Raw genomic sequence first — 142,830 nt, forward strand, 5'->3', positions numbered from 1 at the left:
ATGGAGCAAGTCAGAATGTGTGACCCATGCCAGCCCCCCATTTTAAGCCTGAAAGGAAAATCCTGGTAGTTGTAGATATTTTTCACTTTCTTATATAACTGTTTATTTGGGAATAGAAAGAAGAGATCATAGGCTCAACGTGAGTTAAAAAATACATCAGTGACTCCTCCCTCTTTTTTTTGAAGCTGAGTTATTATAAAATAATGGAATATGTTGAGAGCAATCAGGATACAAAGATTTGGACATCCTTCCCAAAACAGGCTGTTCTTTTACCTTTCGTAAAAGGAATTGGGCTTTTGATGTTTAAAGAAGCAAAAGCAGAACAAGAGACTTCCGCAGCTGATTTCTGTGGAGATGAATTAATATCCTGAGGTTTATTTGCTTGTTTAGTACGGTCACCTGGGCCTCCTACTGAATCAAAGGAAAACCACACCTACCTCAGGCCTCCCTGTTCCTGTGATGAAGGGAGGAGCTGGTTAAGGTTAACCTTTTGAGGAGAGATTTAGACTGAACATTAGGAAGCACTTATTTACCAAGAGGGTGGTCAAATACCAGAACAAGCTTCCTAGAGAGGTGGTCAACGCCCCAAGCTTGTCAGTGTTTAAGAGGCATTTGGACAGTGCCCTCACAACGTGCTTTAACTTTTGGTCTGCCCTGAATTGGTCAGGCAGCTGGAGCAGATGGTCCTTGTAGGTCCCTTCCATTCTAGGAGAATGACTACACACTTCCTAGAGTAAGAAATTCTGTTTGATCTTTTGCAAAGTCAGTGAGACCTCGGGCTGCTCAGGCTTTGCACAGCAGTTTACAAGAGCTTCTAGAAGTACATCGAAAGACAACAAGTTTTAATCTGCAACTTATATCCACGTTAATAAACGTAAAGGAACATATATACTATCCCAAGTGAACAACTTCCATGCAACTGCCTATAATCTTTTCTTGTCAAATAGAAGGCATATTGTTCTTAAATCTGTTCAATAGTAGTTTAATTCCTACTTAAGAAACCCTTATTCTGTGACAATCTACTCATTCTTTCCTCGGCTGCCTTACTGTCTTGCCTGAAGGGGTATGTAAATTCAACACAAACTTCAGAAGCTAATACAAAACACCCTACAAAAGACAAGGTTGTAAAGGATGATGGAAATGGTTACAAAATAAACACAGTAGGCACAATAAAAGTAGTTTTAAAATAAAAAAGCAGGTTTTATTATAAGATCATAATATGTGCCAAAATAAAAGTGCTTTTAAAACCACCAAGTATGTTTGTGAATTGTATTTACGGGTTTCTCCTCCCATTTTAAAACTAGAATTTGGTTTAGTATTTGCAGATATTCTTAAAAATAAATATTTAAAAACGTGATTCAAGAGCAGATGCAAACAATAAGGAAGAGGGAACTCTAGCCTGAAATGAAGCCATTCCTGCCAAAGTCAAGAGCAGAGCATATGTTAGGGCTGAAAATTTAAATACACCCTACTTAAACCGAGAAGGTAGAATTTTGTAAAAACAAGAATAAGTCATGTAAAAACTAACAATGCAAGCCTTTTTACGTTTTTATAATATCACATCAAAATTACACAAAACACCCCAGTGATCACTAGGGAATCTGCCACAGTCTAGTTTTTCCAAGCCGATTAAGTCCATACTTCGAGGAATAATATTTCCCCCTTCCACTGCAGGCCGAAAGTAAACACGGTCAAATCTCATCTTGCACTTGTATGGTGCATTTAGGTTGGTATTCGAGTGGGTGTCCCAGGTATAGCGGCAGTGTTGTGGTTTACCCAAAAACTCCCAGATATCCGTAACATTTTTAGGTAAGTCACCAAGTTTAGCAACCTGAAGGTAGAAGAGGGGGAAAAAAAACACAAACCCACAATGTACTGAATTGACAAGTTTAACCTTCAAAAATAGAACTGAGTTGTCACAACATTGCTTTTTTCTGCAAAACATTAAGTTGTTAAGAACAAAGATCTTGGAGATGTTTCTAAACTGTGGTATTTCTCAGGATACTCTAAAGCCTGACCAATTCTTGTAGTACTGTCTAAATCCAAAACATGTTACAAAATAAATGTTCAGCTCTGAAGTGTTGAGGTATCTGTGTTCTCTGAACCAATGTCACTCCAATTCACTGCAATGGAATTTCATGACAGGGAGAGATGAAACTCTGATGTTCTAGTAACAATGCACAAATTCCACTTCTAGTATCAAAAGCCAAAAATTACCTCTAATTTTGAATGTCTTGATTATGGGGGATTAAAATCCCAAGATCTATTTCTCCAGAGCACCCTTTTCTTTCATTGGTTCTACAAGCTGAGAATCAGCAAGTTGGGCAACTAAAGATCAGGTTCTCAAAATGAGAAGATGTTTCTGAAGTCAAAACTTCATCAACTCTCCCTGCATCTGCTCAGATATAAATATTGTCAATAAAGCATTTCGTTATTGGGAAAGGGTCTCCATATAAATCACCTCAGCTATAACAATGCCTCAGCATAGCAATGCTTACCTCTACTTAGTAGCCACCCTCTCACTTTTTAAGAATAAGTGCTGAATATCTGTTCTGCTTAAGCAGCTAATTTCTCATAAGGACAACAGAAAAGCCTAAGAAGATTAGAAGATTTTGTCAGAATACCTTCTCTAAATAACATGGTTGTTTATTTCTATTTACCTCGCTGTCTCTGAGGTTTGTATCCCCTCCAAATATAACAGTGGTGGACTCAGACTCCTCCTGCATTCTGTTTAACACTATTTGCAGCTGCTTTGTACGTTCCTTAGCGTGATCTTTAGTGCTCTCCAGATGAGAGGTCATAAGGCAAAGTTCATTACCAGATATGCTCACCTATGTGTGAAACAAAGAGGCAATGTTACTATCCAAACCACGATAAGAAGTTCAAAGACAAAATCTAATCACAAAGCAAATTACTGAATGACAGAGCTCTGGTTAATATTAGTTTCACATTGAAGAAAAGTGGCTTACAGGAGGATAACAGGTTTCTAGTTTTGTTTTCAGAGACTATGAGACTTGAAAATAAAGTACGGTAAGTAATTTTGATAAAAGATTTAAGTTTGCTAGTATCAAATGCAACTGGGTTCGTATGTTTGGAGAAGCAATTTTTCTGCTGTTTGAGACTGTCATAGAGAAAAAGCCACTCCAGCATTTCCTGGAATTTTTTGTTTGGCAGGCAGAAATACAGCTGTTTAGTACATACTGACTCACTCACATGCACAACCAAAAGGTTCCTCTTCATGGCAGTTGTTGGAAAAGGTATTATCTCATGTTTCAGTAGCTTCACTCTGGATTTCTTTAACATTATGACAGTGAAATACTCATCCATGTTACCTAAAGAGAATCAGGGAAAGGAATGTTCGAGGATATCTTATGCTGTATCATAAATAAGTTAACGTTCTGAAAGAGACCTTATTATCACAACTTGTGAGAATCAACATTAATTTGTACAAAGTCACTAGTGAAATGTTGCATAATAGTGGTTTGAATTTTTCGCATTTACATTTTTTAAATGTAAATTTTTACGAAATTAGTTATCTATGGTACTTTTTGGCTACACTTGCTACCAGTCTTTCAAAATGCAGAAAAAAATATAAAGGAAACCACCAGGCAAGCAAGCCTTAGGCATGCGTAATTTGCATCAAGCTATATGCTGGTATGAAAACACAGAAAATAATTTAAGTACTTCCTTCTTCACTTCATTCTTTATATTCCTACAAATCATTGGAGGGTTTGGCAAGGGAGACAGAATAAAACCAAACTTAATTTTCTGGTTTTTGTCTTTAGAAACTGAGGGGTTTTTTCTTACCTGGAATAATAGTGTAACTGCCTGCTTTCATCTGTAGAAGACAGAGATGTGGTGGGATGACTTCTTGTAAAAACACAACGTCTGGATTGTATCTGAAATCAGCAAGGCAAGATTTTCAATTTAACTACTAAAAGGTAGTACTGCTACACTTTGAGGCCAAATAGAACAGGGTCGGGGATTTCAGGTGCACCTTGCCCTCATTTTCCTAGATATTGTAAGAATCTATTCTTTAAATAAAGAAAAAAATATTTCCATCATATTTAGCAGCATGTAGACACATCACCATTATATACCATGACTCTGCAAACGTTTGCACGGGTTTCATATACTATATACATAAGGAATTCAATTTAAGCTGCTGCAAAGCAGCTCTGGGACATGTTCTCCATAAGACTGCAACCACCACCCTTACAACAGATCCCCTCAGGTAACCTTCAATTCATTTTGTCCCAGTCTCAGTGATGAGAAGCTCTTTTATTTCTTAGAGCTGTACAATCAGTAACAGTTCACATGGGGCAGCACTCCTGAAAATGCTGATTTAGACATGACTTTACAGCTGTCCCTATTTTTGCTACGCTGCTGAATAGCCCTGCTCTAAGCAGGGACAAACCTAAGACCTTATTTACAGAAGAAAAATAGTGTCCCCCCAGGTTAACTAAATCAATTTTCACTTGATTTAGTTAAGGGATTTCTGCTGTTTTGAGTGGAAATTACCACATGTTTAAATAATTTAATTTACATTGATAAGTTAGTGTACTAAGATAAATCAATGAACTTTTAAATTGCTCATATATATATTCAAGTTAGGCTTTCACTGATAAAACTATAAAAGATAATCACAGATTCTATTGCTTTTATCTTGCATATTTGCTTTTTTGATAGACAACTAAACATTGTCTAGCAAGAGAAAAAATTTCACTACAAAAATCTTTGTTATTTCCAACAGTTTGCTCTCGTGTGAAGTTGTTCATACTACTGGAATGTGACAAGAAAGTCTCTCACAGTTTTACTCTTCTTATGCACAGGATGCAAGTATGAAGTATGTTCCTGATGTGTGACTTCAACTTGAACAATATTGTTCATCAACAGATTTTTAAAGTAGCTATCGCAGAACACTTAACCTTTGGGATCTGCATACCTCTTCCAGTCAGTATACGAACTTTCAGCTACTTAGGGTTTATGAAGTGATTGTACTGCGCATCTAACATTAAGATAATTTGGGCACGAAGATTTGTAAATACCTAAATCAAGAAACTTTTTTTTTTTCCTTGAAATCCAGGTACATGACAACACAAAGATGAAGCTATACTTACAATGCCAGGTACGTACAGACCCCTCTAGCTCGTTCTTTCAGATTTCCTAGATCCAGCCCATCAATGTTCCAGGTTATCAGCGAGAAGTTACTGTCATCTTCTTTTTGCTCTGGGTCCACACTATTGACACCGGCATTACTAGTAGTTGCATCTGCTGTGAGGTCAATACTAAAGAGAGAGTTTACTTGTTTGTCAACATGCATAATACTGTTCTTTCTGCCGTTACCTCCCTTATCTTCTAAACCATGTATTGATCTCAACATAATTTAAAAGCACAGTAACTAAAAGAGACTCCAGTCATACAGAGCTGTAGTACACAGGTGAAGTAAGTGGTTCCTCCTCCTCCTTACAGACACAAAATAACATTTACCATTCTGATTTAAGTTACTCAGAAGACAATCAGTGTAATCCAAAGCACTTAAGTAGTTCAGCTCTCTCCTCCTGCTCCCACTCTTTCCCCATACCCTTCAGGAACAGGCTGCTCCCCAAGGGACTCCCTAGAGGGTCACAAGTCCTGTCAGCAAACCTGCTTCAGCATGGGCTCCTCTCTCCATGGGTGCACAGGTGCTGCCAGGAGCCTGCTCCAGCACAGGCTTCCACCGGGGTCACAGCCTCCTTCAGGTATCCACCTGCTCCAGCGTAGGGTCCTTCCAGGACTCCAGGTGGATCTCTGCTCCACCGTGATCCTCCATGGGCTGCAGACGCACAGCTGCATCATCACGGTCTTCACCACGGGCTGCAGGGGAATCTCTGCTCCAATGCCTGGAGCACCTCCTGTCCCTCCTTCTTCACTGAACAGTCTGCAGTGTTGTTTCTCTCACGTACACTCAGTTCCCTCTTCTGCTGCAATTACTGTTGTGCAGCAGCTTTTTAACCTTCTTAAATACATTATCCCAGAGGCGCTTACCACCATCAGTGATGGGCTTGGGCTTGTGCCACGGCAGGTCCATCTTGGAGCTAGCTGGCATTGGCTCTGTCATGTAGGGGAAGCTTCGGGTACCTTCTCATAGAAGCCACTCCTGTAGCCCCACACAATCAAAACCTTGCCACGCAAATCCAGTACAGAATAACCACACTGATGTTGTGGTTATTGCTAGCTAGCACTTTCCCCAAAACCAGGACTGTTCAGCTTCTCATGCTCTGCCAGCGAGCAAGTGCATAAGAAGCTGGGAGAAAACATGGCCAAGACAGCTAACCTAAACTGGCCAAAGAGATATTCCGTTCCACAGAGCATCATGTTCAGTGTTGAACTGGTGGGAATTGGCCAGGAGGGGCCAATTGCTGCTTGGAGATGGGCTGGGTATCAGTCAGTGGGTGGCTGAGCAACTGTATTTTGCCTTACTTGTCTTTCTTGGGTTTTATTTCTCTCTCTCTCTTTTGGTTGTCTCCCTTTTCATTACTATTAATATTATATTATTTATTTTATTTCAACCATAAAATTGTTTTTATCACAACACACGGGTTTTAACTTTTTTTTTTTTTCAGTTCTCCTTCCCACCCCACTGAGGGTGTCCAAGCAAATGGATGCATGCCACTTAGTTGGCATCTGCGGTTAAACCATGACAGGTAGAGATGTGTAAAAATTCAATTCCACTTGCAGTTTGATATCTTTTGTATGGCCTGGTGATGTGCTGTGAGACTGTGTATGTAAGACACAGATCTTACATCTTAACTTCCACAAGTACATTTAACAAGAGGTGCATGCACATGTCGATTTTATTTAAAGATATAAACATCCATACATCTAGTATAATACATATTTGCATTGTTTCCACATTGTTTCCACAAATGTGTGTGTGTACAGTAAAATCTGCATGTGTATTACTGCACAAGGCAATGAGAAGAAAATGAGCCTGTCCCTTCTCCAAAACGCTGGCAATCCATGAGCCCAGCGGAAGGTGTTTGAAGCATCCACAGAGAGAAACTGCAGCCCCCAAGTCTGGCAGCCTCTCAAGGCGAGAGAATCGTCGGGAAACAACGAGAACAGCGCAGAAAAGGCACAGAACTACCTGTCTCGGCACATGTCAGCCAAGGTGCGATGCCATGCTCGCCGGGCTAGGCCCCGACCCGGGGATGGCCCTCCCCAGGTGAGGGGGTCCCAGCGCCCTCCCGCGGAGGGGAACCTGCCTCCACCCGGGGAGGCACCGCTGCCCCCACCTGGGACCCATCTCCTCCTGCCACATCCCCCCTTGCCCCGATCTCACCTACCAGGTGCCGGAGCCCGCGGAGGCCGCCCCGCCTGCCGCCCCCTCCGTCTCCAGCGGCGATTCGAAGTAGGCGTTCAGCGCCCTCTGAAACACAGGGCCGGTGGCAGCGAGGGGCCGCCGCCGGGCAGCCCCGCGGCCCCGCCGCCCCCGGCCGTACCTCCATGTGCCAGTCGCTGCCGGCCAAGAAGCTGCGCGCCACCGCCACGTCGCTGCTGGTGATGGCGGAGAACTCGGAGCACAGCACCTTCCTCCGTTTGGCGACGTGCAGCGCCTCCTCATCCGCACCCTCCTCCCGCGCCGCCGGCGGTGGGTCCCGGGCTGCCTGGACCAGCTCTTCCCTCCGCCCCTCCGCCGCCGCCGTCTCCTCCATGTTGGAAGACGGCGGGAAGCACCGCCCGCCGGCGTTGCTGTTCCGGGGCGCGGGCGGGCAGCGGTCGGCCGGGTGGCAACATGGGGCTCACGGTGGAATCCCTGAGGGAGGCTATGAAGTACATGCTGGAGTCGCAGGGCTTCGACCGGGTGCTCCGCAAGGTACGGGCACTCGGGAGGCAGGGAGCGCGTCCTGCCGGGCTGCTCGTTTAAACGCCGCTCTCTCCTCTCCCGGAATGTCGGGCTGTGTAGGAATGGGGGGCGGGGGGAGGCACGGCAGTAGCCCGGCGGTGTTGCAGGCCCGGCGGTGTTTTCCCCGGATTCGAGGCCTCGGAACGGGGCGTGTGCCGTGGGGGTAACACGGGATAGAAAACACAATTGTTCTTCAGTAACTCTCGTTAGATACTCCAGCTGCCTTCCAGCAGCTCTCTGAAGGTGAGGACTGTGCTGAATAACCTTCAGTAGTCATTCAGTAGCTGGTATTCTTCTTCCAGGACTGCGAAATTATGAAATAAATGATTACTCTTCTCTGTTTAAAAAGGGAGCTCATTATGACATCTCACACCTAAGCCTGAAGTCAGGCTGAAAACACAAGCACCTCAGTGCTCTCCGAGTTTCTACACAAGGCCCTACAATAATACTTTCTGGTATAAAGAAATGTATTTGACTGGTACTGCTGTAATGACTTACTCCTCCTTACAGACACAATTACGTGTATTATATGTACATTAATTGTACATCATATGTACAATTATGTGTATTACATGTACATTATGCTCAAAAAGGTTGAAGTTACTGTGTTGTCTTAAACTGTGTAGTGCGTGGTAGTGTAGCTGCTGTGTACGGCAGTCCTGTGAAGCAGTTTCAGTGTTTTCATTAAATTTTGCAATGCTACAATTCTCTGTTGAATTTCTATTTATTTGTGTAAATGTGACGTGGAGGGATGCTGTAAATATATCTAAGAAAACCAACCATGTAAAAATTCATATGATTTGCCTTGTAGAGAAGCAAATGTAATGATGGAAACAGTGCTTTTGTTGACAGCTCCATGATCTGATACATCCAGGAGAAACCAACTATTTGCAAAGCAATTCTTACTGTCATGTTTCTCCAAGACATGTTGGGAAGTATGAGGTTTAAAAAAAATGTATAAAGCTTTATGTTTAAGAAGCTCATTTATTTATAAAGAGTCCAGTTAGTTTTTAGTCACCTCTTTCCTGTGATATCTTTACTGTCCTTTACCTTAAAATCCTATGAAGTGGAGAGGAAATGCAGCACTTCAGCTCATAAAGGACAGTGAGCCTTGGGCTTCCTTCCTTGCTCTGGAATACTTTTAGACTTTTTCTGGAATCTTGTAGAATTACGATGACGTTAACCTGATCATAGTAAGAATCAAAGTACAATTGTGTTTGAATTGAAAGTTGCTGCTGTTTTTCTGGGAAGTACCGTAACTAAATGGGCCAAGATTTTTCCTATCCTGGAGAAGACAGGTTTTAGTCTGAAACTGGTTCAGCTCCAGCATTAGACTTAGTTTCTGGTTTAACTCCAGTGTGGTATCTACCTAGGGCTCAGAACTGTGAGTTTTAAAGCCCTTTTTGCAAAGTAGTGCATGGCAATAGTAGCTGGAAGCTGAAGCAGTATGCTGGTTCCTAAGGCAGACGAGTGGGAGGACAAGCACAGGAGGGCTGTGAGAAGTACAGACCACCAGTTATAGCTGTGTAGGTCCTGGAAGCACTCAAGTACTGAACTATTTTTGTCAATGACAGCAGGCACCTAGTGCCGGATCAGAGCAATGGCAAATGGAACTGGATGCTTTCCTTGCCTCACAGGTGGATTGGAGCACCACTCCCTGACAGAAGTGGAAGCCATCTGCTCCCAGTGTCAAGCGTCAGTGAAGTCCTCATTAGGAATTCTGTCAGAAGTCTAGGCCTCCAGTGAGTGCAGCACAGCGTGCCTGGTGTAGGACTTGGGATTTTCACTGATCAAGGTGCTATTTCTGTATTAGAACATTGCCTCAGTGATTTCCCCTCTGTTTAATCCCAGCTTTTTCCATTCGTAGTCAGACTGTGTACTACATCATCATTGATGATGTATCATTTCTCTGCAAAATTTGAATAAACTTTGGCTTATCAGAAGGGGACACTGGCTGACACTGAGCTCTTACGCTGCATTATAAATAAGGAATAATGAAACTGGAGACATTTCAATCTTAATACCTTTTAAGATTAAAAGAGATTTAGATCAACTCAGCTGATACCAGTATGGAAATATGGAAGTTTAAGAAAAGGCTTTTAAAAACATTAAAATTAATAGGAATTATAATAAATATGTCCTCATTTCACTTTTAATAGTCTAAAGTTGTAGGAATAAATATATATGCTGAACTTAGCCCAGTTTTTCATCTGCTTTCAGACTTTGAAGATAGTGCTACTAACTGAGGAAACTTGAATTGAGACTTTAAAATGCTGAATTGCAGTAACTTCTTGGTCTCAAAATTCTAGCTTCATGTATTGGTTACTGGGGAAAGCATGGTACCATAGATGTACTGTAATTCTATATTTAACACCTATGAGATGGAATAAAACTGTATATGCTGTATATATGTATATGTATCTATATAATGACGCTGTAACACTGTGATACAGTCTTGGATACTTCTACGCAAGAGTATGAATTTCAGATCAGAGAAGCCAATCTGATTAGTATTTCCAGTGCTCATTTCAAAATACTGATTCTGAGATTGCTCTAATATAATGAATTACTGGTGGTCTTGTTCCTATTTTGTGAGCCAACAAATATGGCTTCCCAACTGTGGTACACAAAGATAGAGCAGTTTTGTGTTCCCTCTAATCTGGCCTTTCACTCACAGATTAAAGCTAAAGGAAAACTTAAGAAGAATGTTCCCTCCTAAGGATTCCTGACAGCATAGAAAGTATTGAAGTTTTATTAAGCTGTGTGCACTAGAAATACACAGTTTTCTAAGGCAATAGTCTTCTGCTCAAAATTTATGGAAATACCTAATGTGACAGTTGAATTACTGTATTTTTCATCTTTTGTCTCATGAGTCCAGAATTAAACAAGCTCTACTTTCATTTGGATTCAGGGCGATATTGGGTGTTGGTACTATGATCAGTAAGCTTTTTATTCCTTTTTTGGTCATGCAGATGAAACTTGTTTCTGCAACTCCTGGAAACATTGTTTGTGAAATGAAAGTAGAGGAGGAACATACGAACAGATATGGCACATTACATGGAGGTTTGACAGCCACACTCGTGGATGTGGTGTCAACAGCAGCGTTGCTGTACACGGAAAGAGCAGCACCTGGAGTCAGTGTGGACATGAACATCTCGTAGGTATCATTCACCATGTTTCCTAAAACATACTAACTTTTCCTCCCACATTGACTCCACTGTACCTCATTTCTGTACTGTGGCACCCACTTGAAACCGGTGGTTTCTTTGGTTTCAGAAGTCCTGTTTTGATAAATAAAGGGGAGGCAGATGTGTATTTGGAGACATTGGCATTTGGTTGCAAATTTTGAGTTGGACTTTTTTAAGCTTTTATTACACGTGTTTCAGAGTCAGTGTCTTCATTCATAGAATGTAAAGGTATGTTGATATGTTGTCAATTGTAGTCTTAAGAAATTGGTTCGGCTTCAGACTTTGCTTGTGTAGATACATTAATGTCTCCTCAAAAACCAAGATCTAGGGTAAGCAGCTTTCTATAAAACCTCTTTTAGTATTAGTCTATAAAATGTTAAACCAGAAAAAATATTAAAACAGGAAACAGTTCAGCTCTGTTGTGTGCTCATATAGAGGGTAAATTACAGATTGAATCAGAATTTATCAGTGGAGGAAGATTCCTTTGTTCTGTGTCATTTCAAGGTAGTTTTATACTGAGAACAGTTCTTCCTGTAATACAGATTTAAAGCACAGTGTCTTTAAAAAATAGTTGTTCTGAAACTTTCTTTGATGATGCTATTATAGCTTGTCAGCTTTGCTTCATTACTTTTAATGAAGATATTATGATTGATTGGAACTAAAGTAATCCTACTTGGAATAACTAGAGCATTAAAAATCTTAGAAAAGTACCCCCTCTTCAAAACTGTCTTTAAATAAAAAAAAAAAAGCCTTAAAATTGTGGGGGGAGTGATCTGTATCTTTACAAGGTTCCCTGCTTTCTCCCCCAGCACCTTCTGATTTGTCCACTGGCAGATGGGACTGAAGCTTCTATTTAAGCTTTATACTACCACTGTGATGACTTGGATCTTACTGGAAATTAAAACCTGAAATTCCCCTATGAGTATGGGGTTTTCCCCGTATCTGACATCTGAATTATTTACACTGTCAAGTATGCCCACCCAATTACATAAGGGATACAATCTTGGGAAGGTGCTTTCTCTTGGAGGTGATTCAAAATCACCTTTAGGCAACGTTACATGAAGCAGTATTAATAGCTTTGTTTAATCTGGACTACTGCTTTCATTGAACAAGTAATATTGGATATTGAACGTTGCTATAAGACAACTTTTTTCCTTTTTGGGAAAGGAGCTTTTAAAAAAGTTGTCATGAGATAGCTATTTTAGTAATGGAAAGAACAGAGAGAAACAGAGAAACATTTTTTTTTTGTAACCACAAGAGGATCAGCAGCAGCCTCTGGGAAAGAGACAAGGCTGAAACTCTGCCCTTGTCAACTAACAGACCTTGTGTTACATCAGCATTAGGCATGACTGACATACTTGTGACATGGTGTCATGTATAAAAATGGACTGGTTGATGAAATTTATCTCAATAAGATTTATATCCAGCAATTCTACATTCTGCTCTGTAGTTCTAACATTTGAATATTGTTCCCTTACCTCAGGTCATGATTGGAGATTGGATCATGTTCCTCCTAATGGTTTCCAGGCTTTTTGTGGAGGAATTTCTTCCTATTCTCTGAAGTGTGTTTTAAAAGCACACCCTCCTGCTCATGTAAATAAAAACAAAGAGTTATCTAATGAATGGAAACAGCATTTGAGGGCTGCCCAGATTTCCATGACTTCCCTCTAACCGGGGTATGGGAAGCAGTTAACCTATGCTTAGGTTCCATACAGAAATGACCTTCTGGAGCTTTTGTAAACAATGACATTTTGCAGCTGAACCAGCCAGACAAGTTCAGAAAGGCTGTAGGCAGCCAGCAGTGGTTGGAATAGGACTTGGCGCTGAACTTTTAACTCAGGTCTTGGATACTGATTGTTTCGGTTCCAAAATGGACTTTTCCTCAGAACCAAGCCAATGGGTTTCTTTCTAGCCTCCATTTTTTCAGAGAACTCTTATACTTACTTCCACTGGCAGTACTTAGAGGAGGTCAAATACTTTAAGAAGTGGGGATTTGCAAGCAGGCAGTTAGAGACACGCGTCTTTATTGCCCACTTTTGCTAATTCCCTTCATGATAATCTAAAATGCAAGAATATTCTTGGATTTGTCCTCTATACAGACTCTTTTAATAGTTCATTTTTTATTTCCTTCAAGATACACTTCTGCTGCTAAGATTGGAGAAGAGATATTGATTACAGCTCAGATTTTGAAGCAAGGAAGAAGTCTCGCGTTTGCCACTGTGGATTTAACAAATAAGGCAACAGGAAAGTTAATTGCACAAGGCAGACACACAAAGTTCCTAGAACATTAATATAAGAAAGTAATGTAAATAATAATGTTGGACTTCAGAATGCCATACAGAATTATTTTCTCACTTAAATAAGATAACTGCACAAAGTTGTGTTATTCTGTAGAAAGTGAATTTGTCTCACTTCCATCATGAACAAATTTTTTACCACCAGAATTGCCACAAGGCTAAAACTAATGCCTATTTTGGGACGAACAACAGAGTGTGATAGCATAGGGATGCATCTGGCTTTTTTTTTGGTCAAGGTAGCAGAAGGGAAGAGCCTTTGGAACAGCCATATGATTTACCAGCATGACAGAGTTTTAAGAGATCCGTTCTCTTTACCTGTGGTGTCATGTGACAGAGCAACCCTGTCTTCAGGCCTGTCACAGTCACACACAAACACAACTATATATGCTTATAAACTGTACTTGTTCTGTAAGATGATAGTACAGAGTTCTTATAGTGCAAAACTGGTCTGAAAGTGTAAAGCAGGCTAATGCAAAATGTTAATTTACTGATGCTGTAACAAATTCAAAAGTATTCAATAAAGCTTCCTGAAACTACCTTTTTAAAGATTATTTCATGGGTTGGTAACGTCTTTGCACTGAGTAAAAGTTTGTCAACATGATGTGCTTGAGAGGATGTAGTGGAACCTTTGTACACAAACTCACCTCAGATGTCATCATCTCCCTTTATTTGTTTAAAACTCATCAGCTGCACATTAGAGATGTATCAGAATAAATCTGGTGACCTTTGATCAGGCTGAAGCTGTAGGTTGTCTGACTCAGGTTGAATGTGGTAGTTAAGCTGCTGTTCATAGCTGAAGACTGGGCTCCTCATGCACTGTTCTGGACAGCCTTAACTGCTTTCTTCTAACTGATGACAAACTATACATGGCAAGGCTATCAAACTGCAATAAAGACAGCAATGCTACATATGCAGGGCACATTTTTCTACCCTAGTGGGAGATTTGAAAAGCTAATCTAACCCTAGTAAAGAGCACATGTCATGGAATTTGACTCATTGTCTTTAGTCATTTGACTTTTTTGATGAAATGTGCAGTTGGTTTTTTTTTTTCTGTGGGTTCCTCAACCTAAAGAAATAATTTCCAATGAGTTAGGTGACCTGTTCATGCAGACTGATTTTCAGTATAAAGTTGAACAAGTTTACTAATGTGTCATCAATCTTTCCAAAATTACTTTTAAACAAGTTATATAGCTGATAACTAACCCTCCAGTGGAAGTTCTCTAAAAAAAATAGCTACAGTGGGCTCAGGCTATCAGCATGTATTTTTCCTGCTCAGGAAAAATAGAATAGTTGTTCATGGTATATACATTTCCAACAGAAGCTTTTTCTCTGATGCTGTCTCAGAAGCAAACATTGCTTGCATGCCTGTGGCTAGTTGAACTTTTAATAGCAGCATCTTCTCTTCAGCAGTACATTCATAAATTGTTTTTTCCTCAGCACTTGCAGTTACTCATGCTCAGAATCACCCCTGAATCCTCTTTAAAGGAGCATAATGCTTTGCTAAAGTAGTTCTGCAAAGATGCTTCCTACAGGAGCAACCTTTTTTGTTTTAAATCTTCACTCAGCAGAACTAGATACCTCACTGTATTAAATTCTCACTTTACCACTCCCTCTGCCTGGAGCTCTGTTACGAGTCTCAAGCATCTCCAGTTCCTCTACAGTTACTAGGATGAGCAGTCAGAGAGAATTCATCACAGCAAGTGGACACACCTAGTGAATTTGGCAACTGCTGATCTGGTTATCTTCCTATAAACATGTTCTGGCATCTCCAGTCATCTTTCTTCTCATTCTCAAATTTACCAGTTTTCTGCCGTAGGCTACTCATGTAGAGTGTAAGGAAATGAAAGTGAACATTAAAACTGCTCCCTCAATTGCTGTAACCGCCCCCCAATTCACTGGAACACAAGACTGATTTTGACTATTACCTGAAATAAAAGGCAGAGGGTGAGAACAAAGGAGGTGCTGAATTCAATATGTGTTGAAAGACTGAGAATGCTCTCAGCTCTGTGTGCTTGGGTGATTCTGTCCTTGTCTAGCTGTCCCACTGCAACTTCACATGACTTCCCTCAATCAACACTGGCTGCCTCAGGAACTTACCATAGTTAAGTGGTCTCATTCTATCACTTAGCATTCATCATATCTACATAATTACAACTGAAAAGCGTCCAGGCAAATTGAGAGCGGCAAACCTCAACACACAAACAACAGTACTCTCCTGTTCCCAATCGAGCCTGGCAAGGACTGTTTCAGTCCAAGAGGAAAATTGGGAAAATGGGAAAAAAACCCTGAAAAAACTAGTGAATTTCTCTTCTCCCTTACAACAGACTATTCAACATAGTATTTTAGTGCTGCCTAATTAGTGAGGGACATCATTAATATGCAGGCCAGTTATTTTAGAAGAAGTTAATTAAACTGATTATTTTAAGACAGCATTGTCTGTTATGCCTCTACCAGCAGCATGTTGACCTTGTAATTTATTTCACAACTTAGGCACAAAGATGACCTTAGAAGGAGCTGTCACCATTGAGCCTGCCTTGCTTTGAGAGTAAACTGTCAAACATCAGACCTAATACTTGGATGTGTTCTCTGCTGATTTCACTCCAACATACACACTGAAAATTCTGTATCTTGCCTTAGCTGAGTCTTGAAGAAAGCAATGGAAAAAAATTACCATAATAAGGACAAATGGTACTTAGCTCCACCTGGCATCAGAACAAACAGATCTCCTGTGGGGTTGACCTGGTTCCATCACTGCAGATTTAGGCACAGGCAAGAAAATACAGTGACTTCATGAGATCGTCTTGTGAGTCTTAGTAGTATACCAGATTACATATCCAGTAACTGACAGACAACTGCAAGTTCTGTATTTTAGAGCTTCAAGACCAGCCCTCCCATATTGTATTTTGTTGTGTTTTGGGTCGTTGTTATTTTTTTTAAAACATACCAAACACCTACACCATACTTGATGTCTAGACGTCTGTCCTCATGGAGGGCCACATAGTGGAATGCCATATGTTGTGGAACAGTTTGTCTTTCTCAGTGAAAATAACTTCAGCTTCCCACTTCATACAATACGTTGGCCAGCCAAGTGTTTGATGCTGGTTTCACACCATGACTTTTGCACGAATGCATTTCAGACTGACACCCAGGGGCTTGCACCATGTACAGCTGTGCTTTACAGATGCCTTAAGAAAGTGAGGAATCAGATAAGATTTCTTCCCTCTGGCATTTAAAACCAGGAATTCAAATACTAATCAGGGCAAATACCTACAACAGATTAAGGTGCAGTGAGGAGGGGTTTAGTCATTAAGGATTCCAGCTCTCAGGAAGACTCAATTTGTCAGTGATTAACTGAGGGGAGGAATGGGTAAGGAAGGGCATCACTGCTGAAATAGGCATTAAACTATCAGGACTCCTTGCTACTCCTTCAGGTCAAGCCACTCCATCACAGGGGTCTCACGGCTGAGCTACTGGGTAATCTGCCAATTTAATGATGAGCTAGCTGGTTGGTTTACAATTCTCAAATTGACAAACATTACCACCTAAAGGGGATGGGGCAAGGAGGGCAGGGATGTGAGGAGAATTAGGCAGTTAAATAACTATTCTGAACAGCAGTTCAAATCTGTTCAGCTTCATTAACTGGCTCTGAGCCACTGCCACGGGATACAGAAGAATTTCCAACTGCATTATATCACTGACCATTTTAGAATTCTCTATCTACAGAAGCCATTTAGCCAGTAGAAAGAAACCCCCAAACCTCTTCCTTACCTCACTGTCCATGGGAATGAAGAAAAAAAACCACTTAGATTCGTATTTTGCTACTTGAGTTCAGGGACAACATGATGACAGTTATGATCTTTGTGATTCTCTAATGCATTCACTGAATGACTGCTACCACCAGATCCCAGTCTCAAGCTGCTCTGGTTGTGGACACAGCAGCATATACAGTCCTCACCTAAAACAGAGTTAAATTACATGCATCTTTCATCAAAAAAGACACATTTGCTATCCTTTCAGGAAAACAAACAAACCCCACCCAACAATAGAAACCCTACTTTTGTTCACCAAGACAGGACCTGTGGCTGTACCACTGTAGTAAAATTCTAGATCTTTGATTTCTTTTGCTTAAAAGCAGTAACTGTTTGAGTAAATAGATTTCAGGACTCCAGAAAAGCAGTTTGCTGAATGGGTGCTCTAGCGTACTGTAATTGTGCTCAAATTAAGGGACCTTTCCATATGTAAATCCTTTCCAAGCAGAAGTAGGTCACAGATATCTTCAGCCCTGAAAAGCATTTCAGTCAGCCATGCAGAAGAGAAATTCCACTTAGCTTCAGTTAACCTGTAGAGCTGACACAGCCCTCCACAGCATCTGCACTGCCCAGTCGGGCTCATGAGCTCCCTCCCAGCTGTGGTGCACAAATCAGGAAACAGCACCTACTGCTGCAGACAGAACTGCAACCTCCTCCATGGTATTCCTCACAGCACAGTTCATCTCTACTCCAAGACCACCATATCAAGGAAGACTTAAACACCAAAGTAATACAAAGCACCCACCTCTGGTACATGACAGCAGGGAAAGCTAAGGGAACTTCCAGTTGTAGTGTAGAGGTTTGCTCTTGTCTCAACCTCTGAAGTGCAACAGCCGAGCAGGTACAGACAAGACCTACAGGCTGAAGCCTTGCACTCACAACAACAGCAGGCCATAAAGTAGTACAGGTGCAAATGAAGGCAAAACTTGTACACAGAAATGTCATTTCTGGGTGCTAATGATATTAAGGGATAAATTACAACACTGGCCTTATGGTTTGGGAAAGAGTTGTTTATAAGCAAAGATTACCAAAATGAAAAAATTCACAGAATGAATTCTAGAATAAACACCACTCAGACTGGTACCATTCTTCAAACATCCACACTCCTTTTTTTCCCCTTATGTAAAGGGTTTAAATAGTTTTATCATGTTACTTCACTCCTAAGAGCTGTTCCAGAATTTGTAGGCTTACATAGCTTGTGAATTTGCTTCTGCAAAAATGAAAAATCCAGCTGATCAAAGTAAATAGCAAATAAGTAAACTCACACTGCGTGTCCATCTGCTTAGTGGATGTAAATATGCTCTAGTAACTCTTGACTTTAACAACTATCATGCTCAATGGCGGGAACCTTAATGTAATCTTAAATGAAGCCTCCAACAGTCCATTAGACTAATCTCTGCATTAAGAGACAAAAAACCCTTCAGTGACTCTTCTCACTGTTCAACCCCCAGAGATCTAGATTTAACACAACTTGGCATTCAACAACTGCAAGTAATCTAATGACTCAGTACACGACAAGTGCAAGAAAAAGCAGGGTTCTCTCAGTAGTGGAACAGGAGTGGGCAGGGAAGGATGCTTGCAGAGTTCACAAGCTGGGACTGTGTGCAAGGAGCAAGAGTTTATGGCACTCTTGTCGGGTTTTAAAGTTATTTCAAAATTAATACAGTGCATCTTAGTGTGCCAAATAAAGATATGGTAATTCACAAGGACCATAGCCACCTACCCCCAGTGAAGAGTGATTCTCTGTTTTGTATTTTCTAAGTACAAATCACGTAGGTCTTTCAGAAGTGTCAATTTTTTAAGCGCCTAAAAAATTAAAATTTGTAAAATTACCATTTTTCCACACCACCAGTTTTGTTTCTAATAGGCTTAACATTTTGTGATGAAAAAAAAAAATAAAGAGAAAGGCTGAATAATCTCAGTGTATTTCTACTATCTGATCTATCACTTAACAGATCAATTTTAGTGTAACAAAATAGTTTTTGAGAAGGAATTTGTTTTGTTTGAGACAGACTAGTTACAGGCCTATTACATTCTGGCAATGCTTGTACAGCAGTTCTGCCTTAACATATTTTGGTAACTCTTGCACAGCTGAAGAAGCTTGAAAAGCGAGAAACATGTACCGACTGTGACATTTAAGAAGCTTCTCCTCATCATGCAGGAAGCACCTGACACAAGCTTCCCTTTACCAGACAATTCATTGAGATGCAAGAAATCTAACAGGCTTCTATTTATCCGTGCCCCACTTGCACTTACCAAATTCTCAGCACAAGTCCTCAAGAAAACAGCCTCTTAAAACTCCATATTCAGGTGCAATATTGAATGTATTTCAATTATTGGTAGTAGCATATCCAAAGTAGCCACACAAGCAGTTGACAGCAGGTAGTAACTATTATTTTATACAAAAGCCCTTTCTGTATTTACAAACAGCTCCACCGAACACCAAATTAGGTGCACACCATGACAACCTGTGCTTTGGAAACATTAGTTTTGAGATAAAACCTACACTTCGAAGAAAGCCTACCAGAAAGCCACTAAGCTGATATAAAGAGGGCCTGAAACCAAAAGCTAGATATTATGAACTGCTTCCATTCACTTTTGAAGGGCATTTTGCTGAAGTAACTTATCAGAAGAATATTCTAAGATCAAACTGAAAGCTCCACTGAGGAAGAGTGGAACAAGAGTTTAATCTCTTCCCTCGAAAGCCATTCTGTTTCAGAGGAGAGATACCCTTCAAAGCTGTCAACACAAGAACAAACTCGCATACACTCCCCAAGATTGTCATGCTCTGAAGCCCATTGGTCCCCTTTACCTTTTTTCCCCCACTACTTAGACAATACAGATGGCTATCAACTCAATCTGATAGCACAGCAAAGGCATAATGTTTGTTAGCTGGGTAGAATGGACATTTAGCAAAATTAGTATTCCAATTTTTTGTTTTGCCTAATTCCAACTGTGTCCTCCCAAGAAAGCACGGTATTACTGAACTCTGGGATCACTGTCACAAGGAACAAACAAGCAGCCTGTCTTACGCATCCCATACAAAACTAAAGCCATTAAACTGAATGGGTTGATTCCTGTAATAGAGAAAATTAAACTTAAGGATGATACCACTGCTGACACTTGAAAAAACACTGTACGCAGCCACTCAGGCACACACCTTGAGGTTTCTTCTAAGAGAAATCAGAATGAAGAAAACCAAAATTCCTAACGCAAGAACTACATCATTTGCTCTGCTAACCAAGGAAACTATGGCCCTATTATCATTGCTGTGAGATGATGTCCAAAATGACAAATTAAGAACAAAGGGTGGCATTTAGGTTTTGTAAGGTCTTGAATGTTAAAGTTTCAGGAGTCTGGAATTTGTTTCCTATTTCAAGCTTCATGTGGACCCTTGGTATTATATCTTACACATCATTCAAAGAAGAGGCACTTAAAGCTGGGAAATTTTCAGTGATTTTAAGAGGTGTGATGGTTACTAAATATTTTAGAAAGTCTTAGCATTCTGTAGAGCAGCATTTTCAAGATATTTCTTTGTAATGTATGGCATCTATGAAAGTGAAGTTGGAGTTTCCACGTGGTGTTCTTCTAACGTGCTTCAGATTAACTTGTAGGAACTTATAACGGAGGAAGTAAAAATACCCATATACTAATACAACAGTATGCCAGTAATTCCATTATTTCTGGCAGGTACTTTCAAAACATAGAGTCCACATAGAACACCTTTGCCACTGATCTTTGCTAACCTTCATAAACATTTACGTTCTGTATATTTTCAGTGTTTGTAATGGGGGACATTTAAGACGTAAGACACTACTGAAATTCAATTCATAGGATTTTCATAAATAAAACCAGTCATCTTTCACCTAATTTATTTAAATTCCAATTTTTTTTCCAATTCCAAACAAAAGCTAAATACAAGTTTTAAACAGGTAAGCACTAGTTTTATCCAAAGGGAGCAGGCTTATGCAGTTTTATTCCAGTAAAGTACTCAACCCTTAAGCAGAGCCTTCTTTGTCATCAAAACTATACAGTAGTCTTCCTTTTATAATTGCACAATCTTAAAATGTTCTGCCAGAACCAACTTTTGACACTCCAAACACTATTTTACATTGGTTTATAATGTCTATTCCAAAAGAAAAAAAAAAACAAAACCTCAATGGGTTTTCCATAAGAAATGTTTTAGAAACCAGTATTTCCTGCACAGTTCACCTGCAAGTTTACAAGTCTCAACTCTCAAGAAAAAATAATCCTCTACCAACATTGTTTCTGCAGCTATTATTTTACCTTTTTTTGAGCTGCTTTAGCAACTTCAGACTCCAGGTCTGCCTCATCTGTATAAATGCATCCAACTCAAAAGAATACCTTCATACAGTTATACAGCAACTTGGGGAAAGAGATCCGAAACAAAAGTGCCAGTAAACTTAGACATGGCCAAGTAAAATAAAAGAGGCAAAAAATGCCTACACATTAAATGAGATGCATTTTTTTTAAAGAAAGATTTCTTTCCCACATTTACGTCCTATTGTAATAGCCACTTTTTCGTTCATTAAAACGAGTGATAGTGCTCTTCGATACAATCATTAATAGCAAAGCTATAAGGCTTTTATACCCGTTACATTCACTTCTCACCCTCCAAATACTGATGGTTAACATTACAGATGTTAGGGGGCATGACCAGCACAAATGGGAACACCACCACAAATGATCACCTTGTGCTTTCGAATACATTTGTTTCAATGTAGAGTCCCTTCATTTCACATTTTAGCAAGATGCTGATGCAGTGCAGAAGTGTGCAGAGCATCCTTTCTTTCACAAGGTCCATGCAGAAAACATCTAAAAAAAAATTGCAAAGTTCTGAGATACAAATGATTAAAAAAATCCAGGATGATCAAGTTTCACAATGTATAGTGTTCTGAACATGAGTCCGTTTTCTTCTAAATTCTGAAAGAATAAAGTGGTGAGGAAAGTGAAAATCCACTGCTGCACTCTGTGATCTTCCCCATTTTGCTGGCCAGTATCTTACTCTGGCATGTAAGGACAGAGGTGATCCTCTATGGTACCAACCGTCCAGTGAGTGAGCTGCTCCTGTGGCAGGTACAGGCAGATGCTGCATAACTTGAAGATTGTAGCTTTGTTTTTTGGAGTCTAGAGGCAAAGAAAACCCAAAGAAAAGCTATTAAACCTAAAAGTGAACTCAGGACTAACAGGCAGACCCCATAGACATTTAAAATTCACTGTTTCATACATATAAACAGCCTGAACTTAAAATTAGTCTGCAACCTCTAATGAGTAAAATGTTTTCGCTATTCTGTTCATTCTTCACTTGAATACTTTCTGTATTATCACCCAAATCAAAACAATGTTTTAATTTTTCCAGAACACTTCTAGGTCTATTTTAGAACTTATTTAATTTTTAATGCAAAAACATTAATTCTATGTGAATGCATCTGTGGCCCATAGTTAGCTTTTGCATGTATGAATCCTATTTATAGTGTAACTTTCCTCTGAAACTCCCAAAACGCAATCGTGAACGCGTGATCCATTTTTCTACTTGAGTATTTTCCAACAAAATCATTGATGTTCCCAAGTAGAAAAAGCTTTTTCTGATTAAAACACACTTGTTAAGATGAAGACAAAAGAAGCTTACCTGCAAGTGCTGTCTATCAATGAAGAGAAACACTGACTGGTTAGGGTTGTTGACAACAATTCCAGTCTTGTCCTTTCGGCTCAGAACATGCAGAAACTGTTTTTCATAGTCACCATGATGAAATTCAAACTTGGCCTACATGGTGTGAGGGAGGGGAATAAAATATTTATTAAGATAAAGCTTGTGCAACCTATTAATTTCCTTCAGTCTGGGGCTTAACAACCACTTTAGTTTCTTTCCTTTTCTGATCTATGAAAAGCAGAAATTGGGGACCACAGCAATGACATACTTGAGTCTTTGCACCATTTAAAGAATTCCCTAGTTTCATTCTGCCAACACTGACATTAGTCATTGCAATGACATATTAACAATTCAACACCCAATTTACCAACTGTTGTTGTGGCAGAACATCCCTGTGCATCAATTTCTAGGGAAAATTATAATGCAAAGGTTCCATCCATCTCAGACCCTCTGTCATTCAACCAAATACAGCAACTTGGGATGCTCACAGAACCTTAATGACACCATCATATTTACACAAAGATTCATTTGTACTAAGAGGCTAGTCCACTTCTACAAATACAAACACACTGTGTGCATTTCTACATACCTGTCATTTGCAAAGATTCTTCGGAAGCTTAAATTTTGGGAGGACTAATATAACAGTGCATAAAGGGAGGAGGCAGAATTTGGCATTCAAAACACTGACTTCTTTATAAATAAAAATAGCATACTTTCTAATACCCACAGAAGTCACATACCTTATCAGCTTATTGGTTAAGGTGAGCACTTATCCTCCCCTCCAAGAGTGAGTTACTTATTGAAGTTAAAAACCAAAACCAAATACCTGAACAGGCCTAAAGGGTTCATCAGATCCCTTCCACCGAGAAAACAGGAGACAGACTATCTTCTCAATATCATTGCGAGGCCATAGAATGAAGTCCATCTCCTGGGTACAGCCGATCACATCCTGTGAATGGTAAAGTTCTGTGTTTATATTCCCTCCATTAATCAAAGACACAGATAAGCAAATTATCTATACAGGCACATAATTTAGAGGTGGTATTTATTACAGTGTTTGTGTAATTTTCCATTTGTATTACTCAAAGCACATCTAAAGTCTTCCTTGCCTTCCACTGAATTTTAGTATCAGTAGCCAGTTAATGTAAATTTCAAATTTAAGAAAACATTAGCAAAGACTGTCTACCTTCCATTATTCATAAAGCAAAACCACTTAGTTGTACAACAGGAGTCACTGTAAGAATTATAAACACATGCCTACTAAAAGACAAACCGGACAAGAAGATACAATTCCCAAGGCAAACCTCCGAATTGGACAAATGAAAGGTAAAGCTTAAGCACTATATATTTAAACAGTTTTTAAAACACATATGCTCTTGTTACCCTTCAAACTAGACCCCATAAACACATGGCTGCAGAACCCTCATGTTGCAAATGTGTTGAGAAAATAAAAAAAAGGAAGGATTAGCCTTAAGATTCACAAAGAAAAGCACAAGTGTTGAAAGACTAAGATTCAGCAAGTGTAAAAAGAAGACCTACCCTGCGCATAGACTGGTAGCGGGGTGCATGGAGCTGTACTACATCCTTCTGCAGAAGCTCTAAGGAACTTTCCAAAGAATAGCTGGAATCCCGCACACCTTTCAGGATATTTTCTTCATAATTATTGGTCATGACTGGTATCACTTCAGACACTTCAAAAAGTGCTGACTTTTTCTTCTAAAAAAACAATAAAAAAATCACAGATTATATAAAGACTACCATCCTTTCTAGGTAACTAGAGGTAACACTTTGTTTTGGGATTTGTGATTTTCTGTATAAATGTATAAAGTCCACATCACATAAGTTAGCACTTTGACAAAAACCACACTAAAATTTACAGGCAAAAATTTATAAATGAATCAGACTAACAACTTTTTATAAAAGTTGAACACATTTTTGTAGTCTCTAAAGATTTGCATACTAATCTTGCAAACATTACAGCTATATCTAAACATTAATAGAATTTCTGCTTTATCAAGTAGAGTACATGGCTTTGGGCTGACCAAGAGCCCTCTGCAAGGTTCTCTTTGCCAATCAACACCTTTTTTTCCCCCCTTTTCAATTTTTTATAGTTGACCTTTTATGAAAAGTGAAATCTTTCAATACCACATTTGGTGATAGCAGGTGATTGAGAGCCCATCTGAAGTTAACTATAAACTATAATCCCCTCAAAGGAGGTCTATTTTAATTTGCTAAGTAACTTTTGCACTCACTATAAATATTGCAGCATCTCTCAAGCAAGGCCAAAACATTATGAGAACTTGAAATAAGTTTTTGCTGTACATAAAATCACCTGAAGTTGTATTTGTGTTTCTAACAGCTTTCTTACAGCTCATGAGAAATCTTGAGCTACTTAAGAGCTACACAACAGACAAAGTATATTTTCCCAAATAATGCTCCACTCCCCCCTCATCAGAACATACACAGCAGGCAACTATTTGCTGACCAAGCTAAACTGAGCTAAACTCCTACTTTTAAGCAACCTGGTATGGGATGGACATCTTCAAGTTCACTATGCTACAAGGAAAGAAGTTTGCAACAAATTTCTATAAAGCAACCCAACAGTTGTATGAATGCTTCAACTAAAAGCGTTAAACTTGTGTCATGTAAGAAAATCTGTTGGCACGGCTTAAACATTCGTATCTGTATTACTGTGAGTCAGCACCCAGAAATTGTATCCAAACACATCCACCTCTGCTTGTACTAGGACTGACAAAGAAAAGCAAATTGAACTCATGAATTTTAAAGATTTTCAAAGCTTTTCAGGAAATAGTCTTCATTAAAAATACATCATTATTGCAGTGAATGCAAAAAAATTATACATTTGAGAGGATTAAACAACTTCAGTCCTCATCTACGTGCAGTTTGTGTATTATGTACTCTGTTGCCATTTCCTTTTATCTTCACTTCCTCGTCATTTTTTCAGCACATTCACTTCCTAGAAGCACCTACTTTTCTTCACCGTCTGTGGATGGAAACTCTCCTACAATTTTAGGTCTGTAGCTGGCTTTAGAAATATCACCCGTCTCCCCACCTGGATGCACAGCGGTAGAGGCAGCCAAGCAAATGGAAATTTCCTCTACGCCCTCCCCGCTCCCTTTCAAAATGGTAGCAGCAGTTTCACATGTGCGTGCGCACTTGGGCCATTTCCACATCCCATTTTGCGACTCCTCCCTTCAACTGCCAGGTCTTCCCTTCTGCTTTCACCACATAAAAGCAGTAACTCGGCAATCGCCCCAGCCAGGTCTCCCATCACAACTCAGCTCCTCACAGCGAACAATTGTAAAAGTTAGGGACCAATTAGAGTTAACAAGTTACAGTGTTAACTTTGAAAAATATCTACCCAATACAGAAGTTACCCAGTAACCCTGTAATGATGCACTGGCACCCTCTGCGTTACAAAACTACAGCATACGAAGAGCCAAAATGGCAAACACGAGCTAAGTAAATATTACAGCAATTAGCAATTAAAAACATAAATGTTAAAAAGGCAATGGAATCTATCCAAGATAAAACATTTGATGCAATCAGACAGCAAGACTTTGCACAGCACACTTAACATGCAACAGACAACACGGAGAGACACATTAAAACCAAGTTACCTTGTCTTTGAACACAAAGGCAACGTACATCTTGAAGTCAAACTGGTCAGCTAAAGATTCTTTTTTCTTTCTAAGCTGAGCACGAAGTCTGTTCAGAGCTTGTTTCTTCCGGGAGTTTGGGTCCCCCATTTTGTAATACAGGTGGTACTAAAGCCTTTGGAAACTGTCGCTAAACTATGGGCACCTTTTCGTAAGACTCAAGTACAACAGAAACAAGTCGTTTGATTCCTGCTAATACGACTGAACAGATCAAACGCTAATGTAACCCAAAACCGCACCTCAGGCAATATTTTAAGAAAATGTCGTATTGGAGGGGTCAGGAAACAAAGTGAGTAGTTGTCCAGCCATGGCTGGACAAGAGGTTTTACAATAAATCAAGAAAAAAACCCGAAGAATTTTAAAGACAAAAATTTGAACAGTTTAGCCGCAGGAATAATGGGGTAAGAATAAAAAAAAAAAAAAAAAAAAGCCCAAAACAAATCTTATCACAATTTATGTGAACAATAAAAAGTAACTGGCACAAGCCCAATCCATGGGAGGTACTTTTGCTCTGCTTACAAAAAAAAAAACCCGAAGCTGAAATCACAAATTGCGTTTTACCCCAGCCAGATTCATGACTCTACTGATTATTATTCTCAGCCTTCCACTATTGCTATGTTGCCCACCTTTTTCTTTAGAATTATTACACTTGGTGGAGAGCAGAGAAAAGGGTGCAAAGGAAGAGTGCACAACCCGGGAAGTATGACATTTCTCTGCCAACAACAACAAAATCAACTACAGACAACACAGCGCTGGTTCGCAGGGGAGCAAAGAGAAAAGACAGCGGAGTCATTTCTAACTTCATCCTGCTCATCATTGCCCTGAGGCTACTGCTGCCAAAGAGGAGAGGGATCATGATAGCCATTGACAAGGGGCGGATAGGGGTTCAAAGGACAGTATTATCTCACCTAGAGACTAAAACCCGAATCGGTGCCCCAAACCCGGGCTCCCTAACACTGGGGGAGCCCTACATCCCCCGACACCTCATACACTCCCTGGGCTGCTGATCCCCCGGGGATCCTTTTCTCTCTCTCTCTCTCTCTGCTGGTGCGAGCAGTCAGCCGAGGCTGTGCATGGCCGGCGCTCTTGGCTTTCCCTTCGGCCCCTCTCTGCAAACAGGGCGGCAGCGCCCGGGGCGGCGGGACACCCACAGCAGCACCGCGTCTCTCCCCTCTCACTTCATGGCCACGACTCGGAAAACATGGAGTGTTTTTCTGCTCCTGCTTTTCAGTGTAAAAATTTTTTCCGAGGTTTGTTCAACTGCAAATCTGCGTTGCAATTTTAAACCTCTAAAATACCCTCCTCCCTCTTGAAAAAAAAAAAAAAAAGGCAAATTCCCAATTATCAGGTTATTTTCTTCCTCTCTCCAGACATTTTTTTTCCCCCACCACAGGTGTTTGATTAGTTGGGGTTAAAAAGTTTTTAGATTAGCAAATTCGTCGGACCAGGTTAAGAAGAGGAGGGGGGAAAAAGTATTCCCCTCCCTTCTCTGTCTGGAGAGAAAGGAAAAGAAAGAAAGGAAAACAAAAACAAAAGGAACCCCTCCCGAAACTTCCCCCCCCCAGTTAAGCAAGAGACTGAGAGGCTCCGATGAGAGCCCGGGGCCGTGGCCGCTCTCTACCCGCAGCCGGCGGGCGCAGGAGGAGCAGTGGAGGAGGAGGAGGCGGCGGCGCTGCTGGCAGCACGGAGAGGAGCCATGTCAAGATAAAGCCACGAAGCCGCGGAGCCCCCCCATCCCTGCCGCAGGGGACACGGTGACCGGGCCGCCCGCTCTGCCGCCGCTCGGCCCCGACCTGGTCCCCATAGTCTAGCTCAGCGCCCCGGGGCCGGGGAGTGGGGAAATGGTGGCGGAGAGCGGAAGAGGAGAAGAGGAAGAGGCGAAGGCGGCGGCGGAACGAGGAGGAGGACGCGGTCCCTGCGCTAGCGGCTCCTACGGAGGAGGGCGGAGGGCATAGAAATCCCGGAGCGGCGGTGGAGGAGTGCGGGTACGGCCGGGAGGAAGATGGAAGGGCTGAGGAAAGCAGCTCTTCGCCCAGGCGTCCTTGGAGGCGACGGCAGGAACGGACGGGAGGCTGCGGGAGCGCCTGCGCCTCGGCACAGAGCGAACGCCAAACGAAGCTGCGCGGCCACCACCGACCCCTCAAAATGGCAGCGCCTTAGTCACACAGGCGCCGCCCTGACCGCTCTGCCGGCGCGTACCAAGCGCCTGCGTCTCCGGGGGGGGGCGCGATCTTATGCTCCCGGCAGGAGGGTTTAGCCTCCGTAGCAACCGACAAGCCTTGTCGGAAGAGGCAGAGAAGAGAGTACAACAGCTGCTTTGAGCATCTCCGAGCCGTCACCACACCAGGAATCTGGGTCGTACTTCCATGCTTTTCCCTCTCCCCCCGTCACGCCTCGTGTAACTGCCCGCGGGACAAGTACCCGGATGGGGCTGCTCAACGCCGTTGTCGGAGGGGGAGGCCAGGGCAGGGCAGGGCAGGGAGGCAAGGAACACCGCCTTCCCCCCCCGCCCCGAGGTGGTATCGGCTTGGGGGAGCTCCTGTTCCTTCATCTCCGACAAATGACTGTTCCCGGAATTACCCCTGTCCCAAATTCCGTCACCTTAAGGAAATACCTAAACTTGTTTCAGCCTTAAGCATGGTGATATTATAGGTAAGTAAGTCTTACAGTGGCACATCTCGTGTCATTTAATCTGCCGCACGCATGCAAAGTAAAACTGTTAAGTAAAACAAATCTAAAAGTCCAACGAAGCTGAAGTATCCGAAACTGAAATGGCAATGGGCTCATCCCCAGCACTGATCTTGCCCACGCACAGCCCAGCCCGTGTGTGACGGCCCATGTTTCTCTGTGGTGGATGTAGGGCTTCCCAAGGAAGCTGGCTAGGGTTTATAAACAAGTAATTGCTGTTCCACAGACGCAAACCCAATCCTTTGAGACAATTAAGCATTTTTATTTTTGCACTACAAGGACAGCCTGGAATGGAAGCAATGGAAGCAAAGCAAGGACACAAATTGCTGTGACCTATGTTCTCCCTGTCGGAAGGCCCAGGGCAAGTAGGGAGAACTGCCATCTCAGCACTGGGCCTGAGTGCCTGCTGGCCCGCCCTTCATGCCTTCCTTCAGGCGTGCCAGGGAAAGCCTCGCTGCCCAACATTACCCAGACTGGAGGCGCCGGGGAGCCAAAGGGGTGGTGACTTGCTGCTATGTGGCTACAGTGAGGCGAAGGCTGCCAAGGTGGGTGAAGGCATCTCCCCCACCTTTCCCTGGAAGCTGGTGCCTGTGAGTCACTGGAATAGCAACGCTATTACAAAGATTACAGGCAGAAGACAAGTGCAGGCACTGTTCTCTCTCATTTAATTGTGTTTCAAGGCCCATGCAGCATTGATGATGGCACTCTTCAGTAACTCCAACAGATTTCAGTATTTGTTCCCCCATTCTCTGCTCTTACTTGTCTCTGCTGGTTCCCCTTGTTCTCTCCTGACCTTCTTATTAGTTATTTCCCTATAGCACACCTTTCCTTTACACACTTCCCCTGCGACACCTTTCTCTTGCCCGTATTGTAGGCAGCAGCTGCGTTTCTGTCCATGGACCTTATTGTCTTTCCCCTGGCATTAGTCAGGCCCTCTGATGTGAACACTCTATCTTGTCTTCCCTGACACGGGCATTGCCCACAACGTTCCTCTGTTTGAACAAGAACAGAGTAGAAACAGATCATTTTTACCTACTTACAGATTGCTTTTCACTCCTAATGGCAATGCCTATTGAAAATAATCCTTTATTTGGAGCTAAAAAAGCAGGGCAGCTAAATAGAAGGATTACATTAGCTCTGCACTGTTTGGACTATTTCAAAATGCCAGAGTTTTTTAACTATAACATCAATCTGTCCTTAACAAGAGCTGCGTTTAGATAACTGCTTTTCCAGCCAGTTTTTTCCAGTGTTGTTTTCCATGCTGCCCCGTACGACATTTTGTGCTGCAGTCTTATGCCCACTGCTATTTTAAGCCGTGACTCACACTTGGCCTGTGACCCTCTTTGTGCCGGCACAGCGGATGCAAAGAAGGTTCGGTGCAGCAGTGCTGCTTGACGAGGGGATTGCCCCAGCACAGAAAGCCCTCAGAGGGAACTGGCACCTTGCCTGCCTGGGGAGGAAAAAGGAAGGAGTTTTCTTCCAGCCCAGTAACTCCAGCTGCCCTTTCGAGTGCAGGGATGCAGTCACAAGGAATCGGGCAGCTGCCCAGCCCCAGGTTGAAGAATGCATCCAAAAAATTTTGTCATCTGTACTGCTGGCAGGAGAACAGTTTTTCTTCTGGAGGACTTTCTAGAAGAGCTATGAGGAGAGAAATATATATACTTAGAATATATATATATATGCATATATATATATATATGTAGAGGAAACGGGAGATCAAGTACAAAGTATTACGTGTTAAGCAGCCACCAGCTGTCTTCTGCAAACTCAGACTGCTCAAATCCTTCCACAACCTTTCAGAAGGGGATGAGGAGTGGAAATCACTGCAGGTTCCTTCTGTAAAGATTGCTTCTCCTCCTTATATAGTCAACTACCTCTCTTACCAAGCTCAGTAAAGATTTTTTTTTTTGCTGATTGGCTGTTAAAGGTATCCAGACAATGTGTCCAGACAATGTTTACATAAATGAGTACTTCAACGAACCCAAGTATGTTTATTATACATATATATGCAGAAATATTTGCCATTAAAGCAACGAGTAATAGCTGAGTCTTGTCCTACTTTTATATAGTTGTGCTTCTTTTCCTCCATCACGCACAATGATGAAGCTCATATGGTAGAAAAATATCATCATCTTATTTAAACATATAAGTAACATCTCATACTGAATGGAGAGTTAAGGCTTAGCAAAATAAATATTTATATGCTATTGATCCCTAATTCTCTTGACTAAATAATTCTATATTATTGTTATGCTTCTTACCGGTTATGCAATGTTGTAGCATTTATAAGACAAGCTTGTGGGCCTGAAAGCTGGTGTGTATTTTGCAATTATAACACTTTCTCTAATGACAGACTGCCTCTCTTCAAATCTAATTTAAAATAATATAAGATCTATTGCTAAGAAGAGAGGAATGTGCATGGTATACAAAACAAACCTGACAAGTAGGTTGTGGCAGTAGATGCAAAATATGTAATAGTTCTTTTTTTTTAGGCTTCAGTCCCATTAGCACAGTAAAAATAGTGTTTCTCGTGCATGTTAAATCCAGGCTGAGCAAAATAGTCAGTAGAGCGGGTCAGCTTCTGCTTGGTTAGCACAGCACAGACAAATCAGCTGGTGTCCTTGAGGCTTTCCCCCAGAGCAAGGATGGTACCATACTAAGTAGCTGCAGTCCTGTAGTCTTTGAGGAGTCAGATGCATACAAACCTTTAAGGACTTGGGTCTCAGCAGTGGGGGGTGATACTCTCCAGCTGTCATCCTGGAGAAATACAGAATCAAGCAGCATGGGCAACATCCCGTGTGAAGGTAGGAAAGACCTTGTCACAAAAATACATTCCCTGGGATAGAAAGTGAGTCATGTTTTGAGAAGCACTGCAAGTTTAGAATACGTCATTGCTGGTGTATTTTTCCTTTTCTGCTCTGAAAAACTTGCATTTTCTAGTCACCATTTTATCATTTCCTTGTTGTTTTCAGTGTAATAAAATACTTGGTTACATAATAGCGTGTGGCTTTTTTTCTCTAAATTAAAAAGGATTGGTAACTTTATAGAGACATCTTTTTGGTGGTTTTTTTTTTTTTTTAAATGTGTGTAGTTCAGAATCTAATTCCTGTTTTCAGAATTAAATGTTTACTCATAAGTATGTTGGCAAGATTGTACTCTAATGCCTCTGCTCTTAATTTCTGGCTTAATAATTAGTTACTTCAAGATTAATGATTTCTAGTTAATAATTAGTTGGTAAGAGATTGTAGCAAATTGGTATGGATGTTACAGACATAGGTAGGAAGAGATGAGATGGATTCTGTTATCTTTCTGTTTATACTTTCCATGCATATTGTACTGGCTGTATATGTTATAAGGAGTAACAGCCCTGAAGCTACTTGCTTCAAAAACAGTACTCTGATTAATTCAGTGCCAAATATTTATGCATCAGACAAAAATAAATTAGTATTCTTTGTAAATTTAAACAAGACAAATTAGGTGGTAATTAAAACTCTTTCATATACTTAAGAATATAATAGCTAACTCTTTTCTGCCTTCAGAGAAAACATTTGTTTCTAAGGCATAACAGGAATGCTTTTGTGTAAAGAGATGTCAGGGTTTAATGCGTACAACATTCCTTACATCATGTTCTGAACAACTATATATCCAATGAGAATCACAGAATCATAGAATGGTTTGGGTTGTCCACCACTGTCCATCAACTGTTGTGGTGGACAGCCATGGATAGAAGAAAATTAACTCTATCCCAGCCAAAACTAGCACACCACTTCACAGCTGTTGCAGTGAATATTAAGCTTCATTCACCACTTCCCTATGTCCCACCTTACAGTTGCAGGGTGCTGTGGTCATGAAATGGGACACACGTTCTTGGACACATGAGGTATTGATCCTAAACTTTGATTAAAGTTTACCTACTATCTTGCTGGATTTGTTACATCTTAATAATTATGTGTCTGTGTATGTATACACTTGCACACTTAAATATGCTTGACTATCTGTGTTCTCATTTTCTGCTTGTCCATCTTGCGCTTTCCTGACATTTAGGAGTATAACTAAAATTAACTAAAGGTTCTCAGTGCCTTTGCTGAGATGATAACTTCCACAAACAAGATATCAAATCAGTTGCCACTTTTGAGTATGGTAGTTATGATTTCTTTAATGGCTTGGCCATTTTTTTGTGTAACAAATGCATGTCCTGTCTCTAAAACTTTGCATTTATTTTAAAAATGTCTGAAATATACATTAAAAACAAGAATCCCTGCCTGTGCTTTGTACATAAACCTGTGATTCAACTTCCATTGGACAAAGTATTTTGGTATCTGAAAGACTATTGGCTCTTTTCACTGTGCTGTGTCACCTTTAACTTATGTTCTCAGTTAGTGGTGTGCAAATGTATTTGTCTTTTTTAGACTGGTTTGTTCTATAAAAAACAAAAATAGTCATGTTCCGAAGTAGGTTTTGTGTTTGTCAGCAGGTGCTTGCAAGAGTAAGGGTAAAATTTGAAACAATTTGTTTTGTTTGTTCAGTCTGTAAATAATATTCTATTTACTTGTAGTCAACAGATTTGGCAGTGGTTTTAGATTATTAAATCCTAGCCTTTATAGAGAATTTTTAATTTTTAAATCTTAAAGCACTACATAAATGATGTTTTTTTCAAGGTAAATCCATTGCTGAGAAGGTTAGGACCTAACAGTGTTTAAGGGATGTCTTAGTGACTCACAAAGTTATTAACTAGGGAAAAAAATCACTAGGTGAGATGTAGATATTTCTTTTAACCTTTCACCTCCAGAGCACTAAGGATCAGCATTCCCAGGACAATCTTTCATTCTAATACAAGTAAATTGTGTACTCTCTGGAGATAATTAATAGCATGCCATCATTGAAAACGGGCTTGCATTATGAATTGTACCTAGATTGTGCTGTGTATATAATAGTTTCTTTATGCAGAGTTTCATTAGCATGCAGCCATCCATACTGATTAACCTAGGGAAAAGAAAGTAAATCTTTAATTTCTTGTCGGTAACACACTTCTATGCGATGAAACACCCCAGGAACAAGAGGCTAAGAAGCATGATGCCACGCTGCCATCTACTGTCACCTGGTGGATGGCTGGGAGCCCTCTCATCCCTTAAATAAATATTGAACAGAAAGGCCAAGAGAAACAGCAGCGAGGGACAGTGAGAGTCACAGGCCTTTATTATTGATTCAGAGAGCTCAAAGCCGTCTTCGGACATTCCCCAGACCTTGTTGCAGGGCTTGCATCCAGAGCAGGACTGAGATGTTCATGTGTGTCAGAGGCTCAGCACTGCACTGGCTCTCCTGGCCCTCTCCGTGGTGGTTTTCTGCATCTCAAACAGTTATAGTCATTGCTTACATGATATTTATGTAATAATTTAACATACACACACAAAAAAAGTTATGATGTCGTTTAGCTGTCCTTAATGTAGAAGGTAGAAATAAAGGGTCCTTAAGCACCCCAGAGAGAGATCATTATCTGCAGAGTACAATAAAGACCTTGGCAAAAGTCACAGTGTGACTGTCAAGAAGAAATACAGTTTTGTCAGCACTTGATTCACATAGCTAAGTCCAGACTCCCTCTGTGCAATGCTTAGGAAGTTTCCACACACTGGCATCTAAGCAAGACAGGACCTGGAGACCGGATAATGCTTTCCCACCTATTCCTATGTTACCAGGCATGTGAAGTCGTCCAAGAAGGTTTCTTTTCCAGTTGTCATTTGCTATAAAAACTGATAACATTTATCAGTAGCAATGGAGTATAAAAGCTTTAAAAAGTACACATTCTCTGCTACCATGAATAATCAAACAAATTGGCTGAGCTCTGTGGGAAACCTCGGGGTGTTTGCTTAGGCTCACTTGAAGTGCAAATAGTCATAAGTATTCATGATAGAGAGTTTTATTTTTTATGAAACAAACAAGCTGAAATGCATTATATTGCATTCAATCTGACAAAAAATATATTCTACTAGCATTGGGCTGACAGATTTTTGCATGTAAAAATGCCCTAATCCCTATTTAAATTTAACCTTGGGCCACCAAAATGGGAATTATTACAATAAAGTAACTTTTTTTGGTGAGATTTTTATGTATTTATACTGGTTTCTCACAATTAAGACTATGAATAGGCTGCTAATAATAAACTCTCAGTGTTCTTTTTGAGACGGTGACAGGGTTCTTTACAACCCTTTCGAACTGAAGAAACTGAACTCAGAGACACAGTGGTTCATAAGAGGACATGTTCTTCAGATGGATAAATTGAAGGAGTGACAGCTTTGTAATAAACCTCCAGACTGTAGGCCTCCAGCAAGGAACAAATTAAAAGGAAAAACAATCAGAACTGGCACATCAGAACCATATCCCATTACCTTGTCCCTTTCCTATTACCAACATTTCTAAAAACAGTTATTCCATTTCTGAACTGTAAATCCACTGGAAAACTTTCTGTGAATTAAATCTGAATCTTCAAAAGGTATTATTTGAGAAAGTTTCACTTGAAAACATAGTATTTAGAAAAGTTGTATCACACCCATAAAATACACACAGTGCACATAAATCTATGCTTGCATCTAATTTAAAAGTTTCATATGATGTTTTTATTGCATTTTTATATTTCTGTATAAAAATACATAAAATTTAAAAACAGGAATGTTTTTATGTTGTGTTTATGTACACATTACCTGTATCCAGATTTTCCTGAAAGGAGATTTAATGCTGGTAAGATTTTATGCATATGTTTAACTAGAGTTTAGCATATCTGCTATTATTTTGAAATATGGAAATTTCAAATTTTCTTCCAGAATCCACAAGAATTTCACTAACTTAGGAGCCTGAGCTTTTTTTTAGTACTGTAACAGAAAAATATTAATTTAGATAGACAATTCTGTATGTGTTATTTTCATTTTCTTGATAGAAGACAAAGCTAACTGAGGTGACAGCTTGCTGATGACACTATTGTATTCAAGATAGTAGGAACGAACCTGACAAAAACTGCAGAAGGGCATTATGGAATTGGGTAGCACATGAATAAAGCAATGAAATTCAATGTAGATAAACAAAGAATATATCAAAGCATAAGAAAAAGAATCTTAATTTCACATATCAAATGACAGACTTTGAATTGACCATCACTCAAGAACAGGATCCCAGAGTTATGGCAGATTTTTCCACAAGAGTGCGGCCCAGCATTCAGCAGTGTTTAAAAAGGCAAATCAAATGGCATACAGTTCACAAAAGAGCAGGAAGATGGAACAGCTTTCATGTAAGGGATATGTAAGTAGACCTGGGAGAGAGAACTGGAGGGCAGGCTGTGTAATTGTGGCCTAGATAAGGACAGATTGTTTGTTGTCTCTTCCAGTCCGAGGACAGGGGACATTAAGGGCCAATACAGGAATCAGGTTCAAAGAGAAAAAAAAAAGGAAGGTGTTCTTCAGACCCTGGTTATTTGAGCTCTAGAAGTACTTGCCAAAGGATATTGTGGACAATGCAAATTTAAATGGGTCAATGGGAGACTACACAAGTTTATGAAAGAGAGATCAGCTTTATTTCCTTATTCTTGTTTAAAGATTTCCTAATGCATAATTTTTTATGTTCTGCTTTTCATCTTTCATCGTGCTTAATACATTTTGATAAGTGCCATACAGTTTATTTCCAAACAGAAGATTAACAGTGTGGCATGCTAAATAAATACTTCCCTCTGAAATTATCCTAATTTCTAATAGCTCCATCATATTGCTTGGGAAAAACGTTGATAGCTGCTCTACGAGACCTTGATCACATGGAAAGTCCTAACTCTACAAATGTTTACTCAGGAGTTAGCAAAAGATACTATTAACATAAATAAAAGATAAACGTGCAAATACTTGCAGGAACATACGTGTCAAGTGGCCTCTAACAAAGTTAACGGCATACCTCAGGCATAATTAATAAAAGCTGTAGCCTGTATCATGTATAAAATTATTACTGTGTATCAGGCATGGCAGCTTAACACTTTTTAATTTTCTTCCCCGGTTTTGCAGATTGTGCTGTGTTCAGATTGTGATGACAATAAAGCGGAGAGGTGATTAAATTTGCTTTGGTACAACTTCTTTATTAAAAAAAAAACAAACAAAGAGCAAACAACCCAACGAAAATCCAAACCACCACGAACTGCTCACCGCTCCCCCTCACGACCCTCACCGCCCTCAGCCCCCGCCACGGCCCGCGGGGCGGGGCTCCGCCGGCGGAGCGGGGGGAGTGTGGCCCGTGATTGGCTCGGCAAGCGGCCGGCGGCTCACGTGACCGCGGCGCTCTTTATAGGGGAGGGCCGGGCGCGCGAAGAGTGCTAGTGGTGGGAGCGCGCGCGGGGTCGTCCGTGTGGGAGCGGCCGCCGGTGAGCGGGACGGAGGGAGAGGGAGAGAGGGAGGGAGGGAAACGGCGGTGGTGGGCGCTGGGATCGGGAGACGAGTGGGAGGGAGGGAGGGACAGGGCTCTCCGTCTTGCTTGAGCCGCGGGGGCGGGGGGAGCGGGCGCTCGGGCTTTCACGGCCGCATTTGGGTGTTGGCGCGCTCCTGCCTGGCTGCTCCCATTGGCCGCGGCGGCGCGCGCGGAGGGAGGGGTGGTGCGCGCCCCGCTGGCGGGAGCGGGACGGGCCGGGGGGGGGCAGGGATGTCTCGTGTGTCCCCCGTGTCCCCCCCTCCCAGTCGCTTCGGGTGTGCGGCTGGGCCTGCCCCCGCCAACCCTGCGGGAAGGCCCGTCCGTGAGGGGTCATGTGGCAGCGCCCGTAACAGCGACGCGGGGCGCTGCCTTCCCAGCTCGTATCTCGGTGAGGAACTCCAGGAGAGGCTCCAGAGGCTCTAGGAGAGCCTCGTCACCACGACTGACTACTTAATGCTGCCATAAAAGCTGATAAACCGAAATTGTAATGTTCTGTAACTAGTGTCCCCCGAACTTCGGTTGCAGCCGAATGTTATATCATTTTTTTACCTTTTTTTGTTGTTTTGCAGTTGATCCTATGCATTCCAAAATGAAACAGAAACTGACTGCAGAAAAGTCATCAGAATCTCTGCAGGTATGGGCTTTAAGGCCTTGAAGCTAGTACGTGCTGTCTGATGCGAGCTTTATATCCACCGAAGAAATACAAAGGAATCTGTTGAAATGTGCTTCCACCTGACATATGTTTAGTTGGCTTGAGTAGCCTCCTGGCCGTCTGTGTGGCTTGGGAACATGCTGTCCTTCTTGGGCATATGTGCTTATGACTACTTTTTTTCCTGTTGCTCAGCAGGTCCTTTTTAATTTGACACTGAGCTTGCTGTCTCTACATGTGATTTTTCCAGGGTTTATTTGGTGCTGGCTGTGTGCCTTTGCTTACTGAATCTGTCTGGCTGGTGAGGGGTTGTAGAGTGGGTTCTGTAGTCTGTCCTTTATAGAGATGAACTCACAAAGAGTTAAATCTCTCCTGACTTGAGCATGCTTTAGCTGAAGTACTCAAGCAGGCAAATTGGTTTCTAAAGTCACCCTCCTGAATCGTGGTTACCTTGGAATTGGTGGAAATGCTTACAAGATTTAAGTTTTTGAGGGTTGAGTGATAAGTTACTAAAGTTTGTACCTATTCTTGTGTAAACCTTTTAACGTAGGCCCTAATCAGAATTGTACAAATACAATGTGTAATAGAGGCTAGTAGTCCTCATGTCAGGAGGCATATTGATTGTAATGAAAACCTCTGGTATTAGTGAAAATTGCCAATTGATAAGTCTGACTTACACACACAGCAGTCTTGTCCCATAGCATCTCTACTGTATAAATTCTTTGGTGTGGCTTTTTGCACTTTCAATGGGTTAACTCCAGTATTGGTCAATAACTTCTTGGCAGAGTGTACTTAACTAACCTTCAATAGCAGCGAGTGGTGTCTGACACACAGTGTGATTCTTGTTCCCACAGCAGTTAATGTTTGTCCTTGAGTTGAACAGTGGGATAATTGGTGGCAGAAACTACCGTGGGAAAGGCGAACTTGTGTCATACGAAGTGCGGTGTGAATCGTAACTTTCTCACGCTGGTGTGGCATTGTGTTCTGGCTATTCTTGCTTGGTTGTCTGCCATTGTTTGCTGTCCCATGGTGGCAGTGTAACCAACCCAATCAGAAAGCCTTAATGCAGGAAAGAAGTATTTCTGCATGATAGGAGGGGTGATAATCATACTGTTTAGACAAAGCAATAGTCTGTCTGGATCCAAGCAGGGAAACTTTTGATCCATTTTAATGGATAATCAAAGTAACACAGCTATTTAAGTGAGCAGCACTTGATGGTGTGTTATCGGGTAACAAAATCTGCTACTGCCTGAACTGATGTGTGTAACTTTACCACCTAAACATGCAATTCCAGTCACTTTTGTCTCTGTCCCCAAAAGTCTAATGCTGCTGCTCTCAAATGCAAGTTTCAGAGTTTTAGCTGAAGTTCAACACTGTAACTGGCCTTCAAATATAGTTAGAATATTTCTGCTGTAAGACCTGTTCAAGTTCTGTTATGAAGGGTATTTTCTAAGAGGCAGGGACTGAGCATTGCTTCATGGGATTAAGATCTCTCTCTGCTACAAATAACTAGATCCCCTTATTTACAAAAGCATTAACATAGACCAGAGTGTCATATCTTTGTCTTGAAAAGAATACCCATGGGTTATCATAATGGAAGCATGAGTAATTCCTAATTTTCAGTTTATGTAAAGAGGAATGGCAACTGTCTGAACCATATTTGTCTTTTTAGAATTATCTCACAGATACCACATGCACTGCTTCCCCAAGACGGACTCTTAAAATGATTCAGCCTTCAGCAGCAGGTAGCCTGGTTGGCAGATATAATGAGGTATGAACTAAAAGATAATCTGCAGATGTGTAATTATTTTGACCCATAGTGAAATGCTTTTGAGCTTTTAGCTGAAAAATATCTGAAAAAAATGTAATCTGCCTAACTAGTGTGGCACAGCTTAAGCTTTCTATTATTTTAGTAATAAATTATATTAAAACCTAGCAACTTCCCAGTACTTTGGGAAAATTTCTGAGGCATTTATTTTGTTAAATCTGTCGATATCAAGGAGCATGTTGGTAAACTAGACCTATAATGTGAAGAAAGCAGGACTTGTAGAGACTTATTTGCAGTCATGATTGAGCAGACTTAGAAGTTTGTATTTCTATAAAAGCTGAAATGTTGCTCTGAAGCTAAACCTGCCTGTGTTTTATACAGAAGAAATCTTCAGTCAAAAGGAAACTCTGGAATAACAAGTTTGCCTCAAAGGCTTGTAATGCTGAGGTGTCTGTGGACAAGGAGCAAGAAAATGAGGATGGTGTCATTCAAGCTGTAGATCTCATGATGAAAGGTATGTAGTAACTTCTGAAACGTTTTCTTGCACTTTAAGTGCTGTGCTGCTGTTGGAGTACAATTGAAACAGTTTCTTTGTCATTTAGACAAGAGCTTTTTGGCTTTTTGTAATGCCTAGCAGGAATTGATGATACTTATACTCTGTAGTATAATAAAGTATAGATATCTAATATTTGAGTTTATGGCAACCAGTAGCTGAGAACCGTTGTGTGCAGCAGTATTAAGAAGTCTTGTAGTTTGTTACCTTGGCTGGGCTGTAAGCTTTCAAGTGACTAATAATTAAGTTGAAATGAATGTTCTGGCACAGTGTGCTGTGTGTGCAGTTTCTCAGAACCATTATGCCCAGCGTGGACAGCGACTTGGGAATAAGACTTCTGTCTCCCACAAAGTACACAGTAAGACCAACATTTGGAAATCTTGCAGAGCCTGCTGCCAGGCTTGAGGCAGCTTTGTGAAGGTGCTGTCTGTATAGCCATTAATGCAGTGTAGCATCTGTTTCCTGTAAGATTATGTAATTAGTTGTAGTTTTACAGCTAAGATCTGAAAATGCTATATGGAGTGAGTTCTTAGTATCACAGCTCATAGGATACTTGTGTGTGTTAGATATTGTCAGGTGTTCTCAAGAATTTCAGTCTTAGCACAGACTTACTGTAGCCTCTTACTTCAGGAAGTCCTTCACCTCAGTATTGGAAAGAAGTGGCTGAAGAAAGGAGGAAGGCTCTGTATGAAGTGCTTCAAGAAAATGAAAAGGTAGCTTCTGAAAGATTACTTCACTACTGGCTATTGTCTTCCTCTTCTAACATTTTGTTATTTGAACCAGTTGCACAAAGAAATCGAACAGAAGGATGGTGAAATTGCCCGCCTAAAAGAAGAAAATGAAGAACTCATGTCCCTTGCTGAACATGTGCATTACATGACCAGTGTGATTGAGGTACTTAAAGCAATTTTCAGTTAATGTTGTAGAATGAAAAAGTGAAAGACCACCACAGGTTTTTATAATGAATCATGACTCCTGTTCTGTGTGCTCATGTGACTCTTCATTTTAAATTGCTGCTTGACCTGTTTCTTGCAGGATTGCTCTAATTCTAGAGGCATAAAGCTCCTTCTAGGGGATGAGTTTTTCCCACTTTAGAGCCTACAGGAGTAATGGCGAAGTACTAAGATTGATGCTTTCTGAAGGGGGGATTCAACCTACTTTTAACAGTATTTGCATATTGGAGATAGTGACAAGGGAAGGAAGGGTTCATCTTCACTTTTTTGAGATGACTTACTTATATATATATATATAAAATATATTTAGTAGGTTGAGTGAGACTGCTGGCTAAATGAAGTGCCTGTATGTACTGTATCCTTTAAGGAACTGAACTTGAAACAGGAACACAAAGTAGAGCAGTGAGAGGGAGAAAGGAGCACTATGCTCTTTAAAGTCAAGGTTTCACTGAGGCATTGCCAGTTTTATGGCCCAAAAAAGGCTATGCATAAAGGTTCCTAAACTTGTAAATCTCAAGTTCCCTCTGAGAATTCCTTGGGGATAGGTAGTTGTGTCACTAATTCCATGGCTCCTCTATCAGGAATGGATTTTCTGTAACAGCCTCTGAAGCTGTAATAAATACATAGATAACTTGAACATCAAGGTTCCATGGCTGTCAGCTAGCTTATTTTTGCAGGGTTGCAGCTCTCAACTGGGATGTAAAGCTAGGCAAATATTTTGATTCTGTGATGACTAGACTGGGGAGGTGGAAACAATGAAATATTATTGAAAGCAACTTGATTAATCAAGAAGTAAACTTTGTCAAATTAATTTGCAATTAGTGCAGTTATTTAAATCAGCCTTGAAAGACTGCTTATTTGCTACACTTGAATTTTTTTTCTATTCAGGGAGTACTGCTTGTTAGTGATAAACCTATGGGCTGAAATTACATTACTTGAAGACTTGAACTAATGTAATTAGAAATTTCTGTACAGTTCTTCAACAGTTCTTCTGTACAGTTCACTTCTGAGCTTCAAAAACAGCCTGTAAAAGTCCAGTTTATCTTCCTTAGATCAGGTTGGGTGAGGAACTTCTAGTTTGAAGTGCTACAAACTGCTGAGTCTTATAGTTCATCTAGACTTAATGTAGCTTCATTATCCCTGATTAAAAATTATGGAGTTAATTGGTTGTACAGTAATTTTTTCTGAAATTAAACCTATATGGTACTATAGTAAATATTTAACTTGGGAAGCAGCTTCCCATATTTTAGGTTGCCTGAGGTAACCCATCCTACCGAAGAACCTAAGAAAAACTTAACAGTCAACAAAGGAAATGTGGTCTGCAAGTTAGAGGTAGTAATTTGAGTTGAAATTGTATTAAGATTTTTGTGACAAGTGTTTTTAATTATATCAATAACCTCCTAATGAAAGTGATTAGATTGCTTAATTCAATATGCAGAGTCTTATTTCACTGGCTATTAAGCAGAAAAAGTATTAAGTTCACTGTCCTCTGTTTCTTTGTAGAGGCTAACTGGGCAAGGACCTGAGAATCTTGAGACGCTGGAGAATCTGACTCTGGAGGAATCCAGACGAAAAAATGAAGAGCATAACTGTGGAGATGAAGAAGGGCTGTCACAAGTATCATCTGGCTTAGGGGAAAATAGATCAGATCTTGCTTCAAAGGAAGCAAACCATTTGCAACTGGAATGACAGCCTTTAAATAGGCTTATGTATGTGGCTTTTAATTGCAGACTTCCTCTTAAAAGGATATACTAAATCTTCTCAGGTATAGACACTCTTGTGGAAGTGTTACAGATGTTGGTATTTTTAACTGGCGTTATGTGGCAGTGGGAGCATCTGGATGCTGCATGGAAAACTTACTACAGGCTGCACAGTTACTTGTATGAAATGCACATACTGTGAATTTCAACTGTTGTGTAAATACCTTATCAGTTGGTCTGACATAATTCATGAACGTTGATAAATAAATCTTTACCAAAACAGCCTCTTAATTGAGTGGGGAATGGCCTGTAGATGGAAACTTTCAAGTTTTCTAGGGAGTGCCTGGGTAGTTTTTAACTCTTTAGATTTGCAGAATTCTGGAAAACAGAGTGACTTTTGGTGGATGGGGGGAAACAAAAACTTGTATGCTTTTTTTGGTGAGGCTTCAGAAAGACAGGAATGAGTACTAAGAGTCAAAATTTCAAGTTTAGTTAGATTTATGCTTTTCAGGTGTCTTAAATAACTTCCTCTGCCTTTTAAGGGAGCCTTTTGCAAGTTGTAGAGATGAGAGCTTCAGTAGAAAGTATTAGACCATCTCTTTTACATTCATTGGCTTATAAAGAGAAGGTGAAGTGTTCTTGATCACAGTAGCAGCTGTGCTGAAAATTAGGTAGAGACAAAGCAGCCTAAACTTGAGAGCTATGCTGAAAGCAAAGTCAATGCCTGATATTTACCCAGAGATGAGACACCTTATTACCAAGGTAGTTAGGTTCTGATGAATTTACATGAATAAAAAGCAGTCTTTAAAATCTTGAGCACCTTATCTGGCACCTGTATGGGGTGTGGCTGGAGAGTAAGTTGGATAGAGGTTTTCCAATTGCAGTTGTTCTGTAACAAGGTCTTCTAAGGATATGGTGGCCATTGCCATAGCTTGAGAAGGGCGTAAAGTTGAGTGGCTTTCAGGAGGCAGAAAGGGATCCTGGTTTGTGGATCTATCTGGCCTTGCCAAAGATGGTTGCTTCAGGGTATTATGTATGAATGGATCTTTGGAGCTATCAGATTGGCACCTTTAGGTTCCTTCTGTCTTGCTCCCTGTGGCTGATTGTAACTTAATAGATGTTTTGCAACTGATTTCAGTTGTGACATCCAGGGAATGTCAGAACCATTGTAGGAAGTAATATTCCTTTCTGGCTTCCATTTCACCTCAAGTATGGTAACTAGAAGAAATGAGGCATCATGTTTTCTTAGGAACTTGGTAAATGAAAGATTGCACCTTCCAGTTTGTGCTCTAGAGGGTGCTTAGACGTATTCCTTTCCATCACAGATCAGAAAAGGTGATAAAGGTGTGTCCTTTAATTTGCATTTATGTTTTCTTTAAGGAAAACAACTGAATGCTTGGTAATTGCTTTGTAGAGAACCCTGAGTTATCTCTTCAAGAGAAATGGATAATTCTTGTAAAGTGACTTAGACCTCTCCTGTCTCAGATTCTAAGCAACCTCCTTGACAAAGCAGTTCAACAATAGTAAATAAGGAAACAAATTTTATCTTGATATAATTGTTTTTATGCAGTTCAATTTAGTTTAGGTTGTTCACAGTTAAGTGTAATTTTTTTCAGAGGTGGCTTTATTTTTAAACATCAGGGATATTGCATTTGCAGAGACTGTAGAAGGGAAGGAAGCACTGTGGCATAACTAGCAGGCCATGCAGACCAGTACAACTGAGACAGCAAGTGCAACTCTTCCACTATCTCACCTCTTGCTCTGTGAATTGCTATAATACAGGTGCTTTTGTTGGAACACAGAACTGCCAGAAAACAACTAATCCAGAATTTGTGTGCAGTATGTGTATCTGTCTTATCTTCAGGTTGCTCAAGAAGAATGCTTATTAGGTTTAAATCTTTTGCTTTTTCTGGATTGATTTTATTTAAGTAACAAACAAGACAGTCCCTTGAGAAGCTGGAACCTTACTTCTCTTCTAAGGAATAAATCATGGGAGTTCTTCAAGTAGGCTTATGGATTTATTGCAGCATTTGGTCTACCTGCAATAGAATAACTTCTTACATCAAAAAGGCATGTACCATTCAGTAATACATCCTAGTGCTTCAAACCAAGACTACTAGGGTTTTATTAAATGTAACTTGTTAGCAGAGAGAATAGTTTGCTGTATAAACTCCTGAGAAAAACCATGCTGCAGGAGAAGGCTAAGCAGGAGAGCCAAACTGTGCCATAGTGATAAACCCCATATACGTGCTTTGTCTTTGTCACAAACCTTGATGAAACACTGTCTATGCCTATCTTATCAGTTATAGTCATGTATGAAAGTGGTGTCAGAAGTTTTATCATACTGCATTAATTGCTGTTTAAAAATGTTCTAAAAGGGTCAAGTTTTGTTTATTGTTCTGAAAATGCCAGAGTGCTTTTTAAACATGCAAGCAGTAGCATTGTTACATAGTAAGTCTAGGAATTTTGTATTCATGTGTGAAAGGCATGTCTACTGTGTAAAAATTATACAGAGATTTGTGTGATTAGTTCTCTTACAACTATTTGACATTTTATTTTTGTTTATAGGGAAACTCTCATTTACCACTGCAACATAGCTATGTAACACCTGAAAATCAACATCACTAAAGACAAATTTCATATCCAGCTGAATTACAGAGAATGTTCTATCTAGCACAATAAAGTTATCAGTTCTAGAACCTAACTGCAGAATGTGATTCTTTCTGAGAAGTCATAATGCTTTTGTACACCAGTGTTTAATCAGCATGCTGACTCCTTTTCATTGCAGAGGATATGGACACAATCTTCTCTTTCATTGAAGTATCCTAAGGCTGCATCTACTATGTCCTAGCACTTCTCCTATAAAATGTGCAAGTCCAAACAGGACAATTTCAGACATGGAAGAGTAAAGTGTGGGGAGATGGGCTGTTTGCAGGTGTCAGATGTTTCAAGAAGGAACAGCTGTGCAGGGACTAGTAGGGGCAAGCAAACCATGGGGTGGGTGGATGGTTTATGTGAGGAAGAATTCATAATTGATTCTGCAAAAATAACAATTTTATTGTAAACACCTATTGTAGTGAAGACATCGTGTGGAGAAGTGAATTAGACCATAACTGCTTGGCTGAGCAACTGAAACTCGGTGTTTGGCACTGGACTGCTTATGTGAGTGCCTGCAGCATTGCTGTGTGTTGCAGCCTCTGCATAAGTAATGAAGTTGGTCACTTTTTTTCCCAGGGAAGCATGATGCATATTCATTTACTTTTCCTGAAAGGCCATCTCAGGTTGGTCTCAGAACTGGATTTGAGCAGAAGATGTGCAAATCTGCCAAGGCCATGTGTTTCCTGTGCCCCCACTGTTATTAAGACTATTGTTACCATCAGCATTTTTTTCAGCAGAAAATGTTTATTGTGTGTTATTTCTCTTTCCATTCTTATCACAAAGTAGTTCAACAAATTACAATGGTATTCTGAGGAACCTTGGTTTGCTGCTGTTTGTCAATCTGCCAGCAACTGCCTGTAATGAAATGTGACTGGGCCATGTTCAAGGTCAAACCCCTGGGTGTGAGGGTACCCCTATCATACCCCCAGGGGCACCACAGCCATTTGAAGTGGGGTGCTGCAGATCCTATCCTCAGGATAATTCCACTGCAAATCAGCAAAGCAGGGAGCCATACACAGTCTGGCAGTTCTACTGACTCCTAATTTTCAGTACTTAAAGTCAGCATTAATCTGTACTTAATGGGCTGCAGGATAGGGTAAAGCTATAGAGGATACCTCTTCTGAAGGTATAGCGGGCACAGGAGGAATCTTGCCAAAATCGGCGTGAAACTGTGCAGCCTAACTTTTGCTGCTGCTGTAGCTAGAGCAGTACAGAGGTACTATGGGTTTCTATATACTGGGCAAAATGCAGAGAGACAGTGAGAACATGGCAGGGGTAGTGAAAACCACTATAGCTCATGAAAAGCATCAGGTGAGGATAAGCCACCACCAGGTAAGCCCCTTTCCCAAGTGTGCTTCTGGCGAGCTCCCCATCTCTTCCATCTTCACTGAGCTACTTTGGTTCAGGAACGTTTTCCTAACATACTTTTCCGGGGTGGCCCAAACCTTTAAGTTTGTTTGAGTTAACCTGCTGCAGCCCTAAGAAAAAGGTTTGGTAATTACTGCCTGCTGGTTCCTTCTTTGCTAGTAGGTAAGCATCCATCTTGTGACAATCACCTCTATGCATCTGATTTTTTCCTGCTCCACAAAGGAGAGCTCTTGCATTAATGTGCTAGGAAAAGGCAGCGTTGTCAGCTCTGTGAGCATAAAAACATACATGTTATTAGACAAATACATGGTTTGTTCCTTTTTATTAGCCTTCAGGTTTTGGAAGTTTTAAGGTCTGTTAACTTTCTAAAGGTTGTAATGAATCATATTACAAGATGATAGTTATATTTAGTTTTCTAAAACAGTATTAATGCTCAAAGTGAAATTTAGCCTCTATGCATCTGTATCCCAGGTTCAACCTTGTCCTACTAAAATTCCTGTGGATTCCCTTACTGACTTTATTGAGAGCAGGATTTTCTCCTTCCTATCTGGTTCTTATGAGCTATATCCATGGTTTTTAATAGTCATAATGGTTTAGGATATCAACTTTAGGCTAATGAACTTCCCTGAGGGTGGCTTTAAACCACAATGAAATGAGATATAAACTCCTTTTGGTCTGGTACCTCTATATGTGAGCTGCCCCATGCTCTCTGCAGCTTTGACTCTGTGCTCCATGTGCAGTTCTGCATTCCCTGAGGTGTGTGCCGTAAACCTCGATGTTTGTAAGAGGAAAAGGAATGTCTTCTGTCAGAGGAGAGTCTGTCTTCACAAAAGGGAAGAGTAATCAGCAGAAGTTTGGTAACAAACCTCTTCAGCATATTTTCTGCTAGACCCTGTGGAGCCTTTTTGATAAGTATCTTGAGCTCTGAACTTAAACTATGAGTGTGACAGTGGAGAGGCTGCTTATGGAAAGAGTGACTATACATATGGACTGGTGTGCTTAGTAATTAAAAAATAATCTTTATTATAACTTAAATGTGATAGGAAATATGGTGAGTACAAATGCCACAAAACTAAAAGAAAAAAATTTTTAAAAAAAAAGCAGAAGTTGATACAAAAAGACATGTTGAAGGGATTCAACTGGTGGGACAAGTGTGATATAAAAACCATAACATGGCTATTTTACCTTCTGCAAAATGAGTTTATATCGCTCAGTAAACAAGTAAGCATTTTGCACTGTACAAAATGTACTTCTTTAATTAAAGGAAGAATATATATATTTATAAATATACAGATATGTACATTTTTGTAACATTCACAGTAAACAAACCAAAACAAAAATGACCCCTGCCTGCCAATGTTTGGCTCACAAGGTTTCCTTTTGATGTGAATTGTTTGCAATATTTTCTATGTCGTCTATGCAAATTTGGATACTTCAATTGACATCTAAATAGCATTTCATGCATAATGAACACAGTACAGGAACACTCTTCTGTTAAATTCTATTCACCTCCTCTGTTAACTTAAGGCTTGTAATCAACAGTTTGAAACACTCACTGCCTTTTATCCTTGCAGTGCAGGGAGGAGAGATGCATTCACTTCTCCCTCTGTTTCTTACTGCCTCCCAGGTCCACTTTAGTTTGTTCTAGTTCTTTATATTGAAATCACTCTGTAGAAACTGTGATCCACTAATTAGAGTATATGAAATCCAATCCTGCCTGCAACTTACAGGACAAAATGGCTTGGGGAACTTGTGCAATTAGCTGTATTCACTCCTTCTCAGAATAAATAAATGCACTCTACCTTTTCATTTAATTTTTAGAAACCTACATGATTGTTTGGTTCCCCCTCACAAATCTCTGGATTAATGATGGTTTGTTGCTGGAGGGCAAGAGAAAGGGAATAAAAGACCAGTGGAGGCATTTAGAATGAGTCACCAAAGTGACACCTCCCAGGGTTTACATCATGCTGTTTGTGGAGGCAAAACTTGAAGAAACTTGCTCTCTATTTCATTACTGAGACGCAACTGAGAAAGCTGAGCAGTGTTTCCTGCCACTGGAGTGTTGCAGGGGACACTCTTGAAGGGGAAGCTGCTTTGCAGTCCTGCTCAGGTGGCCTCTTGATTGTCCTTGTTAGATGCGGTATCGCATGTCTCAGTTTTCACAACAACTTCAAGGAAGTAAATATAATAGGAAAATATATGAAGATGCCAAATTCTAAAAACCTCGCAGAAGTTTGTTGAGGCTGAATAACTGCAATTACATTATTTGTTATGAATCAGTCAAGAAGGTATTTTTCCTCAGCATCCAACCGTTCCATCATGAGCTGCAATGAGGAGCCAATAGGAACCCTTAAGCTGGATTTTAGATTTTGCTTTTCCTTAAGAAGTCTGTAAATTGCTACGTTTGGGAACACTTTTAGAATACTTCAAAGTTTTCCTCCTGCTGCCCCCACTGAAGTGCAGCTCCATCCTACTTTAATGCCTGTTGAATATAAGCAGGTTCTTTTCCATCTAAAAAGCTGTGGCAGCTTCAGTTCCACGGCGGCTTCCAACTTTAACAAATTCCCTGGGAAATTTGTCCAGCTGTTCATATGCCAGTCTCCCATCTTCACCTGAATGCAAAATGTTAAAGCATAATAATGTATTGCTTCATTGCCCTACAGCATTTTAAATACTGAGTTTTCTGCTGTTAGAAAGTAGTGATTTGCCAGTAACTTCTTGCCCTTCTTAAAATTTATCTTGTGGAGAGCAATTTCAGAAATTACTTGGAAAATTAAACATGCCCTGATTGTTCAATTTTTTTTTTTTTTTATTTTCTCATGTAATTTCCTTGGTTGTCTAAAGCAAAACAGCAGCACACATGGCTTGTATGATTAGAAGACAGTATCTGTACACTTGTCTTCCTGAATGACCTAAGGTACTTGTGTCAACTCAGTTATGATATACTTGAGGCAGATGATATTTATCCACTTCTGCGTTGGACAATTCAAAGCTGTGAGGGACTGAAATGTTAATGTTTTAAACATTGCCAAAATTATAAAAAGCCTTTTTGTCAAACTGCAAGAAGCCCACCCCACCATCCATCCCCACCCTCTGAATATGCCTCCTGACTGGAATTTGGACTGTGACAGGGAACTTGAGATAAGACTATTGTCTAATTATCTCAGGTCTGAAGAGAAGTAAACAAGGCTCATCAGGTGGTGGAGGAGAAGGGTTTTGGGTGTGTGACGGAAAAATCTCTCCACACTAAACAGAGTAAACCATCCCCCCCACCACCAGAAAGACCACATACACACAGGACATTCACGTGAGAGGCAGCTGAGAAGGGTCATAAACCATCAAAGACCCTCAAAGCACCCCCCAGACTCATTCCTGGGGCCTTCTACCACCAGAGGACTACAGGTGATCCAAGTGAGGCAACAAATCCAGAGCTTGTTGCAAGAGAGTACAAAGCTTCCCCCCACCAGGGGAGGTGCCTGGGCATCTCCTGAACGTATATTAATCCATTGGACACTATGCTTTGCAGGACCCTCACCACTAAGAAGACTAGAAGCAGACCCACAAGAAGCCACCTGGTTCACAGAGTGATGATACATTTTCTATTTGAATCTCTCACTCTCTTTCTTCCCCCCCCCCTTCCTTTTTTCTATTTCTTTCTATCTGCCTCACATCTACTATTAAATAAAATCCATACTGTTGGCTTTGGCATATGGTCTCATTTGCACCTTAGTTCAGGCAGAGGCATTTCTAGTAACATTATTTACTGGATCGTAACAAAGGTTTATCCACTTCTCACTTCCTGGCACTTTAAAGAAGTGAGTCTATCCTCATCTTTACTTATATACTACTGAAAAAGAGGAAACAGTATGTTTGCTAAATGTTTGTATCTCTCAAATCCTGTTCTTTTAGGTACTGTCATCTATATGCATCTTCATGAAGATAGCATTGAGTCTTCTTGAATTAGCCATTAGGAACCAAAATGGTCTCTGTATGTTGTCTAAAAGAATGACAGAACAATCTCTCAGAGATTTCAAAAGTGTCCCTGGGCCAGTTGTTTTATAACCTGAGCACTAACATGTCCAACAGCAGAGTGAATTCCTGCTGAACTGGTGAATGAAAGAGAGTATATTTGAATTTCCATAACTAAAATTACACATGGACGCACCCCCCCATGGAATAGAAATTCATGCCTAGCCTAAAGGCCAGAAAAATACAATTTTTCTGTGCCACCGAAATACTGGTGCCCTGAAACTGTGCAGCCACACTTGCAGTCACATACTGCTGATACAGCTAAAGTACAGGTTAATGAACAGGGTGTTCTGTAGTCTCAAAGACAAACGAGGGTCAGCGCAAGGGCTTGAGATACTATGTGAAGGAGGACTTGCAGACTGCCCAAACAAACATATAAAAATAATTTAGATTAAATGAACAATTCACAGTGCTAATGGCACATGAGAGTATGACTATGGCACTACAGGGGCGATAGGAGGGTATCCCCAAAAGAAGGGTGTATAAGACACAGCAGACAGTGTGCTGGTCTTGACTCCTCAAGGCTGTTATGTTTTCAAATTCATTATCAATTTTTTTCTGTTTCTCAGCTTCTCCTTTGCTAGTCTTCCTTTTCTACTTCCGCCTCCAGACTGGCACAATTCAATTTCTGTCTTTTTGCTTTGTTTTCAAAATGAATGATTTTTAAGAATTTATATTTTCTAACCTCTTTGAGTCTCTGTGTAAAGTTTTGTTTCAATTTAGACTATCTTATTTGCATAACTCAGGTGTCTTACATGTTGCTCTGTTAAAAAATGAAATTAAATACTGCTCCAAACCAGGCAACTCACCAAGGGAGAGCAGGGTTTCAGACGCCACTTTTCTGATCTCTTCATTGTCAGACTGGCAGAGCGTGACCAGCATTTTAATGCTCTCAGTAGCCTGGAAAGTGCAAAAAGAACCACATTTGCACCACATAGTACACTCCATTTTTTTTTCACAGCCTTGCATGGAAATAATAACCATCCTCTGCATTGCCCTTCCTACTCCATGGGAAGGGGGCCTTGGTGGAGACACAAGTAATGGGGTTTCCATGAGGGGAAGCATGTGGAGAAGGCATATTTTCTGCTGTCAGTGTGGACCCTTTCTAATTTTCCTTCCCTATGTACTACATACATAATCCTGGCTGACCAGCTCTGTTCTGCAGTTTCTGACTGTGGGATGGGTGATGGGCTTTGGGCCAAGGCCATAAAACTGCCAAGGCAAGGATGTAGCAAGGAGACAAACAGGAGACAGGGATCTAGGGAATGAGTTTCACATAGAACATGTCAAACCTGGTAGGTCTGAGAAGGCTGCTTTTGCCATCCCAGCTGTCTACAGGGACATGTTGGCTGGCCAGCCCAGTCACTTCAGTGCAGGCTCCTTAACAACACCTGCGCTCACCAACATTTCCACACTTTTGCCTTGCCTTTGCTATTTTGGGTAGAAAGCAGGGAATAATCCTGTTCTCTGCTACAAAAATGTCAGGTCTTTAGGGAGAGCAGCTGTCATAGTGTCTCTGGCAGGCTATTTAATACAACAAGAAGAGAGATGAGTGAAAGAAAGGGCAAATGATGATACTTCCCCTGCTTTTTTTTCCATGGCAGTTGCCATTCTCACTGTTCAAGATGCATTGGAGCCACACCATTCAAGTTAAAAGGTGTCTAGCTGCAGTTCTCACCACTGATTTCTATTCTTGACTTTTCCTGAGTGATCAAAAACCCCACTGCAACCTGCATGCAGCAGACGTGTAATGTCCCTCACCACTGCCTCTCAGGGATGCCTGCCAGCCTCTCATTTAAGGGAAAAGTTTTTTCATATATTTAAACAATACCAGATTATGTATTGGATGGCATCAGTTGTGACTGGGATGAAGTTATATTTTGGAGCTGTCTTCTCCAGGGGACAGATTAGAGGGAGAAATACTCAGTCCACAGTGGGTCTGTCTCATGGAACCCATTTTTTGCCCCAGTGTCCCGTACCAGTCAGGCGTAGGTGGCTGCTGTTTCCCGTGGCTCTATACAGCCAAAACAGAAGTGCATTTTAGGCTGGAGTGCAAAGATAGTACCAGATGCTAGCTGAAGCTGTAGTGCCCAGATGTACCAGTTATTTGTCATAAAACAAGCTGTGACCTGTCTCTTTCTTCTGCTATTGCAATCCACATGTATTATAATTTTATCCTGGGAAAGGACGTTTTTTGTCCTTCTCAGTCAGTATTCTATGGATGAATATTTTTTTCTCTGTGATGTGGAACTAAGTCTCCTGAAGTCAATATGAGAGGGAGGAAAAGATGGTATGTGAAAGATAAATTTGGCCATTGTCACAGAGCCCAGGTGTTTGTGCAACGAAGCTTCTAAACCATTCCCAAACAGCATGGTATCTGAGAAAGATGGAGCGCAGCAATGCAAACCAGAAACACTACTGCTGCTCTTATTGCAATTTCTATTTTGTACCTATCAAATGTTCTTTCTTTAAAGCAAGGCCAAGTGCCACAGTGAATTCCTTGTCTCTTACCTTGAGGTATCTTAGAGCCAAGCAAGCTGCTTTCTGCAGCTGGAGGTTGGGCTGGGTTAGTGCTTCACAGTAATAAATCAAGGCCTGAAAGCAGATAAAGGAGAACACCGATGAGAATGTCTGTGCCTCTGTGGAGCAGAAGGATGGAGCATGGAGGTATTCTTACCCTACTAAAAGGCAAGCAATTGCAGCCTGCCTCCCTGACAGTGAGTATGTGGGATGGAGGGGGACAGTCCCTGCTACAGTTAACAGGGCAGGATAATTCCCTCCAGCAGATTCAGGCCAGGGCAGTAGTCATAGCTTAGTAGTCTCAGGCCAGCTTTTGGTGAGGAAAAGTTCATGTTAAAGTGAGATGCTCAATCTGTCACTCTTGAAGGCCTTTAACCATACATCGCCAAAGAGCTTTACATGAGCCTAGGAGTCTAAAAATCTCAAGAGATGACTGTTGAGATGGTCTCTCTAACATAGGGATGGTAATGAACAGGTCTGGATGTACCCCAGGGAGCCTTAAAATAATGATTACAAGTTTAACATGAGCTGCTAGACCAGCGTACTGCTTAGCCCCAGAAATTAGTAGCTACTGCTGAGCAGCAGATCTCAGTGGCAGTCCGCTGTGCAGTGAACTCATCTGCAGCATAAAGCTGCACAATACCCTCACAGAAGGCATGCTGTGGTCCTTCCTGCAGGCAGTGAACCAGGTATCAGCTTCCCATGCCTTTTCCAGGAGGTGGTTATATTTTCCCTGAGATGCTGCCTCCATGACGCTGGGGATGGAGAAGGCTGGTATGAGATACTAAGAGGCTGCAAAAATGGAAGATGAAGAGGGAGGGCAGGCAAAGAGGGGACTAGATTGACAGAGCAAAGCAGAAGTAAAAAGTGAGCTCCTTTTTCTCCTCCTTCTGCCTTCCTTCTGGTCTTCCTCTTCTACTCTTCTACTCCTTCTACTCTTTCTCTTCCAACTGCCTTTTCTTTCGCTCTTTCCTGACATAGAACAATAAGGATAGTAGGGAAAGATCTGCCATGAAGGGGCAGAAGCAAACCCTTAATTTCTTCTTATTCCTCTTCTCCCTTCTGTCTAATTTCTGTGTTTAACCTGGCCCTGCTTGTTATTTTTGGTATCTGTGATAGACTCAAATCTTAGATCTCACAGCTGAGCTGCGTTTGCCCAAGGCAATCCAGCCCCTCCAGAAATGGTGGTAAGTCCCACAGATGGCAGCCTCCTTTGGCAGAAAAAATAAAAATCTGAGACCTATGTCTTTGCATGTTGATGATGCTGGAAACTGTTACCTTGAAGCCTTGGACTGAAGCCAAGTCTGAGACAGGGCAGCAGAAATGCTGGAGAGCACAGCACTCGGTAAGTATTTGCGGTTTTGGTTAGTACCTGTTTAGTGTAATGACAGGCAGAAGCAGACTGGCATAAAGACAGAAACAGACCTGCATATTTGCAGAAAAATTAGAGAGGATATCCCTCTGGATCAGTTTAAATCAAGTTTGGAGCAGTTATTTTATATGCATAGATATTTGAGACACACAGGTAGGAAAAAAGTCATAATGATACAGGTCTCTCATGCAACAGGAGATTTTCTGCCACTTACCTTCTCCCTGAAATGCCTGTTTTCTGCAGTTGCTGTCAGAAGTGATGCCACAGCCTCACTGACTTCATTTTTATTTTCATTGAGAAGTAAAGCCAAAGCTCTCAAAACTTCCTGCTGTGGTGGAAGGTTATTGGAGTTTATTTTGGACACATTTTGCTGCAGTTTTCCATCTTTCACTGACTGCAGCACCTGAACCACAGATGCTAGAAGTGCAAGAGAAAGGTCCTTGTTACTTTATCCTCTCAGTATTTTTGATTGCTCCTTTTCTCACTAGCAATCCTCAATTTACACTATACACACAAAAGACATGAAAAAAAATCCCCATCTGATTGACTGTAACATTGCAGTGTGTCTGCATAGGGAATTGTCTGGGCTTTAAGTTGGGCTAGTTTCTCAGATGATCAGAGGAGGAGGAGATGAGTAGATGAGCTCTGTGGGACAGTGCAGCACTTACATCTACCCAGAGCTAAGAGTCTGCCTGTCAAATCTTCACTACTTTCTGCTGGAAGATGTAAATTCTCCCTGTAACAAGTGAAACTTAATATCCTTGTCAGTGTATTGACTTCCAGAGCATGTTTGTGAGAGCTTTTCCTAATCATATTGATGTCTGCCACCAGGAGCCAGGGCTAATGTGTTTCAGAGGTGGGTTGAAATACCTTGTTCCTTCCATGTTTTTGAGCAAAAGCTCCACAGTACGCCCAAATAAAAAGGAAAACTAGGCAAGGTTCTTCAAACTCCCTCTTAAGTAGAGAAGAAAACTTGGCTTGCTAGGGGCTGCAGTCTAGCGTACTTAGTGGAGTGTCTGTTTCTCTCTGTAGCTCTTGGTGGCAGAGCCTGGAAAACACTGAGGTGCTATGATCCCCTGGCTCCTGAGAATTGCTCAGCACTTCAGAAGGTGTCTCCATAACAGATGGTGAAAGACCAAAACATCACTCAATATGTGGGCACAGAAAACTTCCCAGACCATCACCATCAACCATTTCCTAAAAATCAATGCTTTCAACATAGTTTTTTTCCCATTTGAATATGGAAATAGAAATGATTGAGGGTCTATCTGCATCAGCTCCTTTCCCTTGACACGTACAACCATTTAGGTGCATTCACACTTAGTAGCCAGGGCACTTCTTGGTGCCTGTGTGCCTTTTCCTCCTTCTTTTGTAAAATCAGTCTCAGAGCTGAACTGCTTTGTGCCGAGCTCAGAAGTACACGGATGTACTTCCTAATTAGCCAGCAGAATTTATATACCCTACCTTCTTTTGCAAGCTGTAGTAAATAGCTTCCAAGGTCATGAACACTGTGGCAGGCAAAATAGTTGTAATACTGAAAGACGGTAATGATCTCGGAGGACATGCTGGAGTAGAGGACAGGTTCCGTCCGGTCCAGGATCTGAGACACTAGGATCCTGAAGACTGCAGGCAGCCATGGACAAAGGGTCAGGTTAGTAGGAGCAAAAGCTGCTGGCAAAATGCCACAGTACACTTCAAAGCCAGAAAGAAAGAACTGTATCTGCAAATCCAGATATTTCCCAATGTTTCTAACCACAGCTGTGGTTAGGTGAGTAGCTAGACAGACTTTCTCCCTGTCTAGATTTCATAACCAGAGGATATCTTTGTAAGGATGAACCTCTGCAGTTTATGGATGGCTAGTGCAGCTTTTTATCCAACCCATACAACATCATTTCTACCCAAATGATATCCTGAATCACTAAATACCTATCCACATGCACTGCCAGTTACATCTCTGCAATGCCACTGAGGTAGGGACATGTGCACAGAGACAGGATTTGGCTTTGCTGTTTTTTTGGTTCCTACGTGAGCATATGGCATACAAAAGGCAAGTTTGAGGCACTGTCTGTGAGAGCTGGAACATGGAGCAGGAATGAGAACACTGCCCTGGGTAGGCATCTGCAATGCAGGTGCCCACACCTGAGCAGGTCAGCCTATATCCCCGTTCTGTCCAAAGGAGAGCTAGTCAGTATAGCTGGAGTTTGAGATGTAGTACCTCCCACTCCAGATAGAAACCTGTGCTCAGACAAACTCACTTGCATGTGGATTAATTTCATCCTAGTGCACTGTAATGGGGCATGGACATTATGTATATACAAAAAATTTAAATGTGAGGATTCCTGCTTCACTGAATCACTTACAAATGTATTTGTGAATAGACTTACTTTCTGACTAAGTCATAAACCTTAAACAGTATTTACTTTTCTGTTTCTGCCTTTTTCTCCTATTATGATCTGATTATTTTGGGTCAAAACTGTTTCAAGAGTTGTAGCACCAGTTTTCAAATTATCTTGGATCTGTGCCCAAACAGACCTCCAAGGGGTTGGAAAACAAAACAATGGAGATTGAATAAAGTCCAGTACACAACTGTTCCCCTTTTTGATGAGTGATACAATTTTTTGCAGCAGTTAGTACCTGTTTCTGCAAGTCCTGGACACTCCTCATTCACAGTGGTGGCAAAATTGATATCCAACTGCTTCATCATCTTGTCTGCAGATGTGTGATACACTCCTGAAGGGCCAGTACACTTCATCCAGAAAGCCAGCAGTGACAGTTTCTTGTGGAACTCTGGAATTGCTGGAAGAGAAGACAAAATGAATGATAAAACAAAGCCAAGCCGAAAGCATTGACTTCCAGAAAAGATGGTAAGAGTGGAGGAAATCTCACCCTAGCCCACTGATGGACAGTTACTCTTTGCTTGGTCAGCCCGTGCCATTACCTTCACAGAGCATGACTGTGTGCCCACCTCAGGTTTGTAACACGTTTTTTTCTCTTTCCCATGGTACATGAGAAAATCTGTTCCTGATCCAGTTCTTGGCACGGATGTCCCATCTTTTTAAATACCACAAAATACTAGGGGAATACTGCAAACAGTCTGCACAAGATTGATCTCTGTTCTAGCACTGCTCTGTGGCCTTGTGTAAATCACTCAACTTTGTCTCAGTTTTCTGATAAAGTAAATACACCATGTTGTATTTACCTACCCTGCCAAAGTGCTCACGAGGGTGAGTAACTATGTGTTTGTCAGACTCTTCCAAGTATTAAAATAGATGCAACAACAAGAAAAATAACTAAATAATTCAACATAGAGATGATTAAAAATGAAAATTTTCAAGGAGTCGCCTCCGATAGTGTAATGCAGATCCTGCCTTTCCTCAGGAAAGAAAGGTGGAGGAATTTGGCTTTTCAGAGGTGGCAACATCCCCACCCCACCAATGACATCTATCCATCCTCTGCATATCAGGCAGGATAAGAAGTCCTTTGTCTTCTCACCTGCTTATTTCCAGATACCAGTGTTGAAGACACATGTAGACAGCACCTGCCTGGTTCTGGTGACTGCTACATCTACTGGTAACGCTGAGTCTGCCCTTCCTAGAGTGGCAGCTCTGCAGCGATGGTGAGCTCTGCACAGCAACTATTTCAGCAGGCATGCGTGCCCAAATTCTTTTCAGAAGGAAATCCCCTAAACTGTCTCTTACCATCAGTAAGAGAGGTGATGTTTCCCAAGTTCTCAGTGCTGATCTCCGCAATATTCTCCACCACGAGGATCTGCCTGGATAGCTTATCCAGGAGGTCTCTTGTCACAAACGGTGTTTTACTAGAGAACACAATTTGCTGGTGAAGACAAATGGGAAGAGAGGAAAATAAGTCATTGAACCAAAAAAACCCCCAGCCTCAGAAGAAAACAAAAAACTCCAAAACACCTGATGTGAAATAGCAAATCCCTTGCCTGGAACCACGACATCTCCTTAACTTTCAAAGTTTTTTGTCTCTGGAATATTTTATGGTCCTAGTTGATATGCATTGTTGCTTATAGCTTTAACATCTACATCCAGACCCAGACACCTGAGCATCCAAGTACCCATTTGCATAAGTAATTTCTGATTTACCCACTCTGCAATGCTAAAGAAATCCATCATCAAAAGCCTTAAAGCCACAAAAGAATATTAGTCTGAATTTTGCATAACATAGGCCATAGAAGACCACAGGTTGCTCTTTTTCCAGCTCTGATTAGCTACTCAGGTGCCTTTGTTATTGTGCTTTCTCCTTGCTAATACTCCCTAGTGCTGACATCTGCATTTTCTTCAGCAGTTCTTGTAAATATTGTTCATATCAAATCTGCTCTGTGTGTGGACATAGTTCCAGCTTGACTCCCTCAGATGCATACTTACAGTGTACTCTTGCATTTAAACCAAAACCCTCCCTTTTTTTCATACTTGTGAGTCAGCAGAGTGTGCAGAACAACACTAAGTGCTGGAATCAGGCTTACTCTGTATTGCTTCAATGGGCCTTTGGGAAAATAAAGTGAATTATATCTAAGATGGAAGAGTGAATAATTGTAAAGCAGATGTTGCAGCATGTTTTGATTCATCAGGAAAACCCTGATGCCCTCTCTTACTGGAGGTTTAAAGTTACATTTGCTGTGCATGGGCTCTGGAAAAAAAAAACTACAAAAACTCACCTCCAGTAAGTTGTGAGCATGAACTGACAAGTCTGATGTCCTAGAGGGGCTGCCACATGCTGCCCTCACCATGTCTGTTGCAGACAATCTCTCTGCCTCACATGTAGAAATTAATTTCTGTTCTTGAACATTGCAGCCTCAGCTGGGACTCAGTTAAACAGTGGGGCAGGGGCTTCTGTTTTACCTCTGAAGACATGGGCTGCCTTAACTGGAGACCAACCTCACTGAGGACCTCTCAGTGAAGCCAGCAGGCATTTGTAACCCAGACCATGGGATGCCCCTGTCATCTGCTGCACTGCCCCTCAGTCCTCCTGGGCAGCTTCTGCAAAGTGCCCCAGAGTTCACATGTCAGATGTGCTCAAAAATGGGCCAGGATGGAAAAGACAGAGGCTCTTTTGGCTGGGGGTGGTCACCATCCTATCTCAGCAGGGCATCTGTCCCAGGCCTGAGCTCCTGCTGCCTCCCAGGTGCAGTGCTGACCTTGCCAGCCTGCTCATACCCATGTTGCAGGCAGGGATCATTTTAAAATATATGCCCCAAATGAGGCAGGCCTGGTACCTGAATGAGCTGCGTGCAATACTGCAAGTGCTTAACTATGGTTATATCGAGGCTGTCGTTCCCTGTGGTCAGGGGCAGAGGGCTGCCGGCCACGCTGGTGCCCACACCCGTATCCTCAGTGAGAGCTTCGCTCAGGTGGCCTCTGGCTTCTGGGTGCTCTGTCCTGTAACTGAGGAGGGAGGAAGGAGGAGGTCAGTGCAGGGCCGACTGCTGCCATAGCAGGCACACACACACACACACACACACACACACACACACACACAGGGTGATGAGCAAAGAGCGTGGCAGAAGAGCTGAAAGCAGGCAGAAGCCTGGTGATGAACACCTTCATATCGCAAAGGAGCAGTGCTGCCCTGGCTGGGCGCAGGAGGGATAAACCCACCAAGGGAACAGACCTGTCCCCTGACTGGTTTGCCTTGAGTCATGTGATGCCCAAGCAAGCCTTGTTAACCTGTGGTTACTGTCCCTTGGTGGTGACAGGTTTCTCCCATCTGTTAATGAATCACCTGCTCAGTCACTGCGGATAAAGCACCATGACAATTTGTGCCACCCCAAGCACTGAGCTGCTAAGAACAGCTCTATGCTTTCCGTGTTCTCCTGCTGCCAGATTTAAGGCTCATTGTAGAAGGAAGGAAAACCACTGCTGAAGTAAGAGGCATGATGTCTTATGCTGTTTTAGACATAATGTGTACAGCTTACTTTGCCAATTGTTTCTGTAAGAGTGTAGAGTTAGTCTCACTGTGTTTTAAATCATTATTTCCAAGATTGTCTTGCTGTACAAATGGTCCTCCCCATGTTTAAATGCAAAGCCTGAGGTCAGTCCCAAGATGGCAAGTGTATTTGGCTCCAAGTTCAGAAGTTTCAACACTTGCAATCTTTACACTGAGTCACACACTTACACATCTAAAAATGGAAGTGGGAATCTGTACTGTCTGGGGATGAGCCAGAGAGGGAAAAAAGAAATTTTCATTTCTACTCTAACTGGTTAAAGCTAGATCCTTAAATCAAGACAGACTGGACTGAGCTCAGAGTGCCAGTTTAGCAAGAAACACAATTTCCCAAATTTTTCTTCCCACCAAGTCTTATTCTGGAAAGAGAACATGAGATGAGGGGAACTGCATGGTAATTGCTTGTTGCACTCAAAATTGCTTTAAACAAGCTGAGAGTAGTATTGCTCCCTGGTTGGAAAGTGCAGGGTGTGAGGGAATCATGTTCTTTTCTTTTTTCCAGCTCTAGTGCCGCTTACATGCCTGCTGGGCATCGTGTCAGCTCAAAGTATGCAAACATGCTTTTAGGATCTAATGATTGAAGCACAGCATCTTAAAGTCACACAACAATCGCAGGCCACGGCACAAACACCACAGCTTTTTTGTTCTTTTTTCTTTTTTGCTTTTTTTTTTTTTCCTCAGAAAGACCAAAAGTGATGCAAGAAGGGCAGGTAACACGCAGGGCCATGAACAGAGTACCAGTCATCACTCTTACATTCCAAATGAAACCTACATCATGCTGCTTAAATCTGGCCCTGTGTTATTGTTACTGACAAGCTTAATCCACTGCAAAGACTCATTCGGCTAGAGAGAAAAGAAAAAGGGGGGGGGGAAAACCACAAAGGAATTAGTAATTACATCCAAGGAAGGCCAGGTCCAAACCTATGTCAAGGAAGAGGCTCTGCCAGTATTGATGTCAGCTTAATTTAATTTACCCTTTTCCTTTGAAGGACAAATTGCATATATTTGAACAGAAAAAGAAATGGTCCTGGAAGTTAAAGATTTTGTATGCAGCAGCCACAGGGAACCCTCTGACCTATAAACTCATCAAGGATTAGTCTGTCTTCCTTGAATAAATTGTGCACCAGGATCCCCTGTTAGTGACAAAGAGCTAGGGTATCAGTTTGGCGTAAGCACAGCTGGCAGTTACTACAAACTTACCTATTCTTCTCAATCTCAGTATCTGAAAATACTGAGTCTGCACCTCCTCCACCATTACAAACCTCCACACCACCACCATCCTCATCATCAAAGTCAGAGGTGTTCAGGAAATCAAAGCTTTCTAAAGCACTTTCAACTGTTAGACTTAAACTGGAGGACCTGCTTCGGCTTACTGCTGGCTTGCACTGCAAAGGCAGAACGAACCAATGAAAACCCCAGATATTAGCTACTACTGAAAGATAAGAAAAAAAATTATAAAGCTTAAAACTTTCATATTCTTAATTTTATTTTTAAAACTTCATTTTATTGATTGTTTCATTTCAAGCCTTCATATTCATAGCATATACAATTAAAGCCTGAGAACTGGGAAAACCCTTCCGTTCCTCCTCCCCTCCCCATCCTACCCACTCTCTACCCCAAAGGAAAACCCTCAAAGGCAAAATTCAGTGTGTTTCATAGAAGTGTGAAGTATGTCTTGAATCCAAGTTTTGCAGCTTTCGGTGTTCTTCAAAAGGAAAGGTGGCAATTAATGCAATGGAAGTTGAAAGGGGAAGGTATATTCCATAATTGCTGTCCTAGCTACATAAGCCAGTTTATACATATCCAATGGCACTATCTGATTTATTCCAGATGAAACTCCAACAGACCTTAGCCAGGAATTAATTTGGTCCCATATCTGCAGATTTATTAATGGAATGAGAGGACTTCTGTGGCCTTTGAAGCCAAATGGCTAATCAAGGAAAAGCCAATCAGGTATCAGATTCCTAGGTGACAGAGAAAGGCAATATTGTAATTCAGAAATGACAGTGCTAGAGAGGGGGGAAACCATCCCACCTTGCTGCTGGGAAGAAATGCAAAGGAAACCTTGCAGTTGCTGTAGGAAATACCAAAGGCCCTGGCCCCATGTGGCAATTCATCCAGATATGTCCACAGAGTTGCCTTCAGGGTCACCCTGCAGGATCAGATGTAGCTTGAGGGGTCATCTCCATTGGTTGGTTCAATGACTTCAACATCTTTCACACAATGTGATTATTCGATCAGAAGCAACCATGAGCCAACAGTGCCATTATATAAGCTGCATCCTCCAGTCCCAGGCAGGAGCCATGACTTTGTTTCAGCTTGTAGAAAGAAATGCATTGGCCTCTGAGTTCAGATTCAGCACCATGTGGAGCTGAAGAGAGTTGGAGCTATTTCCAATTCATTTGCACACAATACAAATGCAATGATGGTCATACATTTGCACTTACGATACTTGACTCCTTAAACTGACTGTACAGTCATTAGCTGATCAAACGCACCTCCCAACACATCTGTGACATGGGTGGCTGCTGTATCCCACTTCCTGCACAGCGCTGATGGGTTTAGCTACCATTTCCTTTAGGGCTGGTAGTGCAGCTTCTTCAAGTAAAAGCAAACAGCAACATGTGGGCTTTTCCTTTTCTCTATATGGCCAAGAGAGATTTCTTCTGCCACATCTCAACCTTTTTTCATGGGGAGCCCAGCATGGCTGCTGGTGATGCTGAATGTCAGTCTGCAAGCTGAACAATAGGCGGCGAACACACTTTAACAGATCTGGAAGAGGCGTCCATCCCAAGTGTGCATGAATCCTGTCTGCATACATCCATCCTCTCTGCCCCCCATCCCATATCCATCCGTTTGTAGTTTGTAATTTGTGATCGAAGGAGTCTAAAGAAACAGTCTCCATTGTCCCTCTGCTGTTTGGATAGTTGACCTCTTTGTATAGGCTGCAGAGCAGCCATGAAGTTAAAAAGTGATAGTAATGGTACCTTTGTCTGCTTGAACCTCTTTGGGAAATAAATAATGCATGAAGCAGGGGCTGCAGGCTGTCAAAAAAAGCACTCAACTTGGAAAAGTATCATGTGGCTTTGAATATCAATGGAAATAAGGAGGTTACAGAGTTTCTTTGTAAAAAGCAAATGGAGAAGAATAAATGTTTCCCTCCTTCCTCCTCATCCATGTTTTTTGAATGATGAGGGTTAAATGACTCTCAGGGAAAGTTGCATATGAATATGAAGCATTTGAAATGATTATTTCCCATATAATACTCTTTGCACAGTAATGCATCATGAGTTATTTATGGGGGAGATATGAGTCACAGTGATCCATTGTAAACATATCAACAACACACATGCAAATCCCTTTTCTTCTGATTTTCAGCATTTTTGTCCATCTTGGTGTAATGACAGGATATCTCTCATTATAAAAATGGATGGGGGAAAAAGGAAAAGGCTTGGAAGAAGCGTAGGTGATGTGGGGATGGCAAGCTTCAGTAAGACTTGTTCTTATAAATCCCTTTGGCAATTTAGAAAATTCAGCTTCTATGGCTACAAGGCCTGATCCTCAGCTGGTATAGTTTTGCACAGCTCCGTGGAGTTCAGGGGTAATATGTGCACATATGTGCAGGGGTAATATGCTAATGTGCACCCACTGAGGCTGTGACTCATAGATTTCAAAGGCAGGTGCCTGGCTATATTTGATCTCCAGTATGGCACAAGCAATGGGTTCACAAGTGGTTTCTTCAGAGAAGGGTATAATTTAATTATACCTCTGCCACAGCACCTTTTTCTCTTTCCCCCAGGTTTTGATAAAAGATCCATTGCTTCAGGATACAAGGCTATGATAAGCACATCATTGCCAACAAAAGTTTAAAAATGCAATATTGTGAAAGGATGTTCTAAGTAGGAGCAAGCCTACTGCTACTGAGGGAATTTTACTATTTTCCAAAAAGCCTACTTTGATGTTTGCAAGTCAGGGGAGGAGATTCTACTGCTCAGATTTTCTTTAGGGTAGTATTTTCTGAAAATGTACTCACTTTTAGGATGTCATCTAGATGCATCACTTCTTGGTCCAGGTCCTGAAACTCTTTATACTGCTCTTTATGTGGCTCAAGAGCTAAGAGAAGCCCTTGCAAGGCTTCTTCAATGCTTCCATCAAGATAAGACTTATATCCTTCTGATTCCCCACTAATTGATCCCTCACATGTCAGCCTCTCTGGAGTCAGGGGTGTCTCTGCTGATGTAAGCCTTTTAACCAGCTGCTTCGTGATGTTGCCCTCGTAGGTATCCAGCTCCACAGGCTTGAGCTCTGAAACTTCATCCGTGTCCTGCAGGAGAGACACCGGGACGCTTGTTTCTATAAAGACATGATCGCTTCCAGCATCAGAGGTTTTTTGGCAAACTTCAGGAGCTGCCCTTGGCGTGGTCTTGTTCTCAGCCACTGCTACCTCTCCCTGGGATGGCAGGTCCTTTGGCTCAGCGACAGAGTCTCTGTGGGAGTCGCTGCTGCTACAGTCTAGGCTTGAGCTCTTGGAGGACTCCAGAGCTTGGTGCTGGGTGGGCATCGCACTGATATCAGGGCTGGAGCTGACATGTGCAGAAGAGGACTCCGCTGAGTTGGCAGGGGGCACGGAGTCTTCATAAGGCAGGTCACCAAAAGTGAAGGAAAGAGGCCGCTTCTCGGTGGTCACTGTTCCATTTTCGAAGACATCATCTGGCAAATTTGACTAAAAAGATAACAGAGAGAAAATGTTTTTCAAGCAGCATTGGAAAGAAGAAAAAAATTAAGTATGGGCCCTTGAAAGAAAAAGGCAAGCAAAAAGATTAAATAAGCACTCAAGAGTTGAGAGATAGGAAAAACGTTTCAAATTCAAATTCTGCTTTCATCTGGCATGGCTCCTCATTGCAGCAGGCAAACTGCTGGAAAACCTGGCTTAGCATCTCTCTGTTAAGCAGAGAGCTCTAGGAGATAAGCTCCAGAAGAGAGACATGAATTCCACTCACGCTACTGGATTTCCTCAGACAGCATTTCTAGTGCACTGCTCTGGTTCCTGAAGCATGGCTCTTTTTAATAGGGTTGTACGTAAGCCATCTTGTCTGCATTTTTCTATCCATCATAGATTTCTGTTCTATTTTCTGACTCTAAAGTGGCAATCTCTAAACCGTAACAGTTTGCTCCAAAAGTTTATCTAGTGTCATGGTGTTTTAATGGTGATATTACTGTGCAATTTCTTTTCTGTTGAAAGTATGCTCTGCCTGTGGCATGGATCTCTGTAAGAATTGTTGAACCAGAGTTATACAGGAGTCACATCCAATGTGAGTTTCTTCTGAAATGAAGCAGCAAAACTGTGTGGTGATGTATTGAGCAGGACATTGAAGAAGCAAAACCAGCCTATACAGGTTACAGAATGATCACAGCATATATATATATATATGTTCATCTCTGACTGACCTATGGGGAAAAATCGTCTGCCTATCTGACCTACAGAGCTTCCTTTGTTATGTGGCTAACTCATGGAAATTCACAGCATAGATGGAAAGCAACTACTATTTTGCTGACAATTTGCTGGAAAGAACTGTAGGCATTCACATGTTGTTAAGCTGCATAAGGTTAAAATGTCCAAAACTTGCATCTTTTTTTTCCAGTACTATTAGCAGCTTTTTTTCCCCTAAACATAATTACATTCAAAGATTTATTTCTTCTTTCCCTTGACATGGGTATGTTTTTAGCATCTGAAAGTCATGTTACTAGGCAAATGTATAGCAGGTAATTTTTAAGAACTTTGTTGGCTTGTATTCCTGCCCTGCTCTCTGCCCAAAGATAGTTGACTTCTGATCATTATCTCTGCAGAAACCAAGAGGAATTTGACTGAATGTGAGCTGCATGGGCTGACAGTTATGTCCTCCCCTCTAATCAGTCAGCAAAATGAGTCAGTTGCAACGGAGAGCAACACACGAAGCATGCGTGGGAATGGAGATGCCACATAAAGACTGAAAAAATCCTTCACCAAACAAAAACCAGGACTCACATATAGCTCTAGCCCTGCTTTTGGGCTTAGCCTGAGCGATGGCAGGTCACTAAAAGAGCGACTGCGACGAAGCTTGTCAAAGAAAGTGTCCTGCAGAGCATCTAAGATTGTCAACTTTGGCCTGTCTTGCAGAGGATGCAGCCATTTCTTCAACAGTTAAAGCAAAGAGGGTGTAAGGAAGGGCAAGTTAAATGAATGCTTTGTAGCAGTGTACTAAGTTACAGGCATGGGATGCAGCACTTGTAAAATTATTCTCTGTACAGATGGCCTGATTAGGCATTCAGAATTCGATTCATGCAAAATGTAGGAGTACCCTGTGAATATCTTTGGTACAGGGGCAAATTTTATCACAGGATACTTAAAAATACTTGTGCTATAATGGTTGTTTAACTACTGTTACAAAATGAAAACATATTTTATAAAGATTAATCAAGTATTATAGCAGTCAGGCAAGAAGAAGAGATATGTAATAATTGGCCACATAGTTTCAAAGATGCTAGGATCACAGTCACCTTCTTTTAGGATTAGCAGCTAGGAATGCACTTGATTTATAAGCATTTGTAAGGGTAACCTGCTAGAACCAGGGAAAAAAGCTTAGACATGTAAAGCAATGAAGTGTTTGCAGTGTTTGAACTGCTCTAGGGCTTCTCATTACATAAACATGAAGCTGAACAGAGCTTACAAAGAATGAGTGGTCCTTGAAGGTTGGTGTTTCAGGAGTGCCTTGGCTGTACATGGACATTCTCCTCTGGAGAGCAGATGCCTTGCTCACATTTCCTGTGGATGGGGTCAAGTCTTCAACATCAAAGGGGCTATGGACACACAAGCAGAAGAAAAAAAAGGTTGTTAGGCTGAGCGAGAAGGTCTTTCAGGTCCATAGAAAGGCTTTTTGAAAAGGTGGCTTATTAGCACATCAAAACCCAGAGGTATAGCAAGTTTTTTTAACAGAAGTGTTTAAAAGAAAATGTTGTTAATTAGACAGCAGTCTCAGAAGTGTGGTTCTCAGTTCTGATAAAAGCATTCACTCAGAAATCATTTATGTGTGTAGTCTGATGTTATTCTTCTCACATGAAAAGTATTCTTGGATTTGAGTTGCCAAGTGTCACACATACTAATGAGAAAGGTGCTCTACTATTAATAGAACTGTTGCATTATAAAGGAAACCAGGAGCTGTTACTGCTGACTTCATGTTTATTGCATTACAAGAAACAGCATACATGGTCGTAAAAGTTAAATGCATCAACACTTCTTCCATGACATTTACCTATTTCATTAAAATGCAGTGAGAATTGTGTTTGGATCCTAATGCCATCAACTCACCAATAGGGACAGAGATTGCTAGGAGGTTTCCCACCACCCTTGTGTTGTATAAAGCCCCTATAAAGCCCTTGTGTTGTACAAAGATGGGCCAACTTCTGAACTTCACTATGCTAGCATAAATCCATAAATCCAACACAGATTTTTAGACTAATATTAAAAAAGTTCAATGAATATATGAACACACAGTTATGCCTCCTTTTTAATTTTGGGGAAGAAGTATAAGCTTTAGGCAATTCTGAGATCTCTTGTCACTATTTGTTTCCCATGCCTCGTAAGAACAGTACTTCAAATGCCTAATTTAACAGCTGAAACTACGCACAACCCCCTTTGCCACAGGTAACACAGGTAACCTGTGGCTGACCATGAACTATTTCTTATACACCAAACTTGGGCCCCAATTCCTTCCCAGTCTGCCTCAGGAGGGAGCAAAATGGAGAGAACAGCACACATGAATGGACATTTTCTCTTTGGTTGAGGTTTTACAGCTGATTGATTGATCGATTGATTGAGCAACCAGTTCTACTTACTACCAGGTGATTTCAAGGTTCAGCTTTACTGTGCCAAGGTCATTAATGTCTACTGCAACCACCTGAGGCCGAGCTGCAAAGAGGTCTTTTGTCTCACAGGTTACACTTCCCACAAGGATATGAGTAGCAAGTCCTTTAACTTCTGTGACCTGTAAGAGACAAAACCAGGACATGTAAGATCATACATAGCATTGGAATCCTTAATCACAAGGAAATAGTTTTGATTTTCTGGCCTGGACTCCTTGCTAAAAGGCTTCTAAAATATGATTATGTCTGTTGCATGACTTAAAGGAAAAGCTGGGGTTTGGTTTTCTTTCTTTTAATAAATTCATAGTTGAACATGATCATGATTCTATAGTTTTCTTTATGTTTCTTCATGAGTGTCAGAAGAGAACAACCATACTGGTTCAGACTAAGGGGCTATCCAATCTTGTATTTGATCTTTTGCAGTAACCATAAGCAGAGCCTGAGGGAAGAATGAGAACAAGGAGAGCATATAGTCTCTCAGAAGCTGACAATTTTCCTGACTGGGAATCTCCTGATATAATTTGCCCTCTTAATAATTCCCAAGGGAGCTCTCTTCCTGGTATTCATCTCTTGTAACTCTGAAGTCATGTAATTGTTTACACCAATGCTGGCCTTTTGTGAAGACTTCCACAGATTCAGTGGTGAGGAGCTACATCCATATATGTTGTTATAGTAAGAGTACAGCACTATTCATAATTAAAGATACACTTGCCTAAAAATTCAGAGCAACAGTTACATATGCAGCTCCTACACAAACCAGCTTTTGGCTGTTTGCTTTAAAGTCAGTTCTTGAGCCTTTTATGTGAAAGTGTTTGGAGAGAGTCCAAAAAGGGGAGAGAATATACACATTAACCTTAATAATACTGGGACTCTTGTGCACTATCAGAACATGTTCTCTCCTAACTTTCCACCCGTGTTGTTAAACTGGGGAGAGTGACTCACCTTGTGTCACAACTTGCCTTTCTATGAAAACCTACAGTCTCACACATTTGGAATTATTTTGCTGGGAGTTTTATAATCATGTGCATTTTTTTTCATAAAGTCTTTGCAGTGTCTAAGTAGGCCATTTCCCATAAGACTTTCAAGGCACTCCTCTGTTTAAGCTGCCTAACCAGGGTCACTTGGAATAGTTTTTAGCAGCAATTTCTAGACAGGGGTCAGAGAATGGGTATCTCTAGGTTAGAGGCTTGTTGGAAGGAAAGCATATGGACTTTCAGCTAGGAGAAAAGTGTGTTGGGAGGCCAGAGGCAACGAAGGGATGCAGCAGTGGCAGAACTGCTCCCAAACTCCAGTTTGGGAGGAGAATCTCTACCATGGCACCGACAAACTGATTTGACTAGTATCGAAACTGAACAATACTGTAGCACTTCACTTTAGTAGGTGTGTCAGAAATACTAATGATGGCTCATTTGTGAAGAGTTAAATGATCTGCTTCTTTGTTTTTGCTGAAGGTGCATGAAAAGACAGGTTCTTGACTGCTGCCTTGCTTGCAGGCAAAGAAGTCAGCATACATACCTTAATGGAGATCAGTCCGACAATGAGAGGGAGGAAAACCATTTCTTCTCCATCCCAGCTTTGCTTGCCATTCACTTCTATTTTCCCTTTCAGTTTCCATCGCTGGCGACCGTAACGCATGAAAATCTAAAATACAAAAATCCTCTTATTTTCTTGAGAAATCTGCTCTCACAAAGCACAAATATCAGAAACAAAACTGAGGAAAGAGGGTCTGAAAAAAGTTGGAAGAGTTAGTGGCACAGGTGCTGCCGTTCTGCTTCCCGTCGAGTCAGAGGAAAAAGTCTGTCTCTCAGTTCTCCTAGTTGCTCCCTTTGGTAGTGTAGCCCTCACTCAAGCTTTCCCCTTCATGTAACTAGATGACTTATAACAAAGCTGCAAGACATTTAACTCTATTTATAGAGAAAGTGGCAGGGGAAGGGAGATTTGTGAGGGCAGGATGAAAGCTCCCATGGTCTTTCCTAATATCTACAACCGGCTGGATCACCTGTCTTCCCAGGCAGGAGAGAAGGCAGATGAGCTTTTGGCCATTTCCCATCAGATGCCTCCCCACCCGCAATTTTTTGGCTGGCTGGTGATGGAAATGAATGACACCCACAGCACAGTAACATAAGAGCAGCAAGCCACTTTGGGCTGAAGGGCTGGTTGGGAGAGACCTGCTCCAACTAACCAGCCCCATAGAAGAAGCACATGCTGTTGCAGGCGTAAGAGCAGCAGGAGACATTCATCACAGGGAACGAGAGTGGCAACAAATGAATCTGTGATCAAGACAGCTAGGAAATACTGGTTTGGGGGATCCATTATCAAGCCACTGTAAATTCCTTCAGAGCTAGTTCTGTTCTGGACAGAGTGGGAGGCTTTTATTTTAATCCATTTCTAACTAACCTGCTCCTGATGTTCTCTACTGAAACATTACAGTGACCACAGATCGTGACACAGCCTTACAGCAGGTAACATCTGGGTCTCAGGAAATGGTTATTCAATGTCTTTCTGCTACTCTGCTTTATGATGAAGTAGAGCCTAAACATCCACTAAAGGATGCTTGCAAGAATGTTTTGAGTTTTTTCTACATGCATGAGATGGGGCTTAGGCTTTCTCCCTGGGGAATTAGAAACGTTTGTCAGAAATACGATTTTTAAAAGTTTAAAAAAAAAAAAAAAAAAGCTCGTAGTTCTTTGAATAGCCATCACCCAGTGCTCTGAATATAATTTCCAGGTCTTCAGACAGATGCCCTGACAAAAACAGACACACAGAGAACTGTAAGGTTTTTTCAGAGCACATACATGAAAAATAACAGCTGTTAGTTGGTGTGCTGATGTGAAAAGGTTTTATTCATCACAATGTAAAAAGCAGCATAAATCTGCCTTCCTTTTGATTCTTTTGCTATTAAGTACGTGATAAACCAAAGCAGACATACCTCATATTGATCTCCTGGGCAGAGCCGAGCGAAGCCAGCCAGACCTGAGAAGGAAAGACAGGGAGGGGCTGTGGGAGGGCCTGGGCTACCAAGCACAGCTGTACCCAGGAATGGGGTGCAGTGGAGTGCCCAGGGCCACCACTGCCATACTTGAACAGAAGAGAACAACTGCCCCCTGCAACCCCCAGCTGTTGCTTATATCCCCCCTTCTTTTTTATTTAGTATAAAATTCATTGGGCTGTGGTTTCTTGTGTATGGAAGATTTATACTTTCCAGCTTTTTTTCCTTCAAGAGCTCAGTTTCCTTTTATATAGTAATTATAGAAAAAGAACAGATTCCTGATGTCATGTACTTTCAGAAACTCAGCTCAAAGCTCCTACTATCATGAGTGTAGGCGAGCTGTGGATCACAATGTAGTGCTTGCTGCTTAACACTAATCCGACCACGTTACACACTTTAACACAGATTCCTTTTTCAGTGCATCTTCATAGAGACACAGCAAGTGAGAGGGGCTCCTCCTGCTTGGCATTTCCCTAACATTATCATTCTCATAATAGCTTTCAATAGTAAGTGCATCACATATCATGACTGACATCTGTAATATGAGATTTATCCCATTTTTCTGCATAGGGGGACAAAGACCACAGCAAAGCACTTGTGATATATGTTTGCTTTTGGTATTTTGTGGTGGTTTTTTAATGTAAGACATGATGATTCTATTTCTATATTGGCACCATGCATATGAAATGAAAGTTTTCTGAGGGACCATGCTGAAATCCTAGGGAAGTTACCATTCCTCTCCTGGCCTGCTGACCTGCTCTTCTGCAGGATTCAACTGGTTGTTTTTCTCAGAGAGGGAACCTTTCCTTTCTCACAAATCCCCTCAGTAGGTAGCTATTGCACTTGTTTTGGTATAAAAATTTACCCAGCTTTGCCTGGGTGAACCTGAACTATGCTTGAGTGTTGCAGTGCCCAAGGAAACCACCTCGAGGACACGTACAAAGCCTGTGGTAGAGAAAAGAATGAAAACAAACCTGCTGGGGCTTTTGGGCTGCATTTATCCTAAAATGCCATGAGTGAACATACATGGGTGTGTTAAAATCAAGGCAAGTACGAGGAACCCTAGTGTTGTCTTTACTTTTTGATGAATTAGTCCTGCTAGCTGGACTGTAGAAGCAACTAGATCCCCGCATTCAATCATGGACTGTCCCTGTGATCTACTTATCCACCTCTTCCATTTCTTTGACAGAAAACAGTTTTCTTCACTCATCTTACTGTGTAGCAGAACAGAGAGGCCCCCTCATGGAGCTCATATTACCAATTCCTTCCTAATTTATTTACTGTTTATAAATAATTTAAGATTACTAGCACTCCACTACTGCTTCTCTCTCCCTAGGCATGCTTTTATAAGTGAATTTGATCTCTGCTGGGACCCATCTCCAAAAGTATCTGAGGAAAATAAAAGGTCCTTTCTTTGCCCAGTGGATGCGGTGGGAGGGTGAGGAAACACAGCTTAAACCTCCTTATGGATGTTCTCTGGAGTCGAGATCTTGAAAAAGTGACTGGCCCAACCAGGCTGGCCAAATACTTTCAGCCTGATGAAGAGGGGGCTTAGTGCTGACTTGACAACAGGGGATAAGTACTTTCACAGATAACAGCTTGTTGGTGACAGAATGGCTTATGGGGAGTAAACAAATATTAGGAACCAATGGCCCTATCATACACTTTCAAATATCATACCTTTGTAAAAGCACTGGGCTTGTAAATGCAGACAGAATGGGAGATAGCTCTCCGGTGTGTCAGCATAAGTAATTAGGGGATAGGGTCAGTATGTGGCTGTGGAAAGGTGACAGGGCCACCTGCCGTTCATGCAGCAAGTACAGCTCTGCTGGTGTGCAGGATGCTGGACTCATGGACTGGGGTTGCTGGTGCTGGGCTCCCTGTTACAGAGCCCCCCGCCAGCATACTGCTCTTCCTGTGTGAAACACGATGGGCATTCCACCTTCTGCTGTCCTGGTACTTCAAACAGGTATAGGGGCACTTCTCACATGTACAGGGGTGCTTTCCTGTACATCACAACAGGACACCTGATTCCATACAGGACTTTCCACATTGAGTTTCCCTGTTTAATTTCAATAACCAATTAATCCTGAGCAGTATTCCAAGCCTGCTGGCAAGTTTATTATCTTAATTTTGAGAAATGATTAGGCTTTTTTTTTTTCTTTGAATATCAGTCATAAAAACACAGTGCAGCTCCCCTGCTTCCTGACAGCACTGTGTATGTTGGCTTATTTTCAGTGTAAGTGACAGAGGGCACAAAATAAAAATAACTTTCACTGGAATGGCTAGGAACAGATAAGCTTTGGGAAGAGGAATGCTTTGATTTTAAATTAGATCCTAAAGTTAGCTGGATATGCTGCGGTATAACTTAAGGGGGAAACTTGCTGTGTGATCTGCACGGTTTTGTGCAAGAGCTGTTGTGAGCCTTAACAATAGGAATGGGTCGATTGTCCTACTGAATTCCTGTTCCTAGGGAAAACTATCTAGATAGAAATCTTAGATGCCCTAATTAGAGAATACTTAATGATATGCCATTTCTCTTTGCTGTTTTCTAATTTGGGCTTCTTTATGCTGTGCAAACTGTGTTCAGAAGCAGCTGCTGTTTGTGGTTTGTGCTCTGCTCCCCCACAGGAGTGCAGTACCTGCCTTCTAGAGAGCCCTTGAGTTTTGCTGGAGGATCTGGGCATACAAAAGAGAAGGGGCAAGACCTCTTCAGCCCAGCCATTTACGACACCATGGCACTTTCTGCAACATGTCCTGCTATCAGGAACTGTGTATTGCATTTATAGAAAATAAAGAAATGCTCCAAGGGACCTGACCTGATGCAATTCCCTTTATACATTCCATGACATTGTGTTTCCTTCAGCATGCCCATGCTGTGGTTCTGCTTTGGGTTTCTTTACAGAAATATCTGGCTCAGTGTTTGTGTGTCCATCTTGTAACTATACATCTATGCGTCTTTGACTGCCTTTTCAGCAATGAAGAGTGGGGGCTTTAAAACCTGAGGGATGGAGCTAGGAGGAACTCCAACAGCTGCTGCATTTGTCTTCTCTAACATAAGAGCACAGAGTAGCTATTTTAACTTAATCTAAGATTAATCTTAATCTTATGCAGTGCAACCATGGGACACAACTGTGACAAGGCAGGCAGAATCAAAACCCTGTATGACATTTGTGAGCTCTAAAAGCTCCACCAGCAGTACTGTGGATGTTTTAAATGGTAAGATTTCAAGAGAAGAATTAAGAGTTCATGAATATTTAGATGCTGGTTTTGTTTTACAGAACTATTTTCATGCCAGTGATTGAAGATCCAAAAAAGATATCTCCCCACAACCTCTTCTTTAAGACATTGAGTCTTAAAGGGATAACAGCATTAGCAATACCCAGTGATCCACTGAGGCTTCAGGTAAAACTGATTCCATTGTATTCAAACCCATGAAATCTCCTGTCATAAAGACAAGGAATAAAATGGAAAGGTAAATGCCACCATTGAGTTACCCAGATAAACTAGCCCCAGCTTTTTGGATTTTTTACATTTGGTCTAAAATAATATTAGTCAAGATTAGCAAAAGTAAAGGACTTAGAAACAGCTGATGTCAAATTAAGAAAGTATTCTGAACTCCAGCTCCATGGAATTTCATGGAATTTCCCAGTCATCTTCTTAAAGGATTACTGAAATAGAGGCAAAAAGTACATCAGCCTTCGAAACTGAATTGCTTTGGCTGTTGGGAGGAGTGGCAGACAATTAGCCTAGAAAACAAGCAGCACCATATCAGAAAGTCTCTTTGTAAGCTTTGGTGTTCCTGTTTCTGTGATCCTTTCCAGTGGACAAGGGCATAAGTTGGGCGTTTGAAGTCTCAGCAATGGATGTGTGCAGGGGAAACCACACCTGTCATAAATACATGTCACACAGCATGTGTTGATACTCTCACAAATATGCAGCAACTGCTACTGCTTATGGGGAAAGAAGGGGAAGTTGAAAAGGCATTTACCTTTCATCTTGATGCAAAATTCGCCCAATAGATTTTCCAGCTCTGCTTCTATGGTACACATGTTCTGTGTTGGATAGGAGAACAGTGAGGTCAGACAAACTCTCTTTGGGCCTTTTTTTTTTTCCTTTTTTAAGGTCTATTTGGAAGGATAGATTCTGTTATACAAATGAAAGATATTCTGCAATAAAATCAATCTCAGAGCTATCTTTGCTGTTTAGCTAGGTCTGACCCTAAAAATGGCAGCTGAGCTATGCCTGCTTGCACTGACACTGAATACAGTCCCATGCTCTTCTGCTGCTGCATACTAATCCTCCTGTTGGCAGAGGGAAGCTGTGGCCCTTGGAGCATAACCTGGTCATTGTCCTGGTCCTCTCCAGCTAGGACATGTGCCAGCAGCAGCTCCATGCCAAACTGGGTCCCAGCATGATTTAATCTCTCAAGAAATATGGACTACATTAAGAAAAAAGACTGTGGGAGATGGGTATCGGACCCTTTCCAGTTTTTCCTTCAGATTTTGGAAGGTTGTCACAGTGTGACAGCACTGACAGCGTGGGATGTTTGCAACACTATTAGACTGTTGTCCTGTTGTTAATCTCTCGCCTGTTTAATAAAATAAATCTTGATCACAGCAAATAAAACAGGTAGGATGCAGCACATGTCTGTATACACATGGGTTTCAGTCCATCCCTAAATCTGCGGGTGGGAAGGAGCTAGTTGGACTGTAAGTGGGTTTGGCGCAGATTTACGCTTTTGTTCTTGTGCTGCAGTTCCCAGGTATAACCCAGTGCTCATAGAGCGTAAACTGTTATTTCAAGCAACTCTTCAGGTCCATGTAACCTGTCTTTGTAAGTCATCATGTATTCACCTGAAGACAAACGAATAGTAATTATTCTCCTTCACTTGCTTTGCTTTTAATTTTTCTACGTGAATGAAACTCTCCCTGAAATCAGTGACGAAGTTCCCATGGCTTTCAAACACTGTGAGAGTAAAAAGAATAAACTGATGAGGATGTACCTCTGTGTACTCCTTGTAGCTCCTGTTGATTTCTGTTAAACTCTCTCGAGCTGCTTTGCTGGCAGGAGACATCGCAAAGGCTTGCTTCATTTTGCTGGCACCATCACAGAGACGCTTTTGGATACAATAGGCTTCATAAAGCTCATCCACCTAGCGGGAACAAGGAAAGTGCATTAAAAAAAAAAGAAGCATAAAACCCAGCAAAATAAAGCCAATGCAGTGAAGTAATTTGCATTAAAAGGAAACTCAGCCAAACCATTAGATCCAATGGAGGGGCTGAGGAAATGAAGGTGTAATACTGTTTCAGTCTATGTGAAAGAAACACAAGATAAAAATAACTTCCACTGCAAAAGTCTCAATACAGCAACAGTAGATGTTGCCAGCAATTCGCCTGCTTGCCCTGCATGCCTTTAACTATTGCTACTCCCCATCTCCCACTCTGGTAGAGTACAATTGTGCTTCCTGTACAATTGTATGGGACGGCAGGAGTGCAAGCAAGCTTCTCAAATATCAGGGTGAGGAGAAGGACAGGAATGGAAGAAGCTGTCTCTTTTTTCTGCTTCTAATGTCCCTGCTAAAACAAGATGATACTTTTTTACCCAAAATAACTTTTTTCCCTTGTTATCTCTGACATCAAGAGATCACCCTGTGCCCCGTGATGCTTCTGTTCAGTAGCGGATTTTAATAGCAGCATTTCTCCCTGTGAAATCCAGCACCTTGGTTTCATCAGTCTATGACTTTGTGTTGCTGCATTGGAGATGGACCTGATGTGACAATCCAGGCATGTTCCAAATCCCATTTTCCAAGCCTGCTTAACCACTAACAAAAGTGCTGTTGCTGATTTGTTTGGAACAGGACTTGTCTTCCTGATGGCTTCAAAGCCTTAGGTTGATTTTTACAAGGCAATCTTGGATACCCAGTAGCTGAAGCCTCTGACTTGAGGGCGCCCTAACCAAACAGGGAATGCTTTGCAAAGTGAGAGTTCAGCAGAAGGTAATAAAGGTACACATAGTATTTTGCCATTTTGAAGTTATAAAAAAAGCTTTCTGCAGTCATACCCACTCCTATTTCTCTTGCAAGTCAGCAAGCTAAAAACATCTACTATAAATAGCTATCACTTGGTATTTACTTCCGCCATCAGAGTGGAGCATTAGCCTGGGATTGATATCCTGCTCCCACCCATATGAGCATGGCTAGGACAGGCTCATCTGCTCCCCAAATATGTGGGATCTGCTGCTGTGCATCCCACTCTCCTCACTTTGCTTCGTCTACAGAGTAGCAGCAGGTAGAGGACAGAAGGCATCCCTGTGGCCTTGAAAACATACTGCTAAAAAAGATCATCTCTATCATTAGAAAGAAAGACATTTCTTCATCTGCCCAAGCCTATAAGCTTTAATACCACACAGCTCGGTTCCTTTTGTCTCTGTTGCTGTGGGTTACAGAAAGTGAACTAATGTACTCAGCAAGCTTGAGTAATACTGACCAGCATTACCTCTTGTGTTTGGAGCTTTTCAGTCTTATTATAAGCTGAGAAACCATTAGCTCTGAGCAGGGGCTGGAGTGGGAAGGACTTGAATGGAAATGTTCTTCAAGTACTAATTTTTGCCATTCATGTTGCCAGCAAGAGAGTAGGTGGCTTGGGGAACAAAATTTTAGTCTATCACCTTATGATTTATATTTTTATTTTCGGCTCCAAGAGTAAGAGAAGACTGAAGTGAAAAGGTTTGGATAGGTTGTCATAATTGGAGCACTTCAAGCTGTGCAAACGCTTTTCAAACGACTCTCAAAAGATATTTCATCTGTCAAAAATAATTCATTCCTTTGTCAGGCTCAGAAAAGTAACTAATTGCTAGCAGATATGTTTATAATAAGAGAATACATGCCATGGATTTTGTCCAGTTTTAAAACGTATTAGTGTAAATCATGAGTACCTCTACCGAATATTCTCACCAATATATTCAAATGGATGTGGGCCCCAAACCATGCAGCAAAAGCATTAGCAGTGAATCCAGGAATAAATCCAAACTAGCTGCTGTGTGTGCTAGAGATAACTGCTGAATTAAATTACTTTCAGATGCAACTCTCTTTCTACCTATATGCATGCAGTGAGATAGATTTTTCCCAGCAAGTCTCCAACCCTGTGTTCTCTCTGTAGCTAAAAGCACGCAGGAGTGTCTCAGGGCATGGCTGGACCTTGGGGTTTACAAACCATGTGGAAACCCTTTCTTTGGCTCCAACCACCAGTCTATCATAGAAAAAATACCAAATCTGGGAGAGGTTTTGTCAAGACAGCCTCCTCAGTGCAGAGGGGTAGCAGGAGGCCAAGGGTTTGTTTTCCTAATAACATAGGAACAGACGCAGAAGCAAGATGATAGGAGAGCTCATTACCTTGCTAATGTGGAACTCCAGCCTTCTCATGTATCTTTCGACTGCTTTGATTTGCTGAAAGAAAGAAAAAGGCTGAGGGTGAGGCACATTTAAATAAATCAGTAAGACACCGACAGGCTAGATCTGCTAGTCCCCATGGATCTGAGAAACTCCTCCTTAAAACGCACCAGACCACGAATCTGGAATTAGTTGTCCCACCTTACTATTGTTAAGCTGCCACAGACAATGGAGCTCCCTGACTTCTATACCTAACATATATTTTTAAACAAAAAGAGTTTTAGTTTGGTGGGATTTCTCTAGGTTTTTCTAATTATTAAAAAAGAAAAAAGTTTAAAAAATCAGAGCTTTTTTTTTTAGCCTAAAAAATAATATTTTCAGTACTCTGAAAACCTGTATTACAATTGATCAGGTTCCGCATTTCAAAATCCATTCTCATCCTTTGCAAACTGGTTTTGACCATAAACCCAAGCTTGGCATTTTGAGTGAAAAAAAAAAAAAAAGTCAGACTTGTTCAGGAAATATTTTTGAAAGTTTTCCTTTTCTCTCACCCAAATTTTCCTGCAGGGAAAAAATATTTTTGAAAATTTTCCTTTTCTCTCACCTAAATTTTCCCACAGGGAAAAAATATTTTTGAAAATTTTCCTTTTCTCTCACCCAAATTTTCCTATAGGGAAAAAATATTTTCAATTTTTCCTTCCTCAGAAATGACAGAAGCAGGAATGAACTGGGGCCTGACCGAGCCCCCAGGCCCCACAGTGTGGCCTTGCCTGCCCCCATCTACCTGGAGCTGGCTGGGCAAGGTTGTACAAGGCAATGGATTTAAAGTCTATCAGATGACAGAAATAGGAGGTCTTACTCCTCCACTTCCTTCCTTCCCTGGCTAGGATCTGCCTCTTTCCCTGTAGCCAGTTTGACCCAGCAGTCCTCAGAAAAAAGTTCGATGGGGTACATTTGATGCCAGGTTAGTGAGCACAGCTGGCTGGTGGAGATACTGGGCAATATCAGAGCCCCTGGGAAGAGAAGGGGAGTAGGACTTCTTTCTTTGAAAGTGCAAATAACAAGGTAACTTCTCCCTCAACAGTGTTGGTTGGCATGGCTGGTAGATCTGCCTGAGAGAGGTTTCCCATGCCAGCTATGTACACCGTATGGTTACTAATGCTTCCTTGCAAAACAAGTGTCAAAGGGAGTAACATACCTTATCTAAATCATACAGGACTCCCTGCAACAGAAAACATGAAACTGTTATTAATTTTGCAACATCACAAAAAAGTAATGTTTGCCAGTCAATAGAAATCACAAACAAGACCATGGCTAGAAGAGAACCAGTACAAATTCCCTATATCCCACTCCCATCCCCCGGCTGCTGCAGCACCTCAAGAAGGTCACTGTGCATCTACACGATGACAAAGCATGACACGTACCAGGCGTGAGTTTCTTTTCATGTCTTTTAACTGAGTAGTCAACTTATCCAGCTCTGTCTGGTGAACTTCCAGATACTCACTGCAAACAGAAACCAGAGAAGGAGGTATGAGCTCTGCAGCACATACCAAGCTGGCTGATGACCATCCTAAAAGAAAATCTTTCCAACAAATGGTTTTCCTCACTGGATGTGTTTACAGACAAAAACTCATTTACATTGATCTGTCTTAAAAGCAGTTCCCTGCTGCCTTTTTGGGAATAAATAGGAGCCACTTATTTAACTGTGTATAAGAGCTCGGTGTTTTCTTTACACTGAACAACCAGTTTCAAGTAAGCTAATCTGTTGCTTAGTTTATGGGCTGGTGCCTTCCAGTCACTGCCTTTGTATCTGGCTAATAAAAGCCCTGTTATCATCTGGGATGTTATCCCAAAGGTGATATAAGCCTTTGATAGGATGCTAGGAAATTCAGATGGCAAAAAAAATCTAATGTTGAAATTGCAGACTTTGGGAGCTTTACATGAAATGTGAATGGAAATGGGATTCTGCCTCCTGTATTCCTGCTTCCCATACAAATATTTCAGATCCTAAGTGTTACAATCCAGGCTTCAAGAGGTGTATGTTCCTCTCCCATGAGGAAGGATTCCTGTTCTTGTGATATGCTTCTCCAGATTCTAACATGCCACAGAAAGCTTCAATCAACAAGCAGGGTAAAGGTTCTTACCCCAGGCCACTCTTCAAGGCTTGGTAGACCTCTTCCATCCTTTTAGGTTGGGGCTCTTTGGGTGTGGTGCTGTTCTTATGGCCCAAATTATGCATTTTCTTCACCTTTGCTTGGGGCTTCTTGAGCGCAGAGGAATTTTCAATAAAGGAATTACACCTGCAAAATGAACATCAAAGAGGAAGAAATCCCTATAAATCATAGAAATTTCAAAGTAGCATAGCTTGAAGAAATCTTCTGATATTATATCTGCCAGCAGAAAGGAATCTGCTTCTGTGCCTGCCAGTTAAAGGACTGCATTTGTTTACCATTTAAGAGTCTGAGTAGCCTGGGACATGCACTGTCAGCTTTTAATGTGCCCATTGCCTTTCCAAGACACAAATGCTCATCTGGAAATGCCAGGCTGAGTCTGAGGCTCATCAGATATTTCTCTGTCTTATACCATGCCTGTCCTAACTCACATTGCTTAGCCAAAGCCATGAGAGGGCTGAGCTACAACCAGCTGCTAAAAAGAAAGGGGAGCCCAGATAATCTCAGGCGTAAAGCCTGTAGACTCCAAAGAAAGACTGGGACTTGGTTAAGAGCGCTTCTGGAGGATAGTATCACACCACTGATCTTCAGTATGGACCATAGGTAGCTCTGTATGGCAAAGGGAGGACACTTGTGTTGCATGTAGGTGCCTCTTTGGTGACTTTACTAGGCAGTAGGTCAGCATTTAACTTGGGCCCTCAATGAGAGGCAACCCTTTGCCTGCCATTCCTCCTCAGTCGCTAAGTGGTGGTCTGGCACTGAGAGACTACACAAGTTAAAATTAATTGTAAAGCAGCATCTGAGGGCATCAGGGATTGAACGACTTGGCAGGTGCCTGACTCAAAGCCATAAGTCCTGTCTAACTAAAGGGTGGTGCATGTAAAGGCTCCACAGCCAAGCTGAGGGAAACGGCATTGTTTTGAATTCATAGCAATGCAGCAAGGAGAAAACTGTCTTTTAGGTAGCAGTGGTCTTAAACTGGGGGCAGTGGGAAGTGTTTCATGTTCCTGCACATTTCACATGTTGAAAAGATCACTGCCTAAGTTAGTTAAGTTAAAATGATTCTCTAAAATTCTCTCACAGCTCTGAGGCATGTGAGGAAGCCCTGCATTAATGGTGGAGAGGCAAACAGGCGCTTGGTAGTTCACACAGAGGGTAATAGCTTAGTTATACAAACAATATATAGAGACATTTAAGCCTAGGACACTTTATTTGGCAAATCAGAGAGAAAGAAGTCCTCTGTCACCTCTTTTCCACCTTCAGCCCCTAAACCTCAGGGCTCCCTTAGGGCCTGATTTTGAAATTCCCCTTAGAGAACAAGAGCACTTGCCTGGACCGTCTTTCCTGAAGCCCACTGAAGCCAGCAAAGGACTGGCTTCTAATAATCCCATTAGGACCTCCTGGGGAGAATGAATGTGATCCTATTGACATGATTTCAGGGAGTCTGGAAGATATTCCTGAAAAACAACAGAAAGCATGTCAGTAACGATGGAGAGTACGAGATAGGCAGTGAGCGTGGGATAGCCTGGTGTCCATCAGTGAAGGTAAGGGGTAACTGAACCCCACGAGGTTCTGCGAGGAGCCAGGGCATGAATCTTTTCGAATTGCCAAATCATCCCTGCTCAAAACCAAATTGGTCCTATTTTAATTCTGACTTACAGCACAGCATCTACTAAAAATGTGCCAGAGACACAAAGAGGGTCTGGATGTGGCACTAGAAACAACTTCAGTGTGATAACCCCAATGCCACCCCTTGATTTCTGCCATGCCTGGCATGCTTCACCCCCAGCCCCAGTGTCTCCATTTGCTACATCAGGATGTCCTGGAAGTTATTTTGGGAGCATGCAGTGCTCTTAGGGGGCACTCACCATCACTGCAAAGTGTGATAATGTATAATAATAAAAAAACCAGGGTTCATTCAGCATGAATCAAATCCTGCAGCTACCTTTTGATCCTTGCTTGTCTTCCCCATGGCTGTTCCCACTTGGCTGCTGAGAAGGAAGGTGCAGTGGCTGTATGCACAGCCATGATGTGCTGTGATGAGAGAGGGATGCTCTCCACCAGGAAGAGAGATGAGTAAATAAGCTCCAGGCACTGTATGCTCTGCATTTCATGTGTCCAGTGGAGCCTCAGCAGAGAGGAAACCCTGCGTGTGTGCTCATTTCCAATGCCCAGCTTGGCATCTGCACCAAAGCAACGTGATTTCAATCCACCCACAAATAAATAGCAAAGTGCTATGGCTCACAGCAGCTCCATCAGCTACCACAAGGGGAAGGGGGATGCCTCCCTCTTCCTTTCTTCCTTAATGCACTGGTTTTTTGTCTCTGCCCTCAGCAGATGATTAAGTTGATTTTTCTGCTGACTTGTTTTTGTGCTTCTCTGGCAAGAGGAATGGCCTCACCGATCAGTGTGAGGAGTACCATGACCAGCAGAGGCTAGGCAGCAGGGTAGGGAACAGGAGGGGAAGGGGGATGGTGGAGAAGAGGACACTGGTCAGCGGGTGCTGCCAGACACTGGCTCCCCCATCCCACATGACCCATCTTCTCACCATCTCCATCCTTCCTGGGATGTCAGCACGGCTGCTGACGCCATTATGCAGTGAAATGGACTGAGAAACTAGGCCAGCTTAAAAATAACCTGACAGAAAATGAAAAAGGGGGCTTTTTATAGTTTTTTTCCACCTATTTTAAAAGCTGGACCCAGCCTGCCCCATGGCCCCAGTTCATTTCACTCCAACAGCTGGTGCCCAAGCAGTAGAGTGTGGCGGGGGTTAGACAGAGCTGATGTTCTGTGAAACTGTGACCTACAGCGCTGACAAGGTGACAGTGAGTCTAAACCACCCTCTCATCCCCACAGAGGAGTGTCCAAAAAAGAAGCCACTTCTGAAGGCCACAAATTTGCATTGTAAGCCTTCACAATGGAACATATTTATTAAAGATAAGCACCAGAGCTACGTGGTGCTTGCATGGCAAACACTCACTGCAGAAAGCAAATACATGGGAAAACATTGTGCATAGATGAGCTATATTTAATATGCAGTGTTGAGCTGGGCAAATACTCTTTGAGGTGACAATATGTGCCATGGAGAGCTACTGCTTCTCTGTGGAGGAGACTGCATTGCCTTTGTCAGGAATATTTCTGCAAGAGTTCTGCCAGGAACACTTCTTCCAGTCTCAGCATTGCCAGTGCTACTGCTATTGAGATGTTTTCTCTATTGCACAGCCAAACTAGCACATATCTTTCTGTTTCGGAAGTTAGGGCTGCCACCCCGGACAGCCTCAGAGATATCACCTGGGTGTGCAGTCAAGGGCAGTTTTCTCCTCCACTATGGTCAGCAGATAACAGTACTACACCATTCGTGTCACTGGCCTAGCCTGGATACAGCCCATCCAGCTCAGGGCTCAGTTTAACCACGGCAGAGATAAACCCTTGGGACAGAGAAGTCCCTCTCAGGCAGACCAGGACCACAAGCACATGTACTGGGCAGAAATCCACAGGCAGGAGAGACCGGGGAGGGAGTGGGAGGCAGAGAAGCTCAGGAGCAGCTGCTCCTCAGAAGTTCAGAAGAAATCGCAGTGAGGATGTGCTTTGGCTGACTCACACAGGGATAAACATGCTGCAGCCACAGCTGGAGATACTTGTGTCTGGTCAATGAGAGCCCACATCTGGCCCTACACTCAGCCCTAGCTCTGTAAGGTTCTCAGTGCACCTCTGCAGGACTGAGCTCTGCTCAGGCTTGCTGATATCTGGCACAGCACTTGCCAGAAGGCATTTTTCAGCTTCCAGGGTCAAACCTCATGTCCCTGTAGATGGTACAGGGTCTCCCTGTGCCAGCTCATGCCTAAGACCTCAAACTCCACTGAGAACCAGCTCCTGAGAGACACAGCAGAAATAACATGATCGCAGTCCTCTGAGGGTGTGTGCAGCAATTTCCCTTTGGTTTTGCAAATAACCTTAAGATAGTCAGGCTGCAATCTGTATGTTCCCACTTACACACAAGGATTTGCATTAAAAGTCAGGTCCAGAGAACCAAGGAGCAGAAAATCCCTTGCAAGTGTTCAGCACTTGCATGGCTTGACAGGATGATTAACACACACACACCCTGACAGCATCTGGAGACCTATGAGGGTAGAAGCTAAACAACACTGACAGTCAGAGGAGATTTAACTGCATGAACATCATCCATTCCTTAAAAAATAAGAGTAATAAAACAAAACTTGAAGTTGGGTGCTAATCATGACTGCATTAACTATAAAACATAATTACTTTAGATTCAAAACTACTGTCAAAATTCTAACATCTTGTGCAGGATGAGTCTCTTCTGTATTAAAGTGAACAGAAGATGTATGTATTTCATTCTGAACAAAATCTTAGTGTCCATGTGTGACTGTGTGCATACACAACTGAACTGTTTTGGTTTTCTTTTCCTTTGGGAAAACTTAAAAAATAAATAATTTTTGAAAAGGAATGCACTTATTTATTTTCTTTATTTTGCTCAAGCATTCAAATGGCTTTGCAAGGCTTTAGTAGCTAAGACTTTCCTCAAAATACCAGAAAGAAATGTTCAAGAAGTGCAATTCAAATGCAAATTAAAGACCTACCTGGAGCTACTTTTGCTTTGCTTTTGCATAAAATGGTCAGAACTAAGAGCCCAGATAGGCTTGTGGCCTCTCCCTATATATTATACATAATCTTGGTGAATAATGTATGTTTAATTTCTGTACAGAACAAAACTGATATAAAAGGAGGTAACAGAGTCAGAACTGATGAAATCACCCAATTCTGTTCAGTTATTTTCCATTGGTCAGGTTAGATATTAACTCTATTGTACAAAATCAATCTGTTCTTAAGATTTAAACTTATATTGCTGACATCTCAGATATTTCCAACCAACCTCACAAAATTGCACCGACTGCCATGCAGCAGCAGCCCCTCAGCCCAGATTCACATAGACAATGGCTGCATGTGGGCACAGCATTGATGAGTTATTTATGATACCTACATCCAGCAAATACACTTTGAGTGATGAGTATTGGTCACATTGTTGTGATATACTTTGTTGAGGGAGATTTATTTTCCTGCCTCTTAAACCATTCACAGGGCTCTGTGCTATTGACTAAATAAACCTACCTCTGAATTTAATAATAGTTTTATCCTGATTACATGCACGGATGTAGTTGCTAGTATAATTTCAGTAAGGCTCGGCCCACAAGGACTTACCCACAGCTGAACACTACTAAGGGATTTTGGTGGTATGCCAAGGCAGAGATCAAGTTTCTAAGTCTACATTTAGCAGTTACATGATATAATGCTACTGTTTTCTAGATACAGTATAAATTTTGCTCTCAATATAAAGCATGTTGCACATCTAAAATGGTATTAAATGCTTTTGAGATTTGAGATCCACTTCAGCAGTGGATGCAATGAGTATTCTTACACTTTTAAATCTATGTAGCTAATGAACCAGTGATGCTACATTTTAAAAAGACACCAGTCTCCTTATTGCTAATATAAGCATGCCCTGTGTAAAAGTACAATTAATGTAATTAGCACTGCTCCTGCTAGGTGCATGGCAGTTGAATGATGAGCCCATCAGTGAGTCAAGGGATAAGGTGAAATCCTATCAGTTCTCTTCTGCCCTATTCACTGGCAGCTTGCAGCAGGGAATGGCAGATAATTGATGATGTCTCTGTCCCTGAGGAAATAAAAGTCCCCTCTCTCAGCTCTCCTTTCAGTCTGGAAACAGGGAAACAGCTGAGCCTGAGCTAATTAGAGGGGATGGGACCATCAGACCCATCACTTCCACAGAGCTGCCCTCTCTTCATCACCCTCAGCACAGAACTCTACCTCCCACAATGCTGAAATATTTGATAAACAGTGTGGACTTTGAAATAAGCTGAGAGAAGGAAAATTCCATCAGAAAGACATTTACTAAATCTAGACTGACTTTCTGTCCAGTCCCTTTCTATTTGCTTTTTTCCCAAAGCAAAGATATTTTTTGTGCACCGCATGAATGAGAGGAAGTTGGTTTTGCTAGACAGGCACTAGCAACCATGTAAAGCTGCAATATACCAGTGGTGATGATGCTCGATTCCTCCTCCTCCCTCCCTCCCTCCCCCCAGCTACACTTATGGGTCTAGGGCTTGCTGTAGGTTGTTAGGGAACTGTCTGCAGCTGAGAGTTCAAGGAATAATGGCTTCGAGGACACTTGGGGATTATACATAATCCCTGATTAAATGAGAATGTGGGGTAGGTCTCAATGACTGAAAGGATCCTTGATAATAATTTTTTCCTATTTTCATGGTTCAAGGTCCATTCTGTATCCAAGAAGCTGTAATCCCTACAGTTAGATGGTATGTTGATTCTTCTGTCTGTAAAAAATGGGTGATAAGTATTTAGGTTAAGGGAAACTGAGAGGGTCTGCTAATTAATGTGAGTGCATGGCTGCAGAAGTCAACTGATGGTGTTTTGCATGCTAGGAAAATTTCTTATCTGCAAACCCAGGATATGTCTGACAAATGAGCTGATATCTTCTTGACTAACAAAAGAAGATATCATCATTTATGTCAAGGTCTAGCTTCTGCTTATTGGGCTGACTGGCCAGCCTACAAAGGTAATAACTCTTAAATGCAATAAGATGACATTTAGGAGCATGCATTTCCTAAAGAATAACCTAAATAAGGGAAGAAACCAATTATACCCTAGAAGTCATGTCCTCCTCCCAGACTACCAATTCTTTCTGCTTTGCACTCATAAACCCAAAGAACACAATTCAAGTCTAAAATTGTGCCAGCTCAGTTCAATGCTAAGCTCATTCAGTGCACCTTCAGCTGGTGTCACTTGCTTTTGTAGTCTAATCATTTTTATTATTTATTTTCCAACTCCTTTCTTCTGATTCGGTTGAATCACCTTGGCAATATGAAGCCAGCATGGCCAGTAGCCCAAATAACCACCTGGAATTTATGGTTTCCATGTTCCCTAGGCTCCTAGAAGGTACAGAGGTATGCATCTTGGATGAGAACGTAGACATTCTTGGAGGTTTTTTAATATAAAAATTTGACAATATGTGGGTAAGGGCACTCAGGAGTGTTATAAATACTTTCACAAGAAATTTAATTCTTGCACAAGAGTTTTTGCACTTTCAGGACAAAAGCTTTTAGGCATTAGTGACTGGGGTCATAATTTCTGTATGTGTCAGGAACATTTCTGTGGGATGGGATCTCCTGGAAGCACCCGTAGAAAGGTGTTTTCTGTTGGTCATTTGATTACACAAATTACGACTTTCATGGCATTTTTTATTCTCCTAGTGATTGGGCTGCTTCTTCTTTGTGTAGGGTAGCATTTGCCAGAGTTGTACAAACACGTGAGCTCCATCTGAAGAACTATTCTTGGTTACCAGAATAAAATCATGTGCATTTGTTCCATCAAAGTCCAAGGCTAAGAGATATTCCTAAATAGTAGCATATGGCTATACTGACAAGAACACTTCCCAAGTCTATATCAGCCGGTGAAAGGCCAGCAGATCTGTGAGCTTCAGATGTTAATTTTAGTGTACAGAAAGAGCCACGTGGGCTTACCAGCACGGCTGAGGAGAGCAGCATTGCACAGAGGAGCTACAGCCGATCCCTCTCCTTCAAATGGGAGATGTGGGAGCACCTGGGACATGCTTGGGTGGGCATCAAAGCCATTGGCAGCCATGTATTCCTGCCCCAGCACAAGGAGGCAAACTTCTGCCCTACCTCTTGTAGCAACAAGAATCTTAGTTTAGCCCACTGCAGCTCATCCTGTCTTTGCTGAGGCAGATCTCTTCCCCCATCATGGGCATCCAAGTCTCTCGGCACTGGCTATCCAGCAGGATCTCTCTGAAGGCTTGCGTGCATTTTTCACTGATGACTTTATCTCTATCAGTGACACCTGCAGTGATTGTTTTATTAGCCATATTTTAACACCTTCAGTTTGGGTGGATTCAGTTTTTACAATTCACAAAGAAATGTTTATGCAACTCATGCACCTTTTAAAGCTCTTCTTGAGCACAAAGCTGTGAGCTTTAGTTTCTCATGCAGAAATCTCTGCAGTGAGCACAAGGTGCTATTACCTGTTTCTAATAAATGAAAATGTTAGCTAGAAAATGTTAGTATTTCAAATTTTAGCTTTTTTTTCAAATAATATTTTTCCCAAAACTTGATACTAATAGCAAGACTTGTACTTTATGGTCTCATTTCTATAAGAACATTTTAAATGTCGCAGGTAAGGACATTTTCAACTCAAATGCTACAGTATTTGCTAGCTCATCACTAAACATCCTGAGCAGAAACACAAATTGTCTACCATCTGGAATAGCTTGTGTTGTTTCTTCTGCTCCTCCTACCCAAACTAGATGATGTACATAAACCAAAAACCAATAGTAACAGTAAGAAAAAAATCTAACAATACAGGTCAAGACAAAATGGTAAAGTATACGAGGCTGTAAATCTATAGAGCCTGATACCTTATGCTCCCAGTGCAATATAGATCCATAAATTCAGTAAGTCATCTTTCACACTAGTCTAGGTGCCAAAGTCAATGTGGGGACTTCTAACTTCCTCTTTTATTTTTACTGCAAAACATGCCTTTGGCTCCAATTCTCATCACCTCACTAGAACGCAGAAATAAGGACTGGCAGCAGCTAAGGTGAAAGCAGCATCCTTTTTGTCTCATACCATGGTTAGCTTTTTTCCTCCCCTTTTTACAGCTACTCCTTTACCAGAACTCTCAGTACATGCCCCGTTTCCCCATTTTTGTTGCCAGGGGAGCCACAAACTGCCTTTTCCTCCACTTAAGCTCTCCTCAGAGAAAGACCTACACTGCTCCTTCCCCTTGGTGGAGCATGTGCCGGAAACCTAAGGAAATGCAAATGAGTTATTTCGCTGTAATAAACCCAAGGAAAATAAATTTGATTCTAAATGGCTCCTGCACACAACAGATGGGTTCATGGCAGCTGACCTCCTTTTTTTTTTCAGTTTCAAGATTTGTTTCACGCAGATGGCTGGGGCAAGCGTGCGCAGGAACCCATGTGGAACCCTCACTAATGCTGCTCCCATATTGGAGACACCGGAGCACTGGAGACACAGAGCAATCATATTCAGCTGGAATTAGTGTAAATAAGCAAAATTTGGTCTATAACAGTACATATGAGTGTGGCTGAGGGATCAGAATCTGACCATCTAATTAGATTTGACATTCATTCATTTCAAACCCACCCCAGTATGCGGAATTATCTTTGATTAGAAGTCATCTCTAATTCTACTCATCATCGATAACTCTTTATGTCAATGTAAGATTTAATTAAAAACAAAGTCCCACTGTCATTCAAGTGCTGGCAAATAATCTAAAGAAAAAGCACTTCTGAAACCCAACTGACAAGGATCTTCTCATGCTTTCAATCCACTTTGTACAAAATCTCTAACAAGCAGTACAGCTTGAGTGACCTGCACACACAACTAATCATGCTCTTATTTCGGCAGTGCTACACAGTAGTAAAGGTGGAAGGCTTTGTGCTGCTCTGTTATCTACCCCTATATTAGGAGATAACCTACAAGGAGCAATCTTGTGAGCAGTATAAAGACTAGTAGGATGCAAAACAGGCTGTGGAAACATGTCCATCTAGCAATAGCCTGGCTACTTCTCTACGTCTTTTGACATATGCCACTAAACACTGCCTGGTTGATCACTTACGTTGGGTGGAACTTTAATTTCTCATGTCACAAAGAGCGGCCAACCTATTGCCCACTTTTGCAAGCATTAACATTAGGAGATGACTAGGAACCCATGAGTGCTGCTAGTGGTCTCCCTTGTACTTTACTGACCAACGATAATGTCTGGGCAAGCCCATGAGTAACATCTGAGCACAAGCGGGTAAGTCAGCCCTGATGCCAACAGATGCAACTCCTGTGGGAGTCCTTTGGCAAAACCCATGATGATTCTGAGCAGTGACCTAAATTTGCATGTCAAGCATAAGCAGCAGAGTGGCTTCACTTTCTCAGACTGTGTAAGGAATGAACATAAAAATCTTGCCAGTGGCAGGAGAGAAAAGTAACGACCCAGCAGCATTTAACAGAAAATCATCCTTAAGAGTGCTTCTTTCTTTAATTACTTCACACCAATATTTTTGCTGCTTACAACCTCATTTAACGCAGATTGTAGCAGCATGGGCAAGGACAGCAAGCTAAGGATACCATTTCTTTGTGTCTGCAGCAAAGTAAATGCATCAAAGTAAATGCATGCAGGATGAATTGGGTAACCAGGGGGCTGCTGTAGAGATTATTTGTTTTGCTTCAGCCAAGGCAGAGAAACTGTAGCTGTACTTGGTATCCACTCCAGGTGCGCTCTAATATAAGCATGAGTGAGCTAAATTAAACAAGTAAGACAGGCTTTTCATCCCTGAAAGGAAAGTAAAACATCATTGTTGTTAAATCCTTTCAGTCGCTAATGAGATAAAAATGCTTTGCTGCTCCTACTTAAGTATGTGGGATTAGGGTGACTTAAAACTCCCTGGATGTTTATGAGATCATTCTATTTCAAGGTGTGTCATAATGGCACAATGCTCACAAAATATCGTTGAAGATACACCGTTACATGTCTTAGGACAGAAGACCTTAAAAGCTGGACAAGCATTGCAGAAACAGATTCATTTAATCTTTTTTACACCATACAAGTGTGACCATTTCAAGAACATTGCCATAAAAGTCCTGAGTTACTTAATTTATATTTGGCTATAGCATATGTCTGAAGCTCTCTTCTAGTACATCAAGTAGCTGGTTGAACACTGTCCATGCTCAACCCAGAGAGGCTGTGTGCTCTGACACAACTCTCTTCTTTCTTGGCTTCAGTTCATTTAAATTCAAAACTTGACTCTTCTTACATATATGACTTTTAGCAAATTTATTTAAAGTTATGGCAGAGGTTATTATTCTTTTGGTTACAGCATTTTAAGCTTTAAAAACTCTTGAAGGTACAGGAGACAAGAGTACATATCTAATACCACCAAACTGCCTAAACTTCCCCCAAAACACCATCTTCTCAGGCCAGAATCATTAAAGGATCTGTAAGAAGCATCTGAAAGAGGATAAAGGGATAAGGGAAATCTATGCTAGGGAGACAGTGTCTCTTGAAAAAGCTTTGTTAATTACATCGGTACTGGAGAAGAGATTTGATGACCAATGGGGCAGCTCAGCAAAACCAAAAAGGTGATTGCTACGTGCAGATGTTTAAAAGGCACAGCAATTCCAGCCCTATCTCCCACTGTTTTCTTACACCAAGCAGTTGCAGCCTACCAGCACAAAAGAAGCAGGACAGCTTTACAGACACACAAGTGTTTACAGGAACCACTTGAAAAAAATATCTAGAATTTAGGGAGAATTGCTCTCCTTGCCACTACTTTCTGAAATCACATTTCATTTCAGAACCTCTCAAGATGACTTGACAATGTGCACTTGCAGCCCAGAAAGCCAACTGTACCCTGGGATGCATCAAAAGCAGTGTGGCCAACAGGTCAAGGGACACGGTTCTGCCCCTCTACTCCACTCTGGTGAGACCCCACATCAAGTATTGTGCCTGTGTCTAGGAGCCTTCAGCACAGGAAAGACATGAACTTATTGGAACAAGTCCTGAATCTATTGGAACAAGTCCTGAGGAGAACCACAAAGATGATCAGAGGGATGGAGCACTTCTCCTACAAAGACAGGCTCAGAGAGTTGGGATTGTTCAGCTGAAGAAGAGAAGGCTACAGGGAGACTTGATTGTAGCCTTTCTGTACTTGAAGAGGGCTTGTAAGAAAGACGGGGTCAAACTTCTTAGCGGGGCCTGTAGCGATAGGACAAGAGGCAATGTTTTTAAAAGAGGGTAAATTTAGACTAGATATAAGGAAGAAAGTTTTTATAATGAGGGTATTGAAACACTGGAACACCTACAACAGAGAGGCTGTAGGTGCCCCATTACTGGAAACATTGAAGGTTGACTTGGATTGGCCTTTGAGCAACCTGGTCTATTGGAAGGTGTCCCCACCCATGACAGGGGCGAGGTTGGAACGAGATGGCCTCTAAAGGTCCCTTCTGACCCAAACTGTTCTATGACTCTAAGTTTCTCAGTACAGAAAAACTATTCTCTTCTGACTCTGCAAGAGCTTTTTGCTCCTTGGGACAAAGGAGGTTACACTGAGCAGTCACTGGCACAGATTTGTCTTGGGCCAGTTCGCGCTCTCTCACACTACTGTGCATATTTTGGGAAGCAGCATGGACCAAGGACCATTCCCAAAGCAGTCTTGGTGTGCTTTCCTCTTTTGAAGGACAGGGGATTTTAATGCCACGGACACAGGCTGGTCTTTGCCTGTTGCCATTACTTCTCAAGAACATTCCCAAATGCCTGTTGTTTACTGTCACAGCCAAAGGCAATGAAAAACTGATGAAACTTTTAAATCTATGGCACGTAGATCTAGTCAGGTTAATCTGGTAAAATTAATCTGTAGCAGACATTAAAAAAAAGAAATCTTGAGTTTAAAATGTCATATGCTCCAGCCTTGCTACAGGATTAGTCACCATTTGAGTCTTCTAGACACAGAGACATTACCAACAAACAGAGCATGAATTGAACAGATCTGACAGCATTAATTGTCACTGAACTACAAGGTAATTATCTTGGGTAATTTTTCATTGCACAAATTAAGGCAGCACATCTTGGTACATCCCTATTAATCCACAGTCTGCCATTTAAAAGAAAGACTTATCAGGGCCATCGCAGGCTAAGGACAAGCGTATAGGAGAGACCCTTGGCTTCCATTGCCCTTCCTTTCTTGTTTCCTTCTCTGTTGAGATTTCTGCATTTTCCAAGTCACTAACGGACCAACGTTCAGGGTACAGGAAAAGGAGGATATCATGGATTGTCATGAGGATGGGAGACTATTTTGTTGTTTTGCCAATTATCTTCCTCACCTGGTGGCAGCATGACACGTCTGCAAGAAATACAGTGGGTGGAGAAAATCTGCATACAGTGTTCAGTTTAACACAGGAGCTATTACACTGGATCCACTGCTGCCACCTTCTCTATCAGTAAGGAAGATTTTCTTTTTAAGGGTAGAGCTAGGAAACAATAGGAGGGAAAGCAACCTCTTGCTGGATAACTGTAGGTGAAGAGCCATGTCTTCGGGGAGCTTATGTTTTCAGCATAGAGCATGGAAATCAAATGTATTGCAAGCACTTCCAATTCAGCACCTGCATGATGGAAACAAGGCTTTGTGGTCCAGCTGCCATCTGGGGAGATGATGCCAATGTCTCCCTCTGATTTCAAAGAAAGCAAATCTTAGTATATGCAGGCAGAATTTTAAGCTGATTATTCTCTACCCTCAGCTGAGTCTTAGCATTTTTAATATAGCTTTGGTTCGATTTTGTGAAGCACAGATGACTTAGTGAGCACTTCCAGCTCTTGGCTTTATTAATCTGAACATCTAATAACCTAAACATTCATTTCTGTTTACTTTAGCAGACATCTATTCTTATTCATAGGATTTTGTGTATATCTAAGTAGATGTGGCCTGTAAATGTCACACTGAATTCAGGGGAAAAAAGCCTCATGGATCAAAGAGCGCCTCAGAGCCAATTGCTTCCTATCCCACAATTAAATTGTGTGAAAACCCAAGTCCTCCTTTGAGTTAACACTATTTTGCGGATGTACTGAACGACAAGGAAAGGGCAGTCAGTCATGCAGGACGACACATTATACACTTAATTGAGCATTGGCATCTTTTCAACAGCATCATCACCCACTGATGTGCCTGTATGGTCGGGAAAGCGCACAAGGATAGCTGTCGATACCATGATCCAGCGATGCCTGCAGGGATGAGTGGAGAAAAAGGTGTGTCCGTACCCAGGGGGACTCCTTGGCAAAGGCTACTTGCAGGGGTATTATTACACAAAGCTGTAAAATACGACCCTCCTTCTGTACCACAATTAAAGTTTGAAACCCAAACATTTTAAAGTTAAACACCAACAGAGCATGTCAAGTTGCTTAATTATGGAAGAGGCTTTTTTCCTGATGTTATACAACTAGAAAATGCCAATCAGACTTTGAATATAGAGCTACACTGTCCGCCCTACCTATCTGCAGTACCACAGACCAGTGCCACCACCTCAACCTCAAGCAAAAGCCCTGCTTCCCAGAACTTCTGAGGCATCTTCAAGGAGTACATTAGCTACAAGCAAGATTTTTTTTTTCCTCTGTTTAGCTTCAGTCTTCTAGCATAAATTTGACAAAGAAGAAAGACACCTCATTGAGGAAAAAAAAAAAAATCAATCTGTTTTGTCTGCTCAGACAGCAAGATGTTAATTTGGGAAAAAAGAAAGGAAGCTGTGGTGTTCAACCTTGCCTGTCTGTGGAAACATGAACCTTCTGCAGCTATTTACAGGTGCTTATTTGCCTGTCTCCGAGAGATTTCACTGTAAATTAGTTCCTTCCTTCTGTCAGCTCAAGTAGAAAGGTCTAAATAGTAAAAGATAGGGTCAGTCTAGCCTGGTGTTCTGTAGAGGTGAAGGCACAAGCTAAAACAGAACCTCAGTGATGATCAGATAGATTTTCTCTGCTGCGAAGTTTTCCTGTTGGTGAGCTTTTCAGGACAAAATCATCTCTGACAAATCTCTGGGTGTTGCAGTTAAATGGTTTTTTTAGTTAAAAACCCCAGAAGTTTAATGCAGAAGGGATTATTTGAAACAGTTCTGGTGTCACTGAAGGGTTACCAGCAGGCCACACAACCCCAGAAGCTATAGCTGCTGCAGCTAATAGGGCTGTTGGAGGGCCAGGAGAGAGGGCAGGCTGTAAGCAGTGGGACAGCAGTAATGAGGTAGCTGACTCTGCTAGCCAAGGTCAGCTTACTAGAGGCATCAGGGACCAGAGAGCTTCTGATGCTTTAAAAGGGCTGGAAGATAAAATGTATTATTGTCACTACTTCATGTGTTGCACTGGTTCCAGGGAACTGTCAGCTTCAATTTGTTCCTCCCATTGAAAAGAAGAAAAATGCTCACATACTTCTGTGCTAATCCGTCATTTCTTTTGTGCTGGTTGGGAAGTAAAAATTACAGGATACCCTTGTAACATAAAAAGACATAAGAAAAAGATAACTCTAGGAAAAAAAGCCAGTTACTCTTGTGTCATGCTTAGGGGACTCACTGCTTCCTAAGGCCACTGGGTGCATAGTCTGGATCCAAAGACCAAGGCAAGGTCTGTATTTGTGGCTGACAAAAAGCAATTCAAGACCACTGATGAACCTGGCCTTTCTTCACACCTTCCAGATCCTGTGGGGCAGTGTGTACTGGGACCAGCTTTTTGATCATGGTTGGGATACATCCAGTTCCTGGAGCCTCACTGCAGCTCCCTAATTAACCTGAATATGATTGGGGGGTGGGGGGAATCCTCTTTCTTCCCGACAGCACCAGACCCAGTAGCAAAGGCACTTCAAAGCTAGAGCTGAGAGCAAAAACTCAGGGAATTGAATCCATATCCCCTGGATGCAGACCTGTAGTGATAGGGGAAGTAGTAATGGTTTTAAACTATAAAAGGGAAGATTCAGGATAGACGTAAGAATTTTTTTTACAGTGAGGGTGGTGAAACACTGGCACAAGTTGCCCAGAGAGGTGGTAGATGTCCCATCCCTAGAAACATTTAAGGTCAGGTTGGACAGATCTCTGAGCAACCTGATCTAGTTGAAGATGTTCCAGCTTCTTGCAGGAGTGTTGGACTAGATGACCTTCAAAGGTCCCTTCCAACCTAAACCATTCTACGATTCTATGAAAGTTGAAATAAAATTGCTGCCCACTTGCTGTAAAACGAGTTCAAGGTGTCCCAGGAAGCAGACCAGGTTTTGGCACAGCAGCTGTCCCTAGGTTGCCAAACAGGGATAAAGGCAGCTCCCACAGAGGATTACCTGGTACCCACTTCTTTCTTTGCCCTTGAAATACCTGCCTGGAGCAAGAGCCAGAGCACCAGCTTTTTGAAATGAGACAGGACAGGATTAAGCCAGCCCTTGGCTAGCCACACAGCCCACTTGGGTGCAGATAAGCAAGGGCACGAACAGCATTTGTACTGAGGAGCAGAAATAAAGCTGCAGAACAGCTGTGGCCAGGAAAAGGCAGAGTTTCTGCTTTGATTTGGGGTATGTAGGGAAAGACAGTCGTGGGGCTCAAAGTGAGCTGGCTGCCCAGCCTTAGCTAAGCCATTCCTGACATTAGGCAGAGAGATATAATATGATCCAGTTTATTGCATCCAGGGTTGGCTGCTGCTCTCCTTCCAGCTCTCTCACGGGGAGTTTGCAAAGCCCATCTTGCCATTCCTCCTCCAGCTGCCTGGCTCCTCTGCTCACAGACTGCCCTCTTGTCTTTGCTCTGATATAACTAAACTGTCTGGAGGACAGCACAGGAAACAAAGATGTTGGCAACTTAAATTCTCATTGACACTGTTACACATCCAAAACGCAGCCACCATGGTTTGTAAAGTCCTCCAGAGTAAAATCACTTCAGCTGTCAAAAGACTTTACATTTGACCTTAAATTCAGTGGGCCCAGTTCTTTCTCTCTGCCTTTTAAAAGGGCAAGTACATCTTGGAATCAGTGGCACGAACTGTGCAAAACTGGCGGGCAAAAAAAATTGTCAGTGTGTGTTCTTGCTGATTAATGTTGGGAATCTCTTACTAAGAAACTTCTTTTAACAACCTCCCTGCCAGAAAAGCAATGAGTACTGAAAGCTGAGTGAACAGAACAACGACCTCCAAGCTCCTGCCAGGTGAGACAATAACAATTTTTTTTCCCCATTTTCTTAATAGAGTGGTCCAGGAACCACACAGCTTGAAAGTGATGTGACAGGCCCCTATTTGATATTAATTCATGTCCTGGTCCTCTCTAACAAGCCCGTGCCAGGAGCATGCATTCAGGCATCACTCACTCTCCTCACTTCCTTGCCCGTCTGCTTTCAGCTGATGCTCTGTGTGGCTGAATGGCCACAGACACAAGCTGTCTATGTCCCTGCTGCTTGCAGCCTAACTTGCCTGACGAAAACTACCCCAGTAAAGTGGTTGTCTGGGAGCAGCTTGTCAGTGCCACATGTACAGCATGAATAAAAAAAAAAAAAAAGTTAGACCAGTCATCCCTTTTTTGGAAAAAGCCAATGCTGCCTTTAGTTCTCACTCCCACTTCTTCCCAGTGGGGAAGCAAAGCAGCTTCCCCCAGAATCGGACCTTTTTCTGCAGTATGCTTTGTCTGGAAGTTATCTTTCTGCCTGTTCAGGCTTAAAAATATCAAAGAGCAAAAGGTAACCCTGCTCAGCCTGTAAACATGCTGCTGTGAGTTTTGAGGCCATTCTTCCCAACAGTCTTACCTCGAGTGTTTCTTCTGTGATACAAGTGAATAAATTGTCATGTGCCTTGAGAGCTCAAGGGAAGCAAAGCACCTTTCTCACTTATGGATGCTTCTTCACAAACCACACTCTTCTCCCCTTACACATTCCCAAGCATTTAAGAAATATTAATTCTTCTGAAGTAATGGAACAGAATAGAGAAAAACCTCTAAGATACAACTGTACTGTCACTCTAGAGAGGAATAGAGACATGAAAAAGCTAAGTGCTCTGCTTCTTAGGCAGGATCCTGGAAATAAATTCAATATGCTTCTTCTTAAAAACAAAAACAAACAAACAAACAAAGCCCCCAAAGCTCACACCTTGTCAAGGTGTCAAGTTCTGTTTGGATGCGAAAAGTTAAACCAGCATCAGGTTATGGATGCTGTGATTGTAAAAGTCCACACTGCACAAGTGCTTATCTGCACTTGCAAGCAGCACAGACACCATCTTAAGTGAGTGTACTAGAGCTTTTAGTTACTAGCTGAGAAATGCTGAATTTACGGTAAAAAAGATAAACTTTGCTGCCTTTAGGCCCCCACTGTGTAACAGATATACCCACCCACACTTAAATGCGGAACAATCTGTCACATTTGCCCATTATGTTCATAAAGCAGAGCTCCTAACCTATCCCAATGGATACCTTCCTGAGTCTGGTCACTATAAACCCGATCCCACTGTAGCTCTTCCCAGTGTGTGAAGACCTCGAAGACAGCTGGGCAGCCAGCACAGAAATCTTCCAGGAAAGACATCTTTCATGTCTCCTTCCTCAAACTCCCTGTTTGGGTATGTTCCTACTTTTGTTTATGCAGGAGAAGGATGTTTGTGAAACCTAATTAGCCACTGGAGAAAATGAAGATAATGTTTCTGTTGGAGAGCGTGTTCCCTGCCCCGGGCTCCAGCTGCATGACAGCAGCTCAAACACGGTAATTAAGATGAGCGTGGCTGAATGCACGGCCAGATTAACAAATGCTGAAACTACACTAGTAATACATTCAGCTCTTCCCGGGGAGATGGATGAAAGGGTGCAGAGGCAGAATGGCCACAAGCACACAGTTTCCAGAAAGCTTTTTGAAACTTTGAATGAGAGACAGCAAAATTCCCGGTTAACACAGCAATAGAAAGACCAGTCACAGGATTAGGATGACCTTTTGTAACCAGGGCATTCAAAGGTAAACTGAAGAGCAATGCCAGTGTGTAATGTGTTTGCATCAGTCCTTGGGAATGAGCCAGAGACAGAAAGGGGAACTTAAGAGGTTCTAAGCTCTCCTCCAACCAGTAATACCATAAAACCTCACTGGAAATAGAAAGACAAGACCTAAGGAAATGCTGAGATTTTTTTTTATGGAAACAGGGCTAAGCACTTCCACGCGCTGTGAGAAAACATGAAACCAGTTTCGTGTCCCTCAGCGAGCACCCACAACCAACGTTTTCTTCACATTCACAGCCTAAAACCACGCACGGGAAGCCCTCCAGAAGCCCCTCTGTCTTCCTCAAAACCCTGCCGCCGCCTAACTCCCCGCCACCGGCGGATGAGAGGGGTCGGGAGCCGCTCCTGTGACAGCGGCTCCTCAGCCCCGCAGCCCTCGGGCTCCGCTCGGCCACGTCCATGCTCGGCACAAGCAGCGTTCCCTCCTCCCCACGCGGGTTCCTCGACCTCCACCCGTGTCGGAGCCCTGCCGGGTACCTGTTGCTGCCGGCGGTGCTCACAGCCCGCTTCGGGACGCCGCTCGCCCGCCGCCCAGCGCTCCTCGGGCACCGCGGTGCCCCATCCCGGGCGGCAGCGTCCGCAGCCGCAAAATTAATAACAGCGAATAATAACTTCTAAAAAAAAAATACCCGCAAAATTTTAAAGTTTTAAAATAATAAAACCGAGGAGGAGCGGAGGACAGCCAGCCGTCAGTCGCCGCGCACAGCCGCTTTGGCAGCCAGTGCAACCGCTGCCGGCTTTTCCTTGCGGAGCTGCGGGAGGGAGGAGGAGGAGGAGGAGGCGAAGGCGGTGCTGCTGCTGCTCGGCGCTGCGCGGCCGCGGCCCGCCCCCGCGGGCGGGGCGGCGGGTGCGGAGCCGGCTGTGGGCTCGCCCCGGCGGGATGTGGCGGAGCTGGCGCTGCTGGTGGCTCCGCACCTTTTTGGGAGCGGCGGCGGTGGTGGGGCTCTTCCATTTTTCCATTCCATGCGCTTGGCCTCTCGGGCGGTTTGTCCCAAAGGTGGGACATCCACAAAATACCTCTCCCCCGTGGAATAGTACAGGGAACGGGCTGCCGCCGCTTGTCTTCCTCGTGGCCCGTGGGTCACTCACTGTATCCTCCGTTGTCTTCAGCAGGGTGTGTGTGAGAGCTCTAAATTTGGATATTGGGCGGGCTGAACACAGCAGTTAAAGGCGACTATAAATGAAAAAACGTTGCAATGAATGGATCTTGCATTTCTTCCTTTGAACATCTTTCCTCTGTTACCCCGAGAAAAAAGAGGCAGGAATACCACATTTCCCCAGAGACTGTGGGGTATTTTCTTCAAATTTAGTCCTCCTTCCAAAATGTATAGTCCTTTTTACTATAAATACATCTCTCTATAGGTGTAAGTATTCTCTATTAACTGCGGTCCTTAGGACTTCTTAATTTCTCTTTTGCAACTTTTTTACACACTAGACTTTACATCAACCAACAGAATACCAAACACCCATGTTGTATTTTCTATACTATTTGCTGTTCCTCTGCCAACATTTAAGGCTGTTATAGGGTCCTTCAACAAGCTCTCCCTTGTGCTTCTTGAATAGCTGAAAGTGTCTTTTGTTTTGGTTTTTTGGGGGGGTTGGAGGACAGAGGGAATCCCTGGCAGATCTATGGGTTGGTAAACAGACACAATTTGGAAGGTGGCTTGAGGAGGCAGTGATGCCCTCCCTACATGCCTGTATCTTTCCCCATTTGGGTCAGGATAGGCAGACTTACCCTTTCAAATGCAAAGGTTTTTCATGGAGTACCCAGACCTGTCACACAGAGAATGATACTGCATGGAGAAGTTAAGGAAATTACAAGAAAGAGTTAGGTTTTCACAGAGCATTGTGCATGGGGAAAAAAACCAAAAAAACAAAACAAAACAACAAACCAAGGCTGTCCCTGAATAAAAAATCCAATCTGACCTATCATCTTGAATGATTTTCAGCAGTAACAATGATGATGAGTTATTTATATTGTATGCTGAAAATAAACAGCACCCTGTAGCCTTAAAAAGTAGAAATGAAAGAAAATTACTCCAGATTCAGTAAAAGCAGAAAAGGATGCTCTTCACACCGGTGTGCAGACCCCTGGGGCCTACAGGCTGTTTCCAAGGTTTCTGAGTTCAAATGTGTTGTACAGCAATCACGGCTGTGGCATTTCCAGAGGCACCCACTTCTCCACTAGAAAAAGTGTAGGGGCTTCTGCCAACACAGTGCCATTGCTGTAGCTCCAAGGCAAAATTTTAAGGGTGACCTTTCTATGTCTCTGACTGAATCAACTATTCACCCATTTCATATATGTCACTTTGGATGTGAACTCTGAGGCTAAGGCAGAGAAGTTGCTTTCTGGAAAAAGCAGCTGTGCGCTTTGGGCTATGGAATGCCAGGGGAAGAGGAGAGGAAATATTTGTGGCAATGCTGAAAGCTATAAATGTCTCATCATGCATACTTAATATGCGCTTGAGTCCATTTCAGCCTTTTAGGGGGTGGCAGCTCTCACTGTGGAAGCCTGGTTAATTTGTTAAAGATTTTCTGTGCCATAGACAAATTGCAGCATCTTACATTAACCTTGAGGCTTCTACAGTTCAGGGCAATTGTTACTAATTCCCTCTGGCCCTTTTGGTCTTATCTTGCAGAAGGTTCTTTGAACTTAAGGTTGCAGATGCAAATACCTCATTCATTTTGCAGCGTCTTCTTTCAAGGAAATATCCTCTATCCTATGCAAATGCATATGAGTGAAAATACGTATGAGCTGTTTCTCTTGTTTTCTCAATGCAGTTTTGCATAGCAAACACAGAAAGCTAATCTCCTCCTCTCCATCACCCCAAACCCTACACACATTCCCACTTTCCTCCTCCCAGTGCTGTAGCTTGTTGAAACAGCTGGGAGACTGAGTAGGTTTAAGGATGCTCTAGATAAAATCTTTGCCCCACTTAGGCCTTCTGGACATATATTCATCCTGACATACATGCTTTTGAAAGGCTCGGGTCAGTCATTCCACGTGTGTCTTGTTTTGCTAATTCAGTGGAAATTGCCAGAGAGCTCTGTCTCCTTCCATCATCAAGCAGGAACTGAAGCTGCCATTGTATTGTGGCTGTGATCATGCTACTACTCCTATAAATTATTCACTATTGCAGTGTGATCTTCTGTTATGTTAAAAATAGGTCATCATGAGTGTCCCCAGTGAAATTTCTAAGTGACAACAGCTGATTCTAGCTTTGTTTCCAGAAAACAGTGACCTTTGCAAAGCAATAATTGCCAATTAGGCTGCATTTCCATCTCCCTGCCAGCTCCAGTGTACCTTCACAAACACTAATTCTCAGCGATAGTAACCCCACATTATACTTGAGACAACTAAGCCAGAGCTACTAAACTACCTATTGAGCTTTGCCGTAACACTTTGCTTTCTATTAGCCTTTGCTTCCAGGCCGAATAGTAAATCAGGATTATCAGAGAAGAGATTATAGTCAGAGGACATCTAAATGCTCTGCCCCTCCCAGGCACCCAGAAGGCTTCTTGAAGGGGCTGAGCAGGATTTTCTGGCTGATATGCATCAGTTACACGTTGCTCTGGGGGTGGATGTAATCAGAAGTGCTTCACTTTTCCCATCGACGGGGCACAGGCTCCAGCCCACTGAATACCGTGAATCAACAGAACAGGAGGCTTGCAGATGTGTCTAGACAAAGCTGGAAAGGGGAGCAGGACCCAGTAGTCTGGACAGAGGTCTGCAGGAAACTCTCTTTCCCCCATAAAATACTCTGGGAGGACTCTGTGCGGACCCACTCGAAAATGTGCAACATTGTTGCAATTTTCCTGCTTGCTGTGGGGATGTATGTCTATTATGCAGATACAAAGACTTAGCTCAGTCCTGGGTGACTTCATTCACCTGAAAGCAAGCGCTGGTGGTGGGTGGCAATGCTCAGCAGACCATGCAGACAGGAATTCACATGGAGGTCTCTCATTAGCATGTTTGGACGAGCAAGAGGCCAAAGGAAGTGGGGGGATGGGTGGATGGGGGGGCAGACCACGACTTTGAGTTTTGGTTGTTTGAGGTAGATCAGGCCTGATCAAGGCTTTAAGGAAGACAATTTATATATTTTTCTGTTGTAACTCCTTTATACTGTGTTTCCGTGTATCTCCCACGCTCATAAGGGATGCACAAGGCATCTTCATAATGCTGATGGACATCCCATAGGACATCTCCAGCAGGTATTGTCCCCAGGCAAGCCTTTTGTGGGAACACAGGGTGCAAACCTGACTGCTCTCACCTGGGGACCTTGGTCAAAAACCAGAGGTGAATGATCATATTTGAGGTTGGGGAACATGGCAGGTACTGGAGCCATCACTTGGAAAAGCTTTTAGGGGAGAGGTAAGAGACAAGAGTCTGACGCCTGCCATGAGAAATCTGGACAAGATGTGAACTTTAAGTTGCTGATCATTGCTGATCATAACCAAGTTCACCATTACTTTTTCCAACTAAACATACTGAAGTGTTGCCACAATTCTACTACACCCTGCCCCTACTGCTCTCTGTATTGACTCTGTGCCAGTTTTTACTCCTTTGTCAGCCGAGCCTGCCCAGTACATTTAGCTTGCATTCATTGTCATCCTGTAACACTTGCTCTCCTTCTAAAAGAGTTTGATACCCAGTTGTTTTTCACTTCTGACATCCTCTAACCACTGTGCAACCATTTCCCCCCTTTTACTTCCCATCACAGTGTTGCTGCTCCACCCTCAAGTTCCTAATTTCTCATGATGTTGCTTTTGCAAAGATTTCCACCTGCTGCTCCAGGGCACTTTGTGGGAAAAAGTTACGAGCACTGATCCTCTGCAGTGATTCAGGAACAAATTCAGTCTTCTGGGAGTTCTGGCCAGATGCTCTTTGGGAATGACCAATGAATAGTGCAGTGGTTGTGTCCTGTAGCATGGTGGTCAGGACACACTTGGTATACTGAGGAACAACTATGGATGCAGACAAAGAGGGCTAGGGACAGAAAGGGGAGTCACCTTTATCTTTTGATATACTACACGAGATAACCCTTCCCACAAGTAATCCTTCTTTGTCCAACCTTGCTGAATTTGTGGTGGTCTGAGATAGCTGCCTTCAGATGAAAAACACTTCCCACCCAAGGTTTGTGCCTGTGGCATCATTTGAAGTTCCAAAGGAGTATGCACAAGCATACACCCTACCTGCCCTCACATATGTAACTTGAGGGAGCAGGACAAATGAGCCACCAGTTGCATTTTTTTTCCCCAGAACCTGTTTCAAAATTATCCCCCAATGCCTCTTCTGGGCAGATTTTGGGTGGCAATGTTCATGCAGGGTTGGAGGGAGAAACACATTCCAGTTTCTCAGACTGCTTAGCAACCAGAGCTGGCTGAGCCGCTCTTAAGTGCACACCAAGTGTGTGGATAGCTTGTCTAATACAGCAGCTCTAGCCTTATTTTTTTCTCCCTCTCTTGTTTTTCAAGAGCATTCCTTGTGTTCTAGTTAAGGCACACAAAAAACTGCTGGAAACTAATTTTTGCTTTCCTGGACAGCTGGAAGTCAGCTATGCTATGCAATGATCAAAGCTACAGGAGGGATCAGAGATCTGAAGAGACAAGCATGACGCTGTTAGCCTACTTTTTGGGAGCCTGACTGTCAGACAAGGTTGATGATGGACTGGTTTAAAGTCCCGCTGCTGGACAGCCATAAAACCATCTCCCCCAGAGGAGAGCAGAGAGTAGAACCCAGTGCTTTCCATGGGTCTGCAGCATGTGAGATACCTGCTCAGGACAGCCTGTCCCAATATAATCAACACAATCAAGAAGGCCATCTCCAGGAATGGATTTGGCTTTGTAGACAGAAAGTCAATATGTTTCTAGCTTCCTCATTGGGATCTTCTTGAATCACTAGGTAATCTCTTGCCTCTTTCTTGTTTCTTGGCTCTCAAGTGCCCAGAGCTGGCTCCCTGCCACAATCTTCATCTTCCAACATGACAACAGGCTGAGATCCCCCCCGTGTTTGGGGTTCTTAGGAACTGAAGCCATCTCTACCCATGCTACCAGGCAGTAATGCCTGCTGCTGAAACCTGCTGGTTACATCAGGACTGCAGTTAAAATGTGGCCCCAGCCCATGTTCATCTCCAGACCCTCCTTGTACCCTCACCTGCACTTGCAAGGCAAATTTGGGGCAAGCTCTGAAGCACAGAGGAGGAGAAAATCTTTCTTTGTACATGTCCAAGCACATTCTGGTTAGTAGTCTCAGACATGGCTGTTCCAGCCCCATACTTGTCTGCCCCATGCTATGAAGCAGATAGCAGGCTTGGAAGGATTATATTATAAGGGAAAAGACACTACAGGACATGTCAACATCTACCAAAGGTATCCTAAATCCATGACTGAAAAAGCAGGTCAGGAGCACTCAGGACTTTGGCCTGCCTGGCTGTGACCTCCAGTAGCAGTGTAGAAACAGGGACTGCCTTCCTCTTGCCCAGTAGTTGTTCCACAGGTCATGGTTAAGAAGGGAGAAGTTGCAGAGATGATGGGCATGGTCTGGGGAAAATGGCTGTCAGGTAGGAGAAGGCTGCAAAGTCTGAGAGTGGAGGAAAAGAACAAATAATGCCAGACAAAAATCAAGTCCCATGCATGAATCCTGCAGTGCTGTGCACCTGTGTTCCTGCATGTCCCTAACATGGCAGTTTCACGATAGAAACCCAGGAGGAGGCTCTGGGGCACAGGCTCCAGGCAATTTCCAACCTCAGTTACACTAATGTAACACTAGACTTGCCCTGAAATCATTCCTAGATACACAGCAGCATGGGTGACCCAGCGAGGTCCTTGGTGCAGTCAGAGACCACACTCCTCTTTCCTTCTCCTGGTCCGTGGTTCTGCACAGAGGATTGCAGCACTGAGAAATGATTTTAATTCCCTTTCTGCCCCCAAGATACCTTCACTTCCCTCTTCTCATCAGCGCATATTTCTGTGGCTTAAATATAGCAAATATAAAACAAGTGCAGCACACACAAAATGCCATTCGGGGGAGCGCAATGAACATGCTGCCTCTGTAATGTAATGAGCCCCAAGTGCATCTGCCAAGTATTTGGACTGAGATTCCAAAGGAGAGAGGGTGGTCCACAACACAGAGAAGCTCAGGACTAAACCCTGAGACCAGTACGCCCACTCATGTCTTGAGGGAATACACGTTGCTTGTTGGTCCAGCCTGCCTTCACCTGGAGGTGTTTAACCCCTTGGAGAAATCTTTTCCTCTAGGAAAGGTGAAGAGCAGCTTTTCATACCATGTCACTGGGGCTATGAGTGGATTTGAATTAAAAGAATTTACAAACAATATGTAATGTAAAACAAATAAGAAGTGTTTCTTTAGGGGTGTGGTCTAGCTTTGCAGCTAAAGTTAAATGACACCAGAGAAAGCTAGCTAGTTTTTGAACATCTGACCCTGGGAACTATTTATGGTGCAGTGATTTTTGAAGTGATTAATGACAAAAACTTGGCACTAATCAGGGGTTGGTGTTGCTGATTAAGCTAACTCTTCCTTGGCTCACAACAGGCATCAGGAATAGAGTGGGCAGGAAGCTCCCCAGAGTGCCAGAAGAGGCAGAGCACATCAGGACCTCCCGAGCTGCTTGCTTTTCAACAGGGAAATTAAAAAAAAAGCTGCAGACATCCAACTCCAGAGCTGAGCTCAGCAGTGCTGGAGTGCTCTGCTCCTCCTGTGGCTTCATTTTTCTTTGAGAATATTTTTATATGGATTCTTTTCAACATTCCCACCCCTCTCAAAAAAAAAAAAAAAGTGCTAGTGTGGCACTCCTTGCATGTGTTTGTAGGAGGATCTCAGAAATGCTATCTAGTTTCAAATCTATCTACATCTATAAAAACTCTCTTTTCTCCAAGACATTCAAGAAAAGCAAATCTGTTAGTTCAGTGTGAAGGCCCAATCCTTCATTCCTCATGTAAGCCTAAGTTCCTGGATCATTCAATTTATAAATTGGACAGATTCTGCACACAACACTCCAGAACTCACAGGTTCCCCAGAAGAAGCAGGCTATGCTCGCTCCGCTCTTTCCATTACCAGCATTAAGAAACCACAGTGACCTCTGGTCTGCTGGTGATGTTCAAGGCGTAAAAAAGTCTTACTTGCTCGGTGCTACCTCTGTTAGCTCTGTGCCATTACCTGGGCCCTGTCCTTACTTTTTCTTCTTCCTAGTTGCATGAGAAAACACAGTGAGTGGGACTTCAAAACTTTCAGGAGCTCTCAATTGGCAAACTGCACTTCTACACAGTCACAACCACCCTGCTAAAATGAACACGGTGTCAAGTAAGTTACATCCATGTTCACAACAGAGCCCTTCCACTGCCCTGAGCTACCATGTAGTGAGAAGGATGTGAGCAAAGCTCCATTTATACTGTAGAGCCTGAACACTGGCCAGCCTTGCTAGCCACTGGCATCTTAATCACAAACTTCAGAGAGCCGTAGAGCTAATATGTGAGATTTTATAAGCTCATCTCCCTGAGGTCCTGCAGGAGTCCCTGAAAACTTAATGTCTATGTCAATGAAAATAAAGTCACAGAGCTTTTAGCCATCCCACTGACCTCCCCAAGAAAGGCTATCCCTCTCTCCTCTGCCACAGGTGGTTGTGACACCTCTCCAGGAAAGCTCTGGATTGCTGCTTGGCTGCTGCCATACCTGAACCATAGGCACACTCCTCAGGGGACACCAGAGGGCTTTTCGCTCTGGTATTTCACAAAAGCTCATCATTGCATGTGACTTCCTCTGGGGTTGGGCATGGGGTGGGCAGGAAGGCAGGGCTGGCCCGGGGAGCAGCCTGGTGTGATGAAAGGAGAGCTGTTGCAAGCTCTTGTGTGCAGTGCTATAGGCACTTCAGAGAGCCCTGAGTTTTGGAGGCAGTTTTGGGTTTTGCTTCCCAGGGTGGTTGTTTCACCTGGGATTATAAGATTAAGCATTTATTGGGCTGGGCTACTTTGAGTGTATTTTCCTCTCTGAGAGATGGGTTGTGACTAATTTTAGGCAGGCTATGCAATGCTGTGACATAGGTAGTAAAGGCCAGGGGTTTCCCCAAAATACCCCTTTATTTTCTCACTCTTTGTGGCTTCCTTTCTTTCTACCTCACTTTTTATCTTTCTATCTTTTTACCAACCATTTGAACTCTAGGTATCATTTCCAAGCTCTGAGTCTCTTAACTTTCCAATTCCCAGACTGTCCACAATTAAACCAGAGTAAGCCAATGTCAGCCTTTGGAAGTTATGCAGAGTTAAGCCTATTTGCTCAGGATTTCCATAGTGGTTTTTCTTCACCTGTTTTCCAGTTGCCAAAGACACAGCAATACCCGTGACTCTTCACAACATAAGCCCCTACTTCAAACTATTTCTCCACTCTTGGATGCCAGATCAAGAACATACTGCTTAAAATTCTGTGAGGCCTGACAACACCCCTCATCCTCACAAGTAATGCTGAAATATATATATTTCCCTACTGTTGGAAAATCTTCCCACCACTAACTTTTTAGTGCCTCTGCGACATTGTCAAGTGCTTGACTGCTCTTTTCTCTCTCTTTCTCTCTAGTATATGCTCTCAGACTGTTTTCACTCCTTGTCTTTTAACTCTGCACTTCCTGACCCAGTTGTTAGTGCCTGTCACACCCTTGGTACACCAACCACAAGTCTTTGGTTTTAGCATCCCGGCAGGCGGAAGCTCATTTCACAGGTAGCTGAGCTGTGCCTCGAATTATTAAAGGGGTGAAGTTGTTTACGCCACCTGCTCATGTTAGCCAAGCCACATTTATTTTGTGAATTTAATGACGGGACTGAGTGACAAAAAGCTTGTGTTTCACAGAGCTTTGTAAAGACACTATGTAAAAACAGGAGGGGAAAAATGTGTGAAAAAGAAGGCAATTTTGCTTCAGACTTTAGTAAGACACTTGTTTTGCAAGCTTAGAAGATGCCCCAAGCACACCTGATCAGTGGTTTCTCTCTGGCTTGTACATACCTTCCTCTTTTCTCTGAGGGCTGGTTAAATGCCACTTGTTTATTTGACCTGTTTTTTCCCCTCACTGTTGTTATTATTAGCGATCTAGAAATATTGTCAACAGATATGAACCAAAAATATTGTCTCCAAGAAACAGAGAAGGAAACACCAAGAAGATCAAAGATCTTTAATTAAAAAATAGAGAGAGAACAAAGCAGAAAGTGTCTCTCATTTCAATCTTTTTCTTTTTTTTTTTTTCATTTCGGGCCTCATGGACTCAAAATTTCCTGCTTCATATATGGAGCAGGATGCCCTGTTAAAAATAGCCCTCCAGCTGCCCAGGACAGCTGGAAGTGCCGACGGGTCGGAGCACTGTGGGTGGGTCAGTGTGGGGGTGCCTAGGGTGGGGATGGGTGTCTTGCACTGACTCCTCCAACCAAAAAAAGCTCTCTCCCCAGTTCGCATAACTCTGTGTCTGCCCACGGATCACAACCAAAAAGAAGCAGCTGCAAGGAGCAGGTGAGCGGAGCATTCAGTGTAAACAGGAATAAGAAAAAATGCTCTGTAAGAGAGCACCTTCTTTTCCTTGATGGCCTTGTACTGCGTGTTAAATAAGTTCGATCATGCTCTTGGAGAAAGGTGCTTCAATCTGAGTTTATAGGCCAAATATCTCTACAGTCTATCTATCTGGATGAAGCAGACACTGTTGCCTTGGTGATGGGACTTATCCTCTGAGCTGCAGCAAGTACAGCACACGCGTTCTCCACCTTCAGGAATGTGAGATAAGCTGAAAGGACAAGTAGGGCTGGTGGGACCTGTAAACATTTTCAGGACACTGATCCACTTTCTCCCAGCAGTCAGGAAGGAGAAGCTCCCATGCTTGATACATCGCAAGGTTGCTCATCCTTACAACAGCCTTCTGAGATATTAGGCACTTGTATGCTGGATAAAAAGTAGCCACTTTTTGGGATGAAAACGCAGGAAAAACTGTATCTCTGTATATCTCTGAGGTAGGCATCTGCTGGAATACCCGTAATGATATGCACACATGAATATTCTTGGAAGACATGATTCGCTTATAGCTGCACTAGTTTGATGTGCTCTGTGGGGAGGGGTCATGCCTGATGGGGCTCACGAAAGCAGAGCTAGATAAGGCATGGAAAGAAACCTGGTCCCACGGGTCACAGACAAGCTGTGACATGGATGTCCCTGCGCGACATTTTGACAAGTCACTGCAGTTGTATGCCCAAGAGAAGCATAGTGTCTTGTATTGCTTTAGGGGAAGAGAAAAGTGGCTTAACCTGAATTGTTGCTGAACAAAGAATATGTCTCAACTCTAAGTCAACATCCAAGGCTTTATCCTCATTTTTCTCCAATACCTCTAACCTCATTATGTGCAGGCAGTGCATACAACCATGTACAGCAGCTATCTTTCGTTTCAGCTAAACCTCAATGCTGATCCCAAACCCCAGAGCTAGAACTCCTTTCTCTCCTATAGGAGCAGGCAGGCTTTACAAGGATGTAAAGGCATCTGGCACATTTTTAAAGCACACCTTAAAAGTTTGATGCAGTTACTGTTATGCTGGGAGCCTTGATGGACAGCAGTGCTGGAATGAATCTCTATGCCATAACAGCACATCAGTCCTGGGCAAGGAAAGTGCCCTGTGACTCTGAGACTGTGCAGGACATCATCTAAAGTGGGGTTCAGGTCTGCTGAACTAGAGCATGGGCCTTCTTACTGAACACAAGGAAAAGGACAGTTTTGTTTTTTTCTGCCACAGCTTGAAAACATGCATGGGATTTTGTGTCAGCCATGGTCTGCGAGGCCGGTCATGGTTACCCCAGGTGCAACCAGAGGGCACATAAAGGAGGTGAGAAGTAGAGATGTGAAGAGAGATCAGTGTAGAGCAGGTACATGAAAAGATCTGTGATAAAACACAGCCTAATTTCTACTTTTCCTGTTCATTCTTGGTTTGAATATGTTGATCACTGCTAACGAGATACTTGGACCCACATGTTTGCTGTGTTTGCTGAGTGCTTGAAAATTCTGTGCATAGATGTGGCTCCTTGACCTAGGAGCTCCTGCTGTGCCAAGCCTCTAGTCCCAGTCAGAGGCTGTGCTGGGGCGATGGCATCATGCCTCAGTGTGAGTCCTCAGCTCTCCTCCCGTGGAAACCAGAATCTGCCAAGAGAGCTGACTCGTGCCCAAATCTCCCTCCTTCTCTGGGCCTGGGAGCCACAGGAGCATTTCTGGCTCCTCATCTTAGACAGAGCCAGGGAAAACCCATGCCTGTTTGGCTGCAGTGATGAGGGGAAACCTCCTGCTAGAGGAAGGGATTTCTTTTTAATGAAATATAACTTCAGAATCTAAAGGTACTTAGAGTCACTAAAATTTAAACAACATTTTCCCCAGAGTAGGTGTTTTGACCTAAGAAAAATGTAAGACTAACTGAAGACACTTGTCTTGAATTAACATAGTGAGTAAGGTCATAAAAGAAACAACACCTATCACTGACTGTGCTTTCAAGAGGCTAAAAGAGTTTCTTCTCAAAACTTTTGCATACTACAGCTGTGCCCTGCTAAACACTGGCCAGGTTGCAGAGGAGAGAGAGTTGTGCTTCACTGAACCTAAGCACAGTCACTTGCAAAGCCTCTGCAGACCCTTTGAAGGAGAGAGCACAATGTCAGTGCAAGGCTGTTATTAGAAAACAAGAGAGTTAGCTAACAAAGTTTCTTTGAGGACAAATGTTTCAAAGCCTTGAATACCTGTTGCAAGAGTCAACTTAATTTTTTCTGAAAACAGTTCTACAATACTTGGTCACACCCAGCCCTGTGACTTGCCATTTTAATGTATAATAGGGAAAAATGATGCTTACTGGTGCATAAGTATATGAAAATGTTGGAATTATCAATTACGCTGAAGAAAATACAGAAGTTTTCGACAAATGTTTTGGTTTGCATGTGGGAAAATATCAGTGCCAGCTTACAGTCTATATCAATGGGAAAATATTTCCCCCTTTATCTTTCCCAAAGGAGAATTTTAAACTGTAGTTTTGAGAAGAGTTATTCAAGGAACTTCTTGTTGATTTTTCAAAAAACTTGAGACACTAGAGGAATTCCAGAGAGCTATGAGTTAATGTTGTGTCACTAATGATGTGATAGCCTGGCAGTGGTCCTGGCCTTCTTATGGAGTACCTGATGTAAGAGTCATATAAGCAGAATTAAAGGAGATGGAATACAATCAGTTGCACTAGTTAGAATTTTCGAGAAAATAATTGCATTGATAGTGTACTTGGATTTCTGTAAGAAATAAGACTTGGTACTGCATGAGATCTTGACAGATGTAGCACAGCTGAGAAACCATCAGGGATACCAGTTTCTAGTGAGGACATACAAAGATTGGTTCTTCCCTATGGGATTGACTCTTTTCACTTCAGTGACCTGAAAGGGAATTTTAAACAGTGATTGACTGAATATGTAGATGGCATGATGTCTGGAGAAGTGGTAAATCACTCCAAGAACAGGTTACTTAAGAAAGTGAGATGATTCATCTGGCTCTAGTATGGGCATAGCTGGGAGCAAAGAAGATAAGCCACAGTTATAGCATTGACTATGTCCTGAGAAATTTGACTCTGAAAGACTTGGAGATTATAGACAAAAATCTGGTGAAGAACAGACCTTCACATGATGCTGGCACCTGAAAAGACTTAAGCAGACCCTTGAACTGATCCTGATATATATATATTTATAAAGTATGAGTGAACAGATCACATAAATTCTCAATTTGTCCCTGGTCTAACAGTTTGGGAGCACTAGGCTCCATGCTAGTGTCCACCAAGTAACTGGTCTCAAGAACATGAAAATGCTTAAAAGATTAAAACTTTATAAGGAAACCGTCATGATAACAGTCTGCTTGGCAAAGAATAGGAGTGGTCTGAGTACATTCTGTAGATAGTAAATGAGATATTTATATTCACAAAAAATAGTGAGATCTATTAGGAAAACTAACTTCAAAAGACTAGACCAATCAGTGTTAGAAGAAATAAGATGCAGCTGTCTTTAACTGTGACAGTAGCTAAGCATTGGGACAAGTTCAAAAGGTGGACAGAGATCTGCCATCACCATTTTCCAAACCAATCTGGATGTGGAAAATAATAAAAAATAGTGCATGCTCTAAGAGCTGTGGTCTGCACTGAGCTGGGAGTTCAACATCTGACAAACGCCTCCATCTGGCCTGAAAACCTGTGAGTAAGTTTTGGCTGGCGCCTGGGTTTCTGCAGCATGAGCAGGCGAGGGCTGCCCTGTGAGTGAAACAGGCATTGCTCCTCCCTGCTCGGATCCCACCCAGCCCGGGGGAGAGAGCTGGGTTGTCCAGGGTCAACAGCGCTCCCGACATAGCAGCCAAAAAGTTAATGTTTCCCTGCTAACCTGTTTAAAAAAAAAGTAGAGGGCGGTGAAGGGGAAGGCCATCACTGTGCCTGTGTTGTTTGGGCTCTCTGGCTGGCAGATTTGGGAGCCAACAGACCCTCTGCCTGAGAGAGAAGCTGGGGTACATTTTTTCCCAGTTACATGTAGGTGAGTTGAAGAGGCTGTCACCAACTCATAGCCTCGTAGGATAACTCAGGTGGGAAGGGACCTCAGGAGGTCATCTGTTCCAACCTTCTGTTCCAAGCAGGGTCATGGAGAGGTTTTTAAAATGTTCTTGCCTTTGAAAAGCAGGATCAGCCTCTAGCTATTGCAGGATCAGCCCTGCCAGAAACAACTTAGCTGAGAGGTTGGAAAGGATTTTTTAAATGGTGTATCATTCCCTTCAGATAACACAATATATGTGTCAAATAACTTGAACACATTTCTCTCCTTCCTTCCTACATTTCTAATTAAGAACATAGGCTAAAGGTTTCAGAAACAGCAATGAAGCCTAAATCCCACTGGCTCTTCAGAGCACTTGAAAATGTCCATATCAAGTAAGAGCATGTGGATGATTATCCTGGGAAGCAGTATCCACCTGTGTTGAGTGCAGAATGCAGGGAATGCAACAGGGTACTTTCAATGCTAGTTGATTTGCCCAATGGCATCAGGTGTTCCCTGGACTATCAGCACTTTTTCCATAATGCAAATGCTCTGCCCTCTTCTTTTTGCAAATTCATTGCCCTTCTGAGCCCAGACTGGGACACAGGGTGAAGAGTGGGGGCATACAGACGTGAGAAATGTATTTGAGTACAGACAGTACATCATTGAAACTGCTTTCTTTTCAGAGTTGGTGCCTTTCACTGGGGCTCAGATAACTTGATTTGGCACTATTCACTGCTAAGTTTTCCATACCAACCGCAGCTGAGCTTTGTTTAAATGAGGCTTGCTGAAGCTGTGCTGAAAGTGAGTTTAAAGGTTCACAGTCTTTGGAGTGGATCCAGGCAGCTCTTTGTGCCTTCAACTCCCTTGGAAACTGTGGAGGGCTGGGGGCCGGGAGAAGATTTGCATGAGCAAGTTCTCCCCCTGGCCCCTGCTCTAGTGCAAAGCAGTGAGCAGGGGCAGAAATTAGACACCGTGGGCCAGATTCTTTCTCCTTCTTTGAGTCCTCTTACCTGCATATCTGCTATTTTGACCTGGTAGCACTGAGTACACATGTAAATGGCGGCACAGGATGTAAGCAGTGAGGAATCGAGCACCAGCAGAAGCAGTTTTAGGGATAAGAAACTATGACACTGGCTTAGTACTCCGGGTTGTGGCAGTCGGAGAGGAGGATGCTAATTCTGCTCAGATAATTTAAGTAGCAAATCACCTTTAGCCCCTGCAAAGAGCTCCTACTACTTTAATGACAGCTGCACCTGTGGTGTCGAATGCCCAACGTGCTGCTTTGCACAGTGCAGCCACTGTAGAAAACACACTGGGTGTCCCCCCAGCTTTCTTCTGCAGTAACTTCCTTTTTGAGGAAAAGTATTTTTATTGTATCTGTAGTCCTTTTGTTCTCCATTCTCTCAGGAGAAAAAGAAAGTCTGGTCACCCCGTGACCTTGGAGCCAATAGACAACTTCAGATTTACTCAAGAAATGCCACCCAGGCTAGAAACCGGCCTCTAGTCTGAGTAGGAGAAGGATTAGTTTAATAAAAGATGACTTTACCTTCCTCAAAGGCATCATCTTCTTCTCCGGGTGCAGTCAAATCTTCTTGGGTGTGCTGCATCGTGGAAAGGACACAGCTCAGGGAGTAGCCAGAGCTGAGTGCTTGAACTGGTTCCTACACTGCAGCTCGACTATTTCCTTTTACCAGCTGCCTAAACATTTTAGTGGTAACAGCTTCCGCATCTGCACTTACGAAAACAATCTCATTCATACAAACAACGCCTCTTGTTTTTACAGCCAGCCTTAGAGATGAGTTTTGAGGTCGAGTGTCTTTACTGTTGAGAGAGAAGTTGATTTTGAGAGCAGCGACAGGCAGGACAGGCTTAAAACGCACCCTGCCCTGTTGCTGAATGCTGTAGCAGTGAAGCCCTGTCAGCCAGTGTAAGGGTTTTGCATATGAATGTGAATGTTTTCTGGTGGTAGAGGTAGAGCCAGGGAACCACTAACTGTGCTGGGTCTGCAGAGCAACTCGTTTTCACCCCAGGGACAGTGTGACAACAGGAAACCCCCCATCTCTCTCAGTGCCATGTGTTCAGGGGACTAACTTTTTATTTAGCACAGCAGCAGTGACAACATGTTCTCACCCACACTGGGGTGATCCAGGGCAATGGACATCTAGACAAGCTGGAAAGCCAAGGTGATGGCAATTGTCCCTTGGGCAGATGCCTTAGCAGGGACATGATTCTCGCAGTTAGACTTATCCGAGTCTGTGGTGCATTACCAAACCAAGAGACCTTCCTGATCAGGTGTACAACAGAACATCCAAGTAAAACTCACTGTCTGCCAATAATAGGCATACAATTTGAGTGTCTCTGTCACTACTAATTTGTCATCACACTGGTCCATTCAGTCACTGTGTTTCCTGACTTTTATATATCAAGTTGACTCCTTTGTGTCAGGTCTCTCAGTTTATGAGAGGACCTTCTCTACAAACAAACTTAATCCAAACTCTCACAAAAATAGATTTGGTCTTCAGGTGTAGTGTCTGAGCCTTGCATAGCCCTGCTGTCTTCATCAGTCCACTCAAGGATATTTCATGTGTGTGTCTGTCCACATATAGCTGTGGAGCCTAGCACAGGTAGTCCCCTCATATCGCTGCTACCAGAAGTTAGAACGTAATGACAGTAAACCCCTACTAAGCTGTGATTAGTCAGTCTAGTAATTGCATGTGTCGCCACACCCTTGGAAGTGAGACTCCCAGCACAGCAGTCATGTTCACTGCAGCTTCCGGATGATGAATCACAAGCAGATATCATGAGCTCATCTCTAGTAATTATATTGGGTTTTTTAATAGCTCTAGCAGTGGGTTTCTGCAGGGCAGTGCACAAGTTGAACTACTCCTGATAGAGAAGACAAGACAAAAGATGGGACAAGTCCATTTGGAGCACCTAACCTAACCTCAGCCCATTAGCAAATGAACCCTCAGTTCATTAGCAAATCCTGTGGCAGCACTTTGATCATCACAGGAAAGTGAAAATCCCCTTACCAATTCAAGCACAGCCTTCCTCTGGATGCAAGGTCCCTGGAAAGTGGCACTGCAACCCACGGATCTTGTGCCTCCCCCTCACTGTCACATCAGGTGCCTTGGCTGCACAACCTGGGAGTTGCTGCCTTGCCAGGGTAGGAAAGCTGTATTTTCCTAGGTGAATGTGGTAGAAGCCAAGAGCATCCTAGGGCTTCTGTTTGGTAGGGCAGTATGGCTTGACTGCCCAGTTGTTTCTCTGCCTCATCAGCAAGACTTCTTGAGGAACTCTGTTTCTAGGAGGGTCCCCGTGATCTTTGCTTTGCTTTAAAATTACCCTTGGCTATTTCCCCACAGAGTAAAGATGACAGTTTGGCTCAATAGGTAAGGGAGAGGACTTGTTTCTGGCTTGAGGAAGTCACTTCTTCTTTCTAGACTTCCCCCCTCACTCTTTTTCCTGCTCTGCTTATTTGAAGTGGTTTCTTCAGGTAAGGACCATCTCTAATTAGAGCTGCTCCCTATTGTGCTCATGGGAGCATCCCTCTGCCTCAGTAAGGTTGTCCTACCACGGTGCTGAGTAGATGGAGACAGTCATAAAAAGAGAGAAACAGCATTATGGGGTGATGAGGGGAAGCAGAGAAAAATGAGAGAGGCATGAGAAGAGATGGAGACGTGAAAGCTGCAGAGGAAAAGAATTAATCCAGAGGGAGGGGATGCCAGCACAGGAGGTTGGCACCTCTCCAGACGCTGCCTCCCAGGCTCAGAGCTGGGAACTGCTGAGTTTGCAAAGCCTTGTGGGGCCAGCACGTGAAATCGGTGCTGGGGGTGAAGGAAAGGAGAAGTGCTGAAGGAAAGACAGCCACAGGGTGTATCTTGCCTTAAAGCTTCCCGGCAAAAGCCACTCCTGGCAATGGGCAGCCACTGCTGTATAGTTTCCTGGAAACAGCAGGAGGTGGTTGGCAGAAATTTTGAGCCCCAGTAAAGTCAAGGGCTAAACTGCTCTGGGGTGCTGTGGAGCACGTCAGTCTCTGAGGACTGGGGTGAGCCAGAAGAGGCTCCTGGTCTGCTGAGAAAGATTTTTGGGCTTGATTTGGATAAGTTGCAAGATGAATGATGCTACAAATACAGATATGAGCACTCAAACCAGACAGACAGCCTATTAGGAAGAAAATACCCCACAAGAGCAATGCTAACTTTCTTGTGTTGTCCTGTGATTGAAGCTTATTTGCAAACTGAGCATGGGAAGTTTTAGCCATTTCCTGCTTGCTGCATAAAAGTGAAGGAGCAAGCCACACTGTCCTGGTTATTGTGGCAGCTCCCTTTTGTGCTGCATTTCCCTGGGACTTAAAGTTATTTCCTTACCCACTGTTTTCAGTCAGCCTCTCCGGATGCCTGTTACCTTGACAGCCCTTTTTCTTTTATTTTCAGGAATTAAAAGGCATCAAAAGCTGTCCTCTCTCCCGAAAACAACTGTCACCAGAATGAACACACCAGTCGGGCTGGTGATGAATGGTAATGACTCAGCCTCCATTGCAGATGCACAAAGAGGAGTCTCTTTGATTCGTTCCTGTTTGCCACATCGTCCCTTGACGGCAGCCTTACCTACATTGCTCACAGCATGTGATGTTCCTCCAGAAACCTGTCCCCCAGGGAGCACGATGCTCTTTCCCGCAAGACAGGATAATTTAACATGGACAAAACCACTTCACCTCACATGGGTACCCAGGCCCCCCTTATCCTTGCTCCATGTTTGCCTTTGGGGCAGCATAATTTTGCCCTGGAAGTCCATGTGCCTGTGCCTTTGCTGCTTACTGATCTCAACCATCCAGCCTAACAAAGTGCCTTCCTCCTTGCTTTGTTTTGTAGCATCTCTGGGGGTTTTTTCTGTCTCCAGAAGAAGCCCCTGACATTAGCTCAGTTGGTTAGAGCATGGTGCTAATACCATCAAGATCCTGGGTTTAATCCCCATACAGGCCATTCACTTAGGAGTTGGACTCGATGATCCTTGGGTGTTCCTTCCAACTCAGAATGTTCCATGAAACAAACAAAGCTATATTTTTGCATCAAAATGTATTTTTTTTCTTATTGAGCTTCTTCTAAAACACAGGAATTTTTCTTTTTGCCTGTTGGCTAACGAAGCCCCACTTCAGAGCAAAAAAAGCCCCTAATCAGTTTTGCATCCACTGCAGAGCTCTCACGTGTGTATTTTTCATGTAACCACATCTGATGCTGCTCTCGAAAAAAGCCACCGCCCATCCTCTCATAACTTGTCAACAAAAAGTGGGGGAGCCTGGGGAAATGTTAAAAACAAGGGTGGATCAAGCAAGAGGAGATAACTTTCAGAGCAGCTTCTTTAAATTACTCTAACCTTACTCTTCTTCCCCTGCAACTTACTTTATTAGAATGTCTGATCCAGTAGAAAAGACAAGTGTTCTGATGTTTTATCTTCAGATACAGGGCATTCCTAATGAAAAAGAAGTGTAAAAAATTGTGCCATTTCAAAATGTTGGATGGGGTTGTTTTAATTCATCCCTACCCTAAATTACCAACATCTCCACAAGCAGCAGGAGAGACAAGCTGACCGTTTTCTGCCCTGCTGTGCTAGTGTGTCAGGGAGGTGTCCGAAACTGTTTTGTCCTATTCACATCTCCTTCTGTTCCAGTGCAAGAAGGATTCTCAAGATACAGAAAGTTGCGTGTCAGAGGGGGTAGTCAGTCCCTTGTGTTGTTCTGGGGCTATTTTGATGGTGGAGATTCCATTTGGGGGGATAATCTACGTGGAAAACAAGAAGGAAAAAAAAAAAGGTAAAGGAAGGGCAGATGACCCTGAGGTGGAGATAGTATGAAAGAGAACCTAGGAAAAGGTGGTTGACACTGATCAGTTTGGGAAAGTGAGTGTTCACATGGTTTTGGACTAGTTGTAAAAGTTTTGCTCTAGATATTGCTGCAGTTTCAGTCCTCCTGCAAAACATGCTCCGCAGAAACCTGGAGAATGGAATTACAATAACTTTTCTAGTTGTTAACTCATTTGCAAGTTACAGAAACTCCAGGGACTTAGATTATGTTTAGACAGTCTGTGTCAGTCTCTGACTGAGCTTAGTGTAATTTTTTCTTTCCAACTCTTGAAACTTTTGCCAAAAAGTTAAACAGTTTTGTTGGGGTTTTTTGTTTGTTTGTTTGTTTGTTTGTTTGTTTTAATAGAGATATTCAGTTCCAGAGAAAACTTGGGACAAATTCTCTCTTTTACTGTCCAGAAGGAGAGTCAACAGGCCAGGCCAGCAGAAGACATGACTCACTCCACACAGCTTCACAGCCATTAGGAGCCCTGTGCACAAATCTTCACAAGGCTATAAAATACACACCATGTATTTTGGAGAGCTAAAAAGAAGGAAGGCTCCAGGAACTGTTCACCCAGCAGAGAGGACAGCATTTTCTGAGGTTGCAGTGCCAGTTTGGGATGTAGCTTGAACCATTCAAATGGCATGATGGCTAAAGAACCACAGGGTGCTTCCCCAGCCCAGCTCTTGTCTACATCCATCTTGGACACCTTGGTTTGGGGGCTTGGGGAGAGCTCTGCATACAGTATTGTACTCAATTCCCCAGCACACACACACATTGCAGGAACCACAGCACATGTTGTTGATGCCCTACTGATCTCTTTTCATGTTCCCTGCCACAGTTATGAGCAGTGAATCCATTGTATGCCCTAGAGGTAAGCTGTATCTTTGTCCGTTATGGTGTGTCACTGCAATCTACAATACTTAGCACATCCCACCAGCCCATCAAAGGTGATTTTGGCCTCTCCTAAGACAGCCTTTTTCCATTTCAGTAATACTTGGCCTATGAAAATAAATCATTACCTTCTCATAGCAAAATATTATTTCAATTTGCAGGGAGGAAGCAAACCATCCTGGATGAAACTCCTACAGAATGAATATAATTTTGAAAATTGTGCTCAGTTGTGTAGTTCCCAAGTGGTTTGTTATCAAAAGATAAGAAAATGGTCAAACATGATTTTGCAGGGCTTGGCCTTGGATCTGGTATTATTCGACATATACTATAATATCCTAGATAGTATTTAATATCCTACAATGTATATGATCACACTCATTACAATTGCAGATGCCAGGCTTCCAAGGAGTGTACATATACTGGAAGACAGAATCAAAATTCAAGCTAATAGTGACAAAGTGGAGAAACAGTCTGGAAACAATTAAATGCAAGAGAGTGAGATGTGAAGTTCTATGCTCTAGCAAGAATAATCCTCACAAAGACAGGCTGAGCAATGGCTGCTTAATATCACATTTTCAGAAAGGAGGCTGGAGGCAGCTGGATGGCAGCTTGCCATCAGATGTGATCAAAGGGAGAGACAGAAAGTAATTCAGGCACTGTGTTTGAGGTTAATAAGACCTCTGCCAGGGCAGAACAGGGCCTCCAGACATCTCAGTTCAAGGAGGATAGAGACTGTTCGGTTACAGTCCTGAGGAGAGTGACCAAACTGCTCTGAGGGCTAGGAAACAGGAAAATAAGGAAAAGATTGGAGAAACTGGAACTACTTCATTTGAGGGAGAGGATGAATATGGAAGAGCAGTACTCAAGTCCTCTTCTCCACCTCTGTGGTGCACAAGGTGTCATGAATTTAGACTGCAGAATGGAAAGCAAATTAGGAAGCAGATTAGGTAGCAAACTAGCAGAAACTAGGAAGAAGCAAGTTAGGAAAAACCCACCTTGCAACAGACAAGACAATGAAGCAGCGAAAGAGTCCTTGGGTGAGTCAGCACTGAGCGAATTAGAGTGCTGCTTTAACTTACAAAGCACATGTAAATCTTTTGAAGAACAGAGTAGACAAGTAGCTATTGGGAATAATATAAGAATAGTTGATTCTGCCTTAGGGGAGGGAAGTGGGAGTAGGGGTCTCTTGAGGTTAGATTCCAATGTTGTTTTGCTGGAGCAGCTATTGAGTAATGCTGGATTTCTACTTTTTAGATTTATTTCTCAGTGACACATAGCTGAGTGCTAAATTTTCCCACTGCTTGAGGGGTCCAGCACATTCCAGCGGCTCTTGACTGGGATGGGAATATTTTTGCAGTTTCAACTGATTTCAATATCCCTACCATCTTTCTCCTTCTATAAGAAATCTTCATGTCTGGTTGCTTGTGCCTTCATTCTTTCTTTCTAGTTATTTTCACACCTATTCCTCTGTGATCCAGTGAGGTCATTGTCATCAGCAAAGAATAGATGATGGGTTTTTCATCCTTTGATGATTAAATCCCATGGGTTTCTCTCAGAAGTATTTCACATTGTTACCATAAATTGTTAAAGAGAAGCAATATACCATAATAACATGGAAGCTATCTCATGTTATCCCCAGCGTAACCAACAAATATGCTCAATCTTGCTAAGGATCAAAACCTTATGTCTTACTATAGGTTACACATCACTTATATAATATTTTTATCAAAGTGAACAAATTGTAAGATTGATCAAATAGATGTATACAACATTCTAATGCCTATGTCAAAGCCACAAGACCTTTCCAATTTTCTCTACCGTAGCACTTGTTAATCAAGCATTTTTTCCCCAGTAGTAATTTTCTTAAATGTTGGAGGAAATACAGGGAAGAAACTCATCTCATTGTTCAGCTATATGTCTTCCATCTCAGGCAAAGGATATCACAAGATGATTCACAACAATATTTTAGTAATATTTCCATAAAGATATGAAATCCCTTTTTTTCCCTTTAGGTAGACTATTAGAAATGGAGTAAAAACCCTGGGTCATTTATTTTAGACTCTCAGGTCACACTGTCAAACAAATGATGTCTGTAGATAAATGCCTCTCCTTCACACTAATAATTCTGCTTGCAGACTATTCAGTTTGGGGGACTTTAGTGATCTTCACTGTGTAAACCATGCTTCCAGTTTCTCCAGCTGCTGGAAGGAGTTCAGGCGTTGGCCTTCTCCCCTAGTCTTCTCTGCTTCTTCCAGCTCCAATCAGCAGTGGTTTTTTCTGTTGGTCTGAGATGACTCTTGACAGTACTGATCCCAAATATTTTGAAAGACAATGTGTTTTTCTTCCCTCTGCCCAAGGCATTTTTCAAAGACATTCTCTCATATTCTGGCAAATTGTGGGTGAGATGGGTAGCTTTAGTTGTGAGATGGCTTGGACCCTGTCTAGGGCAGCTCCCAAAGGAGCATGCACACATTTCTCTAAGGCAGTTTGACTTAGTTGCTTCTGTTCCCAGGACACTACCAAGTCTCAACATTTCCCCCTCACCTACAATGCATTCTTTTGATCAGTTCCTAAAATGCTATAAATTACTGTTTAACAAGATTCTGCGGCTTTCTTGCAGAGCATCACTTAGCAGGGTCTAGTGGACATAAAGAATTGCTGCTGCAAATAACGTTGCAGGCAGGAGTATGAAATTCAGGGAGTGCCTTTGCTTCCAAATGGTGTTACAGAAAGGTAACCACAGGTCATTTCTGGCAGCATTTTCTCTGCCAAATGTTGGGGAATATACTTAGTGCAGGTAACTTGGTGTACAAGCCGCACATTGTGCCCTGGATGGTGGAAAATGTCAGAGGCACTGACATTTAATCGTAAGAAAGGGCAAGCCAGAGCTGCGGTACTGGCTGGCTGGGGGGTGGCCAGTCCCACAAAGACTCTGCAGAACCCAGTAAGAAGACCCCAGACCACAAATCACCATTGGGCCAAAAGGTGCTTGAAGAGCAGGTGCATAGACTGTAAGGGTGCAAAAGCCCAGGGATTCCTTTGTTTGAGATCCCTCTTAGCCAGCTTGAGCTGTGACTGTGTCACTGCACCGCAATTAAATTACCTAAAGAAGAAAGACATCCTGGACTCTGCTGTGGGAAACCCAGGATTGAGAGGCAAGGGAAACTTGTCTGTGTGAGTGTGGTGTGTGTAAGGAGTCAAATGGGGGATCCCTTGGTTCACTGGAACTTACCCCTGTGAAGGGACTTTGGTCTCAGCAGTTAAAGTCTCAGGTGATGGGAGTGTGATTGTCAGAGTGGCATCTGAATGGTCAAATGGGAAAGTTTCATTAACACAGACTTTATATCTTCAAGAGCTGGAACAGCCCCAAACCTTGAACTTCCTCTGTTTTATAGAAAGGCATCACTTCAGTTTAGTTCACACTAGTAACAGCAAAGACAGTGTGGCATCAGCTTCACCCCAGGCTGGAGACACCAGTGAGGTAGTTCAGTTTTAGACCAGTCTGTTTTCTGTGAAACCTTTGTTGCTCCTGACTTAGGTGGTCTCTCCCAGGCCATTTGCCCCTGACATCTCGTCACAAGGAATCTGATCATTTAAGCCTAAACTTAGTGGCAGTGCCAGCACTCAAGCTTTTATCCTTTCCCAGTTACTTGTTCCAACCCATGCACTGCAGGTGACCACGGCACAATCAGTAATGTTGTCTTAAAGCTGGAGCATCTAGGGCTTAGAAAAACAAACAGTTGGTTCCAAAGGATGGAAAGGCTCTCATATTACTTGTTGTGCATGTGATAGCAGAGGAGAACACTTTTGTTAAGGACAAAAAAGGTTAAATTGAGATCAGCCTATTCTGTTTTGTATTTCAGGTGGCTTTTTGAGAACTTGTTCTGAAAAATGTCCCCACTTTGTATTTGCAACCTCTTGGTACATTGGTACCACTCTAGGATCAAGTTCTCCGAATAATTGCAACAGCGGGATTTACTTCTCCATTTTTTGAAGCCCTAGAATAAAAGCATAGCTGAGAACGGAACCTGTGGTAAAGGAAATCTCACCACAAGGCATCCCCACCCTGCTTGCCTTCCTCCTTGAGCAAGTGATACAGGGCATGCATGGGGGCTGGATGGGCGCATGGCTGGTAATACCTCTCCAGAAGGGATTGCTTCATTTTTACTCCTATGAAGCAGGACAGAAAAGAGGATTTTTAAGCTTTCTTTCTTTAGCATAATGTCTCACTTTTTGCAATTTGTTGGAGTGATTAGCAGCTCAGAAACAGTGTAATGACCATAGCAGACCTATTTGTCGTTTGTCATTTTGTTTGCTTTTAACTGAAGAGTAACATTTCTCCTTCCCCTGCAAAGCACAGGTGCCCAATAGAAGGGATCTGGATTTAGGGCCCCTCAAAAGAAAGTAGTCAAAAGTCACATCCATCTTTCCGTCTTTCAGGAAGAAATTCTGGCAACTGGGTGGGCAAACAATGTCAGTATTTGTAGAGTATCTTAGAATGAGGAAATCCCTGCAAACATTTAGATGCATCTGCAGTCTCCACCCCCAAAAGATAAAGTAGTTTGAGATGGAGAGAGCAGCTTTTCCACCTTTAAATGATTACTGTTGACCATGGTATCCTAAACAAATTTTACTCATAGAACATACCTAAATCCATCCACTGACTGTACATAGAGACGGTTTTGGGTCTCTCCTGCTGCATTGCCGCATTAATACTTAGCTGGCTCAGGGAAAGATCACCACCCACTGCATCAGTGATTCTTCAGCAGCCTTGATTTTGTTAATCAGCCTGTCTTTCATCCTGGCCTTGTTTGCTGAGAGAGCAACTTCAGAGAGAGCGGTACAACACAGAAAAGTAAAAATAGCAATAAGAGTTTCTGCAAAATGTGGCACTTCATGCAATTACTTTTCTTCCTGTTTGCATCTCCTGAATTTTCTTTTTCTAGCAAGTTTAACTCTTGTGTAGAGACCAAACACACACACACACGCATACTGAAGCTAGCGTGAGGCTCTCCTAAACATCAGTGGGCCATGGAGCTAGGTTCTCTAAGAAAAAATGGCTCAGTCTGGTGTTAATGAGTTTTAGTATTTTACACAACAGGCAATTCAGAAATAATATTCATGGCTGGTAGAAAATAACATAAGCTGGTCAAAAGGAAAACTAGAAACAAACTAGCATATCCCAAGCAGGATAGGGCTGGCTCTTTCTTCTAGGACAGAACAGCGTAATGGTTGATCTAATAGCCTTAACACAGGCTTCAAAACTGCAGAAGAGACAAGAAATTGGTGATAGCAAAGCAGTGATCTACCATGAGTGACAAAGCAGCTATTGTGAAAGACACACCAGCATGCCCTACTTCATACTCTCTGTACAGTGTTACAAAAAAAACCTGAAAAAAATTCGGGGTGGGGGGGAGCAGTAAAGTATATTTTATCTCAATTTGACTTCACGTTGTCCATCCAGTCCTGGAGATGTGCAGAGAGATATGATACTGCCCAGGGAGGGTGGTGGGGATGGAGGAGCCCAGGCAAGGGCTGGCTCGGTGGGCAGCAGCAGACCCTCCCCAGGGCATAGCAGCTCATCTTTGCCATCACTATGGTTTGAGGCAGAGCCCTGGGAAGAGCCTCTCCCCACCTCTCACTGGGTGTCTGCCCCCTGCCACAGCACCCTTTCCTCCTGCCGGACCCCAGGCTAGTGGGCAATGGGGATGGTACTCCTCCTTCCTGCTCCTCTTCATAGTCTGGCCAGGATGGGTATAAAATACAAAGTCAAAAGAAAAAAGGATTTTTCTTTTTTCCCATCATAACATCTTAGCAACAGCACCTACGCAAAGATCTAAGTATAAGATCTTTTACCCCCCACCTTTCCAAGCAATTAGCATGCTGAAATACAAGCAAGAAACAGGATGGCAATGTCAAAACTGACACTTAGGAAGACCATTTCCTTTTCACAAGGGTTTCACAGTGTGGACAAAGCTGCTTGAGAACAATTTCTGGACCTTTCCCCTCCCCGTGGAGAATTGCCTCTGCAGCAGCTTTGGTAACTGTCCAAAACCGCCTGCTTTTGGTGACTGGCACTCTCCTGGTAGCTGATGCCCAGAAGGTCTCACATTTTCAAAGTAAGGAACCCCAACCCCCATGGACTGCTCTCCAGTGAAACTAGGTTGCTTAAAAACATCTGAGAAAGGTGGAAAAGGGAGGCTGCCTGTTTGAAGTAGATAGGCTGTCTTTTGGAGCAGAGAGCAGAGAAGAAAGGCAGCTGGTGACATATTCAGTGCAACGTTGGCTCTGTCTGAGCCTTCTTTCATCAGCCAGATTTTAAATTAATCTCAATCTGGTCTCTGAATCCTGCCGGCAAGTTTTCTGGTAAATTTAACACTTAGAAGAGACTAAAGAAAGATGCTAGGCAGACAAGTTTATGTTAGAGTTTCCAGGTGTTGCCAGCAGTCCCTGGGAAGCTGTTTGTAAAAATGGAGGCTGCTGTGGGAAATGTGGGGGGATCTCCTCCAGCACTGCATACCTCCTTTATGCAGGGTGAGCTGGCAAAGCCCCCCCCCAAGCCAGGCCTATGCAGCTGGTCATGAACCAAATATGGTTACACTCCTGAGCTGATATTCAGGGCTTTCATCTTGAATAAAGGACTGAGTGGATCCAAGCCCTTTGGTTTTGCTGTTTTTCTTTCTAAAAGCAAATCATGATTTTTTTTTTCCTCTTAGCATTCAAGCAATGTTATTTCCACCCAAAAAATTTGCTGTTCCAACATGCAGTCAATGAATAGAGAAGACAAAATGAGGCATCACAGTACAGGGAGGCTGTGACTGCAGGTAGCAGGGAAGCTGGAGGTGGGAAGGAAACCCCTGTAAGCCTCCTCACACAGGAGCTTAGGAAACTGAGATTTCCATAAAGTTTTAATCTTAATTTTTTTCCCATTTTTTGAGATTTTCTCTTTGAGTGCCTTGTTTGACTAACAGCCTGACGCATTTTCTTTTCTCCTTGCTCCAAAAGGCTGGGACACTACTGAACACCAGCTCATCCAAACACCACTTCCCAGTGTGCCCACTTGTCCCTGTACCGTGTCTGGGGACTTGTGATTGATTAAAGCAAGGCAAATGGTCTTATCTTCAAGGTTTTAATGAAATCCCCTCTGGTCTCCACTTACTTTAGCAGTTAGGTAAGCAATCCATCACCACTGTGTTCGCAGGCCCAAGTGGGTCTCGGTGGGTCTCTGAAGTATGCCTGTAAGTGTCCCTGTGCCTGTAAGTGTGCCTGAATACAGCTGTTTCTGTTTTCAAGACCAAAAGTAAACTTTCGAGGCAGGTAATAAGCCTGCAGTTAAGACTTTAGAGGAGAATGCATTTTAGAAGATACAATAACTTATGGAATCAATCTCTGAATTTGAAGTTGCCAGATATTTTTTTTCCCCCAGTGGTCAAGGTCAAGTATAAGAAGTTAGAAACTCAGCGTAGGAGGATCATGAAATATGTTAGTGGCGTAACAGCAACAGGACTGACCCAACCCTGTGAGTTTGTGGGTTTTATCTTCTTAATGGCTTTTTGAGACAGAAAGAGAAAGAGCTACCAGGGAAGCAATATACTGAACTTTCAGTCCATGCTCTCCTGTTTCTTCATTTCTCACCTTCATCCATAGCCAAATGACTCTGCCTGGTACTAGTGAGCTCAAGTAAGCAGGGGTGAGGAACCCCTGTTTGCTCCAACCCTCTTTTCTGAGAACAGGGAAGGTGGAGCAAAGCTGTGTTGCACAGAACAGCCTCCATTTGTCAGACCTGATTGTGGGTGTGTTCTTGTCCCTCAGTTTCTTGCTTCACATCCAATGAGAGGAGCAAAGCCACCTGAGATAGAGATGCACTCCCTCAGTGGCTGGCTCATGCTGGTGGAGAGGACTACTGCAAGAACTGTTGAGCTTCCAGTCCCCAGCCCAGACTGCTCTTTGTTAGCTGGCCTTACCTAACACATGTGACAGTAAAATTATATTTGTTTAAAAAACTCCCACAAGCCAGAAGTAAACAAGTCACTAAAATACCTCACTGTGCACATTTGTCCCTTTGGGATCAGGAGAATAAGTGGGCTATGGCAGATGCCAGTTGTGGTGCCTGGCATGCCCCTGGAAGCTACACTTGCCATGGGCATGAGCTCAGCTGTGAAACTCAGCAGAAAATGCAATACAGATCCTTGTAGGCTTGCACAGTGCTCATTTAACCTGAATTTGAGGAAAACCCATTGAGCAAAGCACTTTGCATAAAAGTAGCAGCCCATCCTGAACATCAGGGTTCTCTTTATCTTCCATTTCATAGCCAGTGCTCAGAAGATCCAGTAATGGACATACCCACTGTGGGCACTACCCACTGCCTGTGGACTGCAGTACCTCCTGATCTGCTTGCAGGAAAGGCACCACAAAGCAGAGCTGGGCACTTGTCTTGCTTGAGCTGTGTTTAAGATGATGCTTTCTGTGCTCTACCAGAGAGACGTTCCCAAGAGCACATAAATATATTATAAAGTGGCAGAATGCTCAATAATTAATTTTCAGCAAGGAGGAGATTTTATTTCAACTAGAACAACATAAAAAGCCTTTTGGAATCTCACAGTCTGTAAGTGAAAAGCTGAGGGGATTCAATCCAAAGACTGTTGTGAAAAAGGCTCAGACAACATGATCCAATCCCCATGCATTGACACCCTGACTCCATTTGGCAGCAATGCAATTTTCTGAGCTATTTGTCAGTAATAGAAGTACAAAATACACCAAGGATCAGATTCCTTTTCAGTCCTTTCCTCTTATTTTGCAACTAGGAATGGTCTTCCAGGTCTTTCAAAGTGCCAGAATTGCAGCATCCCAGAGGATCATCACACTCGTTTCCACTGGAAGTGAACTCTCTGCTCATATATGGTGTTGCTTCCTTTTCACATACAGTCAACTGGCACTTGGGAAATTGAGTATTTAAAGTGTATTAAAGCAGGAATGGTTGACATATGATATTGTTAATACTTTGTATGTGTTGGGAACAGCTAAATAATTCCTTTGATTAATTACCCGAATACAAATAGAAGCTTGTGAAGGATTTGGTGTCTTGGGAAAACTGACTCAAATAACTTAGGTGGGGACAAATAACTCTTTTCACCAGCACTCTGGGGAGCAGAAGGCAGTGAGGCAGCTCTGCTTGTGTCAGAAAGATGTCTGCATGCCACAGCTAGTTTAAGAGAACCATCAAAAGACACGAGATTTGCTGAAGACACACAAAACCTTCATGAGCAAGAGAACTGCTACAAAGCTATTTATTATGAGTATTTTCCTGCATACAAAGGTGTATAGGATTCTGATTGAATGACTTACAAACACACTAAATTTCACTGGTTATTTACTGCCTTTATTCATTTTACTGCTCAAAACCCAACAGCAGACAAATGACTAACTCCATGCAGTGCATTAATACAGTTTCTTTTGTGACTGGGGTTTTTAGTACTTCCACTATGTTACTTTGTCTGTCATCCCTGGCAAGCCTTGCCAAGGCATCAGCTCAGCAGCAGGCTGACAGGGACAGCCCACACAGCAGTCCTTCCTTGCACAGGCAGCAGCTCCTTACACCACCCTTCCTGGGCTCTGCCGCAGGACCAGCTGCCACCGGTAAGTTTAAGGGACAGACCTGCTTGTCATCTAAGGGGCTAAGAGAGGCACAAAAAGCTGAAATGGCTATGCAGCCACCAGATCACAACCTCAAAATAGCAATACAAGCCAGGCACACCACCTCCTGATGCCACTGTTGAGGTTAAAGCAAGGGACATTTCATGTGAGGTTGGTGTTCCCTCACTGATTTATCCAGCGCGTGTGGATATTAGATGTGGGGAGGTTCTCCTTTTCTGAGAATGCTGTAATTAAAATGTAGTAATAAAGACCTAACTACTGTGTGACTGCTATCCAGCAGCTGGGTTGCTGCCTCACAGCAAGGACTGAAGTGTCTGTGGAAACTGGGCGAACTCATACCCATCAGCCAGCAAACCCACTGGGAGCACTGGGTGTGAGGTGCTTTTGCAGCACCTTCTGGCTCTTACTCCTGCTGTTTCTGGTTTCCCCCAGTTGCTAATAGCCTGTCAATATTTCTGGTGAGAAGAAGCCATCTCTATTTCATACCAGCCTTCTGTGAATTTTTATGGTATCTATTTTAGAACTCATTTCAGTGAGTTTCCTCAGATTTCTTGAGTCTGAAATGCTATGTGTTCCTGTAATAATGATGCCACTCATAGCTAGGAGGCATTTTTCATACATTATTTATTCATTATTCTGTGTGATGAATGTAGGCCGTGTTATGAATCCATGGTAGGAGATCTAGAGGTAAACTCATTTGCTTTTAGTACTATATGATTAAAAAGAGACTCTCTGCTTGCGTAGGCAATGAAGGTATTGAATTTCTCTTATCACCAAGATAGTGAAAAACTTGATTCCTTTCATTTCCTCCATCAAGGAAACAATGACTGCCAGCACAAGTATACAGTGTGATCTGTTCGGAAGATACAGAGTTGCTAGACTAGATCTGTTCTCATCACTTGCAAAATGAAGAGCCAGGAAGTAGGCATTTGAGGGATAACATCAAATATTTAGGAGATAAAATCTGCACAGAGTGTAAAATGAAAGATTTAATCTGAGCTTAACTTAAAGAGCTGTATTTGTTTTCCTGTCTACTATCTGCTGCCCAAATTCAAATGAAGTGTTAGAAGACATTATGTTTGGGTACAGGCAATAAAGAGTTCAAAGTTTCCTGGTTCAGAAATGTTGTCACTCAGGGTTTTGTTTCTGTCTATGACAGAAGTTCAGGCCTTAACAACCAGGTGAAATGGTCAGAGGTTCCACGCAGGTTTAAAAGCGGATAAAGGAAGACATGTCTTTTTGGTTTCTTTCTAGTCCTGCATTTTCACCTCACCCTTCCTACAAGGGACCCCAAACCAAAAACCCACAAACCCCAGCCACATGAAAAGAAAGTCAGCCCTTACTAAAGGTGAGCATGGTGGATGGCACTCAGGAACTGCACGGGGACAGACACACAATAGGACTAGTATTCTTCAGCAAGGAGGATTATAGGTACCTGCAAGCAGTACCAAGACTTTGCCTGGACACGGAACAGAGGATAAAAAAGATGGTGCTGCTTGGAGCACCACCAGGACCTGCACAGTAGTTCAAAATCACAGAAATGGGAGGAAAAGGCAGATGGGTATGGCCCAAATAGCCAAGAGATGACAACACTCTCAGGCAGAAGACAGTCCTCTTTGAGATGGCCGATGCACTCATGGTGATTCAGTGGTCAGTCCCAGTGGCACTTGGAGGCACTGGAGGTGTTACAGACCTGTGTCCCAGGCCATAAGGCTTTATGAATGTATTGCTGAAAGCATGACTAGAAAATGCCCAGAATGCCTTCACTGCTGGCTCAGCCCTTCTATGCTCAGCCCTGGGCTCTCTCTCTGCTCCACACACCTCTCTGCCTGGGCCCCATAGCTCTGCTGTCACCTGCCCCAGACAGAAACACACTCTCAGGCCCAAGAACTCAGCATTAGTCATTTTTGCCTGGAGCTTTTCTCTGCTTTGCTTGCATAGTTTCACTTCTGATCGTGTTCATAATGTTCCCCTTAATTAATTGTGGCACTTTGTTTCTCAAAATACTACTAGCATGGCTTTTTTGTGGAGTGTCTTAGTCCTGAGGAAAGGGCTGGAACAGGAAGATCTTGGAGTAGAACATACCCTTTTTTCAGTTGTCCCTGCAGGCTAGGAAGCATCAAAGTTTGGCATCCCAAGATGCACAAAAAGACCTGCTTTTAATGGCCCGATGCACCAAAAGTCAATGTGGGCTGCCAGAGTTAGGGGCTTTCCTCTGCTACCAAGCCATGCCTGAGCCAAAAAATCATCAGACACAAAACACTGTAGATCGAAACAAGACTTGAGCAAACACTAATCCCACCAAGACAAGTGTGCACCATGCACACACTTGTCAGCATTTTGGTTTTGGGCTACCCTCCTGGCCTTTTTTCAGGATGAGGAAGCAGTTCTAGTCTCCCACCCTCTGCTTTTGCCCCAAGCCCATCCTGGAACTCGCAGACACTGCAAAATGTAACCAGCAAACAAGTCCCTCAGTCAGAGGTTTTCAACAAGGTCTCAGTGACGTTCCTCAGAGCAGTCCGGCATGATGGCTCCATCCATCTCAGCTGCTTTCAGAGGAATTTGTGGAAAGCTACAGCATCACAACCTTGACAGCAGCATCCACAACCACTGGGTACAAAAGAGCTTAGTGATCAACAATGGACTGAAGGTGGGCGGAGAAACAGCTTTTTCTCTTATGGCTTTCAAGATGATGGGAAGGGATGAGGGAGAGCAGAAGGAGTTGGCTTACATGTATCTTTAATCACTCCTGAGTAATTGGGAATTGACGCCTGGGGGATCAGCCCTATGAAAAGGAGTGAAGTTACAAGCTATGTGAGAAAAAAAATATATTGCTATTGCTTTCTGAGCACATCTTTGCTGGTGCAAATTCTCTCCCCTGCTATCAAACAGTGGGAGGTTTTTTTTTTACTTTGGTGGCAGGAATTGAGCTCCAAAGACAAATTTTCAATTGCTATACTTTGAAAGGATGCAAACAAAAAAATCAACAAGGAAGAACAGAAAAAAGAATGCCCAAAATGCTCATGGTGAGAATACAGAGCTGTACAACTTTTTGGTATACAGTTAATATTTTTATCTAGGCATAGAAGACATATTTTTTCTTTAAAAAAGGTCAGGTAACAGAGTAAACACAAATCCCATGAAATCGCTGTTAGCCAAACACCAGTTCATACTAGCTATGCAATCACTTAATCTGGTTATGGGCTGGAAACATGGCTCTCGAGCAGACTATTTTTAATTTGTAGATAAGTGATGGGACTACAGGAGAGAAGCAGAGTAGGGCAGACGCAAGGGTACCCCAGCTAAATCTGGGTACATCTGTGCCAAATTTTTCCTCTGAAGGAAAGGAGAAGGAGAAAAGGAACAAGGATGGAAGGAGTTTGGAGAACAAGTCAAGTAGCATCACCTAAATAAAGTCCCTGGCCCAGATAAGCCTCAGCAGCTGTGTAGGAGACCTCAGAGAAACACTTCCTTACAGAAAGAGATGCTGAAACCCTAACTGAAAGTTAACCTGAAGTTGAAAATCCCTGTCTCAGAGGAGATCCCCAGTAACTTTCTGACATGACATTTTGAACCTTACAAAACCATCTCAGTGAAGTTAAGCAACACTCTGGTAAAGGCAGAAATGATCATCAATTATAATTTCCACTTGATTTGAAAATTGTGTGGCCTTGGTAAATCCCGTTTCAGCAACAAACACTCAGCAGCCACAAAACTTTCTCATGAACATTTGAGAATTGAGAAAACTCAGGCACAGAGCAGGAAAACGTTTACCCACAATCATCAAACAAATCTGTGGCAGCGAACGGAAGAGAGTGATTTCTTGCTGAAGCTACATTGCAAAATGTCCTTTCAGGGCAGAAACTGAGCATGGTGGTGCCATTGCCAGGAGGTCACTGCCTGACAGCAAGTTCTCTGCTACATGGAAAACACTTTACTCCTCCTGACAGTAAGTCAGTCTTTAAAGAGCAGGAAAAATGGTTAAAGATGACACAATAAAATAATTGCAAATTACTGCAGCTGCTGCTCAATCACCTTGTGCAAATCCCAGGGTGTGTTCTACATCGTGTGTCCTCTCGTCACAAAATAAACCCTCGGCAATTTTCCTCGTCAGCAGATTTTTGGCAATCCAGAAAAATAAAGTGCACTATAAGATGAGCATCTCATTCACAGAATAACTTAAAAGAAGAACACTTCAGTATTTTTGTTTGTTTTTTTAAACACAGAAAATGCCTGATTATAAAAGCAGTACACCCAGGCAGTGAAGATGTTGTTCGGTGCTGACTAGGATGGGCTCCCCACCTGTGATGTGTGAAGTGGAGCAGCCATATCTCCTGAGCAGGAGACAGTGTTTCTGCCTCCATCACCATTCCTTCAGCTCAGGGAGGAGGTGAGCACCTGGAAGCTTCCCTCCTTGTTCCCCCTGTACCCCGCAGGGCAACCGCTTCCTGCCTTGGCACCATGTTGTGAGCTGTTGGTGGCTGCCACCCAACACTAACTGGGGACATCAGTAAAGGGCAGAGATACAGAGGAAAAATCTAGAAGTACAGAAAATTAAATAGGGCTGGAAGTGACCTGCAGAAATTAGTTCTTCTGCCTCAAGGCAAGACCACTCTAAACAGATACTGGCTAAGTTGGTCCCTAAGAGTTCGGGTGATGGGGATCTTGGCCTTTCCCAGGAGCCTGTCCCACTGCTCTGTGGTCTGAACCCTTAAAAAATGTTGCCTAAAGTCTATCCCCATTCTGCCCTGCTGCAGTTTAATACTAAACATCAATACAACATTTACTTTTAGCAAATACTTTGAATTTATGTACATTTTAAAGGAAATATATTGATAAGGGATTTTTCTCTTTGTTTTTCCTCAGCAAGATATTTAGGAAGCCTTTATTTGCTATAACATCAAGCCTTTTCCTGATTTTTATTGGATCACTTGTCAAAGGGATAACACAAGAGCAAAGATTGATTGATTCAAGAAACAAAATACTTGTCCAGAAAAGTTATGGTTTTGAGTCCAATATCCCTCTCTAAAGTGAAACGAATGCTGTGGTTTTATATCATACTCTCAATTTTATAACAGTAATGGACTGCAGAGCAGAATCTGCTGGGTTTGTGCCAAGGAGTTGATCCTATGGGTTGGTCTGACAGATTTGCTGCAGGCTCTGGGACCTCAACCAGGTGGGCAGCAGGATGACTGCCATGAGTGAGCAGCCCCCTTGATGAAACCAAGGCATAGCTGCTCCCAGTACCCCAAGCCCAGTGCTACTTGGCACCCCACAAGCACCTCTCTCCCTGCCCCCCATGCCCTGATAGAGAATTGTCCCCTGTTGTCCTGCCCTGACCTCACAGCTGGGTCTGCACAAAAAAAACCCCAAACCACACCTGATACTTGTTGCTGCCAGCAGGGGAAGTTTCGGATGCTTAAGTGTTGCCTCAGCCCTCATGCTTGGCACTGTTTCAGCTCTGCTTGTTGCTGGCCACTCCAGCTAGCAAGCATCTGATATCACACTGTACATGAGATGTAACAAGCACACAAGCTGCTGGGAGGTACAGAGGTACAGGACAAGGCAGAGAACAACTGTGTCTGGATGAAGCAGCTTCGAGTTGGAGGGAAAACTCTCTTCATATATGACACAGCGGGGCAAAACATGCGCTATTTGTGGTGGGGAATGAATGGGTTGATTCAGCTGAATAACACCATGCATCAGCTGTTGCTGGCAGTTTTCATATGCAAAGGAAATACTTTACGCAAGTAAAGGCTTATTAAAACTAGTAATAAAGAAATTGGAAGGCAGGATGGTTCATATCTAAGCCAGCCCAACATTCAGGGATGTGCAGTGCCAGGCTGCAAGTGCTAGAGCACTCCAGCTAAGCACAGAGAGATGATGCTATGTGATGTTGCTTTCATTATTTGCTGCTTAGAAATGTCTTGCTGAGAAAATCAAGGAGAGTCATAAAATAACAGTGAGTTGTTTATTTGCATGACTGTCCAAGCAGGAGAATGCTGGTTTGCATGAGGTTTGAGATCCCAGAAAGGACACAGTATAAACCAGGGAATGCTCACTCAAGATTGCAAAGTATGGTCCAGCAACCCCAGCAGCCCCCAGAGGAGAAAAATACTCATAAATGAATGTTCTACTTGTCTCAACAGTATCACAGGGAGCTTTTGACACAAACACAGCCTTTATCAAGACTGTGGCCATTCTTGCATGGTAAGATGAGGCAGGACTCAGAATCACTATGTGGACCTCATGGCTGCTGGCTTGCTTCATGGGGGTGTGAAGCTCAGTTTTAGTGGGAGATGGGAGTAGTCATTCCTCACTAGCACGTGGTTCGGTGGAGCTACTGATGTCCTACTGTGTATGAGTATCTTCTTTAGCCTCTCATTCATTCAGTGACCTGTGGATAATGCAGTGTTCACCTTGCCATGGGGCAAAGTGCAATCAGCGCTCTGGAGAAGCAAGCTTAGCTGCTTCCAAGGTACAAAACTTAAGCCCTCTGGTTTTACTTGTGCTTTTGTCTGTGTTGTGCTTTTACTTGTGCTTTTGTGCTTTACTGTGTGCTTTTGTCTGCGACCTTAGCACCTCATATTCCTGCCTGCTCCATGGGATGCTCAGAGTTGCCAAAGCTCTTCTCCTAAAGCCAGTTTTTCATTGCTTTATCAATTATAGTCTCTGCCCCCATCTACCTCAACATATCTAAGCAAGTACACTTTGTGCATAGTGCATCATTTTAGTGTGTGAAGTGTTTCATTAACCCAAGATATGCTATGAAAAGCCATACTAGAAGGTATGCTTCCTATCTTGTATGCCACTCCCTGAATTTAACTCAGACTGTGGAAATAGGGCTCTGAGTGTGTGAGTGCAAATGAATGCCTGGGTTACACCACTTGAGTCTCACCAGGATGAATGTGTCTTTCATTGCTCCCCAGTACTTTGTGCTGCTGTAGGAGCACCAGGCTGCAAGAGCCTGGACATCCAAGAAAGAGGGCAGAACAGCAAGCAGTTAAGAAAAGATGTTTTAAAAAAAAAATCATCAAATATGTAATCATCCTAAAGTACACAAAGTTCTTCCCCAGTATGGAGGAAGAGCCCTAGGATCAGCATAAAGATTTGGGTTGTTACATGATGTTCTCCATCTTTGCATTAATCTATGTGCCAGCAGCAAAGGCAGTGCAGCTGTGCCAGAGCTGCTGCTGGAGTTTCCAAGCCGTGTAGCTGGAAGGCACCAAGGGAAGCCATCTTTAGCAGCACAGCTGACAACTGACAGGCAAATCTGTGTGAAGGGGTCTCAAACCAGCTACGCCCTTGCTACACATGGCAGGCATTTCAACAACCACTGAAAAGCAGCTGCTGGGGGAACTCCCTCAGGATGCCCTCCCTCTACAGAAAGATTTTAGGTATCACGAAGTGAGATTTATTATATTTCTGTTATTGTATCATTTAGGGGCACTAGTCACAACTCAAAACATCTTTATTTTTATGCCCATGTCAGCTTGGCTCTATCGAAAGAACTTTGTAGCTTTTAGACTAGAAAATTCTAGCAATCTTTAGTAAGACTTAAACTCCAAACTAGCTGAAGTTAGAGGGGTCACCTTTGTATGTAATATGTGGAATATTAAATTTAGGTGAGCCAAATTCCAGCAGTTCAAACCAAAGCTACAAAGTCTGTGCCTCTTCTCAAAGTGAGTTCCCGGAGCAGCCCAGGTAACTTTTTGCTCAGTCTTCCTAAATGAGAGAGCTCTGGACTGCACGGCCTGTGTTCACAGATCCCAAGTGTAATTTTACGTAATTTCTGACTGTGATAAAGAATCTTTAACAGCAAAATAAGGAAACACAACAGAGATAAGATCAAAATAACTTGAAATTGGAACACTTGAAAACTTGGCAGAGTATTTGCTTAGGAAGTTTACATGGCAGGCAGGAGTGTGATCCCCCAAATGCTGAGGATTACATTTCCAAAATTACAGCAGGGATATGCAATAACAACTCCATAATATTTTGATTAGGAAGGAAGCAAATAACATGCTGCAGGATCCTGCTGTCATAGCACACCCCTTGGCAACACCCTCTTTAAAGAAAAAAAGAAGGAGAAGAAAGGTGGGGGAAAAGGAAATCATCCCACTGTTAGAATATCCACAGAGGTAGAAGCCAAGGCTTGGAGAAGGCATTTACAAGCACTCCTTCTCTTACCACCATTTTCCTCCTTGAACCTATCAAACAGCAATCCATGTTTAAAAAACTCCCGTTGTAGCCAAGTAGAAAAACTCATCTGCCAGTCTGCTGCAGCCAGTGAGGGTTTCTTTGGGATCTAACCAGTCTAACAGTCTTTCCTCCCCTTTCATATAAATTCATTTCTCATCAATCTCATTAACATAACACACACCTTTCACTGGCTCCAGGCTCTCACACATTGACATGCAGAGAGGGCAACTTAGTTACAATGATCCGCTTGTGATCATTTTGGGGTTGAGGACATTTGAGGCTGAGGTTTAAGATGTAGCCATAACAGGAATATTTTCTTGCTTCGTGGGCTGACTTGTTATTGAAACCAGGTTGCTAGGTGTTAAATAGCACTATCAGTTCCTCTCACATGAGTGCCCACCACATCACCTAAAATAGAAAAATGTCCCAAAGGCCACGTGTCTACCCAGGGCACAGCAGGAAGGTGGTGTGCTATTCTTTACAACACTGCAATATCAGCACTCTCTGCATCTGAGTTCTGTTTTCATCCTGCAGGGTCTTTCTTGATGCATATCATGACATAAACATAAAAAACCTAATGTAAGTCCACAAAATGTTTCCAAATACTAGACTGGGAAGTGAAATTCATAAATCTACTGTTATTAAAAAATAATAAATGCAACTGAGAAATTGATTTCATCGCACAAAGTAATTCTCCCATGTCTTATCCTAGTTAAGCCCTTAATGTGATGGCTACCTATTGTTCTCTGTATGATGGGGCTAATGACTTAATCACCCTCTTTCTGTCTAGCATTCCCCATTACTCCACAGTTACAAGACATGCTCTTCCCTTGAGATATCTAAATGATTAGCATTGTTAGGATAAACTCTGCAGTATTCTGAAGCTATTACTCAACTCCGTTACACATGACTTGGTGTTAGTCTGTTGCTTCCAGCCTGAAGAAGAGCTTCTGTGCCCAAACCCATGTTTTTTGCATTTCCAGTTGTACCTGTAGGCTGACAAGAGAAGGTCCCCTTTGGTCTTGTCTCACTGAAACAATTAGTTATATACTTCAAACTTATTAACTAGCATCATTGTTAACTCTAAGCAGTTTCAACATGGGAGTGACTATATGTCCTTATCTCCTGTGAGGAATCTTCTTTTAGACAGAGTAACTACCTCACATTGACAGAAAAGACTTAGAAGATGCTGAAATTAAGAAGACCTGGGTTATATTCCTGTCCCCCCCATTATATAGTTTATGTAATTAGACACAATGACAAAGTTAATACTTTGTACCTGGCATCCAGTCCTCCCACAGATCTCAGTAACACACTACAGCTTTGTAGCTTTTCCAGGTTCTCCTCCCTAACTATTCCTATTGCTGAATACTAAATTATAGCAGTTAGCAAGTAAAACCACTCACAGACAAATGTATTCCCAGCAGGAGGCCTTCCAACCCAAACCAAACCTTAGGTCTTATTTTTGACAGCTTAAAACTGTCTCTTTGTAAAAGGTCACTAGATAATACAGAGGTTACCAGTTAGATTGTCTTTTTGTCATCCTCCAAAGAGAAAGAGGCTTCGAAGTTAATTTTACCATTCCTGAATCCCTCATGACTATTGCTGCAATGCTAATGGAGTGGCAGAAGGAACGAAGAGGAAGGACTATTTTCAGAATTACAAGAGTTGTTACAAACATCAGTTTAGACATAAAAACAAAGTGAGTGAAGCGCAGTGGAAAGCTATTACAAAGATCTCAAAAAGTATTGTTAAATCAGAATTTCCTGATTTCTTGCGTGGTCCGGTGTGCTTGTGCATAATGGAGAGGCTAAAAAAACCCAACATCAAACACAAACAAAAAAGAACAAAAACTGTTTGACCCACAGTGCAACTTTGGTGGAACCTGACCTCCTTAGTCCATTGGCAGCACTGAGACTCAGACTACTCAGAGCTCTTCAAGTCACAGGCATCAAAATTTTCACCAGTAAGTACACCCCCACAGAGTTTCACTACTGACTTCAAGAGAGGCTATTGAATATCTCAGTAACTCTCAGACATGAGACCATTTTCAGTGCAGCAGCCTCATGTTCCCAGGCAGTAGGAGGAGGCTCTTTCACAGGATAAAGCCATTTATACGGGCTCTGTGGTGGGCCCGTCCGCCCTGTTGTTGACACCAGCACTCATCTACTCCCACCATGAGCCCTTTAATGGAGCTCAGTCAGGAAAACCTAAGCAACAAACAATTCCCCCTAGCAGCTGCTTCTTCTGGGTGGGTCATGGTGCTCTTACACACATAGCAGCATGTGTTTTGGCACAGAACAAAGCAGCTGTATCACATTGTTATTCAACATTTACAATTGTCAGGGATGCCTGTTCCACCTAAATCCTCTTGTAGCTCTGGGCTTTAATTAGCAACATGTCCAAAATACTTTGAGTGCTTCTAGATGACAGCTATAGGTGCCTACAGACAAGGCGGGATGGTGCCAGAAGCCCCGTCTTGTAAGGGGAAATGTAGCAGGGTGTTAATGAGTGTCTCTAGTATTTAGCCTCACTCAAACAAGCTAAAGAATTAATTTTTATCAACATCTCTATTTATAGCCTCTCTGGGTATTTAACAAAGGAACATCAGTGGTAAATTAATAACAGAAAAAGACAGGATTTGCATTAAACTATTGTGGCTAATTAGCATGAAATCAGGAAATTAAGGTAATGAGGTCAAAGTCAGCTTCCTCCAGATCACGCCAAACCTTGACCACAGTAATAAGGAGATAGAAACTGAACTAACGTGGAGGAGCACCAGCATTAATAACTCTTCAGCTGCATATACCCCAGTGCATTTACTTTCCACCTGTGCATAAAGGTCTTTCCTGAGCATGATCAGGCCAGTGCTAACATGAGACCAGAGACCATTCCCTGGTACCCAATGTTGTTCACTGTTCCAGTCAATCTACTTTGCTTCTCCTGCACTTTTTATCCTTTTCTGCTTTCTGAAAATGGGTTTTTCTGGGACATGTATCATCCCTGAGCAGTGGGTTTGGCTGCCTGTACAGGACCAGCACAGAGCATCCAGCAGCCACCAGCAGTAGCCATGCTTCTGCTCTGTTGGGGAGCTGTTATCCCATAAAAATCATAAGTCTCAGAAAAACATCTGACAGGAGATGAGAAATGCCTTGCTTATAGGCTGCCATATTATCTGAATAAAAATATATGCAATTATTCTATCTTGCATTTTAATTTTATGTACTGAAGCATCCCAGCATGGCTTTTTTTGGCTTCAGTTGATAATTGTGCTAATTTTTCCATCTAAATTAAGCAGTGTAATGCTTAGGGACAAAAAGCGGTCACATTATGATGTCTATTAGAGAAATGCTGTATAAATACTATGAGCAAATCCCATTGTGATTATGGTTGGCTGTCTTTCTTATAGCTAGCAAATATAA

At 42.5% G+C, this 142,830-nt stretch overlaps 5 protein-coding genes across 8 annotated transcripts; 2 read left to right on the forward strand and 3 right to left on the reverse strand.

Moving 5' to 3' along the window:
* Nucleotides 1–1,176: 1,176 nt before the first annotated feature.
* Nucleotides 1,177–7,713, reverse strand: TDP2 (tyrosyl-DNA phosphodiesterase 2). Its single transcript, XM_027643940.1, has 7 exons — nt 7,485–7,713; nt 7,329–7,411; nt 5,121–5,288; nt 3,808–3,899; nt 3,214–3,332; nt 2,661–2,831; nt 1,177–1,831 (listed from the first exon to the last, which is right to left on the reverse strand). Exons 1-7 carry the CDS (start codon nt 7,695–7,697, stop codon nt 1,550–1,552), a joined length of 1,128 nt encoding a protein of 375 aa, XP_027499741.1. The 5' UTR covers nt 7,698–7,713; the 3' UTR covers nt 1,177–1,549.
* Nucleotides 7,698–13,919, forward strand: ACOT13 (acyl-CoA thioesterase 13). Of its 2 annotated transcripts, none has more exons than XM_027643942.1 (3): nt 7,698–7,858; nt 10,861–11,045; nt 13,211–13,919. In XM_027643942.1, exons 1-3 carry the CDS (start codon nt 7,778–7,780, stop codon nt 13,365–13,367), a joined length of 423 nt encoding a protein of 140 aa, XP_027499743.1. In that variant the 5' UTR covers nt 7,698–7,777; the 3' UTR covers nt 13,368–13,919. The 2 variants fall into 2 exon arrangements, with proteins under 2 accessions (XP_027499743.1, XP_027499742.1); XM_027643941.1 differs by lacking the exon at nt 7,698–7,858 and adding an exon at nt 9,580–9,683.
* A 7,118-nt stretch (nt 13,920–21,037) lies between these two features.
* Nucleotides 21,038–28,694, reverse strand: CUNH6orf62 (chromosome unknown C6orf62 homolog). The gene is made up of 5 exons (XM_027644048.1): nt 26,495–28,694; nt 24,393–24,569; nt 23,680–23,802; nt 22,833–22,967; nt 21,038–22,330 (listed from the first exon to the last, which is right to left on the reverse strand). Exons 1-5 carry the CDS (start codon nt 26,621–26,623, stop codon nt 22,205–22,207), a joined length of 690 nt encoding a protein of 229 aa, XP_027499849.1. The 5' UTR covers nt 26,624–28,694; the 3' UTR covers nt 21,038–22,204.
* Nucleotides 28,695–37,896: 9,202 nt separating this feature from the next.
* On the forward strand, nt 37,897–45,978 carry GMNN (geminin, DNA replication inhibitor). Of its 3 annotated transcripts, XR_003527737.1 has the most exons (7): nt 37,903–38,285; nt 39,973–40,071; nt 40,450–40,582; nt 41,252–41,334; nt 41,405–41,515; nt 43,078–43,339; nt 45,843–45,978. XR_003527737.1 is itself a non-coding variant. In XM_027644047.1 (6 exons), the coding sequence occupies exons 1-6, from the start codon at nt 38,181–38,183 to the stop codon at nt 43,261–43,263; spliced, it is 714 nt and encodes a 237-aa protein (XP_027499848.1). In that variant the 5' UTR covers nt 37,897–38,180; the 3' UTR covers nt 43,264–45,978. The 3 variants fall into 3 exon arrangements, 2 of the variants coding, with proteins under 2 accessions (XP_027499848.1, XP_027499847.1); XM_027644047.1 differs by having other exon boundaries at nt 37,897–38,285; nt 40,453–40,582; nt 43,078–45,978; XM_027644046.1 differs by having other exon boundaries at nt 43,078–45,978.
* Nucleotides 45,979–48,296: 2,318 nt separating this feature from the next.
* Nucleotides 48,297–116,539, reverse strand: RIPOR2 (RHO family interacting cell polarization regulator 2). Its single transcript, XM_027644045.1, has 22 exons — nt 116,360–116,539; nt 82,968–83,094; nt 81,611–81,766; nt 80,891–80,969; nt 80,665–80,688; nt 79,470–79,523; nt 77,082–77,231; nt 76,068–76,131; nt 72,017–72,060; nt 70,603–70,728; nt 69,061–69,209; nt 67,896–68,025; nt 65,222–65,911; nt 62,389–62,573; nt 60,461–60,629; nt 58,920–59,055; nt 57,856–58,017; nt 56,686–56,844; nt 55,436–55,638; nt 53,841–53,924; nt 52,139–52,229; nt 48,297–49,912 (listed from the first exon to the last, which is right to left on the reverse strand). The coding sequence occupies exons 1-22, from the start codon at nt 116,418–116,420 to the stop codon at nt 49,812–49,814; spliced, it is 3,144 nt and encodes a 1,047-aa protein (XP_027499846.1). The 5' UTR covers nt 116,421–116,539; the 3' UTR covers nt 48,297–49,811.
* Between the last annotated feature and the right edge of the window lie 26,291 nt (nt 116,540–142,830).

Source organism: Corapipo altera, unplaced genomic scaffold (genome assembly GCF_003945725.1).
Source record: "Corapipo altera isolate COAL_440 unplaced genomic scaffold, ASM394572v1 24b, whole genome shotgun sequence".
NCBI classification, from domain to species: domain Eukaryota; kingdom Metazoa; phylum Chordata; class Aves; order Passeriformes; family Pipridae; genus Corapipo; species Corapipo altera.

Bases quoted from the DNA above. Each gene is read 5' to 3' on its own strand.
- TDP2 (XM_027643940.1), bottom strand. From the start codon at position 7,697: ATGGAGGAGACGGCGGCGGCGGAGGGGCGGAGGGAAGAGCTGGTCCAG. The intron at 3,333-3,807 runs GTAAGAAAAAAC...GATTCTCTTTAG, and splicing joins CAGTTACACTATTATTCCAG to GTAACATGGATGAGTATTTC. The intron at 2,832-3,213 runs GTGAGTGAGTCA...TTTCACACATAG, and splicing joins GGAACCTTTTGGTTGTGCAT to GTGAGCATATCTGGTAATGA.
- CUNH6orf62 (XM_027644048.1), bottom strand. From the start codon at position 26,623: ATGGGGGACCCAAACTCCCGGAAGAAACAAGCTCTGAACAGACTTCGT. The intron at 24,570-26,494 runs GTAACTTGGTTT...TTGTTTTTTTAG, and splicing joins CCTTTGTGTTCAAAGACAAG to AAGAAAAAGTCAGCACTTTT. The intron at 22,968-23,679 runs GTATTTGGTTTT...CACACCATGTAG, and splicing joins AACCCTTTAGGCCTGTTCAG to GCCAAGTTTGAATTTCATCA.
- RIPOR2 (XM_027644045.1), bottom strand. From the start codon at position 116,420: ATGCAGCACACCCAAGAAGATTTGACTGCACCCGGAGAAGAAGATGAT. The intron at 76,132-77,081 runs GTACATCCTCAT...TATCCAACACAG, and splicing joins GCTACAAGGAGTACACAGAG to AACATGTGTACCATAGAAGC. The intron at 72,061-76,067 runs GTAAATGCCTTT...TTTCCTTCTCAG, and splicing joins ATTTTGCATCAAGATGAAAG to GTCTGGCTGGCTTCGCTCGG.
- GMNN (XM_027644046.1), top strand. From the start codon at position 38,181: ATGTTATATCATTTTTTTACCTTTTTTTGTTGTTTTGCAGTTGATCCT. The intron at 38,286-39,972 runs GTATGGGCTTTA...TTGTCTTTTTAG, and splicing joins AGTCATCAGAATCTCTGCAG to AATTATCTCACAGATACCAC. The intron at 40,583-41,251 runs GTATGTAGTAAC...CTCTTACTTCAG, and splicing joins TGTAGATCTCATGATGAAAG to GAAGTCCTTCACCTCAGTAT.
- ACOT13 (XM_027643942.1), top strand. From the start codon at position 7,778: ATGGGGCTCACGGTGGAATCCCTGAGGGAGGCTATGAAGTACATGCTG. The intron at 7,859-10,860 runs GTACGGGCACTC...TTGGTCATGCAG, and splicing joins TCGACCGGGTGCTCCGCAAG to ATGAAACTTGTTTCTGCAAC. The intron at 11,046-13,210 runs GTAGGTATCATT...ATTTCCTTCAAG, and splicing joins AGTGTGGACATGAACATCTC to ATACACTTCTGCTGCTAAGA.